Here is a 143,736-nt window from a genome sequence, read left to right on the forward strand (position 1 = left end):
GCGTAGATACAGTGAACCTGAAACAAGTCAAAAATGTTGTGGGATATGGTTGGTGCCGGTAAGTAACAACCAGTCGTGTTTCAAAAAAATGACTTTACTCATAAGCACAAGCAGCTTGTATATTGCGAATTGGCATCGCATTTTTCTCTGAGGAATAGATATTTTCTGCGCCACCTCCGTCAACAACTCGACTACCTTGTAGTTTTTTTAATAGGCACTAGTGGTCATCAAAAACTACTCAATATTCTTGTTTTTGACAAGAGGTAGAGCAGAAAACAGGATTTGTGGCATGTGCGCATTTAGGGACTTTTTTTGATTCGTGCGGCACTTTACACTTGTCTGCAAGAAATCCCTATTTTATGTGCACTTGCCACGAAAGTAAGTATTGTGCGCGCGTTAAAGGTATAGGTGTTACATGTACAAACGCCATCTGACACGTCTCACATTAATTATACCGTTAACAGTTTTGTGGCCTTATTTCAATAAAAAAGGAACAACCTGGACTAACTCACATTAATCGGAAGTGTTATTCGACACTGATATGCACTGAGAAAATTTTGCAGTGACACTTACTATTTTAACATGGTAATCGACGCTATGTGCAAGTATAATTGTTGTAATTATGGATCATAATGTTCAATATCTGAGAATATAGTAATCATTACCGTTTATATAGTAACGGATACTATGGAACCACATAATTAGCGTTACTGTACAGTAGAGTTACCATTACTATGGGAACATAATTAAAAATGTCGAATTAATGTTTACAGTTTTTTTGTTTCACGTACGTAATCTTTAAATCTTTGACCGAAGATTTATAAAGGCCAAGTTCTGCATCATCGACAAGTTACACACATGTATAAACATGTACGTATACAGATATAGTCGCAATCTCAATGTTTAATAATAATGTAAAAATTAGCTGGCTCACTTTTATAATTTTTTGGTTGTTATCGTGACGTCAGGTGATAGCGAATGTCAACACAATATTCATTCACAGCATGGTATACGGTTTTATAGTTGTCAAGACTATGTGCAAAGTTTCGGGAATTATGTCGATATGGTAACTGCTACTACGTGCACATGTTAGTAGCTACAAAGTGCCGTTATATTAGCTACGTAGTAACCGTTACTATGGTCACATCTTTCAGAGCACCATAATGGGAAGCCTGTCACTCATTTACAATGTTTCTTCAGTAACCATCACTATAATTTTAGTTGTTGTTAATATAAAATTCTCTGAATGAAGATAATAATATGTCGTTGCAACGACACCCAGTTCCGCTCCCTCTCGGTCCAGTGCTGTTGATAGCTATATCTTCAGTAAAGGCTCTTGATTGGAAAGTTTGAATAAAATGTGTGTTCAGCAGTTTCGCACTTGTTACAGGCAGTGTGGATTAGGTATATGTGGATTCATTGTAACAAGTAACCCTATTAGATTTTTGTAAATACGTACATGAGTTGTAAAAATATATAACATGTAGACCTTCTGTAAGTACGTTACAAGGCACTTAAGAAATTGATAACGACGAATAATGCCACGCTTACAAAAAAAAACTAATGAGAGCAAGAAAATACCATTGGAAACATGATGAAATAATCAAAATCCAATGGTTCTGAGTTGTTCCCAAGAGTATTTTGTTGCTAGCGCAGCGATTGGTATTTTGTGTTCAAGGGCATTGAACTGCAATCACTGCTTTTCGCACACAGGAGCACTAGAAGCTGTGTTAAAGTGGCTGTAGTTGTACACAGGATATCGCGGAGCATATGGAACGGCCTGAACATGGTCGGACTCCTCCGTGTCCTTGATACATTGAGCGCCATACATGCACTCTTCATAAGAAGGTGGAGCTGAAATTTACATATTAAAAGAACATCAGATTCGATCGTTCATCTTGTACAAGCAAACGTATTTCTAAAAGTTGACCAAATATTACTGTCAACGTTATTCTGACTCACGTAGATCGCGTGGATCTCCCTGACTTTGATATGGAGGCGATGGCGTGTCGGTAGGTTGCGACGGACCAGGGAACGGTGTACTGGCAAAGCCTGTAGGGTTTTGTAGGGGTGGTGCACTTGGTAATGGTATCATATTCACGTTTGGGTTGTACATGTTGAAGGAGCTGTACAGTGGAACTGTTCCAATCAGGATGGGGAAGTCTTCATCGATGTCGCAGTGCCTGTAAGGGGATTTATCAATCTCAGTCTTCAAAATTCAAGATCCAATAATGGGCGTGTTGGGCACATTTATTTTAGCACTTAAATTTTCAATACTTGTCAAAATGATGAATTGCAAAAGCTGAGTACTTACACCCCGGAGAAAGATACCGTTACTCTCAAGACATAGTCAAGGTCGATTATCCCGCAGAACTCAAGATCGGATGGAGGCAGCGCCGGTACTTTCAGCGATAGCATAACAGGCTCCTCGGATTTGTTAGTAAATGGTTCGTCAAACTGCGCCTTTATGACGCTTAATCCTGCTTTCTTGGTTCGATGATACGGAGAGCTCGCTTCAAATCTCAACTTCTACAGTTGTTTAGTTTCGGCCAATGAAAAAGTGAATAGGAATGTTAAGGAATCGCTAATAGGTACTTGATCCAAGCCGCAGCACGCTAGCATGTTCTGCAGTATTGAAACCACGTTCCTACCGATCACTTAGACGTACCTGTCTCAAGGAAATCTGTATCTGCTCTACTTCGACGGTGGAATTATTTTCACACTCTACAGTAACAGGTATTATTTGACCAGGCACAAATCCACTTGAGGGAATAGATATTACTGCAGATAAATTTCCTTTGCCTACACAAAAGCAGCAAAAGTTCTTTTGCATGTCTCCCTGGATCGACAGCTGCACAATGAAATTATTCTTGTAATGATTAACAATTACATAAGGGTATACTTCGAAATCGCATAAGTTTGGAAGATTGTTACTTCAAGAGCATGTCGAGACAGTAAGGTTGCAATATGTACGTAAAGAGGGTCGTTCACATTTACATAGAATTCGATTCAAGATAGAAACGATATGACAATTTTTACACTTATAAAACTCATCAGTTATCTTCGATTCTTGCATACTTTAATTCCAACAGGTGTAGATTGATAAAGAGGCACTCATGAGGAACCGTGGAATTAGTTGATTACATTCAGAGCGACGACGTTCACTTACAGCAGCTTGCGGCCTCCCATTTAAGTCATACGTAGAAACAATTGTGAATGCAGCTTTGACCTCGTGATCAAATTTCCATGGCCTGTCAAAGGTGGCTTTGATCGTATATCGTATGTGTCCAATATTATGCTCAAAGCTGTTGGGTAGCCCCATCGGTAGTTGAATACTGAAGGGATAAACCAGATGACCGGCAGGAAGCTCGATGTTTGGACCTGCGGTTTCGAGGGCAGTATTACGCACCCTGTAGTAAGGAATTCCAAACGAGATGACTCTACAGACATACCAGATTCACTTCCTATCAAGTAGAACAGCGAGGAGAAGTAATTCTCCTCGCCGCGATACACTGTCCGTGACTTCCCTCGTTTTACAGTCCATTTCACCTTTGCCTCCCCAACAGCCTTCACTCGGAGTCCTAGGGAAAATCAAAACTCGGATAAGTGAAATGTTGTCATCCTTACGGCCTTAGTATTTACGTACAAATTTTGGACAGACCTCGTAAGCCAATGAAACTGTGTTTTACCTACGTTTATAACAGTGCCGAAAGTTATGGTAGTTCGAAAAAATTAAACGATTCCACATGAGTCAATCAATGAGAACCGATTATATTGAATGTGAGAGAAAAACAAAACCTGAGCTAACAGAACTGAATAGTTCATCTAACTGCAAGCTCGAATTACGTGCAGTATCGGACCATTTTTTAAGTCGATAGTAATTCTGTTAGACATTTGAGATTATCATACAAAGACTGGTAAAGAAAAAGAATGCAACTTATTAACTGTAAGATATTGAAAAATGAAATTTTTAACTCTTTCGTGCGGACTACGTTTTGTATAGTATATGTACTTTGCGTATAAGCGTTTGGTTCTAGCGTCAAGCAGCCGTTTGCTTGGTGCCGAAGTCTACTCGTAAAACTAAAAAAATCAGCTCGTTCAAAAGTATGTGAGTTATTAATGTGTATATACCCAGATTGAGTGAAATCTTTGCGGCTTGTCCAACATTGCAAACAAACGCGATAACCTTCGATAAACCGATCTACACGAACTCTCTGCGAGATTCTTCTTTAAAAAATTCTCGCCCGATTATTAAGTAAGAGTTTTTGAATGCATAATTTATGGTCCCAATTGATGGCCGGATTGTTCATTTTTGTGTACTGTTAAAAAAATTTAAGTAGACATAATGTCCTAGCAGGTCCACTTTATGTTTCAGTTAATTGTTATATTTTTATCAGTTAATATGACATAAATTATTGTAATTGTACGATTTCAATTGTCACATTACCATCTAATTTATACTTTGTACTTTTACTTTCACTTGGTAAGACATTGAAAAATGGTTAGATCAACCTAAAAATTTTAATGTACCTGGCGGGACATTTTTTTTCAATCCGTGATATATGTCATTATAAGTGATTATGTGAACTCCCGGCATAACTGCACGTCGGTGATATTAATATAAGATAAATGGGAACAAATTATGGATGAGATTACACCATTGATATACATTGATTAGAAAAACAAACGCACGTGCGCCTGAGGGATCGTGACCTTTATCGGCTTGGATGAGGCCTGTTCGCATAGATGAAACGCTGAGTGGTTCCAATCAAGTGGAATCAGATAATCAGAGTTCACTTTCACATTGGATAAAAATAGCACTCATGTTAAGTTCCGTTCAAAAAGAGAATCCTATAGAAGAAGGAATGGAGACATCCACATTCGATGCAATACTGTCAATTTGAACATTGCACATTGTTTTACCACTGCTATGCAAATACGTGAATATTTCTATACTCACCTCTGACCTCCTTCGGTGTCATAAAATCTGCCACAATTCTCCCTGACACAAGTTCGCCTGGTATGTATGTACCATTTTCACGGTCAAATTCAATTGATAATTGCGTGCTTCTCATCGGGACCCGGGTACCGTTATTGTTTCGTGCGAATACCTGTGCAAAAATGCTTCAAACACGCTCCATATTGTGAAGTTTGGCGCTCGTCGAGAAGCACCAAGTGAACTATGACTTTGGTATAGGACGCTGACAAACACCAGCCGGCATTCGACTATCGTCATCAAGCGACGCGCCTCTTTCCACAGGGCCGTCCAATTCGGCGGGGGCTTGGCCTAAGAATAAGTCCAGGGACGAACAAACGTGGCTCGTTCGGCTTCTGATAGGCGTTGGGATCTAGGAACTACAACTTCGTTCGGTAAGAAAATCATATGGGTGATGGTACGCTGTTGGACCATGCAACTCACTCGATATCATTTTTTCACTGCATATAAAAGAATATGTACATTCAAGCGAGTTAACTCGTGCATTGTTTATAAAGTATGTTGAAAATTTGATGACGAATCAAACTACCTGAACGCTTTATTTCTCATGAAAAAGTCTGTCGGTACAAAATGCATCTACCCTATGATCCATAAATGGATTGTGTACCATTTGCGTTCTGCTGCTTTCTAAACCACACGGTCGCTGCCTGCGCCAGCACAGCTAGGTTTGCACAAATTTTACCTGCGCCGTAATGCTGCCATCCGAAAGTTGCACATACCATGGTCCAGGTGGTGACCGCGTGACTGAGAGAGAGAGTTCGTTTGAAAAACACTTACGGTATGTAAATACCATGTAAACCAGAAGCGACTGGCGCGCGTCGATTTTCTCCGATCTTTCTGCTGCCAGTTTATGAAATCTCAAATGAGTAGCCGCCATGTTTTGAAACAGTATACCTACTCATCGGCTTGAGGCGCGCTATTTGAAACATAAATTTGAACATCACAAAACACTACAATCTAATTATTCGACAGATTAACATATTTGAAAAGTATACAGTTTCTTTGTTGATAAAGAAATTAAATCGTTTACCCTTCTGAGTAACGAAGCTTTCACGCAACCAAAGGAATACAATTCACATTGATTAATCATCAGGCTAAAATAAAAAGCCCCCTGAACATGGAATCGCATCGAAACAAATTTTATTGTATTTGCGAGGTAATCAATTTCTGAATCGATAGGAGACATCTGAATTTGGACGATTGCTATCCATATCATCAAAATCGATGGTGTTTTTCGAAAATTTAACAGACTATACTTCAAGTGCATGGTAAGTTGTTACCTACCGAACTTGGCTGATAAATGGGGACTGGCCAAAAAGATGATCAGTTAGTGAGCCACAAACTCGAACAAGGTCGAAACAGACGCGAGGATACGAGAAACCAAGTATCATCAGATGGCATAGTAGGTGCCTGACCTACCTTGTCTATTCTTGAACTTATGAAGTAAAGATGACCACCAAAGTTTCCCTCCCATAAATAAGACATGAGACCTCTGAGGCTAAAAACACTGCGTACTTTACTATCAGTTAACAGTAAATAATTTCCTGGTATTATCAAAAAATTTATTATCATTACCAAGAAATGACAAGAAATCCATTTTTGGGGGGCAGAGTGTGGAGGCAGTTTTATGAAAATGACGTGTCCAATGTTTTTTCATACAACAAACGATAGCATTTACAAATAGTTTGGAACTGGGCAAGTGATATGGCAATCGATGCGTGGTAAACAAATTCACACAACTATTTGTTTTACATTAGGATCTTATTCTTAATTTCAGCTGTTGCAGATTTTCTTGAAATTTATGTCGGTGGAACGATAAAACGTACACTGCAAATTTTGTGAGTAATTTATATCCCGTAAGTTTACATAATCTCCGGGCATTAGAACTGGAGTCGGGCACCGTGGTTGTTGCGTTCGGAGACAATTACATCGACATATCTCGATATCTTTATGTTTTCTGCCGTATATATCATTATCATTATATACGTATTCATTGGCAACGAATACGCAGTAACCATAAGCGGCGCTTACTTTGCGAACAATCGTTTATTAACTTTTTGAATTACTGTTATGTCTCATTACAAACAAGTATAATAATTTTCTATGCGATATATATTGCCTTACAATTCGTTATTTTATGTTTTATCTTCTTCCTAATCTCTGAGGTAATGTTCTTTGTAATTTCTCTACATTTCGTAATAAATGATGAATATATATTCGCCGATCTAAGTATTTATGATTTACTGTTCTATTGCGAACGATTGGTTCATAAACATGTCACGGCTGCCCTTTTACGGAAATATACGCATTGTCACCACTCCAGCAAAATCTGGCCGGCACGCGCACCTCTCTACATATCATGGCATGTGAAAATTTGTAAAAATCAGTCTCAACTTTTATCGTATGATAAATTAATATTCATCATTTCAGTTATCGCTTCGTTATCACATTTAATTTGTTATTTTTATCACTTTACGTGTAGTACGGCATCCACCTCTCGATATATTCCGCTCGAAACCATGTTTTCCATTGATGTTCCAAATATACATAATTTGGCATAATATTTTCGGTTACTCAGCAAAATAAAAGCATAGGTCGGAAATGAGCCCACATACTACAAGAAAATGACGCTAAATCATATTTGTTGTGTATTACGTTCACACGTATACGTAGAATAAAAATATGAAAGTTCTCTTTGCAACGTTTGACTTAAATTAATTACCAAACACAATATATAAACGTGAAAAACTTGTAACTTCTATGATGATCGTGCACATTTTATCATCCCGTGTTTGGACACTTTGGAATAGGTATGTTTAAACATTACAAAAAGAGAGTGGATACATAATATTCAAGCAATTTGTCATCATGTTTTTTCCCGCACGATCCACACACCTATGAACCCTCCGGGAATTCCAGAAGCGTTAGAAATAAGCATCCAACGCTGTAAAAAAAGGTGACGAAAGTGCTATGCAAGTTGCAACTACTGTGTTCCGTAGCCGGGCGCGGTAGGCGTTGGATTTGCAGAACCGTATAAGTTGTACACTGGATACCGCGGAGAGAAGGGAACTCTAGCACCATGCATATACTCAGACTCCTCTTTGCCCCTGATACTGCGAGCCCCATAAACGCAAGCCTCATACGACGGTGGAGCTGAAATTATAATATTCGCTGGCTAAGTTACACCGTATGCCACACAATCGGACAAGAAGAGAATTAGTGAAAACAGTAATAGCGAAACGTAAATTGCCAATTTTAACTCACGTAACTCGCTTGGACCGGGGTGACTTGGATAAGGCGCATTCGTGACTACGAATCCTATTGATGGCCCTGGCTGGTTGTTCGGTTGTACTACACTAGTAGGAGGTAGTCCCGGCAATAAGGGTGCAGTCGGTGGTGGAGCTGTGACGTTGTTAAGGTTGTACGCGTTAAGCGAATTGTATAGAGGGATCGTACCGATCAGTATGGAGAATTTTCGCTCAACGCTACAGTGCCTGAAAAACCATTTTTGTTCTCCGGTTAATTAGTGTAACGCAACGGCTGTGCTCTCTTGGAGAACAAGATCAACCGACGGCCAATAGCCAGAAAAGAGTATAAAAGTGTGAGTAGTATTCACAGAAATTTCATGCACTGTGATTGACTGGGTGAAAGAAAGTAACGCCAGTAAAAACAAAGCAGGCAATGCCATTGTCTTGTTGGCAAATATACTGCAGCTATCATGCACTATTTGAAATCATGTCTCCCGAATATGGGTCCTCAATTAATCCGAATAGGTCACTGGGGGTGAATTTGACCCCAAAACATTTTTCAAACTCCTCGTAGAGTCCTTTAGTCGTGGAAATGGGCCTATTGACGCCATTTTTAATGCAAAATAAAGGTCTTTTTCGACATTTTTGGCACTTTTTTTTAACCTTGGCGGTGTTTTACAATGTTGACACAATTAATTTTGATTAGGAAAACTGAGGCAGTTTTTTCTCCGATTCATAAGCAATACCTAGATATTTTTCTTAGATTCTTAGGACTTATTTTCGAAGCAAAAGCTCACGTTTGGGGTGAATTTCATCCAGTGTGATCGTTATGTTATTCTACAGAGGTGTGACCTATTAGGATTAATATGCCTATTTCAAGGTTTGCCTAATACTAATATGTATATCCGTCTAATTGTGATTAGCGCTTTGCTTTCGGCGATCGGTGATAGCAGTGGTAGTATTTGTTTCACCATCGTTTGAAACGCAACGATGAACTTACATTCCCTCAAAGCAGATGACAACTCTGAGTACGTAGTCGAGGTCGATTATCCCACAATAGTCAAGATTCGACGGTGGTAGTGACGGAACCCTTAGGTTTATTGTGACCTGATTTACGGATTTATTTCTGAATGGCGACCGGCATTGCGCCTCCACAGTTTTGAGTTTATCTTCCTTGGTATTACTGCTCGGTGTACTCGCGTAGAACTTGAGTCTCTGTTGGTGCACGATTTAATTTTACAATAAAATGTAGACAAAAATTACTGATTGTATTATAATGGTGGCATTATGTTTATTTGCGGTATAATACAACAAGCATACCTTGTTCAGAGCGATTTTGATTTTCTCCACTTCAACGTTAGAATGATTTTCATACTCCACAGTCACAGGTATTACCTGGCCAGGCACGTATCCACTTGACGGAATGGAAATTGTCGCACCCATGTTACCCACGCATATGCAAAGGCAGCAAAAACCATGCTCGATCTCTTCGCGGATAGAGAGCTATACGATAAAAGTAGACAAGATGAAATAACCATTTGTTGTAAAGGAAATTGGAAAGATAAAAGTGTTTTATGTATACTTACGGAAGCTTGCGGCTTCTGGTTGAGGTTTAGGGGCGCAGCAACAGTGAAGGCAGTCTTGACTTCGTGGTCGAACTTCCAGGGTCTATCGAATACCGCTTTGATTGTATACCTGATATGTCCATGCTTATGCTCGAAGCTGCTTGGTAAATTTATCGGGAGTTGAACTTTGAACGGGTAAACGAGCTGTCCAACTGGAAGTTGGACAGGTGTACCTACAATTAAAAAACTGTAAAATGATACAGCACGAACGTTGTGCGTGATGGATGTTGACTGACAGACATAGGATGTTGACACCCACCGTTGGCGCTTCCGAAAAGATAGAAAAGCGACGAGAAATATTCTTCACGACCACTAAACGACTCATAATGATAGTGGCCATCTGAGTCAGGTTTTTCGCTTTGCGCAGACCACTCCACCAGTGACTCACCCTTCACCACCAGTTTGACCGCTGTAGGCATTCAATTCAGTAAAAGATTGAATTCGATCGATTGTGCAAAATCAGAAAACAGTCGACTAGTCATTTAAAGTGGTAACGGTCATTACTATGATTAAATCTACTTGTTTACGATATAAACGTCATTATACATAGAAGGTTATCAAAATGAACCCGAAGTTTTATTTCGTTTATCAAATTTAAGACGATCCTAACGATGCGAAGTAACGAGTTCTCCTAAACATACATTGTTAGAGTAAGCTAACTAACTTCATCCTCATCCGTTCTAAGGCTCGATACAGAGCAGAAAGTATGCTGTAATCAAATATCTCTTTTATTATCATCCGCGCATATCAACGGCCCCAATTGTCGACGCAGAGTTATATACGGCAACAACACTCTAACAAGTCAACGCCTGGGAAATGAATTTAAAAAATGGACTATCAATTGTGTGGAAACTTGATACACAGAACCAGGATTGGTGATCGGAGTCTTAATCTATGGGGCACGTACGATACACGTACACAGATGACACTCAAAATAAGTCAAAACGGGAGAAAGTGAGAATCCTATCTGTGTGCTCACCTCTGATCTTTTTCGGCCTTCCAAATTCGGCAACCACTTTGCCACATACAAGTTCGCCGGGTTCATACACTCGATGTTCACGATCAAACTCGATCGCCAAGCGTATCATAGATTCACCCATGGGGAGAAACCGTTGTATTACAGAGCACTGTAGCCTACAACTGAAATATATTAGCCCTAGAGCGGCGCCGCTACCTATCTACCGCACACAGTCGTCTATACCCAGCCCGAAACATGCTGCGTCCAATCAGGCGTGTTTCTTTCTCAGGATCGGCAACATATTTCGGGGCCACCAGCGGCCCCCAGACGCCAGTATCTAGCATGAGCGACCGAATTAATTTCAATTTTTTTATTTTTTTTTAGTTGCTGACGGAATCACTAAAGCAGGGTTGCCACTAATTTCATAGTTTTAAATTCGCAGACTATTCTAGATTTTTCAGATACAAAATTCTAATTTTCTCGATACTTTTTTCGTCTGATTGAATCAAAGTGATGAGAAAAAGTTTGAAACAAACGTTAAAAATTATACCATATACGTATTTATTTTCAAATCTCTAGATATAAAGGATTGAGTTTCAAAAACAACAGTCTTAAACAGCGATATTTGGTTCGATAGTACCATCCGAATGTTAGGTAACATTTAAACGGCGCACTGCCACTCTTTGAAGGGGACGACTCTGACTTGAAACGCTCTTGAATTATTGTCACGTGACCTTGCCCCGACTTCCCCCTCCAGATATTGCCCACCACCGGGCAACTAATGGAATGAAAGGAATTTTCCGAATACTAGGCTCAGTTACAACGGGCGCAGTAGTGAACGAAAAGGATACTGGTAACTTTTGTAAAAATTGAAAGAAACGAAAGAGATGGAATCAATAAAATTTAAGTAGATACGGAATTTAAGTTATGTATTTTTTTGGCAACCGAACTGGCTCGAAACGGATTCGAATTAAAATCTAATTTTCGATTCTTTGGTAGTAACGCACGTGTATGCGGCCATAAAAATGACTGAACTCTATGCTCTTTTAGTGGCTGTAACATTGAGCATAGATAACCCAATTTCAATTTTGTGTAGCCTTATTGGGAACTTCATTGCTTTTTAAATCGAATTTCACTACGCAGCAGTTGGAAAAAATGCCGTGTATTACACGATATCTGACTTAAAGTAGGATTCTACGTTGAAACTTTGAAGAAATCAAATTTTTTTTTTCATTTCTCGTAAGAGAATATATTTAAGAATGTTCTCTCAAAATTTTAAATCGATTCAAGCAGTCTAACTGTACCTTTACGCCTTTAAACCGTAACTACCTAAGCGCGCTAATTCGATGCGCTGACCCAACCGCTTACCTGGATTTATTCGCTCGAACAGCTGCTTCCAAGGAAAGCAAAACATAGCGTAAACAGGCGAAATTGGAAGAAATAGTACATTATGTAACAAGGGAATAAAATCGGAGATTATTCCCGCGGGCGGGAATCACCCAAGGGAATAGTCACCTGATTCGTGTCTTACATATAGGACTTTATTTCCGACTCAACTCTAGCCACATCTGTTGACTCAAAAAGTGGAAATCACTTACGCACAGAAACTGAGTGTTCTATGTCGACCACAGCGCGAGCGGGTGGTGCACTTTTTGGGCAGTTTGTGTTTGCTGTTTTCGGTTTCCTTATTGGGGTCCAGTTCACCCCAATACCGACTTTAACGTACTTGAATTGATGAAAAAATTTTGGGGTCTCAGAGTCCCCATGTATGTATTGCATAATTCTTTCACTTTTTTGTGTTCAAGAATTTCTCCCACATCTCGATTCTAAAACTAACATTCGAGTCTATTTTTGGAGCGGGTCTAGGGCCGCAGGCCACAGGCCCTGGTGGGGGTGTAGGGGGCAAGGCGCTCACGGAGGATTGGGAGGGCGGAGCCCCCCTCACTTAAGAATATCTTTTTTTCATCATCATTATCATTGTTATTCTATCGTGCAATGATTCGATCATTTTTCCGGCATTTAGCGGGAAAAAGGTCCACATTTTTCCCGCAACTGAGGGAAAATAGTTAAGCGGGAAAAATATGCCATTTTCGTCCCGTTTTTCAGGTTAAAAAAGTTAACTTTATGGTCGAGTCGGGAATAAACGATCTTTTGGAACAGTTGAAGACATTTTGTTGCTGCAGACATCGCTGATTAAGCGTAAGTTGATTTTTTTTGTGATATTTTGTTTACAAAAATTTTGAACGTGTTCATCTCTAAATTATTTCTTTACACCGCTTGATGCTAAAATCTCCGAAACTGATGAACCGATTGTTATGAAATTTTAACCACATGTTCTGTACATCTATAACAACTAACTGCACTAAAATTATTTAAAAATTTTGAGTTTTACCATTTTTTTTATTTGGCCAAATGCAGAGGAAAACATGCAATTTTTTTCTTTCCACCGCCATTTTGTTATTTTTGCATGTACATCAAAAATTCTAGGCCCGTCGGTTGCTAGTGATATATCGAAGCTAAAAATTCAAAATATTTCTGTTTCAGATAACGCGTTCTTGAAATTTTATCACCAGCACTGACGCACGTAGACGTCGTATTCAATTAGTGTATTTGTATGTTAAAATTTAATAAAATTTTATTAATGTATTTTAAGAGTGAAATTATCAAGCCTAACAAATAATCTCATAAAAAATTCATAAAAATAGTCTTTTTCCGAGCGCTCAAAGTAAAATTCTGCCTTATGCGAATATATCACTCGCTTCCGGTTCCTTTCGCCTGCCACACGCTTTCCGATATCGCCAACTTTCCGCAATTGGCATACAATATATTATATAACTAAAACGCTATCTATCCATGGTTCGCCTTACATTCCAACTCATGTGCAACGTGGAAAATTTGGGAAAACCGAACAGACTGATGCATAGGAAATCTCTGGTGAATGGGCATCCTCAGAGCCATGCGCGCCTAACATTTATTACGAGAGCCGAGCGTAGCGGACAAATGCTGCGAACGCAACTTGTGCATGTGTTGGCACTGGCGGTGTGCATCTACCTCGGAGGTTGCCTTTTCACTAGGAATTTCCTGTATTTCGTGGATAGATACAGAGCTGAACGACTGCAAGCAATGTGCGTCATCACAAATAACCAGTGCCGGATTAGTCACGTAGCAAGAGTAGCAAATGCTTCGGGTACCCCACACCTGTCTGAGCGTAAAAAAATCAATCAGATAGAAGCGTAAAAATATTTGTATAACCACATGTGTTGTACTTAGAGTCGCAGAATGACCGTCATTCAGATATTCGGTCAAGTCAGAGAAAAAGTGACTGACTCTGACTGTCAACGAACGTCGATCCAGTTTCTGGTGAGGAATGACCGTCAATTTCTTAACTTCCCAGAAATTCGATCAGTCACAACTATATAGGTGCCTCCACAGAATTAATTTGTTATTATTTAATTAATAATTGTATTTCATTGAGTACCACCAAGGTTGACTAAGGACTAAAATAAAAATGAAACAAGTTTAGGCTCGACATTTTTCACAAAACAAGAGTAAATTTGAAATAGATTAATAATTCGGTTACCCGCAACCATGTAGAAATAATTTTAAAATAAATTTATTTTTTAATTAAAAGTAATACTAATGTTTTAAGTTTATTAGTTAAATAGAATAAACACCGAAGAATTACAGTTAAAAATTTTTATTTTTTGGTAAACTTTTGTTTAATAACCGTATTAATTAAGATTATTAGGATATTCAAAAAAATACATGGTCGAGAAACTGTAGTATGCATATACATACATTTTAAAAAACGAAATACATTTTTCAACATTGAAGCGTATTAAAAATTAGTTAAGAAACACAATGGGTCAAAAACGTGTAAATCACCTCACCTTGATGAATATAGAATTTGATTTTCTTAGAGAAATCGACATGAATAGTGTTATCTCTAAATTTGCCCGTATTAAATCCAGAAAAATTTATTTATAACAGTTCTGTTTTATTTGAAACCCTAAACTTAAGAATCTAAAGCAAACCAATGGCCTCTTGATAGAATTTGCTACGGGCCCTCCGCTGACTTATTCCGGCACTGACGGTATGTAAATATGTACTAATAAGCCAGAAGCGACAATCGCGCGTGGATTTCTTTGATTTTCCTGCCGCCTTCGCGTTGCATTTTCACGTTCGGCTTGTTTCTATTAATTCTTATGAGGACATACTGACGAAATATAACTTTTAAAACGAGCGAAAACGTGAGACTAGAAAGCCAGAGTGACATTTTGACTCTCAATTGAATGAAATGCAACAAGACGTTGTCCGGGAAGTTCTGTACTTGAATATTTATATGACAGACCGAAGTACGATCCGCAATGCTCTCTCAGTGGAGAAAAGGTCTGTAATTCAATTCAAAACGTGATAAGTAAATTAAAACGATTTTGACAAGCAGAAGGACCGAAGTACAACCCGCGATGCACCACCGCTGAATAATCTCGTAATATCAAAGAGTCTGACAGGCCTAATTCGCTGATTGTGCCGATAGATTGAGCCTTAGTTATTTATGATTATATGTTGATTTGTTTATGGCATAAATATCAAGGGAGTCGTTATCACGCGGCAGATCGAGTGAAACTCGTTACTACCAGCCGTGGTCTTTCAGTGGAGCTCTGTTTTGCCCCGCGCTCTCACTGGCTTGCCGATTGGCGGAATGCATTGACATAATTTTGTGACTTGAGCGAGCGAATTCTAACAAGTTACAAGTGGCATTGTGTAAATAGAGTAGCCGAATTCTGACACGTTACTGTATGAAACTGTATTTGTGAGGTCGTCAATTTCTGGATCGACAGGAGGCATCTGAATTTGGGCAATTGCTATCCATATCATCGAAATTGATGGTCTTCTTCGAAAATTCAACGGACTATACTTCAAGTGCATGGTAAGTTGTTACCTACCGAACATGGATGATAAATGGGAGACTGGCCAAAAGGATCATCAGTTAGTGAGCCACAAACTCGAACAAGGTCGAAACAGACGCAAGGATACGGGAAACCAAGTATCATCAGATGGCATAGTAGGTGCCTGACCTACCTTGTCTATTCTTGAACTTATGAAGTAAAAATGACCACCAAAGTTTCCCTCCCATAAATAAGACATGAGACCTCTGAGGCTAAAAACACTGCGTACTTTATTATCAGTTAACAGTAAATAATTTCCTGGCATTATCAAAAAATTTTGATATCATTACCAAGAAATGCTAAGAAATCCATTTTTGGGGGCAGAGTGTAGAGGCAGTTTTATAAAAATAACGTGTCCAATGTTTTTTCATACACCAAACTATAGCATTTGCAAATAGTTTGGAACTGGACAAGTGATATGGCAATCGATGCGTGATAAATAAATTCACACAAATATTTGTTTTACATTAAGAGCTTTTTCTTGATTTCAGCAGTTCGAAATATTTTAAAAGATCTGGTGCAGATTTTCTTGAAATTTATGGTGGTGGCTTCTTTCATTTATTTTCCTGCAATTTTTCTTCGAAACCTCGTATTTCATCCCTGGCATTGTATTATGACCCTTCATTGTAAACGTTTTCAGCATCAGTACGTCTAGACGTCCATATGAGCGAGTAGAGGTTTCGTGGGGAAGAAGAAACTTTCAGAGGCAATTAGTACCATTCGAGTAGTATAGAGATTATTCCATCGTCGACGAAATGCAAATGTACACATTGAAATATACAGCATAAATATTGAACCTCTGGGTACTTATAACTACTTGTTTGACTAACTAGCAACTTGTTCGATGATTTCGAACAACGTTGACATGATATACCATTGAATATGAAAACAATTTTGATTTTAAAGCTCTGGCATTGTAACGCTGAAAATTAATCTCTCCTTCAGTGAAAATAACTGAATTTTCAAATTATGACATATTCTCGATAAATACTCAGGTTGGGCGATTAATAAAAGACTGACGAGTTCATGCAGGTGAATTACTTCAGGGTAAAAGGGGTTGCATTCAAAATGTTAATCATCCCGTTATTCAGTCACGTCGTAACGAAAGGTCACGTGTCGTATCAACGTAATTCAGTAACTAAAAGTGATATTTCGTATCATTTTAATATACTACCCTACACTAGCGGACGAAAGCACGAAATTTATTGTTAGCAAAACGTTAGAATTTTTTGAATCTCCATTGTTCAACCCTCAGGAGCCAATCTGGTCCACGGTGAAAAATAAACCTCCCTCCTTCCCTTCGTAGCTCATCCTCAGTTATTCACCGTAGACCTGTGATGGAATCTGAGCCCTAATTACCTCCAGGCTCAACGGTGGTAATTTTTCTTCATCTCCTTCCTTCTGAAACACTGATGTTTACTCGTTCCTTTGCAAAACATTTGCGGCGCAAACTGTTCGAAGGCGTTATGTATCAGGTTATATTAAATTCATACGCAGGTATATACCGCGTACCTTACACCCTCTGCACCGGAGATGCCGCGCAACCTTCCTCAACGGGCTCTCAGCGACTGCGTAGGGGTGGATAGGGGGTGGTAGTCCCGGGCCTGACCGAGGAGCAGCAGCCGTGACACGACCACCATCACCATCGCCGTAAGCATCCAGTAGCGCACGATCCGCCGTCAGGGTGACCAGGGTAGCCCGATTCGCGGCCCTTATCGCTGCGCATAAAAGCGCTCCGACACTTTTCGCAATGCACGTGTTTCAACCATCTGCGCACACTTTTGCTTGAACAAAAACGAAAGAAAGACTAAAGAAGCACGGAGCAATCCATTAAAACAGTATCGCCGGCTCGTCAGTGGAAAACGTTATTGCACAAATGCGGCAATTTGAAGAGCCGCCGTGTGCCGGCGGGGAGGGGTGGTGAGGTTCCAGACCGTCAACAGGTTATGGAAGAGTGCCGCGAGCTTGCCGAATCTGCGCGTCTACATCGACACACTTGTAGTTTCAATTTTCGTTTCGACGAAATATTGGTCATAAGTCATAACGATACGTAGCGTTGAATGTGTCATAAATAAACAGAACTCAATTTTAGCTTGAGATTCGAGACAGATTCAGACAGTAATTGAACGCGGGGGTCGTTCGGTCCCTTTTTCCAAAACGTGGGACAATTTCATTTTTTCACATGTTCTCGTTTACGTTAATCTGATATTATATACCGAACGTGAAAACTACGAGTATTATTAGTATAATTGATATTGGTATTCAGAGTGTAATAATCAACATTAACAATGAGGAATGAGGAACAATGTGGTGTATACCATATATAATCTGTGTTGCCATAATGAAGACTGTAGTCGATAAATCAACGTCCGAGTCCCGCGGGTGTGCGAGAGTGAAGGGTTAAAGGGGACGAGTGTGTTTTCCATCAATCTATGAGGATGAGGTATTATATGCATTGTGGTCTCTGTATTGGGGCATAGATTGAAGAGCTGTATAGAATATGCGCCCGGACGTGATTAATCGTGGCGTATCATTATAGTGAGTACATGTATGTACAATGTATGAGTACATACATGGGTATGGATATGTATACTGCTGTGTGAAAATCGCGTTTGACAATAATATTAATCCTCTGCTATTCAACAAGTAATAATGAATCAATGCCGATCGATCAATAAAGAACTTTGTGGACCACTGTATATGAAGTTAACCACCATCGCGATCATGGTCTATGCTAAGCACCCACATCGGCAACCTAGCTTGTATCGCGTGGGCTGTGAAGGGGCGCGATTCAGTTTTAATTGAAACACAAAAGCGAGTAACGAGGCATCGAGGCGGGATTCAAAGGGTCGGGGATCCGCGAGGAAAGGAAAAGAAAGGCTTAGCCTCTGAGCTTAACAGCGCTGGGTAGTAGAAGGGTGTGGGGTTGGTATTTTAGAGAAAGATCCGAAACAGGATGGCGGTCAATAGCCCGGACTCTTACGGCAAGTCGCCAAAGAGCATCCGCCATTTACCACAGCCACCGCAAGCTTCGGGTCAAAAGAGTCCGACACAAAGGTACTCCGAGTCGACCAACTCAGAGTCGGGGGACTCGAACTCGGCAAAGACAAAGACGACCCGAACACCACGCACTTTTGATCTACCCACCAAATACTACCCACAAGTCGGGAGCGCCAAGTTCGACTGTGAGGAGTTCGGAGCTGCTGGATCGCCGGCAAACCCGGGGAAAAATCGCAACGGCGACAACACCGGAAACTACTTCACTTTCTCTGCCCCGAAGAGCCCTAACAGCCCGGAAAGTCCAAACGCCGGTCCTAGGACTCCAAGGACCCCCAGGACTCCCAAGAGTCCCAGCTGCGATGGGAGCGTGTTTAGTTCCCCAGGGTTTCCCTCGCCCTCGAACGTCTTCCAGTTCTGTAACGTCAGGAGGAACTTGAACAAGACCATGTCCTACCCGCCAAAGAGCCCCATCACTCCAACGGTATCGGGATCCCCGCATCTCGGACACAATCAGTATTCCAATTTCGGCCACGCAAAGAGCCAGACCCCCACGACTGGCAAAAAGCGACCCGAGCCGTTTGACCGCCGGCGTAGTTCCTGCTTCAATCTTGGCCCCAGGAGTCCGAGGAGTCCAAGAAGCCCGAGAAGCCCAATGTCCCCAACGATCGTTGCCCCGACCGGACCGAGTCCAATCGAGAGTCCAGAGGAACCGAAACTGCAAGTAGAATTTGGCGCCAAGAGTCCCAGGTCCCCGGGTCATGGACAAACGGCCAGGTTCGACTACGAAACTCCTCCTCGCCGTGGAAACTTTTCCTCCGGACAGTTCAATCGCAGCCAAGGATGCCTCGCTGGAAAGGAGACTCTTGTCGACGCCAAACCCGGAAAGACCATGGCCCGCAGGTCCACGAGTGACCTGACCGACTTGACCGAAGCTGAGACCCAGGTTACCATGCTTTCAAGTCCCGCTGCTCGACGAAGGGGCTCGATGAAGGCAGGCTTGGGTAATAGTCTCCTTGATTCAGTAAATCCTTGTACTTCTTGTATCCATGCTGCCTATCCGAATCGTATAAACTTTGCTGAAACTGAAAGCCATTATATGAGTTAAAGATCACGAGGAGTTGTTTAAATATAGAGAAACCCTCGGAGGAGTGATTACAATTTTTGATCAGTAATTGGGAGATTTTCCGAGAAATTGGCACGAATCTAACAGTTGGGTTGACAGATCCCAAAATTTACCGAGTTACAACATGAAAAAATCTCCTCTACAATGCTCTACATTGGCTGAATTTTCACGTGAAGAAACTCACCTGAAATTATTTTCGTTACTTGTCTAAATGCCGATAGCTCAGTTTCATCAAACTCTGAGTTCAGCGTGAGTTATGGCGTCCGTGTAAAGAAGTCAGAATGTCCAATAAGACCAAAGTACTTTCTGCCTGTGACAGGCCAAAATGTTGTGGGAGTTTAATGAGGTTCAAGGTCCCACTTTCCTAAATTATGCCTAGATATGTATACCCTTTGCACATTACGCGCTCTTTACCCACACCTTCGTCACAACTTAACACATTCGCTGGCACGTCAGTCATGTTGTAACACGGTATAGATGCCTATATGAAATAGGTTCAAGGAGAGGCGTGTATACCTATGTGTAGAGCGTGCATTAATCCGAATGACGTGAATTTGTCCTAAAGTGATGTTATCTTTTTACGATATTTAAAGCGCTTACATACCTATTAAACATAGTAATGTTCCGTGTCACGTCCCCTTCTTTGAACATTGCTAGAAAGAAACTCCTTTCACACCTGCCGGCTTCATCAAACGGAGCGGAAATTATATTTGGCAATTCAGAGAGGAAATAAGGGTGACCAAGATTCGAGTTTCAAAAATAAAGTAATAATCAATGAATTTCAATCCTTCAGAGCATAGTTTTGTAATTCAATGGTCGTTTAACGTAATTTTCAATTCTTTCATGCAGCTTACCTGGCGTCACGACGCGGTTCAAGGGACAGTCAGGCGTCGAATTTGTCGAACGTGAGCAATGAGGACGTGGGCCCCCTCAATTTCACCGCTCACCCTCGAGGGCGACAGCGCAGGACATCAAATTTCCTCGAATTACCCGGTGAGCAGCTTGACACACAGTTTGATGTCGTATTTTTTTAATTTCGATACCTAATGACACCTGCGCCACGTATGATTGACGTAAAAACGATAAATTGAGGGTGCGTTTGTACTAAGTAAATTAATCACCACCGCAAGTGACATTTTTCAGCAGTTTTTTCTGCAATAGATCCTTTAACTCTTACAACACTTCACCCCAATTCTCTACAAAGTTTGACGTTGACAAGAAACCCAAAGTTTCGGAGAAAATTACAAGCACTCGACGCAATATCAAGAAAGAAAAAAAAATACTTTTTCACTCTGTAATCTTAAGGCACATTCAAACGGATCAATTTTCGGTCGAGCTGGATATAACGTAAAGTTTCCTATATTTAAGCTGCAGTGTAGGCGACTCGATATGTGAATATTATATATCTGCCTCGTAGTTTGTGTATTGATACATAAATTATAATACCCATCCGGACCTTTTCAAACTCTACTACAGAGATTGGCACAAGCTCTTACCGACAATTAACAGATCGATAAGGTATATGATTGCACAGAGTGCGTGCTACGATATTCACAGTGATATAATACGCGTATTATCCCTGGACACACATTCCGAGCATACGTCGATCCGTTTTCCACCTTATTTTTCCTTCCATTATTTGCCTTTCCCCTTCGTTCGGGCCACCCGTGAGAGAGAATTCCTTTCACCGCAATGACGCGCTGTAGACTCTTATAAAATCAACGGTACACCGGCTCTTTGAACCCCCTCCAGCAGAAAAATTCAACGAAAATATAAGATGTCTACTACAAGTATATCTATATAGTATAACATTGGGCCGAACCTTATACGTTATACACAGGTAAAAGGCTCGATCAGAGAAAATCCTACCCTTCATGCACATCAAGACCCGTAAGCCCGGACGGCATGACAGCTTAATTATTTTCCAGAGCCTCGCGGAAAATGGGTTCGTTCAAAACGCTATTTATGTAATCTGAATCAACAGAAAATCTGCCATGTGGCTGTGAACGCCGAGCCATGCGATTATATCGCCTTCAACGTTGCGAGCTTTACATTCATTCTCTCTATCTATCTTGGTGGTATTTCCTATGAATAATTATTTGTACGCATGTCACCTCATGTTGTGACACGGAGAGAAAAGTGAAAATTAAGTCTTTCGATTTGAATCTTTTGTACCCTGCCGATGACCTTAAACATCTGAACTAAGGGTGACCTTTGACGAAACAACGGATTTTCGAATTATACGGTATCCTCGAATTTCTCACCCTGAGTTTTGTCACTATTCTCGTTTTCGCTTTTCTACCTTGTATTTATTTGCCTGAATTTCCGAGAAATTCTGTAGAGATTTCATAAAAAGGGGATTAATTCTGTATCTTTTTATTACGCTTGACTGTTTTGTTCACTAGATGGGGGGAGAGGAATGGGGTGAGAGATTATTATATTATGTATAAACTCGACTCGAACAGCTGCGTGCAGATTCTCGTAGAAAGTTATTTGCATAATCTTAAATCTACTTTTTAAATTCGTTGCGAGTCTTTTACCCCGTGGGCCTGCTGTTAGCGAATTCAGAAGTTAAAAAGAGATTCGCCTAGCCTTTACCGAATCGAATCTGATTTTACATACATCGGTATACCTTTCATAAACATAAAACTATTCAAGTATCATGTATTTAGTCAAATAACATTGTTTGGACATAATTATTTCGAATAATCATTTCACGTGCCAGGAGAGGAAAAGAAATACCGAAAAACTGCAATCGGCATTAATTGCGTGCTTGTTTCGGCGGATACGAACAGAACAAAATCGAATAACTCGTTGTGGGAAGTTCCAAAGGAATATTAATACATACCATCATTGATATTCCGTTTCAATTTCCATTTCAATTCCCTCCGCCCCAGCATTCTGGTTGAAAGTATGGTATTAACACGCAAAAGTAAGAATCCGGTATAAGTAAGGCGAAATAAAAAGATTGGCTGAAAGTGCTTACTGCGCCCTTACAACGCCATCTTTTTTCTTCCACGAGATTTTTCACCTTGAACATCCTCCCAATCCCTTCCACGATGATCGCAAACCACAATTAAATTAGTAAATATCATTACTTAGAAAAGGATTAATACGACTAGCCCAAAACAAACCGCACCTGAGTGCAAAATCCGAAAAGGCTCACTTTGGGAAATTATATCGTTTCTAAAATAGCTATAGCGCAGCTTACTCCTTTGGCTTGCATCCTCCAAACAATCTCGAGCGGTGGCCACGTCTCTCGTCAAGATTGAAATCAACAGTGAGAAGACCCGAAAAATATTTACGCAAATAAGATAATAAAAAAAATGCAATAAAGAAAAACGTAGAATCGTGCTCAGGAGTGGCAAGAACAAAATACATCACAGTATGTACCTACGAATGTATATGTACAGTGTATATACATGCACATAGGTATATGTATACCCATAGCCCGCGATCTGTTTCCCGTTATTCTATTAATGTACTCGAGAGTTCGCGTAATCACGTCGCGATCCAATTTCTGCGGCCACGGGCAGCGGTGAGGTGACCGAGCTGCGGCGAGAAATTTCTCGTTAGAAAAAATTGTTCCTATGTCTGTATATACTATAATACACATTTCCATTTTGCTTGTGGAGGAGAAAAAAAGGGGGGGTATTGAATATAACTGCGAAGAACTGAGAACGGGGAAAAGTTGAAGGATCTCAGCTTTTCCGAAGCAGTCTCGGCGGTTGGACGGCATCTGCCACCCCCCCCCCCTCCCCCCTCTTCCCAAGCCACTGCGACGAAAGAGAGGTGATCGAAAATGTATCACAGGCTTCCTTCGACATTATACTTATAGGTATAAGAAGAATTTTCTGGGTGAAGAAAATTGGATTGATCCTTTGGAAGATTCGTCCCCTGCAATCTCACTTATATTTTTAATAGGCAATATACCGGCTGCGACACAGCTGAGTAAGACGGGAAATCAATGTAAGACATGGCGAAGTAGCTACATCAAAATGAATAATGTAAAACAAAAAAAATTTCGATATAAATCTAACGAAGATACCCGTTGTCCCTGTCCCTCCCAATAAGGGAAGGATGATTGACCACGAAAAGATAATACAAGTTTTATTACGGCACCTCGTCGATATACTACACGATAACTATGATAACTTGGTTATGGCATAAGGGGTGGGTGAAGAGATATATCCGAGTGAAAATTTAGCTCGTGAGCAGCCGAGAGACTATTGTCTATAATAATTCTTTAACCTACTGCCGGTCATATTACATTGTCATTAGAAATATTCGGCCAATTCTCTAACGAAAAACTTATGGAAGAACGTAACACAGTGGTAATTGATCATTTTCATCAGTTAAACGTAATATCTATGATATTGTATACCACGAGGTACGTCCATCGGTTTCTTGAATTTTCCGTGAACGTGGGACTCAAATGGTCCATTAATTGCCATCACGGCCGACTTCTGCTTGGAGTAACTTGTGCTCTTCGTGCTTTTCCAGTACCTGACCACGTTCGGCCGAGGGTTCACAGCCTCCCTGAGAAGGCGTACAACCCTCGAGCATGCGACGATCTCTACAGACTGCGAGCCTTCAGCATCACCCACAAGGGCGTGGTAAATCGCGGGGACTCCATTATCTCGAGGCGTAGCCGGAGCAACACCTCGGTAAACAGCAGCCGGTTAGTCGCTATCACTATACGTATTATCTAATATCCGTTTCTGCCCTAAAAACGCCCTTCTTTCATACCCTTGGCACACACCGGCCAATTAATGTTTGCATGTGATAAGTGGACCACCATCTGGCGTCGGTAGCCGTACCGTCGAACATTTTGTACATCGTAATATTAAAAATTTATAACGATTATATTCAGGTAAAAAAACATGTAGAGTCAAGTGTATGCTGCAAAACGTGGGTCGATGATTCCACTTACCTAATAAATGTTAGAAAATTCTTACAGCGCTGAGGCATTATTGGAGCGCAGTGTATTTCAGAGCTCGCAAAAATGTCCGCATATAGTTGGCATCAATATAGTGTAGATAGTGCACGTGTGTCTTCAGTCTATTCAGTTTCTCGTTGCCGCGGCAAATACTCGCTGGAAATTTAGTTTAGCAACACTTCTACTTGAGTTCAACTTGTGGAAGAAGTGAAGGTACAGAAGTTTTCCAGTAAAATCATGCCGAATAACACAGACCGCACTGGGAAATAGATTTCCACCCCGGTCTTCAAATTTAATCCTTGTCACGTTGGCACTTGGTGATTTTATCACGTCTATAGTATGTTCTGTGTAGTTACTCGAATGGATGCAGTACCTGCAGATAGGCAGATGAAGTTACATCTGACTTAGTTACGCCCGTTAGGGTGGTCACTATGGGACCCGTGTGGTGTCTAATTGAAATTGAAATCAACGTAGTTAAGTATAACACAACGTAGTTCACAGAGTTATTTCCATTTCAGAACGTCAAAATGTTGATTCAAAATTAATCCTAATTCAATAATTTCAATCAATAATCTGATGCCAGTTTCAGAATTCCCGAACTGTATTCGTACTGATAAATTTTAGTGTTAGTTTGAGAAACTAGGTTTTTCAGTTAACAATTTGACTGAATTAAATCTTTCTCCTGCGCATAGCCGTTCGGAGGAACACTCTAGATATATTCATGTATACGTATTATATATTCAGAAAGTAAAGCTTCGTGATTTGCGTAGGAAAACTTGGCTCAGCGACCTCCAAATGGACGTTGAAACCTGCGGGTTTTTCTAAACTACGAAGATTTCGGGTCGAGTTTGACCCGAGGATTGAATATACGGCAGATTCTTGAGAACAAGAACCATAGCGAAGAAAGTTCCTTCGTGATCGGGTACATTTGTAGGAGGGTTGTGTCTGATGTCGTTAACATACTTACACGTAGGTATACCCGTGTACAGTTGCTCCCGAACTCGTCTGTTCAAAAGAGACAGCTGCAGCGCAATTGGTGGGGTTTTTGTGAATCGAAACACATCCCGAACGTCAAAAAATGAAGAGAAAGTCAACTTATACGAAAATAACCATTTTGCCCCCCAACATGCTTGTACTTGATGCAATTGAAGAACTTAATATGGTGCTAGAAAAATATGCATTGTCAATGCTTTCCTTAATTTCAATGCAAAATTGTTGATTACGACGCCTGCACCGCCTTCACACCCTTCTTTGCAGGCAATTCAAAATGAGGTCAGTTAAGGGTTGGTTTTTCTGGGAACGAAGGAGGCCCGCGAGTCAAAATATTCGGTTCAATTTTGATCTGGCTGTGAGTGAAGAAACGTGTACCTGGCCATTATCAAACAATGCTGGTCGTCTCTAGCATCCGGCCGGGTTGCCGCGGGGCGGTTAGGGGCTGTTTGGTTGCGTGCAGGGAGTCGGCTATTCTGTCTGTCTGACCCCAGGCTGATCGTTCGATCATTTAGACTTCAGAGGTGCGTTAACAATAACATTGCGGCGAAATATTCCAATTTTCATCGTCCGGTAATTCGAAATTGTAATCAAGAAAATAACTTGTTAAGGTAGGTTAGAGTAAGTCACATGTGTTCGTATCAATGTAAGTTCTTATACGAAGCTCAAGACTTATTCGTTCCGATATGATGATACGATTTCAAAAGAGCTTGCAAAGTGTACTTCATCGTTAATAAATAAAAATTTCAATTTACCCCGATTTTTTTTAGATTTATTCTTCCATGGAGATCAACACCAATATGCGTCAGTATCAAATGCTTTAGTGAGGCCTTTAGAACGCTAAACATAACATTGCAACTGATATAGTTTTTCTATCTGATAATGAGTATATGACGGATTCAAGCCGTCTTTATACAATTTTTATGAAATATACTAGACATTTGGGTCGCTTAATAAGGTTGTCATTCGCAATGAGGGTGAGTTGTAATTTCTATAAGCCCGCAATTACTAAGTTCTTAAGCGCTGGGCTTTGAGGAGTTTATAAGCTGGGATCTGGATTATATAATCCTTGATTGAAGGCTCGTTAAATAACTACCCCGATTCCTAGGCTGCAAATTTTTCGATTTGACTTTCGATTAATTTTGCTGCTACTTGTTTGAATCGAAGCGTTAAGTCATGTTCTAATAAATCAAGTGAGCACTTTTTAAATCCTGGATAAAATGCTTTACAAATCACTTTCGTGATTTCAACCAAACTTGATTTGAATTCTGGTTTGCCTACGAACCGGCCTACGGTTCACTCTTCGCTCGCATCCGGCAGTTCGTTGAAATAAATTAATTACAATGATGCGCTATATCTTGTCAAACCTTGACCTTCGACTGCCATGTATTTTCAACTCACTGTAATAAGTGAGTCTTCTCGTTGTATTTATACCCATAAGAGGTGCATTCTGACCGATTCAAGGCCAGCCGTGTCGTCTGCTACGCAGATTGAACAGGTGGAGTCTTGAGATTGCAAATTGAATTTTTATTGAAAAAATATGGAGCTATTAAGCCCAAAAAAGATTTTCTCCCGGCCTACGTTCACCCGACGATACCCATAATTCACTTTTGGAAATCTTCTGCAGCAAGCTCTAATGTTGACGCAAAAATAATAGCGCGGCCGCGCTAAAGTTCCTCGGCTGACAAAATTTTAAGAGAAAGCGATTCTCCCGGGAAAGGGAGAGTTTTCAATATCCGTACACAGGTGAAGATGAGCATTTCGTCAATAAAAGCAAAACTGGCGCAATTGGAAAAGTTGCGCGAATAATGAAAGAATGAAATAGTCGAAAGTATCAAAAACAATACACTCGTGAAACCTGCCCAGCTCACTGCTCCCTGCAGAATCGAGAGACTCAGTCACTAAGATTCATCCAAGTTTGCTTATTTTTGCGTCCAAACAAACCATCTCCTAATTGCGTTATACTTTGTACGCCTGTTAGCAACCGTCTATATTTGCCTCAGCCTCGAGGCGCAGACGTTTGTCGACTGATACTCGTTGTCGGGATATACTATACGCCAGTCGATATTCACTCGCCAGAAATCGTGGGTTTGGCAAAGCAGCCATGCCGCGCGCGGCTTAAAGAAAATAACAAAAAGAAAGAGAGTGAGACTTTCTGAAATACTGCGATAATTAGCCCTAATCCACTGTGCAAATTATTGGAATTATAAACATTGTAATTTGATTTGTAGACGTTGAATACACCTAATTAGAAACCGGGATCAAGTGAATAGCGGACTTACACCGTTTCTTTCTTCAAATATTCTGGAAATAAATCTTTGTCCGATGCTTAAGTAATCCAGAAAAGTTGAAACAGATCTGAGAGCACTCTAAGTATAATCCTTATATAATACGGTATCAGGAAACTTGACAGGCTCTGATACCGTCTGGTGTAAACTGACTGCCAAGCACTAATGTGAATTATTAATGAGGGGTGGGGGTGAAAACTTGGAAGGGTCAATATTTCAAATGGCTGATGTATCGAAATTTCAAACATGCGAAAATAAAATAACGTAAGATTTCGAACAATTCATCTTCCGTTATTTTATATGCGCATTTTTGAAGTTTCGATACGTCGGCCATTTGAAATATTGACCCTTCCAAGTTTTGACTCTCACCCTCAATAAGGCGTCTCGATGAGCTGCTCGGTGGTTACATCGCCCGAATGAATACGCGTTCGATGAATATGCTAAACGCGTTTTGCAGCAGAATGTTCCGGTATTGAGTCACGTGGAAAACTACCTCGAAAGCGCTCTCATCCACATATCGGCCTTACTTTCGGCCGCCGTACCTAGAGACTAGACGGCGAATCCCTCGAGGAAATCGACGTCTTGTGCCCTCCTCTCCCTCCGTACCGCCCTTCAAGTCTGTCTAGCCCAGGCACCGAAATCTAGGATTCTAGGCAAAAAGCTCCTACCTGGTTACTCGGCGTGGCGAGTGTATCTGAAAAAGACATAAAGTTCACACGGGTGGTGAATGGGTCGCCCACCAAGCATCGCATTGCCTCGGTCCTCTTCACTGGCTGGCATTCAGTATGTAAATTAGTTAATTACCAAATGAAATACAGCATTGTGCTCCGGTCATACGTGCCTCCTCGATCTTCGCTGGTTGGAATGCTAAATTTTTCATTTGATATTCAACAGCAGCCTATTCGATTTCACCAAACTACACGTTTCACTCATGGCTTATAAAGCATGTCCGAAAGCTTTATTGTATAACGTTTTATCAATTGTTTCATGTACCCGTGAAGTTTGGAGCAACAAAATTTCGCTGTGGTATACGTTTTTTTGAAAATCTATCGCAGAGTGGTTGAGAAATATCCCGGTTTTAACCAACCACCCCCCCCCCCCCCCCCCCCCAAGCTCTTGACACTATTCACTTGTGAGCAGCTGCAGTATCACAACAAAACGTGCCTTTACAGCTTCTTTATAGTCTGGATAGATTGTCATGTGTATCACTGCTCACAGTATTCTCACAATCAGCTCACAATCTTTTACGATTCTTTCTTTTTGTCTACGCTACGTTCTCTTGTTCTGTGAAATTAGTTCCAAGGTATTTTACGGCCATGTTTTTCTTCCTGTGCAATCGTAATTCCATTAACGATGAGATGTAATCTAAAAAAGACATTTTTAGGCAATTTGTAATACGCAAAACTTTGTCAACAAACTATTTTTCTCAAGAAAAATAGATCAGATAGAGCAAGTATACAGGGAATTGCTCGGTTCGGTAATTCTTTGCTTGATTGTCTAATCGATTTCCATCCAATTGAGGAAGCCACTATCTCAGACCTTCGCGTAAAGCCCCGCGCCTCGACCTTATCAAGTGCTTTTCCAATAGAATCCTGTTGCCAACAACTCTCACCACCCCTCACTTCTAATATACGACAGACTTTTCGCGTGTTAGATTTGAACGAGATCACCAGCATTAGGGAGAAATAGGTGTTGTTTCCTCCAGAAACTATTTTCTTTAGTTTTTTTTTCATGCAAAGAAGAATTGGTCGTATTTTAGATGACGGCTCGATCTGTTTAGAATTATGAAAGCTTATATTCAATGAATTTATTGAAACTGATTCTAATTATGAACGCTTGGCTAATCGTAACTTGGATGAGTCCCCTCGTACGAAAATTAATAGACGCAGAATGAAAGGTAAATTTATGCCGTTACAATATGTTGTATCGATCACTCATAGCAACGTGACATATTCTCTCACAGAACGTGAGCATGGCATTAACAGTTTCGATCCTATTGTTCCTTATAAAACCTGCTCGAACAAATGCAGAAGTTTGAAAATTGCTGTTAATCACTTGCCAAGACGTTAGCTTAAAAATGGCATGTGTAGTTTTCACGTATGAAATTATCTGCATTCTTGAGGTAGCAGTACGAATTCGGTATGTTTTGGGTATACCAGGGTCCCACAGTAATCACTTGAAGCCTTTGAAAGTTCAGCTGTCTCATCGTCAGTCGTCCTACAGTGACCGTTATGTATTGTCCTGAAATAAACAGTCATAAGTGAGTTAAGGTATCAGTCTTGAAATCTTATACTCTCAGATGACCATCATCGGCGATCATGGACACAGCTGTAATCCCATATCGACCTTTTCTATTGTATTCCGGGAATGTGTCAGAGATTGGAGTGAATTTTTGATAGTATGGTAATTCTGGAAGGAATACGCGCAGGACGTTTGAAGGAGATTTATTAAATCAATGACAATAACAAATTATATAATACAATCGAACCTCAAGATGAATAATACGTTGACATACTAGTCAGAGACCCCAGAATTTTCGCGGTGATAGAAAGTTTTTTTCTTTTGTTGCGCATCAAGAGAAGAGTACTGTCACAGGAAGCAGGAATTGGAACGGAAGTGGTAAAAAAATGGCGGGAGGGAGGGAGGAAGGAAGGAAGGAAGGAAGGAAGGAAGGAAGCTGGCTTCGGCTCGGCTTACAATGATCAGCCAGGCTTCTATAGCCGAGCGCATATTGTCAGCTCAGCCAAAAGTGAAATAACTCGGAATCCCAATACTTTTGGAAGGACAGAGCCCGGCACGTAGCTTTGCAGGCTGTTATTTCGGGACTCAGGCGTAGACCAGCATCATAGTGTAATAGTGAGTAGACGGCGACGGCTCGGCTACATCAACGACGCGGCGATCACGACTTAAGACTCTTCAATCTCGATCGACTCCTCGACTTCCACCGATCTCTGGGACCTCACGTTTGACGAGGTGACCGACTTTACCGTTGACGAGGACTGGACCACTGACGATGACTGAATACTCTGCACTGACTTCGAGGTCCTCACCGACTGGGATTGTACCGTTGCAGTTGAGACTTTCGATGATTGCTGGACGAGGCTGGATGCGTTATCGTCGACTGGAATAGAGAATAGAATGGAATAGAATACAATAGTATTTATAGACAGATATAGGTATAAATAGGGAGAAAGATATTTATTTGTTCGCAGACATGTATGAAATAAAGAAAGAGGTTGGCGAACCGAAACAATCCCTGGATTATACCAATACTAGTCAAATTATAATGCCATGGTTAAGACAGATTCGCACACTTGAGAGAGAGAGAGAGAGAGAGAGAGAGAGAGAGAGAGAGAGAGAGAGAGAGAGAGAGAGAGAGAGAGAGAGAGAGAGAGAGGGAGTGAATACGGACTACGGGGTTCCGCAAGGGGTGTAAATATTTTATCAGCTAGTATTGTCGGTGGCTCTCAAATCTTCATTTACTCAAGAGAAGCAAAGTAGGCATTGGATTGACTTCAACCGACGCATATACCTATAGGTATGTATTTATAGGCGTATACACGCGAATCCTCTATCGATCACCAATCCCTCACGTCATAATATAACATGACACTTTCAGGCGCCCTATACAACTCTGACAGCAACAATTATGCCAACGATAACATCTTTCTCGACCCTTGTGCGATGCTTTTATCAATTCACTGCTAGTGTTGGCACAAAATCGTTTCCGCAGTAGTCGGTATTTCAATAATGGGTTCCTGATAAACGATAGGTGAACAAAAACCCGATAAACTTAACTCGGTATACTCCATAATAATCACTTTGATACAGTAGAAAATTTATAGTGTTTATCTGTGGGTGGTTAGGAGATCGAAACTTGTTTAAAATACAATATAGGCAAAAAATAACCACGCGGCTTTAATAAATGATACCAAGCGACGTGCTCATCACAAAACAAAAACCGCTAAGAAACCAGAAGCTTTTGTCCACCCTGACAGACAAGCGAAACCTTCCGTGATCTCATAAAACAGCTCCTAGGCACGCCATCCGAACTACATATATTGAAAAAGTGAAGAAGCTGAATAAATCACAGTACAAGTATATAGTAAAGACTCGGTTGGCTTCCTATCACGAGTTAATAGATCACTGATTGGCACTAAACCTGCACTTTGCGATGAAGCGTTACCCTCAAAAAAAAACATCACGCGAGTTATAACCCGTTTTCAGTAAAGCCTGGACGATACTTTAATATAGTATCATGATTTTTTTGTGCCACGATACCTACTTACCTTTGGCAACTTCCATGATGATTTTTTATGTATCAAGCTGAATAGTTCCAATTACTCGATGTGAATGATTTGATTGAGCGCGCACGGATCTTCTCTCGGCAGGCTAATACGTGCGGATGACGGTATAACTCGGACTGACTTGTCTACAGGGATGCTGTAAATGAGAATGCGGAGAACAATCAGACTCCGAGTTATTCTAAAACGGAGCTCCGTGTGGGGGGGAGGGGGGATGCGAAGGAGAGGGGGAGCTTCGTTTAGCTTGACCGTGCGCCGAAAGCACAAATCTACCTACCTATAATAGATTTCGGAATGACGCGGCAATCGTTGCTGGAAGCCTCTGACTGTACTTAATCGTAACTGATTGGTGAGTCAGTGAGTTTTCCCTGTACCGTCTTTAATAGTCCGATTACTGGTCCAATTGCATGGAATATCACGTCAGGTAACCATCTCATCAAAAGCTTTTAGCATCTGCGTTCAATTCAGCCGATTTAATTGTGAGCCTCAGATTTGTAATTAAATATCAAAGTCAACTGTGATTACATTACGGTTATCAGAAATCGTCTTATACATCACGTTTAATGAACACTGCTTAACTCTCTTATAATTAGGTCAGAATTCGTCATACTGAAACATAAAATCTAGAAAAACAAAGTATTTTACTTTTTTCCCAAGTCCAATGAAAATATTTTCTACGCTATCGCCAAGACATCTACAAACCCAAGTCTCCAGATTGAGTGAAGGTTTCGAGTCACGTATATGAAACAGCTTAGGAAAAGTTATGACATGGCGTAGCTGATGGTGTTAGCTGGTTGAACCATTTTCTAAACGGTTCACCTCAGCTTTTTATATTTTATGATCGCCGGTCTTGGCGAGTGTCCATAAAATGTCCAGACAGTGCAAAAAATCATGAGTGAGAAAGACGCGATTCCGCGGAATGACGAGCCAAACGACTGGCAACAGCCGACAACACCAACGTCCTGCTATACCTATACCATACGCTCATAAATACTAATGCCCGAGGAGTATGACGCACACCTCTCCCAAGAAAGCTTCATTTTCTCTGGCTGATGATGCTCCACGAATGGAATCTATACGTGCAATTGCGGAGTCTCAATAATTTATATTGCACATTTGATACTCGCACGTAGAATCGCATGACGAAGCGAGCGAAAATAGCTGAAAATTCATGGGAGAAGAATGTGGCTTTCTTGTTAGTCATCTTATAGTATAGAGTAAAAGGCAGTTACTGACTAACTTAACCTGAGTGAATGAAGACAAAAGCAATCGTGGCAGATCATATGATATGGAAAATGGAGCATTCAAAGCAAATAGATATATAATTATAAATATGTAGAACATTTCAGATGCCTTTAGAATCATTCGATTCAGTTAATTAGTCATCATTCACGCATTTGTGTAGTCTCATAGAAGTTGTCATAGACTGTTTCTGTAAAGGAGAGATTCGCTCATTTGGCCACTTCCTACGCTCCAATTTCAATCTCTCTATTTTTTGCTTAACGTAGACTCCCCTTGCTGGAGAGCGTCGTAAGGACAGCTTAATAAATTCTAGTTTACGTGAACTCGTAAATTAGTTAACTTGGCTGCGAAATCCTGAACATGTAATTAGAAACCTAGAAGTGAACTTGCAGCTCGGCGCCGATGCCACGTGGATGGCCATGAACCAAAACCTTGCTACGGAATTAAGCTGCCACGCAAGTCACCTTGTGCACTTTGGAATACTTTTAACTGGATTGAGAGAATAGTAAATTACCTGGCGATTGTTTTGCAAAAATGCAAAGTAATCGACCCAAATACCATTGTTCTGGCGCTCAAGCTTAATTAAAACTTTTTTTAATAATTGCAACTTCGATACTCAAACTGCCGAGGTGAAACATCAATCAGATTAAAAATTCAGTGATTTGTAAGCCTGTGATGGCAAAAAGTGAACTGGCTCTGGATGCTCAACAAAATTTCAATCTTGTCGGCATCTCGAGGTCATTACATTTCCAAATGCACGTCAAACCATCAATTAACTATCCAAAATCTCCCTCGGCAGTCAGGCATAGATATGTATGCAGTATTATACTAATTATAAGTCAGTAGTGAATTTTACGGTTATAACAGACTAGCTTAAGTCTTGGGTCACGGGCTTAGTGTAGATCAGTTCCCCAGATATTTGCAATTAGTCACAGATAGATTACAACGATATTGAAAGCATACGTCAATATTGATAAATTTATTATTACGCGTTAGGACCCTGCAGAAGTGTAGCTCTTGTCGGATATGGGGTAATGTAATTGAAACTAAAATCAACCACGTATAATTTTCCTTTAGAATGGCCCAATCACATAAATTTGAAGTGCCATTAGTATTATTTTTTTCACAGGACTACAACTTTCTTTCCGTTACAATCCTATTGGAATGTTTTATCAACATATTATCGGCGAAAAATTTAATTACTGGAGAAATACTGAAAAATGGCAACCACAAAATAATTTGGGACTAACTATTACTAGAGGGACCATAACTATTTTTGTCGTGCAACAAAAAGAGCGACTAATATTCAGTAGTTGACAGTTTTCGGCTGGTGCAGGTATAATTTTCTATATTTGAAGTAGTCTAGAAATGAGCCCGCTATTCCTAAAACAAATAATTGTTATTCCCTGTCATCTGAAGACACAATTAGAATAATGATTTCTCCAGTTGCAACCACTTTGCACTTGGGGGCCAAAATGCGTACTTTTTTGACAGTCTCCCTTGTCACGTAGGCAAACAATGCATAAGTCGATAAGTAATCTACATGCTTTACATTATTCATTCTAAATCTAGTAAACGATCCATGAGTACACAAATTCTTTGAAATATTGGCGTTAGAATCTCTTCTCTTTCCTAAGTTTATAATTAAAGTGATCCGGGAGCGACCTGGTGAGTGCCCCTGGTATGTAACGTGAAAAATCTATATTTAGCAGAGAAATCTGCTGCCGCAAAGCTTCCTCAGACTTGGGTGTAACGTATTAGTACCATTAATATTCTCTATAATTGACACGAAGACACCGTATGTTGTCAAGCCGAAAGACGTAAAGATACAAAAAATTGTCCAATACGTGGAAATGTATAAAGCAGAATTCTCAATATTGGAAGTAGTCGTAGAAACACGTGGCAAAAACTTTAGAATTAATTCGGTGGCTTTGCAAAAAATCTCATATTTTTGTCAGTTCGAAGCAGCTCTACTGGGCCAGTCGGCCTCCACAGAGCTGTCAATAAATTATTCGACAGTTCTGGCAATTCTGTACGTCAACATTTAACTAATGACAGAGCTCGAATATTGCTCCCTCGGTAAACATTCCAAGACTATTGTACGACCTACACTCGAGTGTACCTTGGAAAAAGCTAGCAGCCTGCTGCTATGTGAGAATGGATTCTCGTTGTAAGACGATATCCCTAAGATGAGGGTAATTTTCGGTAAGGGTATACTCTCTTCTAACATGCACACCCTGTCAGGCGCACCGTCATCTCATCGATATAACTGTAGAAGAACGTACGTAAGGCTGTTTGCGAAAACTGCGCAGATGCTTGTTCGAGAACCTCTTGTCAGGTCTACCTCGGACAAACTCTTGCTTTCACGGTCCCCGGGGTATTCGCTTTGTGTTATTCGAAGTATATTTAAACTTGGATGGTATCCAGATACCGAGTCTCGTCAAACAATCGTAAATGTGTTCTCTCCGTGTTCCTGATCGCGCCTTCTTGCAGGCTTGCACCTTAATTCTCCCCCTGCGTGTACTTTCATTATAATATCACTTCGAATCCATCAGTTATGTTTATCAAGTCGCTCTTCTACTCGTCGTACAACAATATTTAGGGTATTCAAGTAAGGCCTAAGGTGGCCTGAAATGATAATAAAAAATTCTTAGAATAATGCTCCTCTATCTGTTAACGGAATCTTAAGCTGTAAGTAGTACTTTTCACACTCTCATATTGCATCGCTTCGAAGGAGTTCATTCCATCCAGGGATAAGAGAAACGGAACTGCTTCTTAGATTGTACGCTTGTCTTTCCGAATCAAGGCAATCAAGCTCAAGTAGCAGTCCATGATTTCGGTACGACATGTGAACGCCGTATTTGCTGTCAACACAAAGTAGCTGCTGCAGTTGGTCGAACTTGAAAAAGTTCGTAATTAAAAAAAATATATAGCCTGAACCCCAAAGATGATTTCAGAAAGGGGAATTCCACTAGCTCGCCGAACGTCAGGCTACTGATCCCTTTGAAGCTTTAAAACTTTAAACCCTTAAATCCTTGAGCTTTTAAACCCCTAAGCTATCGCACCTGCGAATCCTGCAGTTTGCCTGCTAGAATCTATTTCACCTGGGACCAGCAGCTCCGCGTCAAATATTCAAACATTTTCTCCCTATATTGCTCGAGTTACCTTCCATCCCTTCTGTGCGATAGAGAAAAAATGTTTTCACGAAAAAATGAAATAACGACCGGAAGATGAGATGACATAATCATCCTTACAGCACGGTTCATCGATTATCCAATTATTATACCTACACAAATTCGTTGAATTATGCAGATGATCAAAACAGCTGATATTTGAATTACACGGTGTTTAAGCGTTGAAATTTTCCTGTGCCATGAGAACAATTTCAAGGTGAATGGTTTCAGAAGAAACCATACCATAAGCTAATCCGATTTCTTATCATATCGGCAAATTATCGTCAATTTTGGCCATATACGTACAAGTAACCGCACATTCACCCAATTCTTATGGCAAAATGGGTAAAGTGATCTGGATAGTTTGCTTCCCCGTTCGCTTCGAACGTCAAAGTTTACCGTTATCGACAGAAACCGTATAGTTTCGCGCACATAGGCTTGATTTTGTCCGCTTTGAACTTAGAAGTTAGAGACTATTACCTCTACCACGGGCTATTAAGGAGCTTCGAATATATGGCCCTTTGTGAACTCTCTATTCAAGCCCATACATGTATTGAAATGTATTCGATGTACAGTGGCGTAACTATACTGTTCAAGGCCCGTGGCAAATGAATCGGTTGGGGCCCTTTTCCACCCAATATAAAGAAGCTCAACCAACGTTAGTTTTTTTTTAATTTTATAATGAATCAGTACGTGGAGTAGGTACATAAAACGTTATCATAATTAGTGGATTTTCTAATAACTTTTAATTTGAAGATCGTACTGGATTCAAATCACAATTTTTGTTTAAGTACATAATGTTTATAATTAAAATTCCTTTTTTCGGGCTTTCTGTTAAGCAAAAGTATTAATGACATCATCAAAGTTCAAATTTCCGGCCATGGAATGTTCGATGGATAGAATAGCGAAGTTGCGTAACCTTTCTTGTCCCTTGGAAATTCTTATCTACCGGATACGTTCTCAAACTAACTGGGTGATATCTTTTCCAACAAATGCATTGTAATTTTGATACATTTTTTGTTTAATTTGTGTGAGCACGTAGATAACTTAAATTAATTAAAGATAAAACTAATAAATTTTACTAAATGTTGGGATTCTCCTGTGCCCACGGCCGGAGGCCCCTTCGGGCTGGGGGCCCGTGGCATTTTGCCCACCCTGCCACCCTATTGTTACGCCACTGTCGATGCACCTTATTAGTTCAACTGGATAAAACACTCGAAGTAAATTATACCCATATATTAAATCGTATTTTTTTGCAGTTTATCTTTATTCGTCATTTTACGTTATTCTCCGATGTCTCCTAACTTATGTAACCTTCGTGCAAAGTCACCCTTATGACACTCACAATTGAGGAGGTATTGAAAAAAAAGTACAAAGAATTGTGAAATCTACGGTTCGATTGTCTATTGTCGGTACCCCGGCTCGTGACCGGATACCATAATGATTGAGTGGTGAAAAGGTGATCTTCGAATGGAATCGAATTGACAAGGGGCTGCAGGAGCCAGGATCCGGCGTGGCTGTACATAAATAGCTCGATATTCCGCGTCGAGCTTTTTCTTACTCACATTATTTTCGAACGCTTGTACAACATTCGGGATGTACAATGAATTACCGTGAAAAGAATGAGTGTGAAAGTAGATATATTCTTAACAGAATCACAGAATCGTTACAGTAAAAAGAGATCAATATGCGACTGTTAAAACTAAAAGACAATGAATGCAACGATAAATTGCCAAGCCTGGGACAAAATCATCGTTTTTTGTCATTCTCCTTTATTCAGGGCAGTCAGCTAGCCGGGAACTGTTTAAAATGGCGGTCGTCGACCGCTTGATAAAGTTACGACGTTACTAAAAAGAGTGGATATAATAGCACAAAAAGACTGATTCATAAAGTGTTCAGTGTTACAGATCTTACGAATGCGGTATGATTAAAAACAAGAGAGACGGAAAAATTGAACGAACTTTTGACACAAGACACAATTTGTAATACATAATAAAGCACCGATGTTGTAAAAGAACATGCGATCGAAGAAACACGTACCTGTTCGTATCAGAGTTACAGTTTGTTAGATATGTACAAAATTCACGGCACGTATAGGCTGCTGCATATTTTCATCTTGAATGTGAAATTGGAACCCAATTGCTTGGAAATCGAGAAGCAACGAGTGGCGCATTTAGTCATGCGTAAAATTTAACCCCTGATGGGGGCGGAAGCCGGCGAAGGGGGAGCGGGTCGACGCGAAGGGAGGAAAAACGATATTTATATATCGAGGAATTGAACCTGCGAGCGGGTGAATCAAAGGAAGAGGTGGGGGATGAAAACGAATACCCTGTACCTAGATACCTGTATACACTTGGGTACAGTGATCCTCAACAACTAATTTATTCGACGAGTCCGCTACGTTGGCAATGGAGAGTCAGAAACACGAGCACTTTTTTGGATCGCCGGGGGGGGGGGGGGGGGGGGGGTAAGGCAAGTTATTCAGTTCCTGTTATGATCACCAGAGTCGTTGCGATCTAAAGGCTTTAGGCAGTATTTATAGATGAGATGATCACATAGGCAATAACCTCAAAAGACTACAGCTTATGTGTACATGATTGCGGTTAGGTGAAATTAATATAGGCTGCTAGACAAAGGCCAGGCCGATAACTACGAAATGAGCATCGACAAAATAGTCCTGTAGACCTGTATGGCCGTGGCGCTGCAGGTGCAGGCTGATTCAGCATTGCCAACGTAATGTATAACGTATAACGGACTTGTGGAGAAAATTAGCCGTCTCACAATTACTGCGGCCAAGTATACTTTCTATTCTTGTACATACCTATCCAAGTGCGCAAAAGTGGATTGCTCTGCTGACGTGGCCACTTTTCGCTCCTGTTTATCAGATCTAAACACCCCTAAGCTTCCTTCGACTGTGCGATATTCTAACAATAACCAGCAGAACATACATGCTGCTTTATACGTATACACCTATGGTAATTTATTTATAGAGGTGCGATAAAAACTGTGCCCCATGCATCAGAAAAGCAATGTAATATTTGGTTTTTCTCTACACTCGCATGCTTGTAGGCTAGCGCGAAACTTAAAGTATAAGGAAAATAATAATTGCTCTGATTCTTCACCTATCCCTCCAGAAACAGCAACGTGTCCGTTTCCGGGGAAAGATCACCCTTCGAAGGATCTTGCTGTAGCGCCCAAGGTGGAGCGGAAAGCACGGACAGCGACGTGGAGGAAGTGCCTAAATACCGCGTCGTACTTCTCGGTGATTCGGGGGTCGGGAAAACTGCCCTGGTCTCTCAGTTTATGACCAGCGAGTATATGAACACCTATGATGCCAGTCTAGGTACGTTGACTCTGGATTCAAGTAACATAAATTCAGTTACACTGCATGAGACACTTGCTGTCGCGGATGCTAGTCAGATACTGGAGAAATAACTTCCTCGGGTGAGAATTCGAAATTACGGGAACAATAATTAGCGTGATTTACTGCATGATAACTGATCGTGAAAATATAATACTGTCATGACCAATGTCTACCTCTGAATGCCGTTTAAAATATTCAAAATTTAAATTCAAAGTAAAAACACTAGGAATGATAAGTAATAATATTTTGCATGTTCTTTGCACCTGCATTATGTGCCTGGCCGCTTAATAATCTCGCCAGCGTAGATATACTACTTTCAGCCGTTCATAAATTCCATTATCGTTTCAAGGTGAATCACACTCGTCGATTACTGTAAGTATTTTGACATGGGACCAACTATCCACGTATATACAAGCACGTGTATACTTGTACAAACATTATACATACAATTTCCTTTACGCCAGGCATTCCGATTGCGTGTTAGAATACTTGGAATACACCTGTAGGCTGTACGTACCTGTCTGTTTAATTCCTTGATATGTATGGTAGACATCAGTTATGGTAGACAAGTATTCGACCCAAGCCCGACGTCTCTAATTGCTCCAATTTCTCTAGTTGCTCTATTAATTAAACAGCGGGAGCTTTGAGGTAGTAATGTCCCAGGATTTTAGATGCCGCAGTATAGTGCTGTCGGTGTTCTTGATTATACACGAAGAAAACTAATTTGCTACACCCATTGCGCTTTGCTCGTTTCTGTTATGTCGAAGGGACGAGAATCGAGTCGCAAACCATGAAACAAACATTTGTCAAGGAAGCATTAAAGAGATAGCGTTAAATCTTGCAGAGTGAGTGCATAAAGAAAAGAGAAGGACAGAATTTCGAATTACGCATTGGTGTGCGCGAATTAAAGACAATAGTCTATCTACTATAGCGTCACACGCCCGCTCACATTTCTTAAGAACCACTAGGCTGAACTCCCGCTGACCTTTTCAAAGTTTAACACCAAACCCCCATTATCGCATGCTGAGAATATCCAACCATAGTTTCCATTAAGGCATCATTTTCCAACCGAGGTAAGAGAAGAACAGCGGCTGTCGTAAATGTTTCATCCGTTCATTTTATTCAAGTATTCATTTTACAGAATTTATAACTAAAGACTGTATCTGATCACGTTCGTGAAACCTACCATTAAAAAATTATTACGACAATACTTGAGGCTTTTTGGCGGTAAGAGATATCATGTAGGACACAACGATTCTCTGGGATTTCTTGTTTCCGTAAAACGAGTCCGAGGTAAGACGACAGGTGGATAGCTCGGGGATACTAACCATAAATCAGGAGGTTAATATAGCGCGATACATAATCGCGGAGAAGAAGAACCCGTCAACGGTGACAATATATCTTCCACTCTCCAAGGTAAATTTACGATGTGACGCCATCGTGGTGATACGATCATGAATTGCTTTCAGATGACGAATTTGGGGAGAAGACGGTCTCCATTCTACTCGACGAAGAGGAATCCGAAATGATATTCATCGATCATCCGAACGTGGAGATGAGCGTGAGTTATCTAGATATGGCATGAATAGACGCGAATCCCATTCGAATGGACTATGTCATTATATTATATGGGTGTATTAGGTCTTACGCCTATAGGTATAAGTATACCTACACAATACACACCCATATGCCGATGTATAAGGACAGCTATTATAGAATACGTTAGAATTCGTACCTACCTCTAGCAGAGCGTCGGATTTATTACGTTGCAGACTACAATTCAGCCGAAAATTCATTCCAGACCTGATCGATGCACAAAATAGCGTTTGTGATTTCTGAGATAACGTTGAAATGTTGATAAAATGCAGCCTTACAATTAGTCCCGCTTTAGTTATTTCCGTGGTAGAGATTTTTTCAGAGGCCCTGTAATACCGGATAATGCTATAATTTTTTCTTGAAAGAGCTGCGTCAGGGATTAATTACCTTCGGTAGTGGCGCCATAATTAAGCTTATATCGTCAGCATCTCGTTTCTTGTTCTCTTGATAGTTCAGCGGAATTCGGGTTTTGACCAAAGTATGCGTGGGTATAATAAACATTGAAGCTAACGTGCGTCCCCTAGTAATTTCTTACAGTTTGAGCACGCAACGCCCACGCTTTTGGATACAAATAGAGTTTTCAGGTTGAAAGTATGTCTTGTAAATTAGGCTGCCAGTCCGCGGAGTACGACAATACATATCTGTACGCAAAGGTGCGCAGAGACCGCAATAAACCAGGGAGAATGTGGAATAGGACCACCTTACGTACATTACAGATGTGAAATATGCAGAGATACTTATGTGCGGAAAAAGGTTCTTCAAAGTAAGCGAAAAATCCATCTCGTCCCACCTAAGCTTGAAACGTAATTCACACAAAAATTTGAGGCGCCTGCACATTACACTTGACGTCGCTTTTCTTTCTCCGCGCTTAATATTGTAGTGAAATATTACATACATTTTAATATTGAATTGAATGTCAATCTGAAATATGTAATTGAGCCGAAATCTGGAAAAATAGAAATACATGTATGAGAAAAAGAAGAAAGGGTTAAAGATAAGAAAACCCCTCGTCCCATGCACCGTTTAAATCCGCTACGGTAATTTACGGCTAAGGGGACATTGCAGGCTAGCCATTCGTCAGGAATCGAGGGTGTTTGACAGTAGCGGGAATCCTTTGTACTTCAATTCATCACGTAGCATTAATCGATTACGCGATGAGAGCAGCGTTGACTCGTAATGGTGCCGCACTCGCCGGAATTTCGTTCAACTCATCCTAATTCACACCTTCCATGGTAGATCAATAGGAAGAATTACATTGATACGTTATTCATGATCACGACTTGTTGCAGTTGTACTTATTTGCTAAATTATTTAGAAAATCGATTTATCGAATGTCCAGAGATTTCAGAAATACACAATTCAATTCAATGCGCAGATAGTCAATACCCCTGTCCTCATAAAATGTTTTCATGATAAACTTTGTAGAAATTTATCGTAACTGCGGAGGTATTAAGCTCACGTATCTTATGATCTTTACTGCAAATATCTCAATTTCCTAAAATTTATTCCTGCGTCCGGTTCTCTTAACAAAACATTTCTTCAAAAATTTGGCAGAATTTCACGAAGCATTAAATTCTTGCCCGAGAGCCCGAAAGATACGAGAATAGGCAAGTTTATATAACAAATGTAACGAAATTCAAATATCAGTTTGAAATATTGAGTTACGTGTGTACACGTATCATCATATAAGATAGATTTTGCGAACAGACGGGCTGAATTTAGAGCGGTGAACTAGAACCATTAAAGGCGCACGTGAACAGTATTGACATACCAATATTTTCAATTCTCAGGTGGAAAATTCTTTATCGACGTACGAGCCACACGCCTGCATAGTTATTTATTCGATAGTATCACGTGCTAGTTTCGAAGTGGCCGAAGAGATCCTTAACTATCTTTGGCGAGAACATTTCACCCAGGAACACGCTGTCATCGTTGTTGGAAACAAGGCTGACCTGGCCAGAAGCCGGACAATTACAGCGAATGGTTAGTTATTACTATTCAATACTATAGCTATGCCTTTTTTGCCCGTATCTCTTTCGATACCTTCAATTTACCATAAATGTGTACTATTATCCGTACTATTATAATATAATACAAAGTAATTCACTTATTTGTAGCCAACTCAACTAAGCCAGCTCAACAGCCAGCTCAACTCAACTGTTTAGTGTAGACCATTTTTTTTTCTTTTTTTTTTTAACAACGAACTTTGTCCTTTCATTGCTCACAATGACGCATCCTCTTACGCTGCAGTAATTGCCTGTATAATCCGGATCGATTTCCATGCGTTTTCCACAGAGGGTAAGCAGCTTGCTACTTCGAGGGAATGTAAATTCATAGAAACGTCGAGTGGTATTCAGCACAACGTCGACGAGCTCCTCGTCGGGGTCCTTAAGCAGATCCGACTGCGGGAGTCCCGGGACAAGAAACTGCGTCGTCAGGGCAGCAAGGGAAAAATGCTGGTTAAGCTACACGCGAGTAAAACAGCCCTCAGCCTGAATCTTGCCCGTGAAATATTAAGCAAGATGTGTATTAATGACACGAAGAGCAAGAGCTGCGAGAACCTCCACGTCTTGTGAAGTATCGCCTCGACGTTAGCCTAATTAAGTACATCTGCCGATTCACACTCACCTCAAGGACTGCCACACTTCTTCCAAATCGTTGAGGTTTGACCGGCAGCTTTAAAAGGTACGATTGAAAATTGTTTGTAAATTTTAAACCTCGGTTATCGCGATGCTCCAAAACTGTTACCTATTTCGAACATCAGTGTATTCTTGGGCACTGCATGGTTTTATTTACCTTAAAAAATTATTGTCGTTGTAAAAAATGTCCACCATGCATAAGCGAGTAAATAGTTTGTACAAAAAGTTTGATGGATTGAAAAATGAGCAGCTATTTTTTCTTCTCAGAAACTTTTTTTTATTTATAATAATTTGGTCGCACGCACTACAACACTAAGTCGTTGGCCGTATTTTTAAACGATTTCAAACGAATCGTGTGTGCAGCGAAGGTTAAAAAAAAACACACACACACAGAATTCATACTGATATTCTGATAAATCTAATTGTAAAGCACTTTTGAACTACCCAGACATATTTTATCAATAACTGTACAACCCTAATCCTAATCCTAATTCTCATCCTTATCCCAATAAGCTCTTCTCTCCCACTCTCGCACGTCATTCATGATTTTCCCAATGTTTTATATATCCGAACTTTTTGCGGTGGTTTCAATTTCACCGAAGCTGTATTACCTGGCTCTCAGGCCTATAAATACACCCTCAGGCAGGCAGTAAGTAGGTATTAAGTACTCTGCGCAGTGAGGGCAAGTTGCTCCGTGACAATGCTCGACGCAATAAAATGTAATAAATCGTAACTTCCACACAACTATACCTATACGGCGAGTCAGGCGAATGACACAAGTCTATGTACAGCACATATATACTTATAAGCCACTGTAAGGTGAAGTAAGTATACCTATACCTGTCACATACCCATCTACATTACAGTGATTCTCATTCCATGGCACATTCGTTGATGGCAATTTAATTAATTCGTGCTCGTTATTTGACTCCATTTCACCCCCACTCTTGACGTGCATCTTTTCAGCACTTACACTTTTCCCTGCAGACAGTCTACAACTTTTTGGCAAAATGGCAAGTTTACAGCGGCTGAACCGAGGCACTGCGTCAGGAACTTGAGGCCGGAATTATACTCTCACAATTGAGACTAGATGTGATTTCACTGATTGTAAGCAAAACGTAGTCCTTGATATAACTTGTATGGTATAACGAGCAATGGAAATAATCGTCATTATACCGGTATAAGATCTACGACATGTTAATCTTTTGTTCAAGACCTTATACTGTCTTACAAGATAGCTCTGCGTATCGTAATTTAATTTTTCCAATTGCCTAATAATTCATCTCTTCTTAATTAGGAGCTAAGAAACTTTCGTAGATTTAGACATCACAATACTGCCTTCCCTCGAAATATAAAAATTAGGTCTCGTGACCTCTTATGCTGGAAGATGGATGAGAAGATATATTTAATCGTTTACCGTCAATCCTGTAAGTGTATAAACAATTATTCCTAATATTCATCAACATTACGCAGGTATGCGTGGTGCATCGTTTTAAGATTCATGCAATATGTAGGCATATTCGTAGTACGTAATCTCTCTAATATCTATAGCTATTACACACAAAACATTGAGACAAATAATTCTCAATTCATTACAATCATTACACTTTATTAATCACACCTATTTTATATACTACCAATTAAAGATATTTCATCTAAGGAACCAAAGATGAATTCGTACGACGAAGTCGTACGTTGTATGTATATTGAAACGAACGGCAATTTGCCACGTAATCGTAGGTTTATCTCAATGTTCGACGTTTCATTTATCGACCAGTGTCGCCGATCACTCGATTGTATTATAATATATTAATGCCCATGCCTTGTACCGACGAAACATACCCTATACATAACTATATCCCTGCATACCTATATAGCTGGTGTAATACTTCGTCGAGTTTTTAATCAGCTTCTTGAATCATCAACGGTATTGCAAAATAGGTCTCGTTGCGTGTATAGATACAATAAAACGTGTAAAGTAGACGTCTATCTAATAACGCACTGCACACCTTATAACAAGTGTAACCTATTACTCCGATAATGTGTAAGATACGCAGTTAGGATTCAATATTAAATACAATCGTTAATGTAACGGGTGAGATTAATTTTTGGTAAGTGATTCACTTCATTCCCCGGTGAAAACTATTTGTCTTGAAATAACCAATTGCTTTTCACAATGAGTTCTTTGACTCCGTCGGTAAAGTCTTTATCTGGAAATATAAGTCGGACCAAATATGGCCAGACTTTCTCTAAATTGATTTCATTCCAGATTTCATTCTTTGTGAACTTCTAAACGGAAAAAATCTCATTTTCAAACATTTCTGTAACGTTTCGTGCAATTTTCGTTCTAAACATCGAATTGCTTTTTTTCCTTCAAACCACTGAAATTTTTCTAACACCTCCAAAATCCTTGTTTTTTATAACTTTATCACGATTCGCCAGTAAGTTTCTAATCCAGTAGAAATACCATATGTCAATGTTTTAAATGGTAATAGTGCCAAAATTACAGAACAACATTTCACTGGGGGGTTTTACTATGCAAAGAAAGAGAATCGCTTACCTCCCTTACAGGTTACGGCGTTAAGGCAATGTAAGGATTTGATTACGTAAGAATATAGAAACGATCGAAACTGTGTAGAAAATTCAGAAAATTGAATTAATGTACAACTCATACAATAATCTCTTCTATCAGACTCTTTATCACTTTGCAAGCATAGTGCTGAACAGTATAACGTCAGCTACACGGTTTGTCATTTAATTATTTCACTTTATGAAGACGAGACGACAGAACGTTAACAATTCCATGTGGGCAGGGACTAATTGTAAGGCATTCCATCTATATTTCGCTGCATAATAACATGGGCGTGTGCGGGTTTATTTTCGTCACTCCATTAAACGATTCAACTCACTATAGTAAGCGTGTTCACGCGTGGATGTAATAGCAGATAGAGTTTACGTAAACATACTTACTTATAATATACATATTACATATCTATACTAGATCTCTTTGCCAATCCAGGTTTTCTTTACGTAATTATTATATGTGTCATTTTTATCAGTTTATATACGTAATTGAGACCCTCTTCACCCCAAATTTTACCTACCCATACATTCATCAAACATATTATTTTTCATTCATTATAGATTATACATTATCATGCGTATATTACAATACGTTTACAGCTTCCGTTTCTTCTTTATTTTACCCGAATTTCTATGCACAAGGAGAGCTTAATATTGATTTTGTATAAGGGACATAAATCAAACATAAAACTTGATCATTGTTGTTAAGACAATGCCTACAAGTAGACACGGCCTAAATTATAATACGTACCGTATACGTATACAAATAGAACGATTTATAAATCATAATTCAATCAGCATTTGTATTAATGCGAATTATTATAAACAGTATTAACGGCTGCAATACGCTAATAATTACTTCAATAAAAGTTAAGCAGGCCTCTGAAAATGCATTCTGCGATCTCTGCAGTTCTATGTTGCGTTCAGGACCCGAACCGTATAATAAATGTAACATTGTACGTATAGTAATGTTAATGTATCTATAGACTGTAGATTAATCTCGATTTGAAGTCGATTTGGATTAGCCCGAACGAAACGAATGAAACATATTTCGAGCTAGACCGCGTGGCTAATTGACGGCTCTATAATTTATAATGTTCAGCTTAAGCTCATATACATCAGATTCTGCAATCATTACGCATTCGTGCAGAATATTCACTTACAATTAAGGTTTTCTTTACTCATGCGCACTAATATAATGCTATATTCATCCCTGCAGATTCATAACTCTTGACCCTGAACTTACATGAAAATATCAAATTTTTCAATTATGAATACAAAGAAGTATTATGAAATTTGACGGGATAATGTGATACATAATTATGGAAAAAAATGGAATCGGGGATACAAAGTGAAGTGGCTGCACAATACAGTGGTCTAGGTATCGAATTTTTAAAGAATCGAAACTTATATGATTCTTCGGATGATCGACTACCTGATACATGTGTGCAGAACATAACGCGTAAAAAATAGATATGCATACGTATAAAATGTGCGTGCGTGAGTGTGTGTGTGCGTGTGCGTGTGTACTTTGGAGAAGAGTATTTATATGGTACCTATATGTACCTATATATATCCAAATATTATGATTGTTATTACTATTGTAGTCTGTGCAAGGTGCTCTACGTCTTCACTGCCTGTATATAAGTATACCTCAACATTCATTCTACTCTTTCTCAAATAATACAGTTCGATATTAAATATGTAAAGCAGGATAATATGGCTAGCCAGATGCCCATCTATGATATCAGGTACACTGCGCGTGTAATGATCTCGCCTCTGGTCATTACATCAAGTATCTAACGTCATTCATCACATCTATTACGCTAAAGGTTTAATCTATTTTTATACACGCGTTACAAGCCTTACTTATTCTACACCTGCAAACATGGTAATTGATGTAGGCAAAAATTTTTTCCCAAATTGAGGAAAAAGGTGCAGCGGGTCTCTTATTGTTAGTTAATTAAGTAACCACTGCAGCAAATTGATATGTATAAATATAAGTATATATCATATCATACCTATATATGTATATACGTAAACATATTGAATCATTCGCAATGGAAACTTCATATTTCCTGAGATTCTTAAGTAAGATATAATCGTATGAAGTTTTCTGGGCAGGCAATGTGAAGTTTTTTATGCATTCGAGGTGATTTCCTTCAAGATGCATGTATGTCATCATAAAAATTCCAATCCCAATTTACATTTCAACAATAATTCCGTCCCAAATCTTGCGTATACTTTCTATCAAACACACGTATCTTACAATTGTACGTTCAAAAATGTAACTGGTGTGTTTCTGAGTTGACTAGTTACAATTCTACACCACCTGATTATGAGATGCCTCACATACATACATTAAATGCGGATAAATATTGACTGCGATGTAACACTGCATATTACGGCTAATTCAGAAATTTCACACATCTGCCGTCGATCAAACTTTCCTCACTGCTTCGATACGACGGCTAGAGAATTATTTAGAATCTCAAACAATTATATTATATAGGCATTATCTTATTTTGAATAGCACCTGCATATCTATAGTTGACAATCAAAATAATGTATTAATTGAAATCTATACACATTATACATAGAATACCCTATAAGAGAAGCCTGTAACAAACTCTACTTGTTAACGTCAAAATAAAAACGATATTCTGTGTCATACAATAATATATATACCGTGCGACCCCGCTCTAATTTAACGATTACTATCAGGGTATGTACCCTATATTTTCCGCTATCCTACGAATATCTTGTCGGTATCGAATGGTCAATGGTCAATGCTATTGCATTCGTATCCTTAAAGTATTCATTTAAACGTTTAAACAGCTCTAGGAACATGCAATGGTTTTCCGAAATTTATTTTAAACCGTTTATTTTAATTTACCGTTATGGCGCTGGTAGAGAATTATAGAAAACTGTTGCACCCACGGACGTAAGTTGCACCCCAGGACTCCTCAACCATTCGATGGCCCAACTCAAGCTGGATTTTCACGGGCAGCAAAATGCTGCCGCAGTATTTTGCTGCCGAGCTTTTGACCAATAGGACTGCCAATGAAGTAGGGAAGCCGCTACCTCAAATACCTACAAAACGGACTCTACCGCCACCTGGTGCGCGGTGAGTGCGAATTACTTATTTTCTTGGCATTCCTGTTGGTCAAAAACCGTAAAAATCTAGCTTAACCAAAATACATAAATTGGACTGAACTTTGGGTTTCTTTTTGGGTTTGGCAATATTATTGGTAAGCGCTCAATGCTGTAAGTTAAGGGTTTCAATACGGCGGACTAGAAATTTGGAAGACAGTTCACCTCCGGCATTGTCCGAAGATTGTATGAAAAAAGCCTTACAGCTTACACTCTTGGGTAGGCGGGCAACGGGAGCTGAAGGGTCAGTGAAAAGTTGCAGCATTCTTCTGTATCAACTGAATTTCACCCATTGAATAACCATATTTAGACGAGAAGGACAAACCCAACGTTACCGACAAAACGCCTACTGACATAACTCTTACCATCAAACACTGTCAAATTGCTAAGATCACCGATAAGCACTTAGCCTACTTCACCAACCGAACTAGCACGAAACATTGCACGATATAATTTACATGGACTCTTGTCAATGACGCGGCATAGCATGTAGGGGTATTAGAGCTTACACCCATACACCTATATTATCTTAGAGCTCCCTGGCGTTGGTGGTGGCAACTCGTGGTTCTTCGCAGAGTTGACAGAGTAGTTCGTGATTGTTGCAGTATCAAACATGGCGCTCGCTGAAGTTTGCGGAATAAATTCTTACTTGGATTTTAATTTACCAAGAAATAATGACAATTTTCAAGGGGAAATCGAAGCCTACAGCAAGAATTTCAGCAACAACTTGAATTTGGCTATGCCTCCGTTCGCAAATGTATGTATTATCTTAAATATTTGTCGAGTTTGACAGCTCCCTGTAAAGTGCATCATCATCACCGTTACCCTGTTCATAAATCGTCTATTCATTTCCAAATTCCGAGTACAGCATATCCGGCTACCAGAAATCTGTGAGATCTGCTGTTGCATGCCTGTAATATCCAAATCTTACACACTCCGTAACTACTTATTCGTCCTACAATTGGTACCATCCATCGATGATTGGCTAAACCTAACCTCTATTTAACTTGTTCAAACATTAAACTAATCACCCAACAGCCGGCTGAAAATTTGTCTCGATTCTCGACCGATGAAAATGGAAGAAAATTGAAAATAAATTTCGATCATGGCACAACGACCCTTGGATTCCGTTACAAAGGTGGCGTCGTTCTAGCTGTGGATTCACGTGCTACTGGTGGCCAATTTATTGGTAAGTTCAGCACTCGTAGTTATACATTTTAGCCACGTCTTGTACTATGTACTCAAACAACGTTTTTACGAGTTGGACAAGGTTCTGATGTAAACTTATATAAGGATCGCAACCACAGTGAGTACAAGGCAATCAAGGCTATGACTAACCAATTTTGTGATTGCAATCCTAAATTCAAATCATTCGATACCTTGACATTCTCGCTAAAGTACAAAAGCAAATTTCAATCATTGTCCATTTATTTCAGGGTCTCAGAGCATGAAGAAGATTGTTGAGATCAATGACTACCTCCTGGGAACACTAGCTGGTGGTGCTGCTGACTGCGTCTACTGGGATCGTGTCTTGGCAAAGCAATGCCGAATGTATGAGCTTAGAAACAGAGAACGAATCTCTGTTGCTGCTGCAAGCAAACTGATGTCCAACATGGTTTATAATTACAAAGGAATGGGCCTCTCTATGGGTATGTTGCCTTGTTACATGGGTTCAGGAAGATGAATTGTGCTACAGACATCATAGTTTAGAATAAGATTGAGGAACTTGAACTCGAACGTAATTGATGTTGTAACTTAATTGACCATTCTGTTAAATCTTGGAGAATACGAAAAAACATACACATTCCAAGACATTGCGATATTCTCCCCTTGAATACAGGAATGAAACTGTCGCGTTTATAGCTCGTAATGTAAAATATCGCAAAAAACTTTCAAGCTTATGCATTGTGATTTGCATTTCCGGCGGATCCCGAACGAATGTTTCACAGTTTGGATTGGACCGGGATTCCCAAACCGCTACCCTACCAGCTTCAAAAATGCCACGTTATAGCATGTTCAAAAAAGTAGCGATACAAGATTATGTCATACATATGCATAGGGAATTATTCCGTTTCATCCGAGGTTCTTCGTTCTTCCAACGCGGAGAGCTGAGATGAAATGGATGTCTCAGATAATGCGGAATCTCGATTTATCGAACATCAGATAAGCGAGGTTCTACTATATTATGGTGAAGAATAAAAGTTTTTATTAAACGAAATTGCCGGTATTATTTTCACTAACAGGAATGATGATCGCTGGTTGGGACAAAAGAGGACCTGGTTTATACTATGTCGATTCAGAAGGAACTAGAACAGCCGGTCAAGTGTTCAGTGTTGGTTCTGGCTCTGTATATGCTTTTGGTGTCTTGGATTCTGGCTACCACTGGGACTTGACAGATGACGAAGCCTATGAATTAGGAAGAAGGTCTATCTACCATGCCACTCACAGGGATGCGTACTCTGGGGGTATAATACGAGGTAAATTCCGAGAATAATTACAATACAACTTTTGAATTGACCATGATTTATTCATTGCTCGATTGTAAATATACGTTAATTTTAGTTTATCACATGAAATCTACTGGATGGGTTCACATTTCCGATGAGGACTGCAAGGATCTTCACTACAAGTATCAGGAAGAAAAAGAGAAGCTGAGAAATGCACCACAGTAATAAAACTTTCATTAAAATGTATCCTCAACAATATATTGTATTACAAACAATCGTCTTTTTGTAATTAATTAAAAGTTTTTTTCGTATTGCCTAAATTATACCTGCATCTCAGATCTCCATCATAAAGTATATTCCATTGTAAGTATACAGGGTCACTGATTTGTTGCTGAACGCGAAACTCCTGCTGATAAAATGACAGCGGGAGTTGTACTCTTGCTCGGCAACGAATGAACGACGCTGTACAAACATGTATGTTATACTTGCACTGTGATTCGTATTGCAGCATTAATAGTGGTGAATTTATAATTACATATTCGAAGCTTTCTATCATCCCGTTAATCAAGTGCATATTTCATGAACAAAGGATACAGACGAGCGAAATCGATTAGCTGAATCGTTATCGCCACAATTTGTATGATCAGCAACAGTCAAAGTACACATAATTATAAAATAAAACATATTATCTACACGATACAATATATCTGTGCCATTGCTGTGGTGACCGTCAAGTTGTAAAGAAAAATAATTTACTCGTGTTTTTTTGCTTTAAAAAAAAAAAAAAAAAAAGAAAATATACGCAGATTGGCTGATGTGCACAAAGTATCGCGAACCGCGTTGATATTGCTTAATTCCGATGTGAATGCTCTCGTGTCCCACTCAAATTTTGTATTCTTGTCCTTTTTCATTATCGAATACGCGAATTTGCATAAGACTAAGGACCTCTTACCTGCTTTTACCGCGCTTTTTCGCTGTCTAGCCAAGAATCGCTTTCGCGCCTCTCGTGCAGCAGTTTACGTCCGCCGAAATATAATTATTGTAATTCATTGGTTCTGCGGCAGTGAGACGAAATCGTAAATGTTAACCGAGTGAAATTGTTAATTTTTTTTGTAGTAAAGTAAAAAATTTCCCTTGCAGCTCTCACTCCCCCCACAATCTTATAACCTTACACAGAGATGTAATTTTGATGCATGAACGGACGGACGTGTTTCGAAATGTCCACGTAGGCGTATATGTATGATAACTACTCACAACTACATTTACGCGATACTCGACGGCTGGCGCGATTGGCTGCCAAGGGGCTGCCAGAGCAACATACTTCAGACTTCTTTGTGATATACCCACCAAGTAGCAACGCCTGCTGCTGCACACAAACTTCAATTGCTGCGTAGTGCTGCGTAGACTGCAACGGCTGTATAGTGCTTATCAACCGCCATCGCCAACATATTGCAGCGTTTGAATACTACTTAAAAATCTCCGTCGAACCTGTGCGACGTTAACGATCGCTTACATACTTGCGTTACTCTGCCTTATACTACTGTACTGTCAATTATGTCTACCGCCGAAGAATGCTGCGAACTGAAAGGCGGACATCCCCCGGCAGGTAATAATTGAACGCATTTTCATACAATACCTTGTCGAAAATCCGAAAACCGGCAAGCAATCTTAGCCTCGTTTACGGATAATCAAATCACTTACTCATCCCTCTGATACCTACATATGCGACAGTGCGCCGCACATTTGACGTTACACGTAGCGTACCTTGAGAAATATATACTTGTACCTATACACCTATACGTCTGCCTTTTTATATTCCATGTATATTCCTTGTAAAGTAATGTAGTTCTATTTTCCAATTCGATTTTATACCATCGAAAATCTCTTCTAATACACGTCTTTCATTGTTATTTACAGTCAAAGCTGGTGGCATGAGGATAACCCAGCATAAAACTCCCAGGGAGGACCGAGAGGCTAAGCCGAGCAAGGAATCTGAGGAGGCCAAACCATCTACTAGGTCAATATCACAGAACCGTTCCAAATCTATGGAGATTTATTTTAACGCTTTTACTGGCAAGGATGCAAATATTTGTTTCATGTGCAAAAATCATCCGTGTATTGGAGTTTTTTTTTTTTTTTAAGTATTTAAAGAAAATGAGTGGCTGATCGAAGTGATCGACTAGACTTCTCTGGCATTAGCCAGTGAGTTTTTTCTCACAACCCTGGAGTATGCCATAAGGAGGTCGCACATTAGGGTTTACATTTCATATTTTCTTAAACATTCATGTCTTGTGTTTTCAACAATTCGAAGCATAAACAACCTTTAGAAAAATTTGGCCATTTTTTTTCCGATGCCTTAGACCTGCCGTTCAAAGCACATGACTCGTAATTTGGTCTGCCAGTGAAGTGGTTTATGAACTTTTTTATTTTAAGAGTTCTTTACACTGATAACAACCTTTCCTTTTCAATTTTTCAGCCCACCGAAAACAATGATGATTAGCGGAGCTCCTGCTAGAGGAAATGCAGATTTTCCACCTGAAGCAGTGCAAAATTTCCACGGGAAGCCAGCGCCGACTCATGATGCTCGTGCAGCTCACTCTCGTCCTAACATAATTCAACAGCCAAGGAAGTAAAAGTAATACTGAAAATAGCATCTTCATACTGACAAATGACATAGCTGGACTAACGGAAAGTAAAAAAAAACGAGAGGGAGAAAAATTTATGAAATTATTATAGTATCGCTATTTTAAAGTTGATTGAAAAAATGACAAAAGCAATTGAAACATCTTTATAATGTTTAATTCTCAGAAGACTAAATGATAGACATAAAAGAAGTCATAAAGTCCTTTGAGAATTACAATTTTTTGAAAGTCACACAACTCCTTAATACGTATGATGTTTTTTGTCAAAACAACTCAATATTCTGTTATCATATTTCAAATCCGTACTATTAAAAGGAAACAATATATGAATAAGGCTTTTGAAAATACGTTTATTCAAAGACGACATCTGCAATGATGTGAGGTCTTCTTCCAGACAGGTGATGATTTTTGGTGGTTTTTGTGTTCAGTTCAATACTGAAGACTTTGAGAGTTTATAATGGTGTTGGCTATAAATTTGACAAGACTTTTATTTTTTACAAACAGGATACGAATGTCTAGCTTACGTGCTTAGATTATATGCATGTATGTTGCAACATAACTTCAGGACATGCATGTTCTTTAATTGCACATTATTGTGTTTATATCAGGTGTAACATATACTTGATTTGCCTCGCAATATATAGACGATACGTACAATTCACACATGTGCTTCAATATTGCAAGCATAGTGATTACTTCTTTTCTTATTTTGGGACCAATATCGAACAGAAAGTTATTATTACGAGTTTATTCCAGCCTTTCGTTACTTCATACTATGCATTTGATGCATTTATTATTATTATTGGTTTTTATTTTCAAATACATGTATGTATTTCTTTCGATGCTTGTTATTTCTGGTTATGGATTTACTTGGGCTAATTATTTGCACGTTCGTTTTTCTCAAAACAGCTGTTTTTATTTTTATTATAAATACACTGGTATATCTATATAAAAATAATTAAAGATAATGTATGTACAATACTATGTTAATGATAAACAGATGAGCAATACGAATGTGTATTGATTGTGTGAAAAATGACAAATAATACAAATTATCTTGTAATTTATTTGTATGATTCTGTCTTAAAGGATGAATAAATAATTTTCCATACATTGACTGTTTTTCAAATGGATAAGTTAATCGTCATTTTAGATAATATACAATTCTTCTGTTACGGTTTTAGTTGGTATTACTGAGCGGCATTGAGCATCGTTGTCATAGCAACCGCTATGTATCTTATAAATACAGTCCACATTGATGTGTCAACGGTTGAATAAAAAATACCTTCCACTCAAATCCCCTTGCTCATGTATGAAAATGTAATTGAAACTTTAGCTTTTATCGTTTATACTTGAAATTTTTTGTCAAGATATTTGGTGATTTTTCTTATTCAATCAGCCTACCATACTCCTCATTTATTATCCAACATGTCTGGTAAAAGCAGTATGGAAAAGGTATCTGAAATCGACACACATGTCACTAAGCAGTATGACATTATTCGCAGGCTCGGCAAAGGGGTGAGTTCATAATTTTATATTGTTTCATCATTATAAATGCCTCTTTCCACAATTTCCGTTTGATTATTGCAATTCAATTTTCTGTGATTCGAATGGTTGATTCTACGGTCATGTTGTACGTTCAAAATTTCAGGCTTACGGAATCGTCTGGAAAGCAGTAGACAAGCGGTCCAAAGAGACTGTAGCAGTAAAAAAGATTTTCGATGCATTCCGGAACCAAACAGATGCTCAGCGTACCTTTCGTGAAATTATGTTCTTATTATCATTTGCTAACCATGAAAATATTATCCAACTCATAGGACTGCACAAGGCAAACAACAACAAGGACATTTACCTTGTCTTTGAATACATGGGTGAGAATTTTTCATCATCGTCACCTGGTACTCCATTCAATTTTCAAGTTAATTAAAGAAATTGTCGTGTCACGTGTATCGCTTTATTATTTGCAGAAACTGATTTACACAATGTGATAAAGCGGGGTAACATTTTGAAGGACATTCACAAGGTGTTCATAATGTACCAGCTGTTCAAGGCAATTAAATACATCCATTCAGGAAACGTAATACACAGAGATTTGAAGGTAATTTGTGCCTGCAGTTTCTAGTACCTCGAACAATCCTTAATTTCCTTGTCAACCATCCATCACTCTTACTTTCCAGCCATCGAATATTCTCCTTAACGCGCAATGTCATTGCAAAATTGCTGACTTTGGGTTGGCTAGATCTGTTACTCAGATATGCGAAGGTGATAGGGAATCGGGAAGCGATCCGACACTCACGGATTACGTCGCCACTCGCTGGTACAGAGCACCAGAGATCCTTATTGCATCGAAGCGGTAAGAATTTGAATTAGTTATAGCTATGAGTTTGTCTTTGGCAGATGTGTATGTGTTTAAATTGATTCTATATCGCTAGTATGCTTCAGGTACACAAAAGGCATAGACATGTGGTCTCTGGGATGCATTTTAGGTGAAATGCTACTAGGAAAACCTCTTTTTCCTGGTTCTTCTACGATAAATCAGGTAGAAAGGATAATGGGGACTTTGCCACATCCTACAGAAGAAGGTAATAAACATTCGGATTTCGTAGTTATTCAAAGTTTCCATGGGTGAACTATGGATGAAACTATATTTTGAGCATAAAAGTAATTTCTCACGAATATTTGTTTCATTTTTCACTCAGATTTAAACTCCGTTAGCGCAGGATATGGTACCAATTTATTAGAGAAGACGCCAGCGGGTCCACGCCGCTCTATTAGAGATCTTCTGCCAAATGTTTCTGAGAGTGCAATAAATCTAATAAATAAATTAATTGTCTTTAATCCTAATCGCAGACTAACTGCAATTGAGGCATTAGAACATCCGTATGTTGCCGAGTAAGTTTGCACAAAATTTGTTAAGAACAGAGTGTCAAGATTAGTTTTCAAGGTTTTATTTCAAATATTTGCAGTTTTCATACTAAAGGCAATGAGCCAGAAAGGGGATCGAACGTTGTACCTTTGCTCAGAGACGACGTGCAGTTATCGGTAGATGATTATAGAAACAAACTTTATGCTATGATGGATGAAAAGCACAAAAAACACAACAATATGTAAGTCTGACGCCTGCTATTTTCTCTCAACAGTAAGTGGCAATGACTGAACAGTTGAAATGTACATGCCAATTAACTTACGATCAATCAGGTCAAAATCTAGGATCAGAAGGCTGTCAGAACACATTCGGAAGGAGACTAGCAGCGCTGTTGGTCAAGGAGATGGAACTGCAAAAAAAGGTCTTCATTTATCATATGACGATCTACGCAAGGACAAAATCCGAGCTGAAGCCTACAAACAGCCACAAAGTGAGAACCATGGTATGAATGAAACTGGTGAAATTCGACTTATCATTCAAATTATTGAGAATAATTGAAAAATACTTTCACCATTTACATTAAGGCCAACCTGCCGTAACTAAAAAGTTGAATGGTTCAACGTATATAAATGGAAATGGTCGGAATGGAAAACCACAGTTAGTTAATGTGGATGTAATGGTGGGTGATAGAGCTTCGCTGCAAAATGGTACGTAATATTTGAGGATGATAGAAGATTATTCAGTTGCAATGGAAAAGAACTTTATTGTTTATATACAAATGTACATGACAAAGATAAAGACCATGAAGCGAAAGATATATTGCACATGATTTCAGGGAGAAATTCAGCAGCACATTATGCGTACAATCTGATGAATGGTCCATTCAAAAACCTTCCTCCAGGCCAAGCAAAGAGCTGTTTATACTTGAGCCAACAACATAATTTGTCTAAATCTCAACGTTCGATACAATCAGACCAAGTAACTCTCGTAAGTCACAACCTTCATCTTTCCACTTCTTGCTGTTAGTTATTTTCATTCTTACAGGTAGATTATGTTCTAATTTCACCACTTGCAGATAGAATACCGAATCTAAGGTGTAGTACGAAAATTCAATCTTATAAAGATGTACCTACTGTGATCAAAACGACGTATTAATAAAAACCCTGCAGTATTCTATCTGCTTACTCAATTATGATGCTGAAAAAGGCAAATCAAGCTTTACAGAATTTTGTACATTGGAGATAGATGCTTTTTTTTATTTTTTCATCTCTTGTTTGATTAGTATAAATTAAAATACTATTATTACAGGTGACTTGTCGTATGGGATTCATTTAGGTACTGTAATTTTTTTTTTATACAGATTACCGTGCCTGCATGTACGCTGTACAATAAAGCTTGCACCACATATATTTTTGCAACAATATCATATTATCATACATTGCAAATAGCTTATTACTAGATAAGCAAGTCATCAAGTAATGAAATCTGAAATCAAACATGGTCACGATATGTTTGTACGAAAATTATATTGTTCAGATAGATGGCGTAATAATTGTCATGACTAAGTACAACAAAAATCTCATAAGTACAACCGCATTTTGATGTCCTAAAGCTATGCTAAGAGTTTATGGAATTTTTCTTATACTTCCGAGTTTTCATGAATATCTTATTTAATAGAAAAAAAAAGTTTCCTGCCACAACTTCGGACCTCTGTAAATAACTCACAATTCGTTTATTTGGAGTAAAAATAGGCACATCTGATAAAAAATATCATAGTTTTTAGCGGAAATAACAATGCTTCTTACATGTTGGCAATGCATTACATTTATTGATAACACTATATCACTTATTGTTTCTGAAAGATATTGTGTGGTATTTTTCAGTATGGTCCAAGCGGTCGACTTGGTCTGCAATCGAATCAACAAAAGCTACGACGTAATACAAAACCACAGCTAGTACACAGAACGCCACCAGCAAATAATAATAATCTGCAAACAAAAGTAAATCTACCGAAGCGCATGAATCAAGATAGTCCAACGAATGCCAAATACCTCACAAAAATGCCAAATAATTTTACAAAACACTTTGCAACTTCACACCATTCCACATCCCAGAATCAAACAATTCAAAATTATTTCAATCAAACTATGCCTGTGCATTTGCAGAGGGAGCGAATTTCCACTGGCCAAATTAAAAACACTACTTATAGCAATCGTCCAACTGCAGAATGCATAAGCAATATCAGCAACTACATCCATAATACAAATTCTGTTTCTGGGTCGTTAGATAATCATAATAGAGTAAGAAGCGCAGTGGTTCGTGCTCAAACGGCTAAGAATCATTTGAGGCATAATGCTATTCAGAAACCAATAACTACAATTAGAAATTTCAGATCTCTAAATAGCTACAATCAAAGTCATGGGACGATTACAGCCTCTGCATATAAAGATTTGAAGAATGGTAATATCCGGTGGTAATTCACAAATAGGAGGTTTCTGGAACGAAAGTTTTTAACAGGGTATACTAAACTATCTTTCATTATGTTTTGGTGATACCTTTTTTTTCTCTGCAAAAATGTACCAAACATTTGACCTGGTAAAAAACTTAAAACATAGGTTTTGAAAATACAACAGTACACCCGCAAAAACCTCTGAAAATTGCAATTTTCGACTGAAAAAAGCTCAACTACAACTAACTTTTGAAAAGTCAAAGTATTGTAAAATTACTGGAGTGATATAAACGTATAATTTCGCTAATTCTAATAAATTGTATCTCATTTTAATCCTCGAATAATTCTGAACAAATCGTGTGAGATGAATTTTCTCTTCAGTTCCCGGCTGGAAAAAAAATACGCAGTGAAACGCACGACAGTTACAACAATCTAATTGTAAGACAAGACCAATGTACAGAATTGGTTGACCTATAAAATAAATCATGTATAGTTTTCTAAAATTGTGTAATACAGTTCTGGTAGGTATTTTAGAATTTGCAACACGTATTAGTCCCACAAAGTGTCGCATAGGCACACATACATTTGCTATGTATTTGAATCAATCTTGCCAGCGTTCAATTAAAGAAATTGACCGTGCCTCACGTTCGCTCAAGACACAATTGTTACTACATTTTTAAATCTTAAAATTTTTATAGAAGAATTGATGCTAATGTACAGTCTGTGATACTGAAAAGATTGTGTCGCAGAGTCAATACATCTTCATCCAATCGCAATCTTTTCCAATCAAATTTTATTTTTCCGAGTCCCATGTTAGTTAAATTTCATCTTACACAAAATTCTTAGTTACAATTAACACTCGAGTAACATTGACTAAACTCTTAAGAGTGATAATATGGTATGTCCAAAGTTTACACGACTACAATTTTTCTCCACTTCATATGTGAAGTTTTAATTAGAATTTACACCAATGTCATGCTTGCGTAAACAATTCCGGTTCTGGTCTTCAACAGAGCTTTGATTTTGTACGAGTTTTCCTCAGTACCGAGGCTTTTTAATAACGGATTACCCTTCATAAAAATATAACTGATTATATTACGCCATTTGTCCCATACGTAACCCTCTAATTATTTGATACCTTACACAATTAGCTAATATATTACTAGAAATTTAGTCACGGCACCTTGCAAGATTTTTTAAACTCTAGCCCAGAATCCTCTATTGTTTCATTGCAAGTTCACCAATCATTCTCATGTGCCATTTACATTTCATAGGTGTTTCATTATTCACTACTTCAGCAATTGATACAAGTAATGCACAAACTGGTTGTGCCATTGTGCACTAAACGAATGTAAAATATGCGTTATACAACACGCGCAGAGTGTGACTAATGAGAAAAGCAAATAAAAAATATTGTAATTATTTTCAAAATTCTAACACAGTCTTGTTAAAATTGAGTCCCACTTTTCAGTATAGTATGATTAGTGTTGGTAAAATTTTTCATAAATTCAGCCTCAATTTTTAAATCATCGCTGTCTAAAATGATAGCTGCCTAAGAAAATGTTGATATTGTTTGATTCAATGGTAAATCTTGACCGAATCAACACTGCAAAACAAAGATCTGGTTTTTGTGAGCAGCATTTTTCAGAAAAGGTATAAATCAACTTCAATACTGGAAGAAGCGATTGAATTGTGAATGTCTTTTAAAAAAAGCGCTACACATTTTCCATATGTATAAGATCTCAGAATCATAGTTCAAGCCTACATAATTTTCTTTCACAAGGAATACGACTATATACTTTAAACACAGTGTTGTTTTCGTATTCCTTGTATAGCAGAATTATAAAACTATTGTACAAATTACAATATGCATATTTGATATTATGCATATACCATAATATTTAAATGCCACTGCATCTATGTGATATAAAGTGTAATTCATGTAGGTATTGTATGATAATGCAGGGGGATTTTAATATAATGAAACAAAGTAAGCATCTTATCTCTATATTTATTTGGGAAGTCGTTCGATTGCGTTATTTACACATTTTACAATTATTATACGTACATCAATATACATAGGTAATGATCTCTTATTTTGAATTACAAATATTTTCTACACTGGGTGTAGGAATGATCTTAATTTTTAGATTGTGAAACATAACGCAACAAAGGTACATACATGCATTTACACCGCAAAAATATTTCCGTTATAAATTGTTGAAATATTTTTTAATCCAACACAGTACTTTTTTTCAACCTCGACACCACCCACCATGGTTAACCTGCGGAATACTGAAAGGCTGTCGTCGTTGGGGCTAAGCGACGTGAAGCCCATTTTCTTTTTGTTTGCTATCACAGAGCTGCTCGAAAACCACACAAGGGTTTGTAGGAGGTCTTTTTCTACGTGTTACTTTTACTTCCTTAACAAGTGTGAGTTTATGCAGGTAAAGGGTGAACATTAGGGGGCCATGGATGATTCCTTGCGGTACCACAAATTTTGCAAATGTATAATTTTTAAAACATATACGAACGTATTGGATAAATGAAATACACCTTCAATCGCCGTTAAAACTACATTAATAATTTTTTTTCATATTTGTTGACAATAACTTTACAAAAATAGGCGATTTTTCATAAAACTCTACTATATGGAGCTGTTCCAGTAAACGCGACCCCAATGACAAGCAACTCTCACCCTCACTCTGCAGCTTGGAGAGCGGATTGCATATCAGCTAGGTACATACATACACACATGATAGAAAATTACTTTTCAAAGTAGAGTACTGTAGGACGTATAAAATCTATTGGAGTCTATTTCCTAATATTATTAAATATTATAAATACTCCATCGAGGAAAGCATACTAAACATGCGTAACGTAATGTATAGATGCATTGTATGTGGCCCATGCAAGTTCATCATCCTAATTTGATTATCAAATCGCACATACTTATCAGACATACCAACCGCCAACCAGCAGCGATATAGCCTAAGTAGATATAGGAAGTGACAGACGAACGTCGGCGTTTCACGTGTCCATCTGTCACTCGTCGATCGTTATCCCGCATTGACCCGCAGGTCTAAAATAACGGCGCTTCGTGTAAATATCGGTTTTGAAAAATAAAAAAGAAAAACCAAATCCAACATTTGAACATTGTAAATACGTTTTACTCCCGTATATTTACCTCCGTAGGGATAAACGTGTGGCTGGGTAAAATGATGTGAGGGTGCCATTTTGTTATCTTAAAATAAAACACGACCGATTCTTCTCAATGTTAATTGAAGAAAACAATACTTGAATTGATAACTGCAGAACAAAGATATCGACGGCGCAAACGAAAAAGAGAAGCAATAGAAAATGGTGAGCTCAAGTATTTTATTAGTGTAACTATTAATGCTCCCTGGAATGCAGCCCGTAGGTCCCGACTCTGGTAGAAGTATGCGGGAAAGTAATAATACCTGTAATGTATCGATGATTCATTTATTCTGTTCTTCCAACGGTGCTCTGCGCTATTGACTATCATCATAAGTTGAATTCCAGTAGCCTTCGTTATACGTCAGTACCAATCATCTGTCTTCTTATACGACAAGTTATTATTTTTTAATTCCATTTACGAATTCTTATTGATTCGCCCAGAACTCACTCTAGCTGTTAATTGTTATAAATGATGGACTGGGGATGGCAGTTCAGATCTGATGCTAACGTAATTTATTAGTATTTTATGTTCATTTCACCCTAACCTACAATCCATTACTAATTGTAAACTATGGGCACCTATTATGATATAGAAGCTTGGTTCTTTGCACCCTGATTCGGCTAACACTAAGTTCAGGTTGGTAAACATGCTTTTCTTGGCCTTTTTCTTGCCACAGAACAATAATCAATTGCCTTCATCGATTGTCATTCGCGCAAACTGAGTCTCCGAGTCTCTGCAGCCAGTAGTAATCTATCTCTTCCTATTATTTCACAGAACACTATTGTAGATAATAATTACAGTAGATATGAAGCTAGATGATTGTTTTCAAGGCTAATGTTCAATGTGTTTGAATTTATGTCCAAACCTCAGTGGTTTGCAAACAATGATGTATTGTTGTAACAGCTGAAATGTATGCAAAACTACACAATTTGCTTCAGAGATAGCTGTGTGTTTTACCAAGTTGGGAGTACGCAGTCTGCACTGTTACTTTCTTATGACTCAATTTTGATTTTAAGTCTGCAATTTGAAATTTAATCATCGCTTGCCATTAATAACTTTTCTAGGAATTAGTAAGAATCCATTGCAATCTTGTGTTTCCTTTCAATGCATTCATGCTGCTAGACCCAGGTTGTTAAAAGTTGTATTGAAATGCTGATGCGGGAGTTTGGTCGCAATTTTCCTAATCATGTAAAAATATCTTTCTTAGATTTTCAAATTTGTCCTGTGCATATTATCGATAATGAGTGATCTCAGGATTAGTTTAGAAAAAAGTATAAAATATCTGTCTTGTTTGAGTTGGAGTATTAAAAAACTAAACATTTCGAACAACTTTTTTTTAAACTCGTCCAATGTCCAAAAGGAATTACATACTTTGCTATTTTTGATTACTAAGTCATCACGTCGTAGCCAAAAAATAACAATCACCACCACCTATCTAGAAATTTGCAACTATAACTAATTTTTATCCATTTTAGTGCGCTGGGAAATATTCATCATTAACTTGATAAAGCATGTGTATTATCCAGGTTGATGATTCTGTGTTATAAAGTAATACAGAATTTTTTTTTGGTTGCAGTAGAGCTCATGAATAATGCTTAAATAGAGATAAAAGTAGTTTAGATTCCACGTAGAATAACAGCACGATTGATTTGACTGGCTGACCTGGCATGGTGCTACTTGGCATCGGTAGGTATCTCTGTTTTTTTCGCAGCCAATGACACCAACCATGACGGGTGTTGAGGAGCAGGAAAAACTGTTGGAGGATGCCGTCGGTGTTGTTAAGGTTCAGGCCTTTCAGATGAAGCACTGTCTTGATAAATCCAGGCTCATGGACGCACTCAAACATGCCTCCACTATGCTGGGAGAGCTCCGCACCTCGCTGCTGAGTCCCAAGAGTTACTACGAACTGTGTATCCTTTTTATGCCATGCCACATACATTTTCACATTATCACTTAATTTCTGAGGAAGCTTTCAAATATTGTAAATAGATGTCAACTATGATGAACATCTATCCGTATCTTTTATCGTTCTGGAACGAAAATTAACTGTCCAGAGTTCCTTGTGTTTTTCCTGATGCTGCACATCAATAGACATGGCGATAACTGACGAGCTTCGACATCTGGAGCTTTACTTACTAGATGAGTTTCAAAAAGGGAGAAAAGTTGCAGACCTCTATGAGCTTGTTCAATATGCTGGAAATATCGTACCTAGATTGTGAGTGGAGACAAATTTTGAAGTCAAATTGAAAATTTGAATCTTAATCATGTAATAGAATACCTGGCTTAGTTCGATAACTAATAGTTTGCTTTTACAGGTACCTACTCATAACTGTTGGTCTAGTTTATATTAAAACAAATCCCTGCTTGAAGAGAGATCTGCTGCGTGATTTAGTAGAAATGTGCCGTGGAGTTCAGCATCCATTGAGAGGGTTGTTTTTAAGAAATTATTTACTACAATGCACGCGAAACGTGTTGCCTGACGTTGCTGAAGGAGTTGAACAAGAGGGCACGGTGAGTACGCGAGAGCGTTTCCCGGGAACGTTGCTGTTGCAGGTAGTGTGTTGTTTGTTAGGACTCATTATTTTCAAAGCTACCATTCAATTAGTACTTTTGAAGCTTTTAAACTGAGCTATAATCGCTAAAACCTGCTTCAGCCGCTTTGTCATATCTTACCCATTTTTCGCTTGTTATACCATGACTTTCTCACATGTTCACATCATTATTTATATTGTATCAGGTACGTGACAGTATTGACTTTGTCTTGATGAATTTTGCCGAAATGAATAAGCTATGGGTCAGAATGCAGCATCAGGGTCACAGCAGGGACAGGGAAAGAAGAGAAAGGGAACGCGAAGAGCTACGGATCCTGGTTGGAACAAATTTAGTCAGACTCAGCCAGTTAGAGACTGTTACCCTTGACAAATACAAAAAGGTTTTCATATATCTTGCATCTATCCATTCTCAATTTGTTTTGTACTTCATTACAGAATTTTTTTTACAATCTGTACTTAAACCCATCATTTATTTTCTTACAGCTGGTTTTACCAGGGATATTAGAACAGGTTGTCAGCTGCAGGGATGCAATCGCGCAGGAATACCTCATGGAATGCATAATTCAGGTGAATGAAATAGAAAATCCATTCTGAATTCTTAAATGCAGCTCTTTCAATATGCTGTGATCCTTGTAAACATGAAAATTAATTTATCCAATCTTTTAATTACTTGGAAATAATGAGAAATGAGCTGTTTGTGAAATAAGAAAAACGTGTACAATATCAACCCAGTTTTTCTATATTTCCCATTGACAATCTCTTTTTTCACCAAACAACGGAATTGATTCTCTTTCTGTTACAGGTGTTTCCTGATGAATTTCACTTACAAACTCTGAATGCGTTTCTGAAATCATGTGCCGAGCTGCAAAATGGCGTAAATGTTAAGAACATCATTATTTCATTGATTGACAGACTGGCTGCTTTCAGTCAGCGATCAGATGGGGTTGGTGGACCAGGAAGCCCAAGTCAACTTCAAGGAATTCCGACAGATGTCAAACTGTTTGATGTATTTAGTGACCAAGTGGCGACTATCATACAGGTAATAAACCAAATAAATCGTAAATTTTTACAATATTGAACCGGATCAAAAGTCTTGAAAGTTTGAACTCGTCAATAGCATATGTGAAATAACTGTAGGTTTTATTTGAGATGTGAAAGAAAGAGGAAGTTTGTAACGTATATCCTGGATGAAAAGGAGAACTGTTATATTTTAATGTATGATATAATTCAAATCGCTAAATACAATTTATGGAATCGGTAAGATTGCAATAATTCGCCGATTTTTTGAACCCACAAAATTCTCAAGTCGTTCTGTGATGACCAGATACTACATGTTGTACTCGTTACTGAAAATTACCATGATTTTATATCCTAAACAATACTTACTCATCTAGTTTAAGTCTGAGAACAATGAAAATTTTGTGAATTGAACTCTGTTTACTTATACCATCAGAAATTGTAGACAAACAGCAGAGAAACCTCAAAGAAACCTTAGTGAGACCAACGCATGCTCGAAATTCATGTGTGAGCTTCTCGCTAGTAATCACTGCCGAGGCTTGCGCACATAGTCTGAATGTGTATTGGTTCAACTATAGTTTGATTGAGTGAAGAAACGGTGGCAAGCAAAAAAAAAATTTAGCAAAATACTCGATGTTTTTTTCGTTTGTCTCCCTGTCCTTATATGGAAAAGAAAAAATAATAGGCCCCATTATCTCACAATTAAGTAAACAGCAGATAGTATTGTCAACTTCATACATACATATACTAAGGTCATGTGTATTTCAACACACTCTTCATTTATCATTTTCTCACAGACCAGGCAAGACATGCCACCCGAAGACATTGTGTCGCTCCAAGTAGCGCTCATCAATTTAGCGCACAAGTGTTATCCAGACAGAGTTGATTACATCGACAAGGTTTTGTCAACCACAGTGCAAATATTCCAAAAGCTCAACATTGAAAGGTCAGTAAGAAGACTATCAGGTTCGTTTTTCCGAACGTTATTTTCAGTTTATTGTAACAGTAGACGTCAATCGATTCTAATGTCCGACTAAAAAGTTCTCAGGTTTAACGGTTCACGTTTTTGTGTCCCATAGATTAGAATACAATAGTGCAGTTTCGAGGGAATTATCTAGGCTGATGAAAATACCTGTCGATAACTATAAGAACATACTGACAGTTTTGAAACTTGAACATTTTGCGCCACTTTTGGAATACTTCGACTATGAAGGAAGGAAATCATTGGCTGTTTACATAATCACGAATATCTTGGACAATGAAACTCTGATACCTGCGCAAGAACAAGTCGACGCGGTGCTTTCAATGGTGTCTCCTCTGGTTCAAGACCAACCAGACCAACCAACTATCGAAGAAGATCCCGAAGATTTTGCCGAAGAACAAGGCCTTCTTGGTAGACTGATTCATCATTTTAAATCCGAAACTGCCGATCAGCAGTACATGATTTTGAGTGCAGCTAGAAAACATTTCAGTACTGGTGGAAATAAGAGAATCAAGTATACTCTCCCGCCAATCGTGTTTCAGGCTTATCAGCTGGCTTTTACCTACAAGAGCCTGAAAGATCAAGTGAGCCATTATTCATTCGTTCGACCTAATTATTCTGGACGGCTTGATATTTTAGTCCGACAATCTGAGAGAAAAGTTCTAGTTTTTTGACTATTCATTCCAGGATGATGTGTGGCAGAAAAAGTGTCAGAAAATCTTCCAATTCTGTCATGTGACAATTACTGCATTAATGAAAGCTGAGCTTGCCGAACTTCCACTTCGGCTTTTTCTCCAAGGAGCCATTGCTATCGGTGAAATTCGCTTTGATAACTTTGAAACAGTCGCTTATGAATTTATGAGTCAAGCTTTCTCCATTTACGAAGATGAGATTAGCGATTCAAAAGCCCAGTTAGCTGCCATTACACTTATAATCGCAACTTTCGAACAAATGAGTTGCTTTTCCGAAGAGAATGCCGAACCAGTTAGAAACCAGTGTGCGCTTTATGCTAGCAAGTTACTGAAGAAACCAGATCAATGCAGAGGGGTTTCTACTTGTTCGCACATATTCTGGTCTGGAAAGTCAATTGCCACTGATGGCAAAGAGGTATGTTCTCCCATTTACGCCATGTGTTAATTAGATACAGATACGTCATATGATCATACCATTCGCATTCTTCTAGATGCAAGATGGGAACAAAGTACTGGATTGCTTGAAAAAGGGAATCAGAATAGCAAGCCAGTGCATGGATACTTCTGTCCAGGTTCAACTTTTTGTTGAATTGCTTAATCATTATATCTACTTCTACGAAAAAGGAAATACAGCGGTAAGATGATGCGGGTATTATTTACAACGTATGGATACTCGCCAAATAAATCATTTTGAAAACCAACATTATTTCAGTTGAGCGTACAAATTTTGAACCAAGTGATCGCCAAGATAAGAGAGGAATTGCCAAACCTCGAAGTTAGCGAAGAAACTGAACAGATCCAAAAACATTTAGCAAATACTCTAGAGCACCTTCGGAACCGGATGGAGTCTCCCGAATCGGAAGGTCCATCATATCAAGGTCTCGTACTGTAATCAAAATTCAATATCTTTTCCCGTTTATGATGATAATTATTGTAAATAGTTTTTCATTGTGATAATAATCCTGAAATGAATCTGTATAAAATGAATTGAAATAATCAAATGATAAAGTGACCGATAATTTAAGCTATCTCAGTTATAGCATTCCGAATTATGTACAAAATGCTGAAATAAAACATCATCTTATAATGTGATCATGCCGGCACTGTAAAATGCATCCATTAATTAACCAGACCCTACAAAAGAGAGTTGCCTTCGGTAATTGTCTGTTAGATCCGGGCTTATAGCAATATTCTCTAAGGATCCGAGAGCCGGAATGGGCGAATTCGGTAATATTAGCAGTTGAGAATGTGATGCATAGGTGGGTGAAGTAACACGACGTGAGTATGCGTTTCGTCGGTAGTGATGGCTTTTCTATCTCATCTAAAGACCGATGTGGATCAGAATAAGACGAAGACGTCGGTACATCACTTGATCATGCCGATATTGCGCTGTGCATATTTATTGGCAAGTTGAGTTGTCGGTAGCTTAGCATTTAGTTCTGCTGATACGTCAACTTCCATTAGGCTGGCTATCTGTAGTAGAATATGCTCGCTCAATGTGCAAACTGATCGGAATTTTTTTATTCAAAAAGTCGATCGCTCGCTATTTCATATTCCTAACACGCATCTCGTTACATTGGCTTTTTTTGTATGGGATGGATTACGGCTCCGTTGACAAGAACAAGCAGTTCCATCCTTTATCCGTCTTTATCGACCACAATACGCAGCTTCATATAAAGAATAACTGCAGATAACTGTTTCACCCCCTGGATCCACCGGTGGCGAAAAATTTAATCTGATCGGTGGTCTTTATGTAACTTTCATTAACGCCAATTGTATTGGTGCATTCTTGTTTAACGCTATTGCGATTGGTTAATTCTATTCGTAAATCTAGATTTAGCCGTGCGACAGCAGTGCCCTGCAGTGGCTCCGAAAGTCTAACGGATGTTATTTATAGGTAAGCTGTAGCGATGAACTTTACGTAAATGAAAACCAAAACGTTCTATGTAAACTGTGTTTTATTTATGTGCATCTTGTGTACTCAGTAATGTTCAGTAATTATGGCTAGTGGCAACTTGCGCGTTGTGAATGGGTAAATGAATAAATTCACAGGGCACGAAAATACAATTCTTATAGTTCTTGATTTCGTTTTGATTTTCTTTTGCGACTTATAGGCAAGTATAACTAAATAGGCTGCTTATATCTTACTATTCTTTGTCAGAATTATAACTGTCTTGAATACATCCTAGTATTTTGCGATCCCTACGCAATTTTACATTTTTCGGTGAAGATCATTCATCCGTTATCAAGTCAAACAGTAAATTTTAGTGAAACATCCATATCACACCATAATACGGTAACGTATCGTACATTTTGCTCCAAATCAACTATTGATATCATTATTGAAAGCGAAACTTCGTTAAATGATGTGAGACATATGTGTAATGTACCGTGAAAGGTACTTCAATTTGCTACTACAGGTTGTCCTCAGTTGCTTTTTTTTGCAAGCAAGACTGCAAGTCTCTTATGCCGGGTAGTGAATATTGTTCAAAATCATAACTAAAAAATATAAGAACGATTTCATGTTGTGTTATTCTAGATTCAGTCAACGTTCTTGATATGGTGCTACTCTTTCTGTGATTTAATATTCGAGTCAAAGCCCCAAACTTACAAATCAGCCACTTGATATAATGGAGTGTGAAGATGACGACGAACTTATGTGCGAAACAGAAAAATCAAAAAGTCATGAAACTGAGTCGAATGGAATCAACAAAGTGATAGCACAGGATTCTGCCAATCATAATGAAGACAACGGTAACATAACTGCAAAGCACTTTCAACTATGTCTGAATTACAGATTTCAAACGGCTGCCTAAGAATAAACAACTTTTGTAACAACCGTACGAAATGTTTATAAGAATGGTTGTTGTTATAGGTTGTATCGTATGAAATCAGTTCTGTTAAATGAAACTAAAAACTCTTTTGGCCACTCGTATCTAAAAATTAATCAGTTTCTAGTAGAGTTAGATTCTGAATATAGTAACAGAAAGAAATTAGTGACATAAGCATTGATAATGTCACAGCAGCACAGGGAGAATCTACTGATAATAAGGACGACAGGGTTCAGAGTATGGAGAAGTCACATTATTTTCCGGAGTGCAGTGATATTAAGAAGGACGAAATGCGGCCGCAGTCTTCAAAAATGGTAAAAGACGTCAGTCAGCAACAGGTGGAACAATCTGAGGAGTCGAATTTGATGAAAAGTGGTCTGGAGTCAAAAGATAAAAAAAAAACAACTTCTATCGGCGAGTTTGCTCAGTCAAAGAGAGGAATTTCAGAAGGTAAATATTGAGATTGTGCTCTTCGATATACTTTGAAAGTCGATATGACAAAAATTGAATTTTTTGACTGCATATTGAATATAATTTTCACAGGCCAAGAGAATGGTGATAGACTTTCAAATGATGAATCAAAGTGCAGTTTGGATACAGACTCTAGTAAACGTCAAAAAACAGATGAAAATGTAAATGGCTCCCTAGCAGCTAGTTGTAGGAATGAGCTTCCAACGCAATTTCATAAGTTAAAGTCAAAAGTCAGGAAACGAAACTATCGTGTCAAACAGAATATACAGGATGAGGCTCAGGATAGTTCGGATGATGTACTCACTGGTGAATCAACTGGTGAAGAAACGGAAAGTAAGTCTCCCCTGAAACCCGTTTTGAAGATTACATCACATTTAACTGGCATGTGAAGATAAACTTGATGAAAACATCTCGTTCAACTCTGGTCGTTATTAAAAAACATTGCACAATTTTAGAAACATTGCATTCGTTGTTTTATATGACCTAATTGGTAATATAAAATTATTCTTTATCCTTACAAAAGAGCACTGAAGATATCTTGATTAATTTATTCCTTCTAGCCGTTGATGGGGATGTTGCCCAAAGTAATCACCATCTACCGTCAACTGCAGATGAAGAATCAAATTTGAGTGCAAATTTAGACATAGCCGAAGACACCAGTGATGAATTGGAAGAAAATAGTGAAGGGGAGGAGGATGATCGTACAGGTTGGTGGTGCTACTACTAAAAAATGATAAACTGACATTGTTGTTACTTCGATAATAATCATTAAGTCTAAGGCTTCAAATTTAACAAAACAATCTTACTGTAATCTATCTTTTATTTAGGCAATGACAATTCTAATGAATGGACGTCAGCTAGTGAGTCGATGAGCTCTAACGAGCCAGTCCACCCGGTTATGTCTAAAGAAAAACCAAAACCCCAGTGGTTTATTGTCCCCGAAGTAATCAACCGTCAACTTGGTTGCAACAGATTATTCCAGAGCAGATTCTATGGCTCGCTTCATACTGTACAACGACTAGAACTTATGTATAAACTAAAGGAACACAAGGTCTGCTTTATTAAGTTCATTATTTAGTCTGTACAGGAATTAAATTGTTAGCAATAAGTATTCTTAATAAGGAACTTCTATTAAACAACAGAAACTATGATCTACAGTACAATTTTTAAATTATTTTCATCAGGGCTGTGTCAATACGTTAAGTTTCAATCAAAGAGGGAATTATTTGGCTAGTGGTTCTGACGATTTAATGGTAGTTATTTGGGACTGGCCACTAGGAAAGAAGCATCACATGTTTAAAACTGGCCACACAAGCAATGTATTTCAGGTAATTATTGTCAATTTCTCATCTCAAATGTATTCCATCGAAATTTAACACGATTATAGTACTACATCATGTTACATCTGCAGGCTTCGTGGTTGCCCTTGCCATCTGAACATTTGATGGTAACTTGTGCACGGGATGGACATGTGAGATTAACGGATCTCCATAAATCATTGGTAGACTGTTCGCGACGACTTGCAGCTCACCAAGGTCCAGCTACAAAGCTCTCAATTCATCCCGAAATACCACATGTAATACTTTCTGTTGGTGAAGATGCCAAAGTATTTGCAATTGATATACGTCAGCACAAACCTACAACGTAAGTCCAGTGTACATTTCTTAATGACTCATGTCGATTGATTCGATATCCAAATGTATTGTACTAACGCGGAGTTCATTCTGTATCATTGGGAAGAAATCTTGACAAAATTTGTATGAGAAAACAGCAGGTAAAGCAAAAACGAATAGCAAATAATATCGTTTTAGACTCTTGACACTGAAGGAAGGCCAGTCGCAGGTCGCGATATACAGCATCAATTCGAATCCATTCAATAGTAACGAATTTTGCCTAGGTGGAAGAGATCAATATGTGCGTTTATATGATAAACGAAAAGTTTCTACACCCTTGTACAAGCTTTGCCCGAAACATTTGGTGTGTATTTTGGACGTATCATTTGTTCTGTACAAGATTCAACAAGCTGAGAACCTGGCATTGTTAATTGAATAAAATAATTATAAATAATCATGTTATTGCAGAAAAATAACAAGAGTCATGCCCATGTCACTTCAGTGAAGTACAACTATAACGGATCAGAAATCGTAGCATCCTATAATGATGAAGATATATACTTGTTTGATACTCTTTTTCCATTTTCAATTGGAGACTTTGCTCACAGATATCAGGGTCACCGAAATAATGCAACGGGTGGGTATTGTAAAAAAAAGAATATCTAGCTAAAGAAATGTTGCTTTTATGAATCTCCAATTTCAGAATGACATGTTTCTTACAAGTTGTCATATTTCTCAATAGCAATTATAATTTTCAGTAAAAGGAGTGAATTTCTTTGGACCGAAAAGTGAATTTGTTATCTCAGGTTCAGATTGTGGTAACATTTTTATTTGGGAAAAGAATACTGAGGCGATTGTGCAGTGGATGACTGGAGATGAGAATGGCGTGGTATGTAGTATATTGAAGATATGTAAACATGTCGTAAGAAATAACACGTCCAATAGAATTTTCATAATTTCCATATACCTCATCAATAACTTCTCAGCATAAGTTATGAAAGTTCGATTGTACTTATAATTAGATTGATGAATTTGATTTTTCTCCCAATCTCAATAAAACATGAGTTCATTGCAGGTGAATCGGCTGGAACCACATCCCCACATTCCAGTTCTAGCTACTAGTGGATTAGACTATGATGTTAAAGTGTGGGTCCCATCATGTGAGAAGCCACCAGTAATGAAGGATTTGGAAACGGTGAAGTGTTCAATGACATTAAATAAAAACAAGCGGCAGTTTTCGTATTGGTTACTCTTGTACAACAAACTTTTTGTTGACATGTATTTATGATAAAAATTTGCAGTGCATCAAGTATAACATGAGGAGCAGAGAGCGAAACATGTCCAGGGATCCAGATGCATTTGACGGACAGTTGCTATGGTTTTTATGGAGACACGTTCGGGAAAGGGAAGAACGAAGAGTGAGTAGGAAGATGTTCTGAATCTTGAACTGATTCTTATCCGAAACGACGTCTGTTCCCTGAAAATAAACTACCAGTAATGTTGGGCGTGCTGGAATATACTTGAATAATAAGTCAATCCTACGTTACAACAGTTTTGATTATTGAAGTTATGACAGTATTTCTGCAAAATCTGGAAACCGGCGAAAACTGGGAAAATCAGGGACTTTTGGATTAGAAAAACAGTGCCAGACTGCACAAGCAGTTTGGGTCCTGCAAAAATTAAATGCATATGATTGCTTTCTGAATTGAATAGGTCCGTGCTCGGGGATCAGGTCGAGGGTCTGGTGATGCACAGGGTCGTGAAGATGCTGGTACGTCCAGTGACGATACGTCAAGGCATAGTAACAGTGCATCCGAAGATGAGATTGATACGAGGCCGCAGTGTTCTCCGTCTTAAATTCAATACCATGGTAAGTTTGTGCAGAACAATGTTATAACTTTCATATTATCATCCAATAGAATAAGTATCCATCGTATAGAAATGATTTAGTAAGTAGATGTGGACTCATAATTTCCAAACCCAGATATCCAGATAGCCAGATATCCATAGGTATCTCCAGATAGCAAACCACGCGTCCGGACGATTTGCAATTTCCTATATGCCAGTAATTTCGTTAATTGGAAAAATGTGTAATTATGCCAGCATAAAATTACCGGCCTTAAGATTCGCGACGAATGACTGTACAATTGATTTCAGATGATCGCATTGTTAACTCGAATATTTCCTGCTGTATTTGGCTGTAGTTTTTGTAGCAATGAATTTTCTTAGAAGATTTGATCAATTCAAGTCTTGTAGTGAGCCACGAGTTTGGTGAATTTTCAAACATGTGCGCTTCTACGTCAGGTTGTTTTGTGTATTGAAATGATACGGCCATTACTAATGCGAAACAGACGAATAAAAAAATATCAGGATCGGTGCAAAGTGCAAGGAAGGAGCATAAATTTATTCCGCGAATATTACAATTATAATTATTTATAAATATTACCCTATCCTTTAATACAAATAAATTGCTGGCATATTGTCGCTGGAATATTATGGACATGCTGTGGCTCCAATCATTCAATGCAGCATTCACTGCTAGCACGCTGTCTTGATTTAAAAATTCATCGTTTGGTTGTTGGCATAATTTTTAATTCTTTTGCAATCAATGGCTGTGATAGATTGATGCAAAACAGGTTGTCGAATGAGGACACTTACGACGATGAAATTGCTGTAATTACTTGTAGTTCCATAGCAGCTTCAACAAATGGTTATTTCTGTGATATGGCTATCTGGGTACTCTATTCTCCGAATACACAAAATTTAATACTCTTTTCTAGTTTTCTTGAATCTTATATTCTAGCTTCATTTCGATGTGTAACTACATTGCATTGGTAAAAAACATCAATGGATTTTTTTTTTGTGCATCCAAAGACTGAACCATTGTTGTAAACAATGGGTACCATGATGTGTAAAAAATATGGACTGGATCACAGTTTGCGGTTAGTTGGTATTTTAATTTGTTCTTTAATCATAGGTATATATGGATAATAAATTTAATAGAAAATTAGTCTTACCATGAATTTATTGCTTCAATATTTACATAAACTCAAGCATTTGTTAATAATGATAAAAGTCGTGGCTTTGGCATGTCAGCAAACAAAAACTAAATATTTCTGTTTGTGCCAAAATTATTTGAAACAAACTGCAGTGGTATATAGATAGAATCACAATGCACTGAAAAATGTCAAGTGTACGAATTTAAAGAAAATACATATTTGCAGACTGGTCTTTACTGTAATTTGATTTTGTGTTTTTTATTTCTACGAGATTTTATTTGAAAGCGCGTATTATAGAAATGTATATAATGCGGTACTGTAGTGTAGATTTTGAGTACACACTAAACGCATATCTATGTACTACTAGTTTCTCAAACTTCTATTTATTTCTTTTCCCACATTCGGAATAGAACTTTATGGGGGGTTAGTACATACTCTCATTGTTACATAAGGTTGGTTTACCATTGTATGTATTTTTACTCCTTAAAAATCGTGATAAACATATGTTTTTAGGGCTTTGATATACAGAGAAGTTGAATAAAGGGTTGTTTTCGATAACCGAATATGTTGTAATTGTATTGGTAACTAATTTTACACTTTTGCAACTTTTTCTACCACCTTAGGGGAGCGTATTTAGCCGTGACCTGAAAAAGTTTAGGATGAATATGTATCTGAAAATTTCAATGAAACTAAGTCTCGCCATTTTTTATCTGGAATTTTTTATATGAAAACTAATGAAATCTCACTTTCCTCAGTCACAGACTTGGATCGCCTAGCCCAAAAAGGATGACATAATATAATAAATTGGTATACATTATTATTAATAGTAATACATGTATAATAAACAATATTCTACAATAATTAACAAACTAGGACTTTTTAATACTATATTACGTATCAAGATACGAAGATTTTTTTCGAATAGTTTCTGTATCCAACTACTGCGATTTGATATCAAAACATATTGAACTTGGTGAGCTTGCACAATAATGGTCCTTCAAATTGTAGTGTCACATTCACCTGAGAATTTTCTCAATTCTTTCCACATTGAACGTATATTTGCTCACATACTGGCGAGTGTTGTGTTGTAGTCGTTGGACGAATTTTTAGAATATTCCGATTGATTGAGCAAGTCCTGCGTACATGTGCAGAGTAGTCGCCCCCATGAACAAAGTTGTAACACCTTTGATGAAAAGCGACGACCAGGGTCCAGCCAGCAACAGTGAGCTCAAAAAATCTAATATTAGCGATCTATAGACTGTCAATAGAAGCATGCTCACTACAACTGGCACAAGACCTCGCCTCAAATCGTGCCGTGACCACAACCAGACTAAAGTTGCGGTTGTAATGTGTTGAACCTGTTATAAAAAAATTAACGAATATGAATAGGTAACCAGAGTAAAAGGAATTTTTAAATACAGAAAAAACTCAAATACTCGCTACGGTGCGTTTAGATTAAATGTTAAATCCAGAATAAATATCCTTAGACTAGGGTACTCGACGCAAATACCAAATGCTATCAGAAATTATATTAGTACCAAGCTTATATTCGATTCGAGACTCTTCTGAATATATTTCCAATCAAACTCTGCTCCTCGAGCTCCAACCCATAGCAGTAAAAATCTAGTCAGCAACACCTCGGCACCAGCCCATCCTATACCAGCAGTTAAAACCTTGGCATGACCTTTACCGGGTATTCCGTTGAGTACTAGGAGTATTCCGACTAGATCTGCCAGGTCTATTGTAGACTTCAAAAACTCCTGTGGAAAATCAGAAATCGGCTCGTATAATGCACAACAGACAGTCAGGTTCCAACTTATGCAAACAAGTTTCAGAATTCCATTTTTCTGTGTTTCGTAAGCATGACTTGAAATTTTTCTTAAATTTCATTTAAACACCAACATTGATACCAATTGTAGGATATCATGGCCATGTGACAGAACTTTATAGAAATTAGTTATGGACTTTTGGTGCTTGGTTCTCGAATCTGGCAGTATTGCTATACTTACTCCAACAATGTCAAAACCTTCTTGTCCAACCGAATCTGCAGTAGGAAAGAACGTGGCAAGGGCCAACATTTTGACTAGTTGTGTGAAAATGTAAATGCCACCTGCTTGAATACATTTCCAAAATGCTCCGTATTCTGACCTGTAGAAAAATTAGGAATCTTATTACAATCGGGATGAGTTTCTCGAAAAGTTTTTCGAAATGACAGCTACTATGTAGAATTATTGCTATGTTAATTCTGGAGATCTGTTTCTATACATGTCCTAGTTTCAAGTCTGTAGAATTTTTTGTCGTTGCTGATATTTCGTATCTGTTTAGTTTGAAAAATATTCTGTGAATACTTACAGGCCAGAATACTTGTAGGTCAGATAATATGGGACGTAAACTAGGGCTAAACAATTGCCGAAATGATACAAGGTCATATCGAGTTATATTGGGGTTCAAATATGCAAGTACTAGTAAGAAAGTTTTCGGAATTTGTTATAGGTCAGAAGCTTATCATCAAGATAGAGGTAGATTTAGGTTAAGTTAGGTTAGAATACTGAAGCACAACTTTTGCTCGTGAAATATGTGAGAGAGTAATTGCAGTACTCTATACGATGTAAATATAAGATCTTCTAGACTAATAGACGCTTTTTGCATACGTATTCTGATTATAAACTATTCCGTACAGTGGCATCGGGTTTGCCCCTTGCCCCCTTATTTAACAAGATTCTAGTACTTCTAAACGGATTCGCCCACATACTAGCAGAAAATAGTATTTCACAATCAGGCAGCGCTGCTGCTGCGCAGAAGTAGCGCGCGTGCGCGCACATGCAGAGCTCCTCTTTTTCAATGCGCAAGTTACGCGCTACGGCGGGAATTCAGGCTGCAATATCAACGATTCATCGAAAAAAAACATACATTGCGGTTTGAAGGGTTAGAGAAGAGTATTGGAATAAAGTTGCAATGTTGTTTTACTAAGCAAATGTGGCTCGATAAGCTTTATTCACAATCGCAATAATGCATTGTAACTATGGGCCAGCCACCCAGTAAACGAAAATGAATTACTGCAGGAGAATCTGATTTTTCATTTATTATTTTTAACATTGAACATTAAGGCAAAGTGAGAGAAACATATTCTTTATGCCGCACAAACTCGTTCCTTTTCGTCGTTATCAGGAACCATTAACGAATGGTACAGAACTGTACCATTCGGCTTCATTTACTGAGCATATGAAGGACCAATTAGCCAGTTCCTATGAGTTTGTGCACCAACGTGAAATCGCTTGAGTACAATTTTTCAGGGTTCACTGATATGCTATATTCCACCTCTGCTTTGTCTGCTTTTTTACGTTTCCAGTGTTAACCCTAGCCCTCAACCCTCTCTTTACCCTTTCACCCTTTAGGCCTGTACCCTTTATGAGGGGGAGCAGGCTAGGCACCCCTTTCCTATTGAAATGAATAGCTGTTAATAAAAAAGGGTTCTCCGTGTCAGAATAAGTATTGTCCTAAAAGATCTAAAAAATACGCTACAGTTTTTCTAAATATCCAACGCAACATTCGCATTGCATGAATATGGTATATTTGGTATGGTATGGTATGTGGTATAATTGATCAAACGAGTCTTTGCCGTAGCAGGTGTATTCAGAGGAAACATGAAAACAAAACCACGACCCATCCTTTACTCTCTGGTTATTCAATGATCGAATTAGGTTCCCAAAGCTTTAACCCCCATAGCCAATACTTTTTCCTTACGCCCCAGCCTAGCGATAAAAATCCACCCCTTTGGGTGTCAGATCTGATGTAAATTGTATGGGGAGACGCTGCTCTTCCAACCAACAGGGATGGAGTACAAGCCTATCGTCTCTTTTTAGCACTCCGAACGGAGAAGCTTGCTAGGGATTGGTCGGTGGGAGTCTACGTTTGGGTGAGCTGCCCGATCGGCTACAGGGAGCCATTCTCCATTCGTAGACCCTTGCTGAAAGGGTGATTCAGTCACATCGGAGACTCCGCTCCGTCAGCTTCGGGCTATATTATGACTAACTGTCAGGGTATTTGTACAAGTGAGTCCCAGTGAGTTGTACTTAACGCAGGTGAAATTCAGATTACATGGATAAAGTGAAATTTTTACACCGCTGCTTAAAACCAATAGTGCTTAATAATAAAACTGTATTTTTGTTTTTCACTGTACCTGTAAATCAATACAGATTGCTAATGTTTAACGAGAATTGCTCAAAAATCATTAATCTATTAAATTCCCTACTTATTTACTGTCTGTTTCGTTTGTTTGATATTTTTTCTTCAGTTCATTATCCCAATCTAGGATTATTTTATGATTCGAAAAAGTAGACTAACACTTGTTAATTATCTTTGAATTAGGTAAACAAATAATTCGTCATTCTGTTATATTAGGCGTGCACTAAAACTATAGCAACATAGTGTGGCGTGTCAACTTTTATCCTATTGTAGATTTAACAAAGAGAAAAAAATGTTGCCACTTTGTGTTAATTAAATAGTATATATCAAAGGGGGCAGATCCACAAGCCTCTGAAAAAGAGCTGAAGGCACAGAAAGAGATTCTGAAATTTGAAAACTATAGCCATTCCACTTGCGGTGAAGAAAATTTTTCATGAGTTTATTATTAGTGTTATTTGTTACACACCCTTACACCAGTGTGATAATTAAATTTAAATTGTTTCATACTTGTGCTTTATAATAATCGTTTGACTCAGTGTATGTCCAGCGACGCTTGCAGTTTCGAAGAAACAACCAATTTCGTTACTCCGGTATAGATCCCATTTGAAGTTTGAGACAGCCAAGGATTTGTCGATGGGTGGAGCCTCAGCTCCCTTCAACTTTGCATGTACTGATTCGGGGCGGAAGGGTATTCAGTTTCAGACTGGTAGCTGCCGGTGTAAGGTGCGTCGAAGCAGTTATAAATTGTTACTGGTAGTGTACCGGGTGAACAAGTGACTTTTTTATTATTCCCAAAGAATATATTAAGTATTTTTTATATTTCGTATACTTACGATTTACATCAACAACAATTTTTAATTCAATAGCAAGCTGTTTTCACATCTGCAAAGCTAAAGGAATTGTGTTTTGTGTAATATTTACATATGATGTAAACAGAAATCTTGTATGGTTGACAAAGTCGAAATATTTTTATGGAGGTTTTTTCTGATAATATAGACATCATTCAATCTTTAATCAATACAATGCATACTATCAGTTTGTTTTCATTTTTCCATTGTTGTAGCACGAATGCTAAAGATTTATAATTAATATTTAATTTTTTTTGGTCATCTGTTTTGTGTAATAACAATTGTAAAGTTGATATGTCACTAATACTTCAGTTTTAATATTTAACTGTGAAAACTATGCATTTTACAGTACAATGAAAGCCACATTAAAAAAATGCAAAAAAACGCCATAAGTGGATTATTGTTTCCTTTATTTTTTGTTGTATATAATCAAAACATCTGAAATACCTACAGTGTGAGAAGTGCGTGTCCTCGACCTGGAGTACCTTGTAATACAATCATTAATCGAGGTAAGCCCGACTTTCTAATTCTAATCGTCCGAGTATTTTTCAATTCTTCATATTACTAGGTCGGCAGAGTAGGTGTCGTATTATCGAATATCTATATGATAGATCAAAATACTACATTATAATATAGTGATCCCGGTTTTGTTTATATTCCTTTTTAAATATATTCAAATAGGGTAGCCCTTATTTGGGGATCGGAAAAATTTTCATTGCGACTCCTCCTGATCTGTTATCAATCATTTAAAACAATTGACGGGAACACGTGCCACCACGAGTGAATGCAAAGAAATTCTGCTGAATAAGAACATTTTTTGCAAATTTGAATTGCGTATGTAAAAACAGTAACAAATCAGTTCTTAAATTTTTGCTTCACTACGGCTCGTAATCGATTTTTCTTAGATTCCTCATATGATGCGGAATAGACAAACATGTTTACTTCCAAATAATTTATATTTTTTAATCAACACTTGAAATTTTCGAAAAAATCAAATTGAAACTGAATTTGAAAATTCAAGCTTGTTGAGGCACCCGCTTCAGTTGTATAGTGGCTTGAAACTTTACAAAGATTTTTTTACGATTTGGAACAGAACTTATATCTTTGCAACTTGGCGGACTTCGATTCGCCTTCAAACCGTGGCCTCCATTGGTCTTACGCGGACCTAAAGTCGACTTTTTCCTTTTAATATATATTATGAAGTTTTTGGCAGGTAAGCGGTCGTGCAACATGTCAACCTGTCCAAACCAATTTACTGATGGAATCGTAAATAAATACTTGTCACCTGAAATCCGAGTTAGAATTATCGCAAGAAATAATTACAGCTGCTTAATTAAAAAATACGATGACCAAAGGAAATAACACAATACATGTTAAAAGCTCGATTCAGAGATTTACGGAATTGCGGACTACTTATTTTTTATATTTATCTATTCGACTCGAGGATAAACTAAAGTGGTAGGAATAAAATATGAGGTGTACATCGTAGGATGAGAAATAATGTATTATTTTAATGATATTTATGTTTTCTCATGCTGCCATTACTTGTTAAGTGCACTTCAAGAATTCACATGGAACTTCTGAGGATTTATAATAGCCTTGGACAATTTATAAGCAGCGTAAGATCAGTTTTTCTAGAAAATCAATGGTTCGGATTAAAAAGGAACAGAAATTTGAACAACGAATATTTTCAAAAACTTATAAGTCCCCGGAAATATTCGCGGATTTGAGTATATCGTTGTTTCATTTTCTGTTCCTGATCATCGGTCTTACGTACGGTTAGAGTGACTCTGAGTCTAGTTCTAACTGCATGACTTATTCGATAACGAATAATGGATACAGAATCACGTACTCCGTTACTGCTGTATGCAGGGATGTAGCATCGTATCGAGAGAATACCAAATAGTATCGGCAGGTATACCTAAAGGCAACAAAGGGTGTAAGGGTGTCTTCGTCTTACACGTGGGGAAACCTGAACTCGCATGTATATACAGTGGGGTGCAGCCTCAATAAAAAAATTTCTCTATCGGCAATTTCATGAAACCATAGTTGATAACATGATATTGAACCTCTTGAAAGGAAAACGCCGTGTGATTTTTAGGGTTCCGTACCTCAAAGGTAAAAACGGAACCCTTATCGGATCACTTCGTTGCCCGTCCGTCTGTCAAGACCCTTTATCTCAAGAACGGATCGAGGTATGAAGTTGAAATTACTAGCAAATACTAAGATTTAAGGTCCCTTAAACTACAACCTACTCGATCGGTAACCGTAGAACTACATACCCCTAACCGAATGGCAAATACAAAATGTCGATGCGCTACAGTCGCACGGAATTTTCCGTTCAGAAGGTTCGATATTATGGTATTATAACTATATGGTTTTACGTAGTGGTCAATGACAAAAAATAAAGTTTTTTTATGCACCAATGTAGTACAACCGCGGTCACGGTATCTGTCAGAATAGGCAACCGAAGTCTTACGGTCATTGTTAGGTTGGTGACAGCTTAGGTAATGTAGGGATCGATGGTAGAAATCCGCTAATTCGAGTGCACGGTCGTATTCACAGGTCCGGAAACTCCTGTGGCAGGGGTGAGTCTTTTATTGAAGTTCAAAAGTTTCTGAAACTGGCCCCTAAAGTTAAAGCACTGCCAACTAGTAGTAGTAAAACGTAAACAAATCCTTCTAACCTCAAAGCATGCTCTGAGTAGCGTCAGTGATTGTTTTCGTCATTATACATTATCAATGTCAATGATGCTGTGGAGTTGCTCTGGCCGAATAGTATACGATATCGACCTGGCTCTGTTAATAAAGTTATTTGAATTATGGAATTTCCTTGGTTTTGTACATACATACACATGTGGACATTAATTTAGAGACGGCCAGTTTTTCAGCCGAGTCGATAACGTTGGTAACGCAGATCCAGACCATCCAGACTGCAGTGCCACTGTCGGCCGGCCGATACGGTTTGAATCTGCGTTACCAACGTAATCGACTGGGCCGAAGAACGAGCCGTCTCTGACTTAATGTCTACATGTGACATTTCGATTATTAAATGTGAAACTAATTTCAAGGACTAGTGCTGTTCGCATTTATTATAGCGTTTAAGAACGTTTCTGAATTCCAATCGATAATCCGTCGCCTGCGAGCGTAATTTTGCTCATCAAATTGGCGGTTGCCCAATGAGCGTAATCAGTAGCACAAGAATTGCTTATACACTGCAAGTTTGGTAACAAGATACATGCATACGAAATATACCCTGGTGAAAACAATTCCATGAATGTCTATGAAAATTTCTACGAATTTTTACAGAAATTTCTATGCAAAAGTATAGGATTTGGGCCGATTCATAGTTTTTGAACTTAGATTACTCAACAATTTGTAGTTTTTCGCAGATTATCAAAATTTTTTGTAGATTACAATATTTAATATTATAATCTATGTACTTTTTTGTATCTTTTCGTCGCATGATTGATTAGATGGACCTTTATCCTGTGAATGGAACCTCAAGAAGCTGGAAAAGACAGTTAGAACTTCGTAGAATCATATTTTTTTCATTTCCAGCTGTAAATTTCGAAGCGTTGATCGCAGCGACTTGGGGCTCCGTACAATTGTTTTGTCTCTCAAAGTTGTGTTGATATAAAGAGTTTGAGAATGAATTGGTTAAGCGCTTTTCAAAATCGAACGACGTTTCGCCGAAAAAATCATACCTGTTTCGCAATTCTTGGAGTCTGGAATCTATTCGTCTCACAATTAGATTTGGTTTGCCCGACCAGCTGTTAACTAGCTAGACTCTCAGAAATGCGAAAAAGACATCCAGAATATCATAAGATGTTTACTTGAGAATTTCAAACAAAATTGTGTTGTTTTATGGTCGTATCATACGATTTGGTGTTGACAATGCCATTCGCCTTCGAAAAATTACGTCGACATAGCCTTAGCATAAATTAATTTTCGCATTTTTCAAAACCCTTAATTCTAAATACAGAAAACACTTAAAAACTGTTAAGCTTCGTATGGGTGTAAGATTTTTCGAGTCCAAGAACTTGGTTCTGCAGAGTTCATCTTCGGGAGTCTATCCTTATTAACGGAGACCGCAGGTTCTGAAAATACACTAATAAAATACTTTGGAAATAGCTGTTCAATAGAATAGTACGTCTCGTGTGACAATATCTCATCATGCATTTTAATATTGCATCCATCTGTCTGAGGACGTCTGGTTGAAAGTCGGAAGGCCCAGTATTTTTCATCTTTCCTTAGGTACGAAATATAACAGCTCAAGAAATATATATATATATATATATATAAACTTGGCCGTCCCATAAAAGGTGTTGATGAGGTCGTCCCCGTCACCTTGTTGGTGGAAACATCAGCCCCGACGACTCTTTTCTCTTACATCGGTTTTTCTCACGCTTCAAGTGTAAATTTTGCTAGCCTCGTGCACCTTCGCACATGGCAGCCGTTACATTTGCTGGGAGGCGATTAGAAGAACATCGTGATGGGGATCATTTATACTTTTTTCACCACAATCTCGAAGAAAGAGTAATATCGACACAGGTACAGGACGAAAAGTTGGTTTCGGCAGATAACATTAGATCAACTTGATATTCTCAAACTCCAAGCTCACCATCCAAATACCAAACAGTTGTTTTTCTACTTGCATTGAATGTGACTTTCAAAGGCAGATCTGTAAAATTTTGAAGACTTATTTGGAATGAAAATGCCGCATAGCGAGAGTTTCCATTGAAACCATTGTGTTTTATGGGCAAATGAGTGTTTAATTTCTTATTATCTGCAGCTGTTAAATATTCATAAATGTAAATACAGGCATACATAATACCACAGTTAGATGCGCATACATCAACATCTTCACTGATGTATTATTGATTTGCAATTCTCTCTCTCCACTGCACCCTTATTCTATGTTTGTATGTGGCGTCCCAGTGTCCTACGATTCCCATGGCTAGTTGTGGAAGACCCATGCACACATCTCTAGTGTGCAGATTCTGACGATCCTAATTCGTAGAGTTTCCTGTTCGATAGATCGTCCTAATCCACGAGCTTAAGAATCCATACTTGCATGGATCAGAAAGAAAAAGGGGAAAGAATAATGCTATGACGGAAAAACTTTTAATATACACGTCACGTTAATGAGAGAACAGTTTTGCGGCCTTAATCACAATTTCTATGTTTTTGAACTCGTTACTCAGGTATGCTATGGAAGAAGAGAACAGTGATTATTTTTCGTCTTTTTGAATGTGAGTATAGACGTGAAGGAATTTTCAGATGCGGACTAATTATAATTTTTATATCTGAACGCACTTGGGTAACTAAAATTATTCGCCTATCACGTAAAAATAAGTATAAACAGTTAGACTTTTCATAACTTAACATGCCATTTGTAGAATATGATCTTCACATCAACTCTCATTACTAATATGAGCAGCGGGTATCTTGATATCATCGTCGAAAAAAAATATCGGGCTATCGTCTAACCACGGACGAAGCATCTTTCACCCCTTTTCGAGAGCGTTTTTCTTAATTCGATGCTTGCAATTGAAGCAGCCCGGTGGTAGCGGACAGTATTCGACGAAGAAGTTGAGGGTGAATGCGGTGCAGCGATGGGTGTCCCTGGGGATATTTGGCCGATCGAAGCAATCATCCTCTTTCAAATATTTAACCGCACAATATCCAATTTTATCTTGTATCTTTTACCTCTGCCACTTTCGTGGATTGTACATGATGTATCTATCTTTATTTTGGTACTAATATAATTTTTCGTTGGCTTTTATTTTGTATTCCTCGTCACGCATGGTGCTGTGTATAACGTCGGTATGCATGCGTTTTATATGCTACTGATTATTTATAATGAAATTAAAGTTTTCAATGAGAAAAAAAAAATTCTGATTGAAAATTTAAGCACGAATTAGCAACAAACATAGCGGCAGGGCTGCCAGAAAATTGAGTTGCCTTAAATTGTTTAATTGCTAGATTTCTTGCTGGAATGAGACTCCGGTTCACTCTTCATCAGAAAATTCTCGGTTATCAACGAACAAAAAATTTCTCCCCTATACGAAACTTAATAATTTTCTGGTACATAAATAATAAAAATACACTTATTTCGGCATAATTTATAAATCATGTTCGGTCCAATGATCGAAACAGTTTTCTTCGCGTGACTGACAGCGAAAACCTTCCGGTATGTGAAATTATGGAGATGCATATAACGTTATAAGTAACTAAAAGATAAGAATGAGAAAGAAAAACTGTTTCCGTGTACCTAAGTTTTTTCTCTCATACCGTCACCGTAGTTTTCTCGGACACTTCAGGAACACAGAGTGAAATTCTGCAGCAAAGGGATCAGGGGCGGTGGGAAGTAGAAGGAGGCGGGAATGGGCACGAGAATGGGAATGGAACTCGGTATTTTAAAACCAGCGAGCGTAGAACTCCGCTCGAAGTCGAGGATAGAGGGTTGGGGGGACGGACGGTGGCAGCCGAGGATCCACTCGGTCCAGCTCCCCGGGTGGGCTGCTCTTACTCTTCGGAATATCGGTCGAATGTGTTTTTTCCGCGCCCTCAAACACGTCACATGAATAAAAAATATCCTTCAAAGTTGCCAGTCCCAGCGTCTGCCTTCTCGGCCTCAACCCTCACTTTAATCCTCCCCTCGTTCTTCGCCTGCCTCGTACTTCCTTCTCGCTATACGTCCTCTCGAATAAGTTACACAAAGTGAAACTGCCCAAAATGTCCAGAACTGCCACATGCATGCTCTGCATATTGCCGTGTCAGTGAATTTCCCTCGGGGTTTCAGGCCTTACGCAAGATTAGGGTAGTGTAGGTGAGTGACCATTGCCAAAATACTTCTCGAACAGCGGGAAAACAAATTACATTGAGACAATCAACGCGTGGTGGAATATTCACGTAGATTATGCGATTGTTCAAGCGATCATAATACGCATACGTATAAAGATATTGAAAAATGTTGGGATCAACCGTAAACACATATAACTCACACTTATACAAAGATGCGGGGCCTTTTTATCCTTTTTCTCTTTATCGCTCAGCTGCTCTCCTCTCCGTTTGATTTTGCCCGCCCTTGCCGAAGATTTTCGCGCAGGGTTGATTTGAGCTGGGCATCAGGCATTTAGCTCATGAAAAGCGGAAGCTGGCGATAGCGATACCAGCCACATCCGCCACGTCGCCGATTTCGGGGTGTTCGACGTCACCCACCCCCCGTGGTATCAGGTGAAGTTTGACCGCTCGGGTGCTCCGGGCTGCTCGTCAATTTGCTCCTGACAGCACCGGATAAAGAGAGGGTGCTAAATGGAAGTTCTAAATGGATAAGAGTTAACAGCCTCGCGCTACTGCCTGGCAAAGAATTAGGTGTCTGATGTATGATATGAGTCGGGAATGGGGGTGGCTGTGCTGCCTTCAGAGTGTTGTTTGCTAGAGAGAAACCCTTCCCCTATCCTAAGGATTCGTAGCTCCGCTAACTCTGCGCCCCGAGCTATCGTATTCGCTATTCTGCGTCACTCATGTAACTTATGAAATTTATTCGCGTAGCTGCGAGAAATTATGTTCCACATTACCATAGGCACAGCGGGTAACATTCGATTTCACTTATTTTCTAACGCCTTTGTTTCATCACTTATATCGATCATTTATTCGTGGTATTCGTTATCCGTAGTCTTACCACGTCAGTTATAACAAGTGTAATGTAACATCATCGTGTAGTTTATAAATAGACTGGCAACAGTATGTTGTGTTTATTTTGTCCACTAAATAAGTGTCGACACTCGTTAATCAATCTTTTAATGTATACTCTAGATCTGTTCTCCAACTACAACGCTCAGATTTGTATTGAATTGTATCTACTTACTGACTGGTAATACACAATAGTTTGAAATTTTGGAATAGAATAGCTATATATTTGTGGTGCACACTGCTGGTGTCGAAACAATCATCGATAAGATATTCTACAATTTCGAGTCCCATACGGTATTAATCACAGCCAATGAAGGCAATCGTTCCAATTTGTAGATTTTCACAGGTAGGTACGCTGATCGAGGAGCGTTGCATATAGAGAGAATAATTTGGCTACTCTCCATGTCGTTCCGCATTCTGATGTACCCGGAGGTGATTCGATATTCCTCACTCCCGCGCTTTCATATATAATGTATGTACCTACCCACACACGTTGGCAGCACATGCACATTGGGAAACAACGTAGGGTCACACTTGCGCACGGAAGCAGAGCAGGCGTCGGAAGGGCGGTCGGACGGACGTGTATACCGGTGACTGAGAGGATGCTTTATGACCCGTAACGTCGCAACCCGCGCCTCCGCCCTGACCACCTCTATAAACTGGATCCAATATATTAGGGTTAGCTTCAGCTCGGAAGTAACGGCCATTTTGGACGCGATTCGAAAACTCCAACTAGGAAAAAGGATGAGTATGTATTTATGTCATACATGCAGGGAAATAATATACGCAGAGATGAGAGAATAATAAATCCACGGAGAATAATAATGCGAAGTATTATGCGAGTTCGAAGAGAAATTCTGAAACTAGGGGATATGGATGAAGTATAAAATTTCTAAACTATCCTACCTTAGCTTCAGTCTACAGCATCCGATGCTGAAACTAAGTTAGGCTGTGGTTGCACTTCTCGCCGTCAAATTTCTAATCAGAGAAACTGCCCGAAAGTGAAGGGTTTCCCTGGTCCAGTATCCCTGGCCCTGCATCGTCGTGCAGCACGGAACTTCCATCAATCACCCGCAGTGACAGTTGTACCATGCTGATATCCCTGACAACCTTTTGTGGGACCTCGCTGCATATCTCTTACGAGGCTCTACACTCAATATTTGAGAAATTATTCGTAGTAACTAAACCTTTAATCGTGTGGGACTGATTTTTACGAAATACTTGACCATATACGCCAACAACACAGTGACGGAATAACCGGCATCAGCGTAACTGGACTTGTTAGATATTTTTTTAGAATTTTTTCCTCATCTCTGGTAAAGTTCGTAGAACGAAGATTCGAGTTCTTCAAGGTAAGCTAAGAATACATAGGTATAATCCGCGGACGTCGGTACTTCGGTCGTTTTATCTCTATTTCTCCATCCAGCAAGACAACGGGGATCATTACAACGAGCGAGCTTAATAATTTCCAAGACATTGCCAACAAGGTTCGTTCATGCACTGTGGATGTTGTATACGCATTCGCCAGCTCACCCCTGTCATCGTCTAGCTGAGTTTTCCGTAATCATTTTCCTTACTTACCGACTTCTATTTTGTACTACCACGTTCAATTCAATCAGAGAAACGATTTGCTTTTCAGCCATCGCTAATAATGCGCATGCATCGTAATGTACAGGAATCATAGGTATGCTCGCATATGCGATAGTCGAGGTGAAACTGATGTATTCTGCGCGTAGCCACACTCCTACACTCGCCATGAAAAACGATGGGAGGCGAATGTTTTTCTCGCTCCGGTTCCGCATCCCTCGTCGAGGATTACGGAACCGTCGTCCTGTCACGAGAGATGTCTCATCCAAAAATCCTCTATCCGTAAGGGTGCACCCCTGGCCTCTTTCGGGACTAATCTCTGGACATGGATGGTCAAGATTTTCTAGCCCTCCATGTACATACAACGATCGGTTAAGGTCGGCAATGCGATATGATTTCTACGAGGAACAGTACATTTGAAGACGAAGAAATTACTCTTTAGACGATTACCCGCGTTTCACAAATCTCTGTTGTCGACTTCCGCTAAACTGGTCAGCAAATACAGAGTATTATCGAATTTTGGGAATGAGAAAAACTGAAGCTGGTAAAAAATTTAGCTGTACGTCCCTTCCAGCAGATTGACGGGGGTAAAATAACGGCACTCACCGTGAAAAAGCTCGACATTAAAAAATCATAAGGGAGATAACTGTCGCGTCATTCCTGCACCCTACCGACTTTTTTTATTCGCTTAAGGTTTGCACGTGGTGCCACAGCGGGAGGTTTCGGATCTATTGGTCCGATCAACAGGCCGATGTATTCTTTTGCGGTGGTGCAGGGCTGTCATACTATCCTCTATCCGTCCCTTGGCACAGGCACGATTTATACTCATTCTCGTCGTCTCACCGATTGGCGAAAAAATAATGATTTGCTCAGTTTTGACGAAGTCACCTTCTGATATCTCGCGGTCAAGGAACTATTTCAACGTGATCTATAAACGAAACTTTGATAAGAAACTATGGAGAGGCACATGGTATTCCGGACAATCCTAGAAGTGATTCACGCTACAGTTACATGTACGCGTGATGCGAGGATGGGTGGCTGTACTGCCTGTCCGTTTCGTAGCGGAGTGAGACTTTCCATTGAAACGATAAATGGCACCGAGAAATTCCCCTGGGAGGCTGCGAGCGTTTCGAAAGTAGTAAGAATCATCTTTTTTTCCGAATAATCAAAATTTATGTGCGCCTGGGGTGACGAAGCCAGTGGGGCCAGCGCTCCCCTCCAATCTGCCTCCGGTTTCTCATATTTTCTTTTTCCCTTACGGCGCACTGCTGTGCGAGGTTTGTTTACGCAAAAAGTTAAAACCGGAACAAATCGTTGAGCTGAAACAACATTTACTCAATTTTGTAAGCGCTGTATCCTTTGTCAGTTCCGTACTACAAGAAATTCGAGCCAACCTAGTTACATCTATAACCTGGTAGCATTTTGATACTTCGTACAATTTTGGTAAGAGCAAGTACTCGGTGATATTCGTTTCAACCCTTCTTGCTTATCGTTACACTTTATTTCACTCCGAACGAAAAATGGGAATTACCATCTTTTAATTGCAACCCCACAGTTCATTATGGCTGTACAGACGTTGCTTTCCTTTTAAAAACCACATTAAAGCATGCAGAGCTTAACATAACTTGTAATGCCGGGGTGTAATTTCATTTAAAATATCCCACGAAGTTTATCAAGCAAGTTCATTGGGCTGGTTTGAGATGGGTGCGTTTCAGAAGGGTGACACCCTTCGCTGACCTTTACGAACCTTCTTGGGGTATGTATGCAGTAGGTCCTTTTCCGCTCCCCTAAAAAATGGACGACGCAAGTTTAAATTACGCCCAGTATTCGTGATGCCCGTGTAAAGTGGTCGAGTGAATTCTACCCTAGGCCCGAATAGCGATGAATGTAATGCATACGATACGAAAGTAGCACCAACCTGTCTACAGTGAACCAATACACCCAACGCTTCAAGTGTTCCAAAAATCCGTAGCAAATCGCGGTACGAATCGATATTCGTTCACGCGAATTCGAGGGTGTGAAAATCTAGAATTCTTACTCCATTACGCCATCATCTAGCTTCAAAATATGTCGCGCTTTAGTCGTGATCAAACTCTAACGTGCCCAAATTAAGTGACATCTTTTTCATAAATTAGTGTAAATTCATTTCTCCATACAAAGATATGTGTATACATAATGAAGGGTGTATTTTTCGACTGATATGGTTCGAAAAATGCGTCACAAGAGCATATGTATACAGTAGTTGACGTACACGAGAAAGTTGGGAGCTCACAATCAGTCGTAGACCGATATATGGGCGTCATAGGTTCGTGTTCGTTCAATTTGGAATTCAAACGGATCGATCCATCTTACCACCCCAGAATTCAATCACTGCCATTTGTTTGGTAAATCAGTCCCACAGGAGTTGTTGCCTGGGCAAGCTGGAGTGCCGGTAAACACTCATATTATGCATGAGTTCTTTGTGTTTGCCCGGCTTCGTGGTGCCTGCTTAATGCAAATTTGTGCAATATGCGACGAGATTGAAAGGAAGGAAAATATCAACTGTATTAGAAGTAGTGACAAATTTCTGGTATGTGAGTAATTGCTCGTTTGTAATTTGAATCCCTGCATTGAAGTGACGTGTAGGTACATGGTCGGATTTTGCGTCAGAAGCCAGACTCGGGTTACCACTCATCTCGCTCCTACCGGTCTCTTAATCCGGCTATATTGGATTCTGAAACACCGACAAGACACTCGGGGGGTGGGGGTGGGTGAATCAAGGTTCAACGTGAAAAGAAATATTTCGCCACGCATCCAGAGTATATAGAGTCCGGGATTATGGGTCTTATGAGATTATTCGATGAACAATGAATACCCATGGATACGTGTGTAATTCATGTCACAGTGCCCCGAGAAATTCATAGATTTCATATCCAACCAAATTGCACTGAAGAATATGAGTATGAATTGACTAGGACCAGGGTGATTATCATGCTTTCCGACTCGAAACGACGTATTGCAAGTAGTTGGTGAGGATTCTATTTTACACTGCGATAGTTACCATCATGCCCATGTTATCGAATAATCAAAGAAGAAAAGAATAGAAAGAAAGGAAAGAAGGCGGTGACACATTTTCAGCGACGTTGTATACTACATGTATTGCACGCGCGCGTGACACGCTGACACGTTATAAAAATACGAGGAGAGTCGAGACTCGGATATAGCGAGTATCAGGGGGGTAGAGCGACCGTAATCCCCCATACAATAATATTTCTCTTTTCCGTTTTGTACTTTGTGAGTCAATTTGAAACATGAATCGTATAATAATTCGGTAAAGCCGAGGAAAATACGACACAGACGTTGCGCATTCGGGAAAGCGCGTTAACGGCCTCCATCCCTTCTTTCTACCGTCAAGGTCTTACATCGGTAGACGTTACATCTTCGCGTATATCGTCCTGCATAACGATTAGACCTACAGTGCCTGAGATAATGATAGTCAATGTTAGCTTGAAACATTAAATTTAATGCGAAAGCATTCAAAATTTCGATTATTTTCATGCAGTAAATACATTGCATACAAATATTAAAAATTTAAATGCAGGCTATTATACTTACGTATTGAATATCCTATTTTCATTTCACAATACAGTACGAGCTTATACAACGTGTGGTTGAATTTATTCACGTGGCTAAGTCCACCCTGAGCCTAAATCTCGCGGAGCAGAGCCGTGGTGGAGCTCCCTGGTTGAGAACGGAGACAGAACTCGTTGCAATTCCGATGAGTCCCGGCTGATCCGTGCTTCATACATATTGTGATTGCCATTACTTTCCGGCGAGAGCTCTGTACCTGTATATTCGTGCACATGGTAGCTGTGCTTCGTAGACTTACACGTGCGAAATTTATATTTTGTCGGTACGTAGGTACGTACTCACATACATACAGGAATACATATATGTATAGTCGGAGCCCGTGTCATATTTTACTTACACGAACGAATACGCTACGCTGTGGAGAATAGATAAATTATTCTTAGAACAGTTACCTTTTCGATTTCCGTCGGTTATACCTACATACTTGATTGGAATAAATTTTTTCATCAAAGTAAAGATCGGATCCGTGACTGACTAACAAAATGTATGTGGAATATTATTTTGATTACAGCACTATTCTCCCTGACTTTCTAGTAGTACCATAAAACCCAACTCACTAGAATTCGAAGCTTCTGCTAATCGTGTGACGAATCGTTCCGTGATCGCTACGGCTCGGGGTGTATCGGGATAATATTAATTAAGCAGACAGCATGTGCGGATCTGGTCCTGACGCGACTGCCGCAGGGCGTTTGTCACGGGGCACCTTCGAGTGTTGCAGCCCTGTCCGATACATGCTAAGTAGTATATAAGAATGAATCGCTTTATCGAGTGGAATAATGTCAGAGTGGAGCCTGGCTCGCTTTATTCCTTCCGTCCTATTAGACTTTCAGACGATCCTGGTCCGACTTCTACTCCCTGAAACTGCAGCTGCGCATTGTCCATTTGGATATTGGTCTGTGCGTGTGCAATTTTGCGCATTGGTTTGATGTTGTGATGCAAAGCTCCGGGAAAACGACGTTATCCAGGGAAGGATATTCGCCAAGTGAAATCCTGTAGCTCATATACACGCCGAGGGGCGAGAATCCATGGATGTATCCTTCGCGACTGTATCTCATCCTCCCCCGGTCCGCATGCCACGACCGAGAGCAACCCCTTGTCCCGACGCTTCTTTATGCCTGGGTCCGGGAGAGTAGCACTCTCAAAGTGTTATTTTATTTCATATATTTTGAAAGGGCGAGCGGAAAGTGCTCGGAAATTGAGTGTGCCTCCAGAATGGCGGTGTCGGCCGGGACCTACGTACGTTGCTGGTTCTTCGAGAGAAGAAGAATGACCCGGAAGCTGGCTGCAGGCCGATGAAAACGGTGGTAAGAGTAAAGGGGGTGAAACAGCAGGGGATAAAATTACCCCCTCTTCCCACCACCGCTTGAAAGAAATCGGAGAGAGAGAAAGAGAGAGTTCAAGATCTAATGCGCGATCGCCTCCGTAAATTCACCTTTTTTCCTAATTCCCTCCACATGACGCACCCACGTCTTCTCTACCAACGTCCGTCGTTCTATGTATACATATAATGCCGATACGAATTCCACAGTTCGCGGCCGACGAATGCGGGGGACCAGTGAGAGGAGAAAAGAAAACAGAGGAGCTCCGAGGAGGCTTGGTAGGTATAAAGAGAAGCTGCGCTACAGCGACAGATCCTTCTTGGCGGCAGGCATCAAGGGGGTCCGTCTTGTCGCTCGTCCCAGCAGCGAACAATTACTCGAGCGTGAGTGCATAAATAAGCCCCCCCCCCCCCCACCCCCCCCCCCCCTCACCCTGCCCCTTTCCCGGAGAAACTGGATTTGCATTTGCGTGAGGTCAAGGAACGCGTGGGGCCTCTCAGGCGAGGTGGAGGTGGCAGAGGGGGGATGTTGGCGAGGAGAATAGCGGCGTTATCAACGCGTCTGAACGAGACGAAGCATCTGGCGATGGTTATACATGTATCTGGCATGTAGGGTGGAGGTACGTCTTTGATGTTGCAGGAGGAACTAACCGACTGATAGAGTGGAAGCCGGGAGGACAAGAAGTCGGATCCAGCTCGATGCAGGGGAGTCTTCTTTCGTCGAGCCGAACCCCAAAGAACCGAGCTGATCTGAATGCAACGCGCGTATTTCACTCCCCTCAGCTGAACGGCAACCCGTCAATAAAGCAGCAACGCAACAAGCCCCGAAATAAAAAGTCACGCGTTTGCAAAAACTCGATTCGCTTGAGGGACCAGTGGGGACCCGGGTCCACCCGCCCTATAACCACCCGACGATATACGTGCCTTTGAGAACAAGATGAATGAAACTGTAAACCCGGGACCTTGTGACCTTTCTTTTTTCTGCTTCTGTTCCCTTTTTTTTTTCTTCGGCACCGTTATCTTTTTCTTTTTCCTTTTCATTTTTATCTTCCTGTGCGTCATCATCTTCACGTTCATCCTCATCCTCGTCCTCATCCTTATTCTCAGCCTCATCCTCATTCTCATCTTCATCTTCATTCTCATCTTTATCTTCCTCTTCTTCTTTTTTTAGATTTCACCCCTCAGGCTACAGCCGTCCTTTTGTATGGTGCTCACTAAAAGGAGTCGAAAAAATTTCCTGACTTTTCTCTGACTACGCGAGCATGAACCATGAGTGCTATTCCGATTATTTGATAAATGAAGTTGCAAATCAAAAGGTATGCAAAAAAGTGTTGACTATTCATTCAATGGTCACTGGATTAAACATGCTAAGAAAAAATGACATACAGGTTTGCTTTTTTATGGGTAAAGCTGTATTCTCTCAAGTTCTCCCCCGCTAGAAATTCTCTGACTAATTAAAAAATGTTCTGACGTTTTTCCACCATGATTTCCCTGATTATTTTTCAAATTCCTTGCGATTTTTTCTCGAATTCTTGGTTTTTTTCCTGACCAGTGATCACCGTATCTTGGCCTTTGCTCACCCAGCTACAACATTCGTTTGGTTTGACTTGAGAGTATGGCTTACGAACGACCACGTTGAAAACCATCGAAGGCATTTCCCAGTACTTTTTATTACCGTATTTAGGCAAACCCGTGTAAATTGGTTTTGCAATTACCCGCTCTTAGACTGAGACGATTCCGTAAGGGTTAACGATGGAAAGTTACATATAAGATACGGTAAGTATGCCAGATGTAACTTCAGTTACCTACCTGCCGGTGAAGCATAATTCGCATCGTTAACCTTCAAGGAATCCTGCCGGTATAAGAACACAAAACGGCAAAGGAACAGTTTTGGTATCTCTGCACGCAGGTGGAGAGAACAGAGTCGCAAAGGAACGTGGTCGGCGAGCGTGACATGCTCGACGCCAAGTCCCTGGCGACGAGAGTCGAAATAGAAAACAGTGGCAATACCCTTGAGTGGTCCGTCGGGGGTGCGAAGGGTATTTGGTTTCTGAAGGGGACAACGCCTCGCTCTAGTCGCGAATGCATATTCAGGGGCCGGCCGGCCATCCACCCAACCAATGGTACCGTTCCTTTTTCTCCTGCCGCCACTGCCACTGCATCTTTGCCAGGAGCGTAGAAGGTGAAGATTGCCGAACGATATTTGCAATCATCTTTACTTTCAGAGATTATTTTAATTTTCACACTCGTTTTGTGCTCGACTTCTCCATCAGTCGTACTCATTGCAGGACTTCTGGCATATTTGTCCACAAAGTTTTTATTTTTTAATTAAAACGTCATGCAAATGTATATATCACAACCGTTTCAACCATTCGTTGGTAAAAAAATCTACCATCGCCATGCAGTCGATTTTGAAACAGACGATCGTATTTGCGTCTATCTTGAATCATCGAAATGTTCGCCAGACAAATACGGCTGGAGTGTGGAATGTGACTTGCTCATGCCAATGTACCTTATATCAGTATATGTGAGAACAATATACGTATTTGCTGACGTTTACACGAAGTATATCATAGTTGTCAAAGGGTCGGCAGAATAGTCACTGCTCGTGGAGTTTGGTGATTATCGGATCGCCGACCGCGTTGGCTGCCTCGATTTTGAAGTGAGCGCAGGCAGATGAGAGACAAGTTCTGTATTTCCTTGAGTCCATTGGCACGGCCCTGAATTCTGAGCGGGGTCCACGACAGTGGAAGGGCTCGCTGGATCAATAACAGAGAGCAGCTTTCGCGCATGCACCCCCAGGCACCCGCAGGCATCCTCGAAGCCCCGTGTTCGTCTTGCTACCCTCTCCGCCTCCCCCGCTGCTCTCCTTTCCATCTCCTTGGAACACGCCTCGTACCCCCATGCAACATTCATGACGCCATCAATATTACACGCGCGAAATAATAACCCATGCATTTATTACGTACGAGGACAGTCGTCGGAAGAGGAAAAATAAAGAGAAGATCGCTGCTTTCGAGGCAATCAATGATAAGGGAATGCAATCCTTTAAATTTCACGTGTTTTTACCGTTATATATTCTGTGAACAATAATTGATTCACGATGGCAATGGATATTGTTTCACTAGAGACAAAACTTGTAACTGGTGATATTTTTCGGATTATAATTGATTACAGATTGTGATGACTATTCTGATTGCACCTCCTCTGAAACGTTACTCATTTTGGCTTTATCTGAAAAACTTTGTTAATCGTTAGCGTGAATGGTTTCTAATACCATTGAAATAATATAAAAACGCTGGTATATGGAGTTTCTATTCCGAGCTCATAGACTTATCTGGAGTTTGTTTTACCTTAGATTTACTAATCGTTTAGATTGAATGGCATTAAATGTAACAAAAAAAAAAAATAGCATTATGTTTTGATTGCCTCGTAGCTTTTAATGACAGTTGGAACTATTTTCTTGGAAAAAAGATTAATTTTTAGGATTGAAATATTGGTTTGTAATGCCACGCCGATACCGAGGAGAGACGCGGTGGCTGACTGCCGTCTATTACGATACTGTTTACAGTTAGTGATAGCACCGACGGAGTGAAGAGCACCGAAATGGCTTACTGGTTTGCCATAACAGTTGGCAATGACCTTTTTGCGATACGACGTGACCGACACAATCTCGCGATTATCTCGTAGCGCTTCCAATCCTCTGGTCAGTTATCATGAACGTATCGAAAGGCCGATAGTGAGACAGACACATTGCGTAGTATTGCGATGCACAGTTGAAATTTGCCAATACGCGATTCGCGCAAGCCTTAATACAATTGCAAAACGATACCTTCACTTGAATTAATTGCCGTGGTGAATAAGTATAGCGCGGCAGTGTGGTTGATTGATTGTCAGTGTTGACGTCACGTCACAAGATATAATTGCCATAGTTCATGATTCTGTTATTGAGGCACGAATGACAGAGCTGTGAATAGAATCAAAGAGATAAATATCAAATTTTTGGCCGATAGTAGGTTACTTCTGCCACCATGTCAAGATACCGTATCAAGCTTCCAGTTGTCAACAAGGAATGGCGCAATTATTTTCTCAGGTGCGTAGTCCTAATTCTATAATCATGATTAGTGCTTTTCACGACAATTCTTACTAGACCTATATTGTACAGTAATTTCACACTGTTTTCAGCAGTTTCAACTGTTGAATAATAATTGAACAATGATAAGTGATGGATTAGTGTTACGTGATCCGTTCAACGATACTGATTCATATCAGCCTGATTATGATATTTGTCACATAAATTTCAATGATTTAAACAGGAACGTCAAGTCTTGTATTAATGGTCAAATAGGGAGATCGGTGATCGATGAAAGATTACGAATGGGATTAAATTCACCCGTTTACGTTACAGCACGCACTTCTTGGCTCCAGCGTTGAATTGGGCCATACCGATTTCTTCAATTCTTGACATGACAAAGGATCCGAAATACATTAGCGGTAACATGACAGTAGGTAAGGAACGCTTTTGAATGCTACTGGTTTTCACTTAACTTCCATCACACTTATAACATCGCTGGTCATTTAATGACAGAATGAACACACTTCTCATTGCCGCGGTATCTACATTTGACTTACGATGCGTCGGATGATATACGTTATTCTCTTGTTCATCGTCAGCTCTAGTTATTACGAATGTCAAGTTAATCAGAACTGATACTGTAACTAATCTCGATGAAATGGATTGCGCGCTTGGTTTCAAATCCTCTTGGCTCTTACTGCGGATCGGAATACTATCGTCGCTAGTTATTAGATCACTTTGATGGCACCTACTATTACTTATAGGTAAACAAATTTACATTCACAATTCTCCCGAATGTCACACTACTTGCATTTGAAATACCTTGTTGGCGTGTATTCGAATCTTGCCGATAATTTGGAAACTAATAATTTCAGCATTGAGTTTCTATTCGTTGATGTCGATGAGGTTTGCACTGAGGGTGAATCCGCGTAACATGTTGTTGTTCGCCTGTCACATTGTAAACATGAACGCTCAGCTGGTGCAGGGCTTTCGATACCTGCGGTATCACAATAAACTCAGCTTTCTTCCGGGCCCACTGATCAACCAGAATATCCGATCCAACGGCGAGGGCGTAGCTAACTGTCAAAGAAAATAAAGGGAGAGTAGAAGAGAAGAAAGAAAGAAAGAAAGAAAAAGCAGTGAAATCCGAAAGTTAAGGATGCATTCAACATTCATTTTGTATAAATTATCCATTAATACAAATTACTATTATTATAATTGTTATGCTTTGTGATGTATATGCTATTAATTCTTAGCACACATATACTGAATTTCCTACGAAAAGAATATGAGTCATTGTGACAAACTTATTACTTTGTGGCAGCGGATCCTGGCCACCATTCTGCACTGCTATTGGCGACGTATTGCTGTAAATAATACTGTAGGTGTGATTAAAATTAAACTTTTGCTTTATTTCCATTTGTGGTATAACCTATTAGTAAACCGACAAAAACTTATACTCAACAAATATATTTCACCCCGGAGTCTTGCGCATAGAGCATTAAAAGAAACTAAATGCTATTTTTTTTTTAATTTGTCTTGGATCATTCGAACTCTTACAAGCCACGCTTGTAGCGTTGAGATGTTTTTTACTACAGACATGAGATGCCGTTTAACTAGCCGAACGTTGCCTAAAAATACCCAAGGGAAGCGTCTCAGTCATTGACACGCTTAGACCCAATTATTGAATCTTTTATTTGTCAAAATTATAAATTTACTGCACAAATTGTGAATTTCTCGATGACTAAAACAAATTGCTAAAGGACTAGACACTAGAAATTTCTTTTTTTCGTAATTCTCGAACCAAGAGTCAAACATATACAACCGAAGAAGGTCAATAACTGGGACACCTACCTACATGTATAACGACTGTCAGGAATCGAGGAAATTGCAGTGACAATGACGTCACGCATGACGGTCACCTCGATCAGATGCAAGTATGCTAGAGCGAAAAAAAGTCGATTTACGAGAAGTGGCAGGGGTAGAAAAGGAAAAAAAGTAACGAAAAAAACGGGGGAAAAACGCTAATACGGCCATATATATTTATTCTCGGAGAGAGGCTGGTGGAGTTTTCGTTATACACCCCTACATATACTTGCGCTTACCGCGTATATGTGTATGATAAAGACAGGCACGCAGACTCATATATATGCGGCAGCCGGGCAATGATGGCTGCGACACCAGAGTGGCTTAGCATTTGTTATATAGCCAGAGTCCCCATAAAATGTGACCCCAAACGGACTAGCATCGGGGAAAAGTAAGTTATTACTTCGTTCATATATTCACGTAGTCGAGGATCGGGGGTGGCGAATAATTTAGCTATCGGCGCTGGCATAGCAGCCGCCAACTTCCTCCCCCCCGGCACCAACACCGACACCAGCAGTGACGTACGCAGAGGGTGATTCAGGTAGAGCCAGTCTAAGTCTAATGGAAGTTGTTTGACTCAAATTTCATTCGGAGAAACTTACAAGAGCTGACTAGAGATAATTCGAGGCATGGAATTTTAGAGATTAATGAATTGAGACGAATGAATTACTGTAAAAAGGTCTTTCAGATGTGTGAATCGTCAAGGATCCCAATTGATTACACAAGTTTAATATTTTTCTTGACCGACATTCTTTAAAACGAAAACTTAATCTCGCGTCTGTAAAACTGGCCATGAACAACGATCATGTAGCTGTTTGCGACCAAGGACTTGATCAATCAGAGAGTTGCCTTGTCTGCCAGTTTTATAATTTCACCGCCATTATCTCGGGAGGTATGACCTTTTCAAGGTTCTCACATGATAGGAAAATTCCTCCAAATTTTTCTCACGCACTCCGATCCGTTTGCAAGGGCCTTCGACAAGTTGGTTGTATAAACGCAGGCTATACGGCCGTTACCGGTAGCGTCGATTGTCGATTCATATTACAGGAACAAGATCCGCGCGCTTCAAGAGCAGCTCTCTAATTCCTAGATGTCGAGAACTGATCAGGCATTCCAGGGTTTGCGGGGCTAGAGGACGGAGGATGGCTGGGGCATGGGTGGGATGACGAGGGGGAGGCGAAGGACGAGCGAGCGCCCGTCGTCTTTCAGCCGAAGTAGGTATAAGGCACTATCTCCGTAGCACAGGCTCCCCGCGAACCCTCGCGTGGGTCCCGAGGAGCTCGGTACGTCGGCGGAGGCAACCGCACGCTTCGCAGATCACAGGGAATACATGCGAGATCAGTCGCTGCTTCGGCTGATCGGCTTCCCGAAACAAACGAATCGCCCCGTTCCGTAGAACCAATAAAAATACCCGACATTCCCCAGGGCGAACGGCCGCTCCCTCCGCCTTCGCCTCCGCCTCTGCCGCTGCCTTCGTCTTCGTCTCCGTCTCCGTCGCCGTCGCCGTCTCCGTCTCCGTCTTCCTGTCCGCCTGCAGCTCCGATCCCTGCTGACGTATCCACCGCGGATATCTGGCCCGCCGCGTCTTCGTCCGCGTCCTCCGCTTGCCCATCAAAGACTAACTAAATATTTGCCGAGGTCTTCGCCAGGACTTCCACCCTCCTCATACCACCACTGTACCGATCCTTATATCCCTTCGCTCTTCTCATCGGCCCGCGAAGAGATTTGGACCCCAGCCAACCGGACCAGCAGGACCACCCGGAAGTTTAAACTGTACTCACCCCGACTCCAATCTTCGGTCCTTAGAATTTCTGGGATACCACTCTGGGTTGATAAGGGGACCTTGCGCTATACCTACTAGGGCTGATTGGAAAATGGGCAGCGGTAGCAGCATCGCCAATCTGGCTTATTTCATTTACGACCGTTGACGTACTATTGGAACAATCGCAATGCGAACAGTCTGCTGGCTAGGTTTGTTTGACCCTTCGAGGACGTCAGAGCTTAGAAAAAATCTCTGATTTCCGTTTGGCTGCCATCATTTTTGGAGATGCTTTCTTTCCTCGATAGATTCCAGGAGATCCTCTCGTCGCGTCACGTCGCGTCGCAGAGATTCTGGATTAGCATGACTTCTATATGCGAAGTGTTATGTCATCCCTTTGCCCCTCACCCAGGCAAACCTTTCTATTTCCTTTGTCCTTGGCCGAATAGCGTTTTTTCTACATCATATGTTGCTCCTCTGCTTCTCCTTCTATCTCGTTCTTTTCTTTTTTTTCATCATCCCGCCGTAGACTAACGACATTCTTATTTCACGCATTCTCGGTATTCTCGTGGGCGAGTGTTCTCCCATCCGTCCGTCCGTCCCACCCGCTCGCCTGTCCATTCGCCCGTCCGTGCAACTTCTCGAGGGCCCGGCTCGGCCCTCCATCCCTTTAATTAACAAGGAATCAATCAACGGTAGGAAGAAGCTGAAGGATCACAAAGAAAATGGTAAAGTTCGCCGTGATTCGCAACAAGTTTCGAACGAGAGGGGATGATGATCCTCTTCTTCACCGCTTCTGTGTGCATCTGTGTGTGTAATTCCATGTGTGTATTTCATTTCACCAATTCCTGCATTTTGTACAAGTTGTCCATTTGAAATCGGTGTGAAGTAAGAAGCCTTAGCAACACTGACAAACCGGTAGAGTTAGCAAATCTCGCAGAGATTCATTTGCACTGGAGCTTCTAGTCAAAATTCAAGTCTTACTATCGTATCCAATAAAAAATACATACTTGCGAAACCGGAAGTGGTGAAGGAAGATCCGATGAAATTCTATATTCACCTGTACAGATGCGTGCGCAGAGAAATAAAAATGCAACACGGTTTCAACCACTTCGTTGCTGCGAAGAAACGGGTGCTAATTTTTTGCATTCAAATAAATAAATGCCTGCATAGGCCGCGAGGTACGTGAGCATACGCGAAGCGAGTACAATAAGGTGGTAGAAGCGTCGAGGCACGTCGGCATATCTTCGCGTAAGAGGCGTATCTGTGGCGGCAAATACTTCAGTGATTCGATCACGTCAAGAAGACGCGTTTGGTTTCGATCGGAGGAAGCAGCAGCGGGCTGATAAATAAATCAATTAAAATTTAAATTCTCTCCAAGAGTTAAATCGCTAATTGCACTCGGACAAATACGTGGCCAGATTTGCAATGCAATCGCAGTCCTACAGTTCTATCGGCGCTCGCTCCAAAGAACCGGGAGAGAGTTCCATGGAGGGGGTAGAAGGAAGCCCGCGGACGAACACCGATAACGCGAGTCGAATATTAATTAATCCCTTCAAGCGCGGTGGTTACCTACTGCCGCGCACAGACACTAATTATTCTCCTTCAATTCTTCATTTCCTACTATACTCTCGGATACAGTCAGCGTGCAGTAATATTGACACAGCATTTTAACTAATGCAGAGATTTAGACAGGTCCGCACGAGAGGTACCTTTCAGGAACTGTCTGGCCTCCGAAAATCATTTTTGGTATGGGTCTGTAATGGCAATCCACGTGTCTGGGAATAACACCCACGAACGTTAATCAAAGTCGTTTCTGCCTATTACGGATGAATTTCGCTTCTGACAGTGAGCTGGAATTAGATTTCGTACAAGTGTAAATTGACAAGTGACGCAGCACAGCAGCCGTCAGCGTCGGGGATTGTGGGAGGCCTCGAAACTTTTATTTATCTGCCTGTTCGACAAACTTTAGCGACGAGAAAGGCGGTAATTAAAATTATCAGTAATCGCAATCACCTCGACCTTACCTTGAGTACTTTATTCGTTATAAACACGACTCACATAGGTATCGCAAGGAATCAATTATTCATCTTTTCACCGGACTATTAGACCATTAAAAATCAATATCAAGCATGTGTGACATTGAACACACACCACGCCGTTTCTGTCACGGTCAACCCTCCGACTCTACTTCCTATTCCAATTCTACTTTTTCAAAAATTTTCTGCAGACGCCATCTGAAGAGATGCTATCACATTTATTTCGATCCGTTCACCCGTAATCAGAATGTAATTTTAATCAAATTTTTTTACATTGATTGCAAAAAAGAATTGGGCGCACAAGTGTGTATTATATTCGAGATCTTGGGCTGTTTAAAAGCAAGCATCCACGAATACGACGACCGCATGTCTTATGTAGAAATTCTGCTGCTTTCTTAAAAAAAAAAGTGAAATCCAATATTGCAGATCACTTCCGGGTACATATATTATATTGATCTTGATCCGTAGTTATAAGCCGTGTTCTACAACCTAACATTTATAACTGTCGTAACAACGTTACGCATAACGTGTAGTGCATGGGCATACCAACCTTTGCTTACATTTCTATTTTGCGAGTAATTGAATCATCTTCCGCCGAAGTATGTATCCGAGGAGGCGGGCTGGTTCTGTGGGTTTGTCCTGCATCCGATTCCGGGGTTAACTGATTTTCCCTTTACGCAGTTTATCTGTAACAACATTTTCAACCGCTTTTAGATAATCCCAGTCTCCGAGCAAGCCAGCCGGGGGCTTTTGCTTTTAAAAGAGTTCTCCCCTCGTTCCATTCAATCTTCAATTCCTTACAATTCACCCGACTACCACCCTGCCCCCGCATCCTTCCATCCGTCTGTACGTCCGTTCGTTCGGCATGGACTTCCACCTATACGTATACGTGTTTTGCACACAGCTCCAACAGAAACGTAATTTCTGTCGTTTTTCGTCCTTTCCGATTTCCACCGTCACATTCAGCGCCAAATTCATCCCCCTTCCTCGCAAGCACCATTCTACGACAAGCTTGATGAAAAGCTAATTCTGTATCACGGAATTACTTCAAAAGATTTAATTCTCGTCTGATTACAGTGCGTCTCTTCGACTCAGGTGTCGCCTCTCGCCACGGTTTTAATGTTGCTGAAGTAAATATCTTGGCGTTGGAAGAAACAAACGAGGCGCATCTGACTGAAATTTCAATTACAGACTGGCTCCCATTGACAGTGAATCATTCGGGACGAATCATTAGGATCAACTTCCAATGATTGGTAATACCGCGATCTCTTGTATTAGCGATACGATGTTGATTGAGCTTCTGTTTAAAGTTGTAGGTGCTGGGTTAAACGTTCCGCTAACAGATCAGCACCTCGCGATCGAAATATCGCTTCACTGATTCGCCAAACAGCGTAGTAGTTTCAAATTCAGAAGGAAGAAGAACCGCGGATCCGGGAGTCGCGTCGCAGTATTCGCAGATGACCGCGTCTTGTGAAAAGTCCTGCACATAGCCAACTCGTCCAATCCAAGTATAAATACGTAGGTTGGTTATACGGAGTAACGTGCGCGGTCCTGCTAAATTACGGGTCTCCGATAATGAGGCTAGGGCGATGGGGAGAGATCAGCCACCCAACGCTCGGCTAATCACGGAAGCTCGTTAGCCAATTGAATGCGCCCACAACGAGGGACTTGATCCTTCCGTCTGACCAACGGCTAAGGGCCACCGTATCGGTGTCTGGTTAGCCGGCCACCATGCATCCACGACGAGCGGCACGCAAAAATTAAGACAATGGGTCGTTTGATTATAAAAGGAAGAACCAAGATCCGTTCAAGCAGCAGCAGCCGTTCGAGTCTCCAATCTTTCGTCTCTTGTAGCAATCGTCGCGTCAGAGCGTAACAACTCCAGTTTTGGACATTCTGTTCGTTTCACGATTAGCGCAGCTACGGCTATCGAGAGAGCGATCCTAGCGGCAGCACTTTGATCGCAAATTGTCAATCGGCAATTTGTCATAGTTTGCCAACTTGACATTTATTTTTTGCGCACTTTTCAAAGATCAGTAGTACCTCGATTAAGCTCCTGCCCGCAGAGAATATATCGATGTGTCTTGTAATCGATTAAATCCATCCATCCAGTCCAATGCAAACCAGTCCACCAATTTACTGTGAATTAGGAAATTGTGTATTTGACATTGATTTTTACATAGAAGCACGACAGTTTAGTTATCACTGAAAATTAAAGAATCGTTATTAGTTCGGAAATGAGAAACGTGGAAAAATGTAAAAAAATTTCTACATGTAAGTCAACTTCTATGGTATTACGAATTGAAATTTCCATGCTTCTACTATGGAAAATTTTTTGCTGTCTAGTACAATAAAATAAGTCTATCGGATGAGTTAAAGATTAGGTACTTTCTACCGTCCGTTTGGTTTCTGATACCCGATAAAAACAACGGTTTGCACAATCGTATCGCTTGGTTAATAATCCACGTGAGCAGAGCATCGATACACCTAACTTAATATATTGTTAGCTATTTCTTAACTATTGAATAAGGCGATTTTCACTGTTAGTCACCCGAGCGAGTGTTATGGAGTGGGAAACAGAAACCCATTGCGTTTGTTTCTTTTCATCTACATTACCCTCTTCCATTGTAGCCGTACGTGAGGCTATATGTGGGTAAATCGCACAGAAATACACAAACATTATAACGCGCTAAAAGTTTTATAGTATAAGTATAATATTGTAGACTAGACGACAGCCAGAACCTCGCGATAGGACGGTAAAGTCGGAAAGCCGGCACGCCGCGAACGGTCAGGGGTAGTCAGGGGTAAGAGGGTGGCGCGTGATATCGCGCAAGCAGAGCAACGGTTAGGTTTAAGGTATAACGTGTATAAGGAAAGGTATACGACGTTGGCCTCCCGCGTTATCTCCGACGTCTCAACGTAATTTCCAATTTCCTTTAATATCGTATCTGTTCGAATTGGCATTACGATGTCAATATCAAGTTTAGCCGAGGAATCGAGCTCGGCGTCTCGGGGGTGAAAGAGACGGAGAGGGAAAGAGAAGGAAGGACCAGCCCTGGCAAGCACTGATAACGCGTGGCCGCCGGCGTTCTTACGTCTCAACGCCCCCCCCCCCCCCTTGCCGCTCGAGGGGGAAGAGACAGAGAAGGGTGTAGGAGAGTTCGAGAAGAGAGGAAAAAAGCGAGAGGGCTACATCGAGCACTCGCGAGGGTTGCGTTGTACCTATAGCGAGCCGAGGTATGGGGGTGGGGGACAGTTTAATTAAAAGAAACCTCGTTTACGGTAGTGGCAGCGGGTGGGGGGTGGGGCGCTTTTATGACAGAGCCTGCACACACGGCCCGTTCCTTTCCTTGCCTTCCGTCCTCGATCCACACCCTGCGCGAAATAGAGAGGTACGTACATCTGTGTTCGCGAGATAGGCCTGAAAGCCTGGGCATTATTAAACAGCTTTGGACAGGCAGACGACCCGATCCACCCTGTGCCCTCCGCATTTCGGCTCATCCAAATTATGAATCACCACCGTCCAAACGCGACCCAACTCCCGTACGAAGATTCCACACACCCTTAGCTCTCGTGTCGCTGCTGAGTTGAGGGCTTGGAACGTGAGATACCAAGACGAGATTAATTGACGCCCCTTATTCCTACTCTGGACCTCGCCCCGACCTTCTCCCGTCATTCACACTGAAACTTTAGTCGTTGGAATATTATCTGGGGCTCATGTGGCAGGTAATTGTTTAAAAAGATTATATAAAACGCGGAATAAGTTGTTCGTAGAGGTGAGGCTGAGATTTTGAAACAATACTCTGTGAATGTTACTCGGCTAGGTACGCTGATGAAGTACTAATCGTGAAATAAAAACTGAAAATATTCAAGGGGAATGTGCTTTTGGATCAGACATACTTATTGCGGTAGGTCGAACGAGTCCAACCGGTATTCGTACGTACATTGAAACGTCGTGTTTCATTTTTCTTCTTTTTTACAGTCATAGAAAGTTTGCTTGAATACTTTTTTCCATCCTCCGTATAATCAAGGGTACCGGCTGTGCTTGGCCGTATGTTGCAGTGATTGCCGAGCGCAGGATTAGCGTCAAGCATAATTAATGCATTGCTACTCGCGTGCAAACTTGCAACTTTGCGTGCATGGCAAACCAAATAGAAAAGCTCTGTAGCTAGTACCTAAAGCTGAATGGGCTCCAAAAAGTAAATTCTGCAGAAATAGTTTCTCTCGATCATTTCCAGATCACATAATTTGGCAAGAAGCAGAATAAAGAAAGAAAAAAAACAATCACCCGGGCAAAAATATGTATAATTTATAAGCAGAGTATATAGTAAAATAGAATTAGCGAGATATCGTCTCGTATCTCCTTGGTAATTGCTGGATAGTTTTACATCTCTGAGACGATATAAGAAGCGATTCAAAAGCGTGTAAGATATATATACGAAAAGATTGGAAAAGTTTTCCTGAAACTGTCGTCAATATATGATTTTTCTATTGTTTGCGCAGGCGGCCGGCCCCCTAGCTGCTCCACGGATGATGGGCTCCTATTATGGATTCCGAAGAAACACGCAAACAACGCGCAGCTGGGGATATTTATTCCCAGTCCCATTCCCCCTTCTGCGCATTTACCCTACGCTCTGAAATGGTGAGTAAAATTCTCGGAGCTTGGTCTCGATGCCTGATATTTTGTAGGTATTGTATTTTCGGATAAAAATATGTAAAATCAAGCGATTCTGTGAAAGTAAAATCGAATTTATTGTTGAGAAGACATGTTTACACTTTCAAAGCTTTTTACTTACTATTTTTTGAAAAAAAAATCTCTGAATTGCTTGGTAACGGTAACATTTGAACTTTTTTTGGGGTTTCTAAATGAGAAATCACCCTTGCTAAGATACAGTCACCGCTGGTTTCGTGAAAACTTCTTTCTCACAATCTGTTATGTTTAGATTTCTGGAAATTGGGTCTTACAATTACAAAAAAATTCAACACCTTTCGAAGAGTCTGACACAAGGTAAGAACATATTATCACAGCAATATAATGTGATGATATAAATAAATGAGTATTTTATAGAATTTTTAACTACCGTGCTAGAATCGAGGTGCCAATTGAAGTACAGAATGTCGCATTGTCGGCCAGTTGTTTTTCGCAGCACTGGTGAAATTTGATCGATGCATGATCCGGAAGAGGAAAGGCATTAGCAGAAAGGGAAAGTGGCGGTGTTGTGCGATGTTATAACATATACGACGGGACGAATAGAATAGATGGGGGTGCTGGGGCGGGCAGGGGTATTCGTACGAAAATAGCAAAGCTGGTCATTCGGTTGATGCAAACGATAGAGATAAATGTTGGCCCACGCAAAAGCGAACGCTGCCGGTCGAGACATTTGCGGACCGAGGGGCCTCCGTGTCGCATAGAAAGGAGAGGATGAGAGGAGCAAGGAAATGGGGAAAGAGTGAGAGAGAGAGAGAGACAGAGAGAGAGAGAGAACGAAAAGGGAAAGCACAGACTCGGGGCGAGGTCGAGTGCGGGGGTCAATCTATAATAAAGCCTGCGCGCTATCTTTGCGAAGCGAGAACCAGGGCGCCGTAAAAAAAAGAGGGCGCTGCTTAAGAACGGATTACAGGGGTGAAATAGCAGGACTGATGGTCCATCCCGATTGTTCCCTCGCTCTGGCCCTGGCCCTGGCCGCCCAGTAGCCCAATGCTTCGTCGGAGGATTCTGGTGTCATTCAGCTATCGGTTCCCAGGACAAAAATTTGCTGCGACTTATTCAAATTTCCCCCCTCCTCGGTCCTGCATGCAAATTTCACCTGTCTATATCCTGATTACATACATCCTTTTGACTTGAGGACAGCAGATACCTCCTGAGTACCCTGATTTTTTAGACTCTCATATTAATTTCAGTCACTTCCTCTTATTCACTTGTCATCGATCTGTACTACCCTTCTCAATTGCTGGAACTGCCTGATCATATCCGCTTCAATTTAATTATTTCTCTCTTTACTCTCGGTATTCTGCACAACAAAGTGTGTTTGTTCGATTCGACCGACTTTATCATACCACGGGCTCAGGTTAAGAGTAAGCTAATTTGATTTAACTCTAATTTGTTGCATTGCATTTAGGCAACTATTGTATTATGTATTTCATCTGCCACCCTTGTAATGTTCCTTCACCTATCCAGCACTCGCTCTCAGGGCTGGACAGCAGACCATTGATACATAGCCATACGTAGATACTTATGTATATCTTTCATCCGCCCGAGGATTCGACATGTTCGAAGTCGTCGTTGGCGGTCGACACTTTTGCTGTGCCCTACTGAATAACTCGTTTACTTGTGATCAATAGTGTACAGATGTGTTTCGGCAAAGATCAGTGCCGTTTGGTGTCCAATTTTGTCAGGGACTCGACGCCGTCGCCAGATGTAGAAAACGATGCGGTAGACAGGTAGTGACAGGTACTGGCAGATAGCGACGTTCAGCCAGCTTCAGCGAGGGCAGCTTATGCCGCATGGTCTCGTAACGATTTGAATTCAGGCCGAATAGATTCCATCGGTTAAACCACTCGTCATCTTTTTTACGGTAATAAGCGGGACGACCCCGCCCAAAGGGCGTCGTGCTAACTGACATTAAAGGTTTCAATTAAATATGGAGCCCCAAGTAGGTACAGAACTGTCAAGTGATTTATACTTGCGATTATCAATGATCCTAGAGTGGTCCGTTGAAATTGGTTTACCGTATATTCTACATAATTGATAGATATTGATAACATAAACTATCGAAAATGGTAGAAAGGATTCCGCGCATCTCAAATTTCATTTTCCGTCTCGAATGACGTGACGAAATAACTTGTCTTTAAAAATCAAACAGTGTAAACGGTTAAAATATAATTGAGAATGTACGTAGAGGGATTCAAATAATCTCCCAAGCTCATTCAGTGCTCAAGTCCAAGTCACTCTATTGATAGTGAATCGTCAAATGAACGTAAGAACTTGGTATACGTACACCCTGTGCAAGATTCGTAATAAGGAAAAACAGAATGAAAAAAAAAAAAAAAAAAAATTGGAAAGGAAAACTGTAAGTGACCGGAAACGAGGACGCCGTGCTAACAATGCGTGGTACGCGGAAGTGGTTGGTAGAGAGGGGGCAGCGGGATCTCCTAAAGGGGAAGTAGGCATTCGGAGGCCGGGGTTGGGGTAGCGCTCGGCAATCAATGCCGTTGAATTAACGCCTCGCTGCCCGTTTGCGGGAAAAGCAAGATTACAAGAAAGAAAAGAACAGACGCCGCCTGGGCACCGCGCAGCCTGTGGGGAAGCTGGACCAACCGACCGAAGGTCGGTGACTCACTCCTCTGCCTACACACTTCGTCTTTCCTTTTATGTACTATGTTCGGTATCAGCTTGAAATACGCATTTTAAGCTACTTACGCAATAACGGCTCGGGCTCACTTTTGAGATATCAAGCAACGAGACAGCGTCGTTTGGCGTTTTCCACCCCGTTGGAAGGGCTGGTTTTTCTCCATTTTATTACGACGATAGCACTGAACGCGGTGCTTATGCGAGACGAATTTTATAAACAAGTCTCATTCTTACGCGATTTTCCATTTTTCAACACATTCGTTACAAACAATGTGGTTATTGTCGTCTGATAGTGAATTCTTGAAGCGTTTCTGGACTAACCAAAATACCAAAACTCTTTGTCTTTGGCACGTGGCTTTTGTTTCAGCTACAAGAATCAATGCCCTTGAGTCAAGACTTTGTAGTTTATTTGTCCAGTTTTTACTATTCAATTCTTATGTGAACCATGCTTCTCCCTTGATTTAAGAGTAAATTTTTGTTTTCCCAAATTTGCTCTCCTTTTTCCTCCGTGAAGGTAATCCAAACTTGCGAAACTTTGGTAGATGAATTCGGATCCCTTTAGTACATCACATGATTGCGTAGCTGTGCTATCTCATTCGTCGCGTAAGTTGTAGGTACGTTACATTCTTGAATGTATTAACTGATACGTCTCCCCGATTCTCGACACAGTACGAGCATGTATTTCGTGACAATGGAGGAGGGGCCGATTCCATAACAGGAATCGTAAGGTTTTGAAGGTGTGTAAAAAGTTTGGAGGGGTTGAAACCGGACAGACAAAGGTTGCGATTGCGCGAGCGCTTGCGCGGGGTGTATGCAAAGCGTGCAGGGAGAGAGAATGTGAAGCCCTTGGCCAATCGGGGCCCTTTAAACTCGATTCACGACCCTCCTCCGAGGCCACCCCTTCCTGGGATTCCTCGTCGAAACCCTCGTCGAAATTGTATAGGGTCTAGCCGACGAGAAGTTAAAAAATGAAGTATTGCCTCCGCCAATCCGCCTCCTCCGGTACCTCGAGGGCGTGAGGCGATCGGCTCGACTTGGTTGACTGAGAGAGAAGGATAGGGAGGTTTGGGGGGGAGGCCGCGACGTAGGGGGAGAGGAGGGATAGCTCAAGGAGGGAGAAGCGAATATCTCACCCCAACCTCTGGCTCAACTTCTCCCCGAGCTTTGCGCCCTGCGCCGCACGTTCTGCGTCCTGCACCCTTGCACCCTTCTTGCAGGCATTGGCGTTAATTCCACGAACCGCTGATTGCCGCGGTCTTATACACAGTTACCATAGCTACCGACGAATTAGAGGGGAGAGGCCTTGCAGACTGGGCTTCCGTCCCGCGCAACCCCAATAAGAGAAACCTTGGTGAGCTCGGGACTCTTGGATTTGTCTATAACTCGTAGTTAGTTACAATTGACACGTGACATTCGAACTAATTATGTACGGTCTGTAGGAGGGTCGGTAAAATTTATAGACGATGCTACTAACAATTTTCATTTATTCACAATGAAGTCAAACCCAGGTGACCGTGTAGGAATTTTGTACTTGAACGTTCCCTCTTAATAGAGATTATCATTCATTTTTTGTAAATTATTGAAGATTGAACTTTTGGAAATGAATTGGTAATTTTATTTATTAATCATTTTCTATGTCATCGAGTGAGGATTCAATTTGTTGAAGTTTGAAATTTACCACAAATTTGACAAAAAATGAGTGAGATTATAAGAAAATGTACGAATATTGATGAAGAAATGCATGTCTGATTGTGAGCAATAAGTAGAAATTTTACTTTATTGGTAAGGGTTACGTTATTTCAAAAGGCATTGAAGCAATTGAGATTTTCTGCCATCGCCTAGATATTATATTAATATAATATAATGAAAACCATTAAATTTTATTGAACACATTGCAGTTATTTCGAGCGAATGCTTACTTTGCATGACCTAAAGGATATAGTCTACCGATTCCTACCGGCATTGAAAAATTGTAAATGTACGTGTCAGCGAAGAGTTCGCTGTTTCTTAGCTATTTCTATTGCTATTCGGAGATATTTGGAGGGCGAGTAGAAGGTTTTGGCGGCAAGTTGACCACCTAACTAAAGCTCGCGTGTGGAGCCTGAGTCCCGGGTGGGGGTGACTCGCATCAATTCCAAGAGACGCCGGGGGTGCTGGTGGTAACTGGGAGATTGCGTGAGTTCGTCAGCCCTCACGGCTTCGCGAGGGGTCGAACGAGAGAAATTATACAAACGTGGGCATGCATAAGTCTGCGGGCACGTTATTTACCGCCTCCGTCCACGTATACCAGTTTACGTTTCTATGTACCACGCGTATGTATACGCCTATAAGCGCACACGCATATGTCGAGGGTGGACAGCCAGCTTCCCAGCAGGGGTGAGGAATCTAGCGCTCACTAGGAAAATCGACAGCGCTACATTTTCATGTAAACTTCACTTGTAGTGCTACGATCGAAGCCTGGGCTATGCTTGCGTCGGTAAGAACGTAGGACTATTGATCAGCTGTTGCAAAACCTGTTGAAAATAATGTACTAATTTCGAAAACTTTCCAATATTTCGAAGTAAAATCCACTGATCAATTTGTGCGTCATGTCCATGTCTTGCGAACACTGATTAACGTTAACCACCAGAGTAAATTACAGAAATAGGAACAAAAACCTGATATCTCTCCAATTAGTTGGTGTGTATGTCGCGAGCTGTTTTCAAGTTCATTGAAACTGATATTTGCCTAAATTCAACTATTTAGTAAGTTCGGCAAAGAGCGTACTCATTGCCAGTTATAATTTCGATTTGCATTTCATTGTGAGTTGAACTCAATTTCAAATTTATTGTGAAACAAAATGCAGTGGCTTGCTTGGAAGAACTAAAATTTACTCCACTGATCTCCGGTGATGAACCAGTTATACTCTCTGATTATAAATGAAAATTTTGAAAGAAAATAGCCTTCATTATCCTTCTCTATTTCTGTTTAGTGTTATCACGAAAATGGCTGGACATAGGAATGATACATGAAGATGTAGATAAGTCAGGAGCGTAATAAGAAAATGCATTAATTCCACTCCTTATTGTGGCTTATGAATATTGTTTTTCTATGAACTTATAAACTGATAGCGTAATTAAAAGAAACCAATTAGTTGAGCCGGTACAGTAAATGTAAAGGACTGGTTCCACCTGTAATTACCCTGGTTTATTAACCAGTATGCATGATTATTATCCTTTGCACATGGTACGGCTTACTCGAAGATTCACCTCAGCCGTAACGAATGTCCCCGGTAAGCATGTTCCTTTATTCCTGCAAAGATTTCGATCAAACGAATCTCAATATCCCGTTGGAGAAGCCGTGTGTTCTGGATACCGATCGTTGCTGTGATTATCATCGACGAATACATCTGCCAAGCATTTAACACAATAGACGTGCCTGGGGTAAATCCCAAATCTGAGGGAACTGGCGTGTGAAATCAGAACAGGTCACTTTTTTCCTGCAAGTAGTCATCCGACGCACGTGCAGTGCTGACGAACGTCACTTCGGTACGTGGCAACTACGATTTTCGTATACGCGGAAGTATTGAGAAGTCATTAGCAGGACACGTGGCAAAGAATCGGGTCTTATGATTTGTACCACGTTTATGTTAATTATACTGGAATTTGGCATAAGCATGTAATTAGCCAATCTGCCGTTGTTTTTAATCTGCTGATCCATTTTCTTTCATCTTTTTTCTTTTATCCACGTTGATGCGCACAGAGATGCAGTTATACAGAACAAATAAGGTCACGTATATTACAGCTATATGGTGTACAATGCGGTATGTCGAATACTTGCAGCAGCCAACCAGGCAAGCAGATGGCAGAGTAGTTCATGATTAGAAGTACACGGTCATCCTCTCTGGGTTCGTCGTTGCCCCTTTCTCCTTATTTCTTCTTGTTTCTTTCTCCGTTTCTCTACATTGTTTCATCCGGACTTCTCGGCTGCGGTTTTCCGCACGGCAAGCTAGGCTCTCTCGCCCTGTCTAAGTCAGTTCCGAAAGTAGTAATTTCATGTCAGTTTCTCAAACTTTTGTCACACTTGCTATACCTGCGCCTACTTCGCCGGGCCAACAGTTTTCGAAAAACCGCTGCCTACATTCGTCCGTCGATATCCGCACACATACAATGGCTTCGATATAAAGCAATGGGTAGGTATAGGTGGGAAGAACTGCAGGGAAGAACGAAAGAAGAAAAAGGAAGAGAAGTAAGTAAGAGAAAAGAAAAAGAACCTGGCTGCAGCAGGAAACGAGACAGAGAAAGAGAAAAGAGGAACTTTGTTGGGCGATTCGTCGCGACGGTATATGAGAATGAAAAAGTAACGAACGCGTGGGAGGTTCAGGAGCTGGGATGACGAGAGGAGGGTGAAGAGGAGAGAGGTTCGGAAACGCAGCAGGGGGAACGTTTTTAGCACGCGTAGTAGGCGACGCGTCTCCCACCCCCGACCCCTCCTCGACCGTGGCTGTCTGGATGCCGCGGCATCGATCCGATACATCACAGGGGCATTTACATCTTCCCCTACCCGCCGGCCCTTCTACGCCCCCAGGGTGCTTATGCTGCCACTTTTCCTAGGCGCGCTGGCGCAGGCGCCCCTTCGAACCTGCGCCCCTGCGCCCCTGACACCCCGTCGCGCTTCGCGCTCTGCAGGGACTTGACCCCCTCCTGCACACCTTCCCCCCTCCCGACGGTCTACCATCCACCCCATCACCCTGACGACCCCGCGACCCCGGCCCCGTCGCCCCGCAGCCAGCGAAACGGCCATTGTCTAAGCGTCAAATCTCGCCCCCGATATCAAAACCTACCCGAGGTATAAGATAGACGCGAGGCGAACGGATCATTCTTTTCAGATAAGAAGGATTCGCTCGCGATCATCTCAATTCTCGGTCTCTTCATATCAGGTGAAGATCGATATGTCTGCGTCAATCCTATCAACACCTGCACGGTCTTGTTTTCTTTTTGTTATTCGCGAGAAAGGCTGCCTCGTACGGCTCGGTATTTAGATAATTCTTGTACGATTAGTGAGATTATTGTTAGAATCGTAGTCAGGTATGAAATGTAATTTTCGTAAATTATGAAACTGTTTACTGTTCGATCATGTTATCGCTACTATGTTCGAATCCTCTATCCATAATTCCAATACTCTGCCTACACGTGAATATCTGCTCTTCTGCGCACTTTTTGGATTAAACCAATGACAATGAGTCTCTGCTTGTAGACCCGTTCTATCTGGTCGACCACGGTCTTCCAAGTAAGGTGACCAATGAAACGAGTCACAGGCGTGGTATAAAATTTTACATTACTATTATTTATGGAGCCTCTTATTGCGGATAATAAACTGCGATCAGAACGGACGCTTACGGTGGGCAAAGAAAAAAGGACGGGGTTCATTGATCTGTGGCGATTCGAGCCTCGGAAATCAACGTACGTAGTGAGATTGCAGTGAATCAGATATTTCCTTTTCCTCAGCCTAGGTCCCCTGCACGATAGTAATCGATGGGTGTCGGCGAAATATAATGAATCCAAGGGGGTGAGGGGAGGGGATGAGTTTCTCCACGGGGTTAGATAAAGGAAGGCTTTCCAGAATGACGGGTTAACCAAGCGACTCGCAGTCGAGTTCTTTGTCTCCTGGTTCCGGGGATCGTGGCCCGGGTGAGCGAGGGTGACGACGAAGACGAAGACGAAGACGAAGACGAGGACGAGGACGAGGACGAGGCGGAGGCAGAGGCGGGGGCGGATTCGAGAGATAAAGGCTAATTCCGAGTCACGCTGCTCCGTGGAAGCGGGAAGAAAGAGGAATAAGGTCTCCCTCACGGAATGTAGGATCGTCTCCCTCGATCGGCTCTACCTACTTTGATGTTCCTAATTTGATTGAAGAAAGGAAGGGCGGGCTACGCGACTCCCGGTCGACTCGCGACTTCACCTCCTCCCTCTCCTCTTGACTTGACGAGGTGTGCGTGTCTATCCCCGGACGAGGAACTAACGTATCGCCTCAACGCATAGGTTTTGGCGAAGATCAGCTATCCGACTTCCATCTATTTTCCCGTTATTTTCACCATTCGTTGGAAATGTAACGCCGTCGATAAGAAGTGACGACAAAAAATAGCACATCGACTCGCAAAGTTTAGTTTCATCTCAACATCAGTTCGCCGACATAGCGTTGAATGATATTTTTTGTTATCCACTTTATAGGTGAATTCAGCTTAAGCAATCATTTTTCAATTTTTCGAGGCATACTATCCCATGTTTGTACGCGTTAGGTCATTGAAATATTTTTACATGGTAGATGCAAAAAGATAGATGTATTAGAGGTGTGTTGGTTAAAATTTCCTTTAAACTCCAAAAAACATTTCGTGTACAAATACCAATTGGTCAGAAAATTTTCAAAATTTCCTATCCTCGGAAATAACGAGTGACTTTTTCCATCTTTGTGTGATCCTAATCTGTCGATCTGGCAGTTTGCCACGATGCTTACGGCAAGTTTACTTTTTCACTGTTCGTCTTATTATTTCACTCGGTCCTATATAATTGCTCATATATTGTTTTTCTTCGCATCATGTCCTCCGTTCCACATTCTACGCGCGTTGCCGATCCGAGGAACATTTACAAGGCGATTAGATGTCGCGGCGGGGTGGCTGCGGGGTGAGAATCCATCCTCCTTAGTTCTTCGACCCTAGATGCTCCGTCGTCGAGGGTGGTATAAGGTATGTAACTGTGTACAGCGGAACAAGAATAGCGTATGATTGAGTGACCACCGCCAGGGATTTTCCGGTGCGCTCTGTATAACTGCGTATAAGGAAGAGGAGGCTGCGGCTCCTCTCTTGCCTCTCCTCGTCTCTCCTCGTCTCTCCCCCGAGGGCTCTTCGCCGACCCCTCGCATCCTTGCCTCCCTGTCGCGGACTCTTGTAAACGGCTATACGAGTTCCCGGGACAATTGCCTGGCTGCAGGGCGATACGAAACGCTGTCAAACGTCGCCCCTAGCCGAAGGCTTTTCCCCCGTGTTGCGTTCTTCAAAATCGTCGAGTCTTGCGCCTGAACCAGGTTCGCATACTCTCTGGTAAATGGCGGCGGGTTCGGTCTGCCGATATGCGAGGGCGTGCGTCCACCCCTGAGATGCGATTTTGATCCACGATTTAACCCTCAAGCCAAACCGACCACCGTTCTGGAAATCGAATTCTCGAGCCTGCCACGTTTTGACAACTTCCTTACGCCCCTGCGGTTCTCCCTCTCTATGTGTCGCCTGCGCTCTATGATACATCGAATTGTCTCCCTTGTGCCAAGGCGAATTGTAAATAAACGTTGCAGAAATATATTACAAAAAACGGTGATTGCATCATTGCTGCCTTTCATTGTGACTATTGCTGCTGTTCACGGCCATATGAGAAACGAATGAAATCGAAGGAGGATGAATGTATTCAAACCCGATTGTCAAAAGATGGTTCCTTCTGAGCGCCTCGTGCAATATTTATGCCACAACCACCGTTCCATATTTGCCTCTCCGACCCTTCACAAATACTGATAGTTAGAATGACGCACGAGGCCATGTGCATGAAGCATTTTCGAAATACGCCTACGTATAGTTCCAGGGGGTTATCGATCGAGCAAAAGAGTTTTCGGAGGTGGCACAGGTGCAGCGTGAGGGCTCGACACGTAGAGGGTGTTAGAGGCAGCTATACGTTATACAACGTCGTCGCCCGGTTTCGCCTTCACGCATCGCGATATTAAGAAATAGGTCGGTCGCGTTTTAGCGTTCGCAGATACAGAGCCACGGACGAGGGGGCTATTCGTCTGCGACAGGAAGAAGGTGCTGTCTATGCACGGCACGCCGGACCAACTCCAATAAATAATATCTTCCCATGGGATGAGCGGAACTCTTGCGGGATACCGCGCTTCTCGGTTGAGATATTTATTTCCAAAGCGTGATTCTATGCGCTGTCCTACACATGGATTTTCTGCGTGTCTGTGTGCGTGCGCGCCTGTGATATGCCGTATGGATGAATGTATGTGACGTGCTGACTAAGGATTCGTACTTATGCCTAAGGCTTGTCGGAAAAGAAATCATTTTTCAACCATCATTCAGCATCAAGGATAATCAAAAAGAGCCAGATTTTCCACGAATAGGAAATAAATTGCTGCGGATCGTCAGTATCATTTATTAATTCAAGGTGAACACCGAATATTGTAATCGTTACACTGTATTAAATCAATTTTGAGAAACTTTGTGATCGGTATGCAGGTAAAAGTAAAGTATAGCTCGTCTAAAGTTAAATCTACATCGAATGGCAATTAGCCGTAATTAAAACACCTTGGACCATGCTGACAACGATGACAAAGACCTTGGATGGGAAGAGCGTTCTCTGCACTCAGCTTCCTGGCTACAGACCGAAGGCAGCTCGTGTCCACAGCGTGACCGCCCTCCTGGTTGCACGCTGGCGTGACTCCGTGATTCCACGGACTTACTCTCGGCTCGGTTCCTCGATAAAAAATCACAGTCAATTAACGATCAACGTCAAATGGAACTTTGAATGGATTTAAATGTATTTTAATTTCGTGTAACTTTCGGCCTGCGATGCTGAGACCACGCCACGTCGTCCCGCGTGGTCAAAACACTTTCTCACGCCCAAGGACCGCGTCGAATTCATTCAAGTGGGAAATTAGCCCAGATAGAAATAGCCAGCCCTCGATTAATTAACGTTAGTTGGTTGCTGCGCCCGGTCTGAAAATCTTCTGATAATGTCCAACTCTTTGGACCTCCGCTTCTCTCGCTTCGTTCCGGTTTCTCCGATACGAGGAAAAGGCCGCGAGGGGACTCGCCGATTTCCTGTTCAGCAGATGTCGAGTCTTTCGTCACGAAGATTGGATGGCTATCTCGACGGAGGAATCTACGATCCCGAGTTCATTGTATGCAGGATTGAAAATGCTCTACATCGAAAAATGACACTTGGAAGAATACTGGATCTCAAGGATTGTACAAATACTGTATATATCAAGGATTGATATACATCTGACGCGTAGCCTGTGATTCCGTAGACAATCCGTTGGGCAGCGACAGTTTAATTGAAAGATCCGGAGTCTTGACGGAAAAATTAATTTCAAAGTTCTTCATCATTTTGAAGCGTCACGCAACGTTTTACACGAAACAAGTAAATGCAGAGGATAAGCGAGGTCAGCCTCTCTGTGATTTCGCTTTAGATTCCCCGTCGCGACTTTTCGGGGAAACCTCTAACCACGTGAATTGGCGAGGGGTTGGATTTCGGCTGGGAAAAGTAAACTTAGAGAAGACTTTCTTCATATTCACCGGGGGGTGATAGTCCGACGCAACCTAACAAATTCCCACCCTCGCCCTTTCCTCGGTTCACTGAGCATTTAAATCTCCGAATTCGGATTCGGTTTTCGCCGTCAGTATGACCCTCGCGAATCCCGCACCGCGACTACCGTCCGGGGAGCCATTCTCCCACGCACAATTTACAATTTCACATTTCCACCACCGCAACCCTCCCTTCGTCTCCTTTTCAGCTCCCTCCCTCTCAGTCAATTTTACGTTCTGGTCGAGTTTGCAGGACTTATTTCTTCTCCCTTTGTGCTTTTTGAGCTTTGTATTCTGGTTTCGTATTAGGTACCTTCGGAGCACATTTACTTGTTTTTCCTGCGGACATTTTTCTAACTCATTAGCTGATAACTAGAATTTTACAACGTGAACCTTTTTTACTACTCATTCGCTAACGACAAGGATTACAAGTTTGTAGTTTATTGAACGTAACCTTAATGATCTACGAAAAATGTTATCCATATTAGACCGAAATCCTTGTTATCAACTGTAGCTACACGTCTCAAAGTACGTGGCAACGAGGCTTGCCTCATGTAATGCGGGCTGTGAGGAATTGACAGAATTACTTACCGATTTACAGTATGGGTTTAATCTTGAAATGGCTCTGTGCCAGTAAAAATTTTCAAGGTTCCGATTAATTGTGTGGTTTCTGAAATTGCTTCTCCTTTACTTTGCTCGATTATGGTTCAAATCTCTTGTATATTCAAGACTCGCTTGACGGGCTCCACTCAGTATCCCACAAGATTTCCAAATAGATACAAAGAAGCTGAATCGAGTTGGAAATCGAGTCCCGGAGCGAGGAATCCCGGGTACCAAGAATTGCCGAGAAAATTAGAAGAACGACGCGGGGGATGCCTTGTGCTTGTATTGTTGAACTGGCGGTAGAAAAAAGTAGGAAAATATGATGAAAAAGTGATGGGAGGTGTGAACAGGGAGGAGTATAAGTTATAGGTATCTACCTACCGAGTTGGAGAGTGCACGTATTCGGCGTTGGTGTACGCGTCTAGGTAAGCAATCATTTGGGATTAGCGTCGGCAGTGGGTCGTGGGTAAAAACATGGTTGAAAAGATCCCCCGTCCTCGTCCTCTTCTCTCTTCTCCTCGTCGCGAGGGCGTGATTAATTCTTTGGACGCGCCGTGACAGGAGAACGAAAGAACTACGTTCTTAGGTGTGTTACGCGCGCGTTAAAGTTTCGAATACGGAACTGAGGATCTCCGTCATGGACCGGGGTGGTCCAACCTGGATCGCGACCTCCGCGATTCTCTTCAGGAGTTCCCCAACGCGAGAATCAGTAAAACCAAGTGGCAAATTTACTTGAAAAAGCAGAATGATTTTTCAACTACGCGCAACTATGCTCGGTTCTCGATTGGGTATATGTATACTTTATCATATTGTATGAAATATACCATTTTAACTTAATAAGTATTGCGCCTGAGCTAGAACCATGTTTTTTATATATTACGAATGACTCCATACACCGATAGTCTTTGCCGACTGGTTACACTTTATTTCATTCATTTAATTTTGACATCTTTTCGTTGAACGCACCATATCGAAATTTTGAAACCGTCCGCGAAATGCGTCCACTTCACGAGAACAAAGTAAATGCGTTGCGATTTTTAAATGATTTAATCATATTTCTGAGCGTACACATTCATAAATTTAGCAGACGTTAAAGTAGCTAGTAGTGGAAATTTAGTAGATGTGAAAGTCGATAGATTGTGAATTTTGAAACGTTTGCACTCTCTAAATGTGAATCAGCTAAAGGTATACCACTGGAGAAAATCAGTGTACATACATTGGAAATCAGTGAATTTTAACTGATTCAGATATAGAGAGCACCACTTGCAATTATTCACAGTTCCAATGGAAGTAATGGCTGTGTGGACTCTGATGGATGTCGCTTTATCGACGCCACGGAAATCATTTCAAATGTCAAGGTTCCTTTAAAACCTGTCGAACCTCTCCAGATTTTAATTACGCGCACCTTTTCGATGAAGAATGATACAAGTAGATGAAAAGATTGAGGAACTAGAAGAATTGATTACGTACCGTCGCGTCGTCGTTGTCACCGGAGCACTACTGCTTTGAGACGGATCTTTCCGCTCGTTATTGTCGACGTTAATGGACCCGGTTAAAATTGCTCCTCGAGGATGACGAGGCAGACACGAGCCCAGCACACCGGTCGGTCAGGCGAGACACCGAGACCCGCGCGCATGTTAATCGACTCGATATGCTTCCCATTCAGTCCCGACATCTGTAACCGAAAACGTTTTGTCATCAAGATAATTTTTCGATCGTTAAAACTTCCAGACGAATATTTTTCTATTTCCTGTGCATTATGACCATACTCAAATGGGCAGGTCCTTGCTTTGCTTGGCTCGGGGTTCTACGGAATCAGAAACTAATCTGGCAACGTTCACTTTGGCTTTGAAGGAAGTACAGATTCTGTTGTCACCGTACGGATTGACAGCAGATTTGGTAATTATATTGCTCGAGCTGGGTCGCTAACTATTTCCAAACGCTTGGAAATCGACGAAATGCAAGGATTCTCACTCCCATAACGATTTTACAAATAAATTGATAATCTACCCAGGCGAAGGACTGAACGATTGGCATTATCGTAATAGTGTAATTTCGATTACTGTGGAGTTCGAGAATCGTGTACCACAGTTCATATATGGAAACGAATGCTGTCACTGATTTTTACATCTAGGAATACCATCAAACCTTGGGTTTTTCAACAATCTGCATTGGATGCTTGGAATATTAATTGATTGAATCGAAAAAGCGTTGTGACGCAATTTAGTATTCGGATGCGCTTCTGAAGATTGGAAGGTATACACGCGGTGGAAAGGGCGAGTGAATTCTCTTACCTGGTAACGATTCCAATTTGATTTAGAATAACCGACGACGTATGGATAACGACAATTGACGTGCAATAATTAATCAGCGTCCTCTTGTGCGTCGCGTCGAGTCAATTTGCAATGGTCCGAGGCTAGCGGCTGCCACGGTTCCCTCTCGGATTCGCATCGGATCACGTCGACGAATTGCGTGAGATCGCTATCGGCCCTCAGATCTGTCTGCCCCGTGATGTACACACGCGTCCGAACCCCTACAGACGGACCACCACGAGGTTGCCTCAACTACATCCGGTCTTTACACTCGATTCATCATATCTGGTATGTAGGTACAAAGTGGACGGTGTAAGTTTCGTTTGGGCAACTAACGATCTCGATAATCTCAAGTTCGTTAAGCTGAGGATCTCCTGTCAATCTTCACCTACGTTGCAGTGTAGTTTCTTACGTATCTACTTTACTTTATTGAACTATATTGTGGACCATCTCTTACCTTTGGTCATAATGGCCATCTTGCCCGGAATTACCCTATTGAAAAAATTCCAGCTTTGCCTATTTTCAACAGGTTACCAGCCAGTATGGGGGAATTCTTGTTACGAAAAGTTTCTCCACGTATCTTTTATATGTATTCTATTCCCGTTCCTTCGGCGTCCAAGTTTTTTTTACCTTGCTGTGTCTTCCAATAAGTTGACAATCCGTCAAACCTTGAGGGCCACGGAGCCGAAGACGTGCATTTGAGCGAGGAACCGCGACGAGGGAGGCGGTGAACCGGTAAAGAGACACCGCGACGAATTCTCGGTATTTCAATACGTCCGATTCCCACAACGAGACGCGTCTCGCCCGTGCCTCGTGTTCCACCACGCGCCGTGGTTTCCCGGGTATTAAATGGACCGCTGGATGAGAGAACGCTCTTCTTAGAACTGAACTCACCTTTCGACGAAGTTTCTTCGAACGATCCGTGATCCCGGCAATTCCTTAACTCATCGTCGCGTCGCCTTTGTATTCTCGCCATCGGTTAAATTCAACGTTGCACGGTCGCTGCTAGTTTAGAATATTCCAAGCGATTTCCTCTATCGTTTTCGAAAAGGGAACATTCAGTTTCCAATCCAGTGTGAAAAAGATGCAGGAACAAGTGCGTTGGGTCAAGGAAATCCAAGCCACACGATGACGGCCTTATCAAATTGCCACAATTATGTATCCACACGATTATAATTATTTTTATAAAGAGATTAATCATACTACTTTGAAGAGATTGATATATAACGATGAATGCGCTCATTGTAATTTTCAGACGCGTACGGTACAAAAATGAGAAACGAAAGGGCGTTGATAGTTGCGTTGGAAATATGCATAATTTTCCACGATAGTTTGCAACAAGTTCAGGCAATACTGATTACCATATTGTTGACGTAAAAAAGCTTACGCTCGTGATTTGAAAATGTATTTCGAGAAAGTTTCGTTCTATCAACCACTTCTATTCTCAAGTGAATTCTTTGTGATAGGCGATTGATAATTCGCGATTTTTGATTGCAGACGAAGAAGGAGAAGGTAGAGTTCGCACGGAAACGAGGGATCGTCGGATGACCGTCACCCGGCGTTACCGAGAGCCAAAAGACACGCCCTGAGAAGAAACGGGGGCCCGACACCAGCGGGACACTGTGACGAAGCCCGAAACTCGTCCGGAGACGTCTCCTCTACAGCGGAGTGTGTCGAATCCATTGTCAGTTGTGATTAAAATAGTTTAGAATCTAATTTTTGGTGAACAAGCGACTGGCCAGGGTCACTTCGGGTCTTTCGTCACATCGTTATTATTGTTATGATTATTTTTATTATTCTCATTAGCGGCTACGTACTGCCATCATTCAGACTTAAAATTTTTTATCAACTCAAGTACTACGACGCATGAAATTATCCCGTAAACCTAACTTCACGCATTTTCACCTTATATATACATATAGTCGCCTTCCGCTCAATTCAATAGCTCAAAATTAAATTTTCCACTCGAATTAGACCTTTCGGGTCCTCTATTCCGACATCACGTTGCTGCTGCACGTACCACCCGTTACTGCGATAAATACCATTTGGGGTTCACTGGCCTTTTCGCGTCTCTTCATGGCCAAGGGCGGCTCTTCGTGGTTGCTACAGCACAGACTGGGAAAACTTGTACATACTTCACGTCATGCATATTCAATCTACGATTCCTGTGTAACACCAAATAAAGACAAACACTTTTTCTCCCTTTTCCAAACCTGACAGATATCCAAAGTAGGCCTTGCGAAGGAGTCGTGGATGATTCGGATCACAGCTAGGTAAGTCAACTGGAATCCGTTCCTATAAGAAATGCATTTTGTAAGTAAAGTCTTTGATCCGCGCAGAAAATAGAACAGTTGTAAAATACTTCGTGATAGAAGTCAGGACTGATTGCATTCGGGACGGAGCTCGTAGATTTTTTTCTCAACAGTATGGAATTTTTCGTGATATTTTTAGAGCAGGCCGCAAAAAAGTCGAACTTTACCAAATACTTATTGTGTTAGCTCGCGTGACCATAGAGTTCTTGAGCACAAGTTACAGGTCGAAGTGGAGCTTAAGGGTTCGCCTGGTAAAGTAAGGTAATAGTACGACTTGGTGGGGAGAAACGAACGTGCGTGTAGCACAGCGAGGAATTTGCATGTCCGGCGGAGCCTTGCGTTGTCTGCTTCCGGACAAGAGGCGTGAAGATAAGTTAATTAGCACATTTTGCTTAGCTCGTAAAGTAATTAGGACGTGGAGGAGATTGAATATCCAGTTATAATATCAAGAAATACGCTTAGCTGGGCTCCGCTCCGCTATATTAGCAATGCAGATGATCGTCATTGGTATATTTCAATTCTGCTACGGGTATTCAGTTTTTAATTAAACCTCCAAGATTTGCAAGCAATTAAATATACGAAAGATATACTCCTTATTTATTGCCACGTGTAAAGCACTACGAGTGCGCGTTCCACTCTCGGCGCCTATTCGATTACTTGTAGATATTATTTACGTAAGGAGTTAATTCTCGGCCGATCTTCATCCATCTTCACCCCAACTAGTAGCTATTTTCCATCGCTCCCGTAAAAATTTATGGAAAATTGGCGGCCAAGCTTACGACATTTTCGTACAGGATGCAAGTAAGATGCTTCTCATCACACGTCTATGCCATATTTCAGTAGCAGACCAGAATTTACTACATATAGGTAAGTAGAGATTTTCGCTGTCTGCAGCAGCTTATAGTCGCATCGTAAGGCCGGAGGTGCACCCTTCCTGGGAATTGTGAAAGGCGGAGGTCGAGTTTCACGTAAGAACACATAAGGCGGTACGCCGGGTAAACAGCATTACATTAGGAGCGCTGCTTGCCAAACACCTCGCGTCGTCCTACCCTGTCACGGGACGATGACGTGGCGTTGACTTCCGGCTTCCTCGTCATCTGCTCGCTCGTGTCCGCGAGGTTAGGCCCCATCCTACTTAGAAACATTACTTCGAAAATCATACAAGTCTTGTCGGTATATTCAAGGGCACTTTAGAGAACGTACAAGCATTCATTCTCATGCTTTAAATATCGTATTGGTAATCGTAAATCCGTACTGTTGTAACAAGATTCGTATGTCTAACTCTCTCCCTCGAAGCTACAAAGCTTTCGATTTTCAGCCTAGTATATACATATAGGTCACTATTTGATTTTCCACGTAAGCTTCGCAACACACGGTTGCATACTTAAACTACATTTCTGCAAACTCAGTTCACTTTATTGTTCAGATTTATCCTCGGATCCATTGATGACTGACAGCCGGTTGATTTCTGCATAATACAAAAAACCAAAGAATGAAAATAATTGCTAACGATAATCAAGTCCTTCTCACAGTAATGTAGTTATTCAAGTCCGGCGCACCTTTCTCAAATATTAAACCACGGCCACGCATGGTACACGGAAGGTGAGCGAGAGGCAGAGGGTGACGTCGCTGATGCGATAATCTAGCTGTACCCACGAACGTCAGGCGGGGTGGTGGGTCAAGTATAGTTTCTTGATGTCAATAAATATTTGACTGTCTGGAAAGCGGGTGGATGGTGCCCTATAATTACGAGAGAACACATGGCCATTGGCCACGAAGGGCCACGCGTCTGGCGTCAGAATACCTTGCGTTGAATGTTTGCCGACACGGCAAACTACCATTGCGAGAACCTCAAACGGTGAATTATTAACACCTCATCCTAAGTACCCACCTTTCCCAGTTCTAGCATCGCGTTCTCATTATAGTTATACTTTCGATTATATGCGACATGGACACTCTAGGGCTCCTCCCCCCTTTTCGCAACACGCACAACCTCACATTTCACTCCGCAGTGGGAGGAGGCGTGCGTTGTCAAACAAATCCTTTTATATAAAATTAGAATTGTAATCTAGCAGTTGAGTGGAGGAGAGATTAGGCCATGACTACTTTGCTTGGGTTTAGTGCAGGTTAATTGCCACGTTTGACAGAGTTACCGAGTAATTCCTCTACTTACTCGTATATTATATTATACCTACCTATGATATTTTTTTGGAAGGCTTGTCCGCGGCTGGTTAAACAAGTTCATGTCCATGGAACTGATCGACGATGAGTAGTTAGGCCATCGTGCAAGGTGACAATCACCAAATGTCGACGTCGAATCTGACTCGAAATTCAGCCTAACGACCACATGTAGCGCAGAACGTATCGGGGGTCTGCCGCCTCGCTGGTGCCCAGGGCATCGGCTACCCTGAAGTTCCGCAGGGACTTCGAGCGACGGATGTCCGGTTTAACGCTTCAGATCTCGCTCGCAATCAAAAGACGCTCAGACTTTTTTCGAGTAGCCTCGCGCTGCCCTGTTTTTGTTCCCCGGGAGTTTCTCATGGTTCTCGCGGTTCTCGCGCCATGAATTGGTCACGGACACGCCCGAGCTTGGACCTCTCCCACTTTCTACCTACATTCATGCCTCAAGGCACGTGACATCGTGAACGCTGCGAGTTACAGGTGTTTGTTCATCCGTACGACGACGGCCTATTGTCATTGCCGTTGCCGTTGCCATTGCCATTGCCATTGCCATTGCCATTGCCATTGCCATTGCCATTGCCATTGGTATTGCTATTGCTTTTCCTACAATACCGTCTCTTCTGAGCGATCGACCAGCATCGCCATTGCCGTACCGCAATCGCAGTTGCGATTGTCTTGTGTCGTGTACTTTGTACCACTCAACGTGACGAGCAAGTATCCGTCGGATCGTCCTACGCCATCTCCATGTCTCCATGTTGAATTGTTCATCCATATCAGAATGTGAAGTTATATATAATATACGAGGACACGGTGACTTTAACGAACTTAGAAGCTTCTGTCATTGTGGATTAGTTAGTTGAGGCCTAATGGGTTACAATAGTATACATATCCTACCCCAAGACTGGATTTGGCTATAGGGACAGATTATCATTTTTCTTCTTGGTATCCGTCCAGTATCAAATGTTGCACAACTTACTGTGATGGCCAGGACATTGTTAATCCTAAAAACTGACTGGAGCAATTCGATGTCTTTCATCTCTGCAAATTTCTATGCAGAATGAACATGATAAGTATACTGAAATCGTTTCCTCTTTACTTTGGGTTGGTGACTCGATGACAAAACTGAAGTTTTCAATACTTTGTAATCCAATACAAGGCGAGGAAAGTGAACGTACAGTTCACATTATTTGTCTGGTATATTCTAGCGAGCATTTGGGTCGTCAATCCTGCGGCGAACACGTCGAGGCATCTCATTTTTTACGATGCATCTTTGCGAACAGGTGACTAAAATGCTAATTGTAGTGTACCTACTGATTCTGAGTTCGAGCCGCGATAGATATTTGCAAGTAGAACAGTCGCGAGTAAAACTCTCTTTCCCATCTTCACGGTCACACAGGTGTGTAAAGTGGATTCGTCATCATCATCATCATCTTCTCCTTGTTCTCATTCTTTTCCACCCTTTTCCTTCGTTTAGAACATTATCGTGTGAAGCAACTCCGCATTATGGAGAACGGAAGCTGTTTCCACTCGGAGTGGAGAAGGCTATGGATGGAGCAGCAAGGTAGCAAGGTAGCAAGGTAGCTCAAGGTGGATCTCGGCAGTGGCAAGGAGCAGCAATCGCCGCGGGGGTCCGGTTCGCACCTCGTCTCCTTCCGCCGAGTGGCGGCGCTTCATGGCCTGCCCCTCGGTCAGGAGCATCGCTTAAGAATCAGTCACGGCTCGCGAGCACTCGACTGCACCTGTTTCCAATTACCTTCTCACCTACCCTGAACAACATGTAAATCTCCGGCCTCCGGCTACACTCCACACACGCCTGCATCTTGGTCCAGCTCTGACGCGTCATGAGCGATGACTCTATTGCGTTTTAACATTTCACCATTCGACTCGGACCCAGAAATCGGTAATCACGTCATCCCAGCGCTTTGTTTACGCGCCGCCTCCTCTCTTCGGCACCTATACTCGTATACACGACTATGAATTCTCTCCTAATCGACTTCCCTACCGCCTATTCTTCGTAATTGTCATCCTTATTCGAATTCTTATGATGATGCCGAAAGGAGAGATGTGGTCTTATTAGTCACCGACACTGAAATATTGGCACTATCATTATCTTTGTGAAAATAAAACTCCATGAACACTTGAAGATGATCGTTAACAATTTTTTCAGGATTAGGTTATGTGACAATTTCAAGTATGAAAATTACACTCTGTCATTGTATCGATATTCTCCTACACTTAATACATCTGCATTACGTTTCTGTCGAAGAAAATGTGATCAGGAAGACGGGACTTTAAGGAAAATCTCTGAAATTCAATAAACGAAGTTATCTCTACTACACACCTACTCAATTAGTCAGAATTGAAATTCACACGCGCATAATTATAACCTCGAAGTACCGGGTTTATCGGTAGAAGGGAAATAGATAGTGAGCAACTGTTCCAAGGGAAAAAAATTGCCCCACTAAAACAATCGGAATGCGATCGTTTGCGAGTTAACCGAGGGGGCGAGTAGCCCCAGTTGCGCCAGCGTCTTCGTTAGCTCGCCGAACCGTGATTCAGATAAACTCTCTCGACTCATTCCACTCCCCGAGATCCTCTGGGGACGTGACGTCTTCGCAGCCTTCGTCAACTTTTCCTCACACCAGTCTCTCGTCAATTCTTATACCTACGTGCGTATCTGCGCCTCAAATGATGGAACCCTCAAATGACAACTCCCTAATAATATTATTTCGGTTTCATTCGTAAGACTTCACATGGTGAATATCACTAGGTACCTACGTTTAGACTGGAAAATGGTCAAAACGATTTCTTGCGTGAGTACGAAATTGCACTTAGGCTGCACTAGAGTCCGATTTATCAGTCTGTCGAATTGTTGCGAAATAATAATAATAATGAGATCCATCACCGTGAGTCGATGGCGTAACGTTTCTTCACGGATCCCGGCTCCCTACCGAAAATTCGGAGTCTCCGTATTCCCTCCGAGCACTTTCTTCGAGAATGGAGGACGGGGGGTAGGTTTTCGCGTAGCTTCGGCCTCGCACCCTCTCGGCAGGGCGGCTCGCTATTCCGTGAGGTTCACGTGTTCTCCGGCGAGCGAGGGGCATATATCACGCAGTTATTGCGGATGGTACGAAACCAGTCATAATTCTCTTAGAGTTGTTTTGTTTCTGGCGAGCCGCCGCTGCCGCCGAGGGCAAGGATGGGGCCGTCCGAAGAGCGGAAGGAGATGAAGCTTCTTCGGCCTGGTTACGCGACGGTCAAGCGCGACGGAGGAAGAAGGGGCGCCGACTGCCGAGAGGATGTTTGGCGGCGGAAACAGCGGGATGATAGCGCATTTAACTCACCCCCGCCACGCTCACCTCCATCTTCGTCTTCTTCACCTCCGCTCGGCTCACCCTCGGAACGTCTAGGTCGGATCCCGAGAGCGAACATCACCCCCCGACTCCTCCCCCCCCTCCCACGCACTGCCACACTGTCCAAAGTTACAGATGGGATTGTCGGGGAGCACTTAGTCTTCGCTTACAAAATGACGCCGGTGTTCCACCCGTCGCGGGGCGACGCGGACGACTCTGACATCCCGAAGACAGGGAGCGACCTACGCTTACGCTTTACCTATAAACACTGGGATGTCTGATACGTAGGGAAACAGGTGAACGTGGGTGTGGGAGTCTTAGAGAGACGATTTTGTTGATACATGTTAACATGGTGCAGGTAAATCTGATGCGATGCAAGGGGTTGTGAAATTCGCGGATGTTTGCGAAGAGCTGCTGGCTTTGATGTAGAGAAAACTCTCGATCTGTGAACATGCGGTGGATTATAGATCACACCATGGATAGGAGATTGAAAAATTATATACAAGGCCCGAAATACTATACCTGCTCTCCGACTTATAGATGTTTCATCTTTATATTTTGGGTGAATTTTCTCTGCACCATTAAGGGTACTAAGAGTACGCGATTCTGTTAAATTGGCAGCTAGGTCTCCATACTGCAGTTCAACGACGTATAATAATCCCGATGGTTAATAACGATTACATTACGCCTGTTGTGCAGCTGAAGTATCCTCAAGGCTTCGTCATTACCAATTCGACTTCGTCAGCAGTACAAATTGTAGATAAATTTTATTTATGTAAACCATGTAGAAATTATGATGAACGCAGCGAACACGACTGTGGTTGGGATTGTATGCTTTTGCGCGCGCGCACGCATGCTTCTATGGCAAAATACTTGAAACTTCCCGTTTTTTAAACGGACGAATGACCACCCACCGAGTATAACCCTCCATATGCATGGCGCCAGTAAGTCTGTATGTGCATGTCGGAGTTTTCGTACGCGGGAATCAAACCGAGATTATATCTTTTGCACGCACCTAGTTTGCACCGCGAACAGCGCCATAAATAGCATCGAATCGACACCGTGAAATATGTTCAAGAAATAATTACTGTGCAGCCGTGTTTTCGCTCATTTGTACTCATAGTTAGGTACAAGTGTGATTATCGTATACACCTGAATACGACTGTTGCAATAACCAGTATCGGATTTTGAAACCCTAAATGAATTTGCGACATCAAAAACAGGTTTCAAGTGTCCTAACTAGTTTTATATATACCGCTTTACTGATACGTCTTCAACGAAAATGACAGACGAAAAGGGCTCATTGTGGAAACGAGCAAAATATACAGGTACACCTAGCTGAATTTTTATTATTAGCAGGCACTAAGATTAGCTCACATTTTGCACTTAAGATAATCATGCGAACGTCTGAAATCGGTTGAAAACTGCAAAAATGTATTCCACATTATGAAGATTCGAAATCTGAATACGATGCAGACTGTAAAGTACACAAACAAGGGATGTTGTTGTTCCCATAGTTTGCGACTGCGTTATGATACACAGTTTCTCACAATCAGATACGAAATGAAAGAGACATCGTTTAAGACAAGTTTAAGAAGTGGTAGTTTAATTACTGGAAAAAATTTTTTGGCATTATTATTGCGTAAGACAAAACTTATAAAATTCCTCCCACTGTGATATTTCCACATCAGTGATGCGTAGGCTTTGATAATAGTGAAAATAAGTGACATTTAACGTAAGTGAGTTTGGTAAAGACTGACTATAGCATCCTCTCAACGTAGGGACTTGTGATGAAGCGTATCTTCGATTACAGGGTATGAAAGGCGTAACCCTGCTAATCGAATGAACTGATCCTTTACATTTTATATTTAATGGAAATGGAAATTGACCTGTCCGTGAAAGACTTTTCTTGGTATACCTAGAATAAGGCAGGTACTCGCCCGCCATACCGCCTATCTACTGATAGACGTTTCTTGAACTGGTTATCAAGGATTCAGCGACACGGTGATCGGTTGAGCGACGGAAATCTATCGCGTTTTGTCCGTCTTCCTCTTTTTCGTCCTCAGCTCCTCCAATTCGCTCCACTCCACTCCACTCCACTCCTCCCTGACCACGACCACCTCCCCCCCTCTTGGATCAACATCTTTTCCTTCTCCTGCTCCTCCTCGCTCTCTCCCTCCATCTCTTCCATCAGCTTCTCCTGCGGATCGTCCTTCCAGAACCGGCAACCGAGCAAGCAGTTTTCTTGGACGGCACTCGAGGACGCTTTTTTGCCGTTTGGTAACCAGGTTCGTTGATATGCGGGAAGCGTACCTCGCTCGCACGGGATCTCGTAATCATAAGTAACTACGCGAGTAGGTACTAAGCGTATATATGATCGTAACAAAGTATTGAGCAAGGGATTTTCCTATTGGCTACTGCAAATATGTATGTATATACCTACCGAGCGATTTACCATCGTTAAAAACTGGTTATTATACGTCACATCAGTTATAACAATGCGACGAAGACCGCGGCGCGGCAAACGTCTGGGGCTGGATTGAAAGAGGAAAATGGAGAATTTTCGATAAATACCATTTGAAAAAATCAAACATGCCTATATATAATACTCACGCAAGTTTTCATTTTCGATGGAATGCATGACCATGTCTGGTATCGTGTTTTGCTAAATTAATTGAATTAATCTTCTCGTATGCGTGTAGTAGCGCTCCCTTGCCTTATTATTTGTAATTATTCTTCTTAGCAAAACTTGCCAAGACGTTCGCGATAACTGAGTTGTCGTGAACAGTGAAATCAAAATGTTTAGACAATTTAAAAACTTGCAACACACGAGAGCGGTACAGATATAACGCACCTATACCTACAAGTACACATTTAGATATGGCCGTGAAGTGTCCGTTAATCGATCCGAGTAATATCAGGATCGGTAAATAAGTACCGCATTAGATGTACACTTCGTCTAGATTGCCAGGAAAAATTACGATAACGAACTTGATAATCATCCCAATTCTGAAAGGCGTAAACTGGCAGTCGGGTTGAATCGTTTCATTTGGCGCATTTATTATTCTTCTGTTATTTTCTGTAAAAACCATACGTATAATATACAATCTATACTGTGAATGTGTGTAGTGCAGCTCGACGAATTACACCGAAATATTGATTTCGCAAAATAGATTTATCAAACCACTTTAGCCGATGCGTGAGCTTTAAAATTCCCAGGCCTACCAAGTGATTGGTCGGTCTGTGTCTTCCTTCTGTTGTGAAATTTTGTAGCTCGATACGGTTCGTGTTAAAATCTCGAGCTCCCAGGGTTCGTAATCGTCGAATCCGAGCAGTTAGGAATAATGAACAATGATTTCAATGCGGTGGGCGAAAGTTGGAAATGCTCGAGGTTGTTCGTATAAACAACAGATTTACCGACAAGAGTTCATCGCCTGGCTCATTCATCAACGCTCGTTTGCATCACATTGCTCAATTATCAAACGAGTTATCTCTTATTCGCATTCTCCGCTCATATTTCTTTTCTATCATAATAATTTCTCCACGGCTTTAGTTATTATTATATAGCATGTGAGTAGGTTTTAAGTATATGTCTAGCCATCCGCGAGCAGGTGGGCTACTCAGATAAGATCTCGTTGCGATAATTCTTCCGCCTTTCGTTAATATGTAACGACGAAACCTGGCTTGGGGTAATTATTTATTTTCGTAATTACACGAACACGTCGTTACTCACCCAGTATGCTCAACTTTGCGTTTACAGGCATCCGAAGACGTACGTAATTAATTATGAAGGAATCAATCTTGAGATTTTTGACAAACTTTATACGCAACGTCAAAAATATTTTTCATTCCTTAACCATTCCTCGGAACCTAACCGCATTCCTATTCATTTCATTCAATTTTTAATATTTAAACGTTTTATGCAAAGAATAGCGGTTATAAATAAACAGATGTTGGAAAATTAATTAAAGTCTCGGTTGGTTTAACGGTATTATCGCTTCAGTCGCATCTGCAGCTCTTTGCATAGGCAAAGTAATTATAACTGCTCTGAATAATCACACGGATGTTTTATATACCGCGAACTTGGAATGCCTTATACCAATTAACTAAACGGCAACGAACCGACGATCTCGAGAGTCATGCGCGATCGCGATATGGAGTATTAATGCGATGCGCATGATTCTCTGGTTTTAATTATACTGACCTATTCACATGCGGTAAGCTTCTGGTGGTCTTCTCACCTTACATCCAATAAAACATTTTACTGGGGGCTTCGGCTTCATTTTTCCCGTAGGCAGAACACTTGGCGCAAAGCCTCTTTATCTTCTTTTCCTGACTTTCGTTTCACCCCTGCTGATGCTGACAGACACGGCATTGTCTCTATCCTCCTGCAACGGGTAGCAAAGAACTTTCGTCAGTTTTCCGCCTGGAAGATGGATAGGTGAATATAGAAGAAGAAGAAGGAGAAGAAGAAGAAGCGGAGGAGGCGAGGAGGGGCGTGCTCGCACTACAGACACTGTATATCGGATCCGTATTTGAAATACCTCGGTGTGATGCATGATTTCACAGAAATGTGCTGCGGGAGGCCGGTCATAACGCTGGGTAACAACAACGCCATGCCGGTTTACCCGGCGTACCTACGTACGTTGGTCGTACCCACCTCGTGTGGGAAACGTGGGTAACCTACCAACCCGATGCATTATGTATTTATGGCTGAGCTTAGTTGGGAATTACTCTCCTGGCGTAATGATTTCCAGCGAATAGTACCCCGGGAATGTTACACATGTACCTATGTCTGATTTATTATTAATGTCAGCCATTTTCTTCAGCATTGTGTCTCCTTACACTTTGCACGCAGATACGATGGTTCATCTTTTTGTCTGGATGGAACTTCTTGACGCAATGGCTACCCTTGGTTACGAAAATTTTTACCAGAAAAAAAACGAATAGAAAGTTGCCGCCTAATTCTTTACTCAGCAATTTCATTCAAGGAGAATAATATTAGTTTACTTTAGACGGTCCGAATTATTCTTTACATAAGTAAACGCGTGGGCTTTCTAAATCATAGTTTAGCTAGTTGGGCATCAGTAGTTGATTACACCTACAGGCCATATTACACGTACCTTATACATTATATCTACTATTGAAATGCATATGATTACATTTCGAATATATACGATTTAACGTATACCGTACCTATAAATATAATATAGGTACCAGAATGGCTTCTGACTTTGAGATGATGTTTTCTTCGGATAGCACAACTTTGACACATGGACAAATTATATACAGACAGTGTTAGTGATTCTTGTGAAACCGTCATTCATCCGAGACTCACGGTGGATTGTTGAGAAAATCGCAAGAGCTTTGGAGAGCGATCGCAAAACGCTTTGTTTGCAACTTTTTTTCGGTTTCTATTGCAGAACTGCTCCCGCGGATATGTCACCAGTTCTTCTCGAGAACTCCTCAATTATCCATCGCTATTATACTCAGTTCGAAGTTTTCGAGGCGTGTTACCTGCTACTTGTTTTATCTTTAGGTGCATGTCTCGAAGACTGTCGTCCACTTGACGTAGGAATATGCCTTGATCACAGAACGTTGCTTCAAAATGCATAGGTCGTGCGCAAACCCCGAAGCGCGGCTTTTTTCTCCACAGCTGTGGTTCCGTTTCTCCTTTTAGGATCTCCCGAGGATCCCTTGTCCTTCCCCTCACCCTTGTCCCGGTAGAAGCCGATGCTGGGTAATAAGCAGTTCGTTCCCCGCGGAACAATTCGATTAATTCAAGAGAGGTCCGGTCCGAGACCGATGGAACCGCAACTTCGAGGCCGGCTGCGCGGCGTTGCCGAGCATTACCAGCGCGTATAGGTAATGACAGTGTTTGGTCCCATTGCCCGAACGTGACTTCGATACGGTGATCATGGCTCGGCGACGGGCGAGGTTGGTATAAGGCACCCGCCACGAAACGAATATATTGACCTGCGGATCCTCGTTTCACAGCCACGCTCTCTTTCTCTCCTCAGCATCTTTTCACATGAGCAGATGTACGCACCTGCCGTAAAGTCACAGGTCCATACATGCATCCGCACAAGGACGGCGTCAATTCAGGCTTTTGCAAAGTGACGGAGGTTACTTCTACGATCACTATTCTTTTTTCACCTTGATTTGACTTCTGGTTGTTTCAGTTTTGACATTCAGGCTATTGATAATCACGATTCTACGATCATCGCACACAATAATTATATTGACTTCGCGCAACTCAGATATCGTTATAAAATGTGGACCAGACGAATAGCAACAGCAGTCACTTTGATGAGAATAAGAATATGTGCAATCACCTTTTCGGTGATCGTCTGCATGTTGCGCTGACACTCAAGGAAGTGAGCTTCTTTGGGAGGGGGGATGTGAGGCTGAAGGTGGTTCCTGTAATCCGAGAATGTTTCTCATCTTCTTTTTCTTCGCGCTCTCGCTCCTCCGCTCTATCTTCCTCCTACTCTTCTTTCTCCAAGATGAAATCGTCCGCGTGTGATCTCTGGCAGTTCAAACCGTGCGACGCGATGCCCATCCCCAAGTTTCTTTGACAAAGCCGACATCCCTGAGAACGACGTCAACGACCCATGCTAAGATATGGGGTACATGCGAGAATCCGAAAATAAACGTATATGGGTAAATATAACACTTGGTGAATACGATCAGGTACCGAAACTTGGTTGACATACAAGATATTGCTTAAAGAAATCAATGCCGAATCTTCCGAACACATTTATCAGTGTTTACATTGGACGTTGCGCGTAATCGAAAGTCTGATAACCGAGCCGATTCCAGCTTCCTTGGCCTAAACAAAAATGATCCTTTGTCACTTGGTTTTCATAAGTAGAACGGCAACGACTTTAAAAATTATACACCAGTACAGTATATCTAATAAAGAAACATGGGTGTATTACATTGGGCTCCTTGTGCCGTATTTATTGATTCACAATCAGTGTTACCTTTCAGCAATTGCACGACTTTAAATCAGGTTGAAGTGGCCGATTGGTATTGACACCGGCGATTAAGGTTCTGCACTGTTTGTACCTTGACCGTACGGAGGGATGGAGAAGAGACGAGAGGTTTGCTTTGTGTAGGGCAGGTTAATATAAGCTAGTCATGTGGTCGCGAAGCTGTAATTCAATTGATCATATTTAAATGAAAGTTTTCAATGACTGCCTTCCCAGCTGGAATTAGCGTCAAGCCTCACGGATCCCCAATGTTGCAGTGGCGGCAATGGTGATGATGGCTGCGGGAAACGGGTCCAAGTCCGGTGGGCCCCTTATAGATAGGGCTAGAACGTTATTTCATCTTGAAACTCAACACTCGCTGAGTGATTAATCGGATCCCTTGAGAAACTCTTTCACTTTAGTTCGAAACTGCAGATGCGCAAAGTATCTCACCTCCACCTCCCAGTCCGTTGACTTTTAGTTTTGCGAAATGTGCTCGCTGAATCGCCATCGAAAACAAATAGATATCTGCGCTGCGATCCTTCTCCTCGTTTGACTGCTAATTTGTATATTTCAGACATCAGTCTTGTCTTGACTTGTTAACAAGGTTCACTTTCATAAATGTCCTTTGTCACTTTTGGATTAATTTAGTTTATTGAGTTTCGCACTCAGAACTCAGAAATGGCGGAAATGATCGTATTTCGAATGTGCTGAACTGTCTATGGCCATTCTCTGTTTAAGAACGGAGTTTTGAACACGGTGTGATAACGAAACAGTGTCGGTATGAGCAAGGCATGACGAAAGATTATGAGTGACAGTAGATCTCACGCAGTTGGAATACGAACGTGTAAACTTGCGAATGTCTTGTTGTATGTATGTTTGCCTGAATTCGTCGACTTAATTTCACATGCATCTAATTAGATCGTATCGTTTCATGTATACATAGTATTATCATGCTTAACCTGGAAGATGTAGCTAATAAGGAGCAAACCGGTTAAAGTATTTTTGAATACCGCCTTCTTAGAGCTTCGCGGTTTAAGTTAGTTACGCCTATGGCGCTATCATAAGAGCTAAACACAGACGTGAACAAGACTTGGAAGGATAAATTCATGGAATGTACGATGATGGAAACTTATAGCGATAATTTACCTTCATAATTTTTGTAATTATCGATAATTCGTCGGTATTATTATAATGGCATTTTTTTCAACATCGATAATACATACGAAGTCACAGTATTTCCCATTTTATCAGTTCGTACTCGTTGATAAAATCAGCTGATAACTCATCGGTTATCACTCAAAGTAAACAATATTATATTCAAAGTACAGCGACACCGTGACGATTTCTACCTCGTGCTGAAATGGATAAACGTATAACAGTGGGAATTATTCCCCGATGGCTGGTCAAGATGAGGGATCAACTGCAAGGCTAGATATGTTTTCTCGTGATAGTGTCTGTAGACGAAAGTAGTAAATGGAGACGAAAACTAATACCTATAGCATCGACGAATCAGATAAGGAACCGAGGCATGGAAGAGAGAAGCGTTTATGATACATATTAGTAGCAATGGTAGTAGTTATAGTAATAGTTATAGCAATAGTAGTAGAAGTAGAGCAGAAAATATGCAGGTAAGAAAAGTTTGAAGTATTCCAAAAAATGACTCGCAAATATATCTTTACATATATGTAAAAATATAAGTTGGAAAAGTGAGCGATTCTAAATTTGACATCAGCAATTATGAACCCATTCCTAAACTACAGGCTAGTCAAAAGTCACGTTAAACGCTGATCAAAGGCAACGTACAACAGTATCGATAGCGTAAAGTAAAACTGAGCCGTAAGTCCGGATTTGCCATACCTGGATGCAGCCTCATTGCATTTTGTTGTAGTTACCCTTTATATCACTGAGATTTTGTCTACAAGCAGCTGCACATATTAATTATTTTCAAGTAGCATTTAATTAGATTTCCTTCAACCATATCGTACGCTGTAGATGATTTTCCTACAATCTACCCCTGTTTTATTGGCTTAGAGATGATACTTAGGTACTGCATGCAACGATATCAACCTGAATTTGGTTTCAATAGCCACGGCCTATGATCGGTCGTAAAAATGTGTATACTCTGCTGTACCGTGTTTACAGAATACTTCAGCATTCAGATTCATACCAGTCTTATTACTCAGGATCACCTGAGGTATAATATAAGTGGATAGAATCGGAGTCTTGATTTAGCCTTAATTAGAGCAAGCTTTGCCTCACCTCGGCTCACCGTGTTTCAAGAGAGCGAGGGAGAGAGAGAGTGAGTGGGCGGGGGGAAGATGCCGAATGAGTTCTGTTGAGAGTGTAATCACGCGAGGTCCATTGCGGTGCTTGGACTTCGGTTTCATTGTTCGCGAGTAGTGAATCTGCTTGGTTGCAGGTTGCCGCTTAGACTGTCGGTCGATCGGTCGGTTGGTCGGTCGCCTCGCAGAGATTCCCGTTTGGAGCAAACGACGCAAAAACTACCGGCTCCGCGCATTGTCCTCAGTTCGCGACGGCAGCAGCGGCAGCAGCAGCGGTAGCAGGAGTAGCAGCTTCAGTTCCTCGCATGCATACCGCCGCGGGGCGATTTGATTTTTAAATGCAAACAAATCTACATTGTCGCAAAAGCGCCGCCACCCGTCACTCAACCCCTCGAGTCTCTCTTGATCCACTATTCTTCTCTCTTACCCATCGTCCGTCACTGCGGCCTTCAGCATTGGGAACTGGCTCCACAGATTTTTTTGAATCATCGAACCAACCCAACTCTTGGCTGCAGGAGCGACAGCTCCCAGTGCTAACCGTGGACTCCGAGTGGCAGTGCCCTCGATGACTACACCTTCGTCCTGCCATCACCGTAGATTTGCTTCTGAATCTTTCCATTTTTTGCATTCGAAAAATGACCCACTAATAGTTATCAAAGGTTTCTTTTCAAACCTCAGTACATTAGCAAGAAATCTAAAATTCAAGTATCGTCAATTGATCTGCATTCCTGTTACTACTTGGTACTTCCAAAGAGAACTCGAAGTCTTCTCCTTTCTTAAATTTTCCGTCCCCCTTTAGTTATTCTTCAAACTAGGTGTGCGGCTAAAATTTCGCTACAGAAAAATCGATGTATTAGGTATGTATCAATCGTGGGTATACCTTTGACAGCCGACAGCCCTGGAGTAGAAGCGGAGAATAATTGAAAGAAGACGGTAGGAGGTAAGGCCCGCGGAGTCGGCGGAGCTTGTTTGTCCGCCGTCATTATCATCGAGCATTAGGCTATAAGTCGGTTATGTCTTCTGATCTTGTAATTGTTCCTCTTCTTTCCTTACTTTTTGCCAACCTTCCGTACATTCTTTTATACCTTTTGGCTCGTATCATT

General features: G+C 40.8%; 10 protein-coding genes across 20 annotated transcripts; 7 read left to right on the forward strand and 3 right to left on the reverse strand.

Annotated features, from left to right (window-relative positions):
• Positions 1 to 1,349: 1,349 nt before the first annotated feature.
• Positions 1,350 to 5,314, reverse strand: LOC124406680 (arrestin domain-containing protein 17-like). The gene is made up of 7 exons (XM_046882203.1): positions 4,961 to 5,314; positions 3,453 to 3,581; positions 3,170 to 3,381; positions 2,669 to 2,851; positions 2,315 to 2,529; positions 1,963 to 2,183; positions 1,350 to 1,854 (listed from the first exon to the last, which is right to left on the reverse strand). The coding sequence occupies exons 1-7, from the start codon at positions 5,073 to 5,075 to the stop codon at positions 1,694 to 1,696; spliced, it is 1,236 nt and encodes a 411-aa protein (XP_046738159.1). The 5' UTR covers positions 5,076 to 5,314; the 3' UTR covers positions 1,350 to 1,693.
• A 1,269-nt stretch (positions 5,315 to 6,583) lies between these two features.
• LOC124406679 (arrestin domain-containing protein 2-like) lies at positions 6,584 to 10,959 on the reverse strand. The gene is made up of 7 exons (XM_046882202.1): positions 10,849 to 10,959; positions 10,129 to 10,278; positions 9,831 to 10,042; positions 9,565 to 9,747; positions 9,245 to 9,459; positions 8,261 to 8,490; positions 6,584 to 8,149 (listed from the first exon to the last, which is right to left on the reverse strand). Exons 1-7 carry the CDS (start codon positions 10,955 to 10,957, stop codon positions 7,980 to 7,982), a joined length of 1,269 nt encoding a protein of 422 aa, XP_046738158.1. The 5' UTR covers positions 10,958 to 10,959; the 3' UTR covers positions 6,584 to 7,979.
• A 7,597-nt stretch (positions 10,960 to 18,556) lies between these two features.
• LOC124406911 lies at positions 18,557 to 44,409 on the forward strand. The gene is made up of 7 exons (XM_046882589.1): positions 18,557 to 19,777; positions 20,749 to 20,892; positions 24,403 to 24,580; positions 39,970 to 40,178; positions 41,669 to 41,760; positions 43,586 to 43,778; positions 44,091 to 44,409. Exons 1-7 carry the CDS (start codon positions 18,733 to 18,735, stop codon positions 44,369 to 44,371), a joined length of 2,142 nt encoding a protein of 713 aa, XP_046738545.1. The 5' UTR covers positions 18,557 to 18,732; the 3' UTR covers positions 44,372 to 44,409.
• A 6,321-nt stretch (positions 44,410 to 50,730) lies between these two features.
• Positions 50,731 to 52,892, forward strand: LOC124407063 (proteasome subunit beta type-5). Its single transcript, XM_046882873.1, has 5 exons — positions 50,731 to 50,927; positions 51,209 to 51,359; positions 51,607 to 51,819; positions 52,414 to 52,647; positions 52,733 to 52,892. Exons 1-5 carry the CDS (start codon positions 50,784 to 50,786, stop codon positions 52,840 to 52,842), a joined length of 852 nt encoding a protein of 283 aa, XP_046738829.1. The 5' UTR covers positions 50,731 to 50,783; the 3' UTR covers positions 52,843 to 52,892.
• A 1,078-nt stretch (positions 52,893 to 53,970) lies between these two features.
• On the forward strand, positions 53,971 to 56,372 carry LOC124406462 (death-associated protein 1). The gene is made up of 3 exons (XM_046881887.1): positions 53,971 to 54,223; positions 54,535 to 54,634; positions 55,094 to 56,372. The coding sequence occupies exons 1-3, from the start codon at positions 54,172 to 54,174 to the stop codon at positions 55,248 to 55,250; spliced, it is 309 nt and encodes a 102-aa protein (XP_046737843.1). The 5' UTR covers positions 53,971 to 54,171; the 3' UTR covers positions 55,251 to 56,372.
• Positions 56,373 to 56,515: 143 nt separating this feature from the next.
• LOC124406460 (mitogen-activated protein kinase 15) lies at positions 56,516 to 60,853 on the forward strand. The gene is made up of 11 exons (XM_046881886.1): positions 56,516 to 56,777; positions 56,911 to 57,130; positions 57,227 to 57,357; positions 57,437 to 57,612; positions 57,702 to 57,841; positions 57,959 to 58,151; positions 58,226 to 58,366; positions 58,458 to 58,627; positions 58,710 to 58,832; positions 58,961 to 59,112; positions 60,009 to 60,853. The coding sequence occupies exons 1-11, from the start codon at positions 56,688 to 56,690 to the stop codon at positions 60,600 to 60,602; spliced, it is 2,130 nt and encodes a 709-aa protein (XP_046737842.1). The 5' UTR covers positions 56,516 to 56,687; the 3' UTR covers positions 60,603 to 60,853.
• A 2,577-nt stretch (positions 60,854 to 63,430) lies between these two features.
• On the forward strand, positions 63,431 to 70,117 carry LOC124406459 (vacuolar protein sorting-associated protein 35). Of its 8 annotated transcripts, none has more exons than XM_046881880.1 (12): positions 63,431 to 63,454; positions 65,464 to 65,683; positions 65,865 to 65,988; positions 66,089 to 66,326; positions 66,511 to 66,705; positions 66,809 to 66,892; positions 67,128 to 67,364; positions 68,140 to 68,288; positions 68,422 to 68,908; positions 69,012 to 69,431; positions 69,508 to 69,651; positions 69,729 to 70,117. In XM_046881880.1, the coding sequence occupies exons 1-12, from the start codon at positions 63,446 to 63,448 to the stop codon at positions 69,906 to 69,908; spliced, it is 2,487 nt and encodes an 828-aa protein (XP_046737836.1). In that variant the 5' UTR covers positions 63,431 to 63,445; the 3' UTR covers positions 69,909 to 70,117. The 8 variants fall into 8 exon arrangements, with proteins under 8 accessions (XP_046737836.1, XP_046737840.1, XP_046737837.1 ...); XM_046881884.1 differs by having other exon boundaries at positions 65,485 to 65,683; XM_046881881.1 differs by lacking the exon at positions 63,431 to 63,454 and adding an exon at positions 63,588 to 63,937.
• A 997-nt stretch (positions 70,118 to 71,114) lies between these two features.
• LOC124406773 (DDB1- and CUL4-associated factor 8-like) lies at positions 71,115 to 78,149 on the forward strand. 4 transcript variants are annotated; one of them, XM_046882359.1, is made up of 15 exons: positions 71,115 to 71,130; positions 71,556 to 71,770; positions 72,040 to 72,297; positions 72,391 to 72,651; positions 72,879 to 73,025; positions 73,146 to 73,369; positions 73,503 to 73,646; positions 73,730 to 73,962; positions 74,130 to 74,295; positions 74,400 to 74,568; positions 74,690 to 74,820; positions 75,007 to 75,126; positions 75,233 to 75,349; positions 75,645 to 75,801; positions 76,712 to 78,149. In XM_046882359.1, exons 2-14 carry the CDS (start codon positions 71,647 to 71,649, stop codon positions 75,786 to 75,788), a joined length of 2,238 nt encoding a protein of 745 aa, XP_046738315.1. In that variant the 5' UTR covers positions 71,115 to 71,130; positions 71,556 to 71,646; the 3' UTR covers positions 75,789 to 75,801; positions 76,712 to 78,149. The 4 variants fall into 4 exon arrangements, with proteins under 4 accessions (XP_046738315.1, XP_046738313.1, XP_046738316.1 ...); XM_046882357.1 differs by having other exon boundaries at positions 76,735 to 78,149; XM_046882360.1 differs by having other exon boundaries at positions 72,043 to 72,297; positions 76,735 to 78,149.
• Positions 77,965 to 79,667, reverse strand: LOC124406775 (transmembrane protein 147). The gene is made up of 4 exons (XM_046882361.1): positions 79,283 to 79,667; positions 78,940 to 79,078; positions 78,469 to 78,690; positions 77,965 to 78,288 (listed from the first exon to the last, which is right to left on the reverse strand). Exons 1-4 carry the CDS (start codon positions 79,357 to 79,359, stop codon positions 78,037 to 78,039), a joined length of 690 nt encoding a protein of 229 aa, XP_046738317.1. The 5' UTR covers positions 79,360 to 79,667; the 3' UTR covers positions 77,965 to 78,036.
• Positions 79,668 to 99,989: 20,322 nt separating this feature from the next.
• Positions 99,990 to 101,387, forward strand: LOC124407205 (mitochondrial pyruvate carrier 1-like). Its single transcript, XM_046883091.1, has 3 exons — positions 99,990 to 100,291; positions 100,607 to 100,707; positions 101,149 to 101,387. The coding sequence occupies exons 1-3, from the start codon at positions 100,230 to 100,232 to the stop codon at positions 101,367 to 101,369; spliced, it is 384 nt and encodes a 127-aa protein (XP_046739047.1). The 5' UTR covers positions 99,990 to 100,229; the 3' UTR covers positions 101,370 to 101,387.
• Positions 101,388 to 143,736: the final 42,349 nt, after the last annotated feature.

The sequence above is a fragment of the Diprion similis genome, chromosome 6 (assembly GCF_021155765.1).
Source record: "Diprion similis isolate iyDipSimi1 chromosome 6, iyDipSimi1.1, whole genome shotgun sequence".
NCBI classification, from domain to species: domain Eukaryota; kingdom Metazoa; phylum Arthropoda; class Insecta; order Hymenoptera; family Diprionidae; genus Diprion; species Diprion similis.

Excerpts from the sequence above, each read along its gene's own strand:
- LOC124406680 (XM_046882203.1), bottom strand. The coding sequence starts at position 5,075 with ATGAGAAGCACGCAATTATCAATTGAATTTGACCGTGAAAATGGTACA. Across the intron at positions 3,582-4,960 it reads GACACCGAAGGAGGTCAGAG|GACTCCGAGTGAAGGCTGTT; the intron begins GTGAGTATAGAA and ends GATTTTCCCTAG. Across the intron at positions 3,382-3,452 it reads CTTGATAGGAAGTGAATCTG|GTCCAAACATCGAGCTTCCT; the intron begins GTATGTCTGTAG and ends TCGAAACCGCAG.
- LOC124406679 (XM_046882202.1), bottom strand. The coding sequence starts at position 10,957 with ATGATACGCTTGGCGATCGAGTTTGATCGTGAACATCGAGTGTATGAA. Across the intron at positions 10,043-10,128 it reads TCTTTTCGGAAGCGCCAACG|GTACACCTGTCCAACTTCCA; the intron begins GTGGGTGTCAAC and ends TTTTAATTGTAG. Across the intron at positions 8,150-8,260 it reads CCCCGGTCCAAGCGAGTTAC|CTCCACCGTCGTATGAGGCT; the intron begins GTGAGTTAAAAT and ends TTATAATTTCAG.
- LOC124406911 (XM_046882589.1), top strand. The coding sequence starts at position 18,733 with ATGGCGGTCAATAGCCCGGACTCTTACGGCAAGTCGCCAAAGAGCATC. Across the intron at positions 19,778-20,748 it reads CTCGATGAAGGCAGGCTTGG|CTTACCTGGCGTCACGACGC; the intron begins GTAATAGTCTCC and ends TCTTTCATGCAG. Across the intron at positions 20,893-24,402 it reads AAATTTCCTCGAATTACCCG|TACCTGACCACGTTCGGCCG; the intron begins GTGAGCAGCTTG and ends GTGCTTTTCCAG.
- LOC124407063 (XM_046882873.1), top strand. The coding sequence starts at position 50,784 with ATGGCGCTCGCTGAAGTTTGCGGAATAAATTCTTACTTGGATTTTAAT. Across the intron at positions 51,360-51,606 it reads TACTGGTGGCCAATTTATTG|GGTCTCAGAGCATGAAGAAG; the intron begins GTAAGTTCAGCA and ends CATTTATTTCAG. Across the intron at positions 51,820-52,413 it reads AGGAATGGGCCTCTCTATGG|GAATGATGATCGCTGGTTGG; the intron begins GTATGTTGCCTT and ends TTTCACTAACAG.
- LOC124406462 (XM_046881887.1), top strand. The coding sequence starts at position 54,172 with ATGTCTACCGCCGAAGAATGCTGCGAACTGAAAGGCGGACATCCCCCG. Across the intron at positions 54,224-54,534 it reads AGGCGGACATCCCCCGGCAG|TCAAAGCTGGTGGCATGAGG; the intron begins GTAATAATTGAA and ends TGTTATTTACAG. Across the intron at positions 54,635-55,093 it reads GAGGCCAAACCATCTACTAG|CCCACCGAAAACAATGATGA; the intron begins GTCAATATCACA and ends TCAATTTTTCAG.
- LOC124406460 (XM_046881886.1), top strand. The coding sequence starts at position 56,688 with ATGTCTGGTAAAAGCAGTATGGAAAAGGTATCTGAAATCGACACACAT. Across the intron at positions 58,152-58,225 it reads GAACATCCGTATGTTGCCGA|TTTTCATACTAAAGGCAATG; the intron begins GTAAGTTTGCAC and ends AAATATTTGCAG. Across the intron at positions 58,628-58,709 it reads GCCACAAAGTGAGAACCATG|GCCAACCTGCCGTAACTAAA; the intron begins GTATGAATGAAA and ends ATTTACATTAAG.
- LOC124406459 (XM_046881878.1), top strand. The coding sequence starts at position 64,242 with ATGATGGACTGGGGATGGCAGTTCAGATCTGATGCTAAC. Across the intron at positions 65,684-65,864 it reads CAAGAGTTACTACGAACTGT|ACATGGCGATAACTGACGAG; the intron begins GTATCCTTTTTA and ends GCACATCAATAG. Across the intron at positions 65,989-66,088 it reads GGAAATATCGTACCTAGATT|GTACCTACTCATAACTGTTG; the intron begins GTGAGTGGAGAC and ends TTGCTTTTACAG.
- LOC124406773 (XM_046882359.1), top strand. The coding sequence starts at position 71,647 with ATGGAGTGTGAAGATGACGACGAACTTATGTGCGAAACAGAAAAATCA. Across the intron at positions 73,647-73,729 it reads ACACAAGCAATGTATTTCAG|GCTTCGTGGTTGCCCTTGCC; the intron begins GTAATTATTGTC and ends TTACATCTGCAG. Across the intron at positions 75,350-75,644 it reads GGGAAAGGGAAGAACGAAGA|GTCCGTGCTCGGGGATCAGG; the intron begins GTGAGTAGGAAG and ends TGAATTGAATAG.
- LOC124406775 (XM_046882361.1), bottom strand. The coding sequence starts at position 79,359 with ATGACCTTGTATCATTTCGGCAATTGTTTAGCCCTAGTTTACGTCCCA. Across the intron at positions 79,079-79,282 it reads ACCTACAAGTATTCTGGCCT|GTCAGAATACGGAGCATTTT; the intron begins GTAAGTATTCAC and ends ATTTTTCTACAG. Across the intron at positions 78,289-78,468 it reads TCGAATCGAATATAAGCTTG|GTTCAACACATTACAACCGC; the intron begins GTACTAATATAA and ends TTTTTATAACAG.
- LOC124407205 (XM_046883091.1), top strand. The coding sequence starts at position 100,230 with ATGTCAAGATACCGTATCAAGCTTCCAGTTGTCAACAAGGAATGGCGC. Across the intron at positions 100,292-100,606 it reads TGGCGCAATTATTTTCTCAG|CACGCACTTCTTGGCTCCAG; the intron begins GTGCGTAGTCCT and ends TTTACGTTACAG. Across the intron at positions 100,708-101,148 it reads TAGCGGTAACATGACAGTAG|CATTGAGTTTCTATTCGTTG; the intron begins GTAAGGAACGCT and ends TAATAATTTCAG.